We start from the raw sequence: 144,179 nt of genomic DNA on the forward strand, positions 1-144,179 counted from the left end.
TCTTGCTTGTGTCTGCTACCTTCTCTTGTTATCGTGTAATAGCTTTCTACTTTATCTTGACAAAAATCTATTTTCTCCTGATAACAGGAGAGAAAACCAGGGCTGCCTTATACATTGGCAGAGTGGGCACAGGGCTGAGAGTCCATGACAATTTTAGAAGCCTGTGAAGATCGTTTCATGCCAGAGGAAAAAAAGTGAATGTAATCCAGCCTGGATTACATCCACCTTTCCGCCAACACAGGGATAAAATAAAACATATATATATGCTCTCTATATAAATAAAGTAAAAATATATATATATATATATATATATATATATATATATATATATATATATATATAAAACAGAGGAAGGGGCCCAGAAAAGCACAGGTGCTAGAGCCCTTGGAAGGTATAATGCAACCTCAGACAAAACAAACAAAGTTTTGCAAACATACAGACAGGACTGTGTTGCTCTGCTCTGTAAAAACTCTTCTATGACTTCTTGTTGCGTTTAGGATAAAGACTAAAATCCTTCCATGTAATAGAAGCTTTTTACCCTGCAATCTTATTTTATACCTTTCTCCCTCAAAACACTATTTTATTAAATCTATACTTTCAGTTTCTGGACACACCTAACCTTTTCCACCTCAGGGCCCTCTCTGCCTGGAACATTGTCTGCCTGTTAGTTTTTTGTTCTTCTGTCCCTTCTTTTGGCTTCAGTATAAATGTTACTGACAGGGAACCCTTTCCTGTCACTTAATCTAAATTAGAGGCTTTTTTGTAATCTCTGAACCATCATTTGGATGGTGTACTATTGATCAGTTAGCTATTTGCTAATTATTACCTTAAAATTCACTCTTCCCTTCCACTGTATGTTTTATGAAGGAAAGAGGGTTGTCCGTTTGGATCACCGCTGTAATCTCAGAATCTCAGAGCCTAGAACACTGGCCAGCATGAGCATTCAGACAATGTTTGTGGAACAAATTAGTAGCCTTGAATTGATTAAGTTCACTAATACATTTCAGATTTTTTTAAGGAAAACTAAACTATAATGTTTCATCATATTTAAATTTTTGTGCCATAACCTCTAATTCCCTTTATTTTTACTCACTCTGTTTTTAGAAATGGTATTAAACACTATCCAACTGTGAGCTAAAAGTTTAACGGTGGAATTGAGAACTCAAGGACTTGGAAACTCAAAATACATAAAAGTACATTTTAAAATCATATTAATTTTAATTGATTTTCCACTATAATTGAATTATACCTTTTCAGAGAAAAAAAGTCATTAGAGGCCAGTAGGGTCAGTCCTCTGAAACACATTCTTCAAAGGCATCTTCAACTCTATTAAAGATTTTCCAAATAAAATCTCTTACATAAGACTTCTCCTTGGAATTTATCTTCCACTGAAAGTGGCCATAACTTCAGATAGAGGTTAATTTGACCAACCAAAGGACTGTGACTTAATCTGGCTGATCTGTGTCAGGTAAGCAAACTCAGGTCATTCCACGTAAACCAAATGCCTTTTATTTGGTTTTGGTTCAATTACTTAAGCAAGCGTCTCTCTTTAGGAAAAGGGTGGAATCTATTTTGTCATCCGGATTCCTGTTGGTGACTCTGTGGCCTTTCTTGATGAAGGGTGGACTGGACTTGGCAGATGTAAACAAATCACACCTGTTGGAGCTCTGATTTTAAGCAAGGCGTTAGTGAGTACATCATGAGGAAAAAGTCTCAGCTGCCTAAAGGCATCTTGGGCCTTCTTCCCGGCTCTTGAGACAAAGATTTTCTAGCATGGAAGCTGGAGGGAAAGCTAGGAAGCAACTCAGTTTGCAATACACCAGAGAAAACTCCAGTAAAAGAATGTGACAGTCTGACTACAGTGATCTGAGAGAGTGGCTATTATAGGTAAAAGAGAAACTATATCTGTGGTAAATAGGTTAATTTTTGGCAAAGAGACTCGTTCAGATCTAGTCAAGTTAATGAGGCTTTTCTTGAATTAAACCAAGATGGTGAGCTTTGCTAAAGTTTTGGAGGCTGTCAGAATTCTGCCAACAATAGACACTTGAAGTATTTGAAAGGGGAGAATGAGCATCTCTTGGATAATCAGTCACTGCTTTGGAGAGAAGAAAAATACTAAAGGGTTTTCCTTTGGTGTAAGCTATTAACTTGTTGGAACCGTTTCAAAGGATGTTTCTTTGTCCTTTTTTTAAAATTTTATTTTATTGTGGTAAGAACATGTCACTTGAGATCTACCCTCTTAACACATTCTTAAGCATACAATACGTTATTGTTGACTATAGATACAGTGTTGTACAGCACATCTCCACAGCTTATTCACATCTTGCTTTTGATCATTTCTATGACTTTTTAAAAAATTTATTTCTCTGTCCTTGAAAAGGAAGTTTTATTTCTAAAACAAAAGCCAGGATTAATCTCAGCCTTGTTGTACTAATACCAGGTGGTAAAGTCTGCTTTATTTATAGAAAAACACACACCAAATCGTACCATATGATGAAGTTAAGTGCTGGGGATCTGAAACTTTTAGGAATAAGGCCAAATAATAAATGCCATGATAGTTCTCAAGGGCCATTCTCAGGGATCATAAAGCCTAAAGCTACAGAAAGAAGCAGTTTGTTCAAGGCTGACACAGATATAACACTTCTTTTGCAAGGAGTGAGCTGGGAGTTAGGGTATTTCTCTTCTCAAAAAGAGGTAGGTCACTGCAAGCATGCTGGTCTGGCTTTGATTTGCCTCTGGGACTCAAGGTTGAAGGCTTATTTCCTCTTTGGTTGTGGGGGCTCCTGCGTATTTCTGCCCATGTTGGATTTACATAAGAAAATGGTTCCATCTCGTGTCAATTACTCATTAAGAATCTATTCAGCAACACAAAAATCCAACCAATTCAATTAATAATAATGCAAAAGACATTGATGTCATTTTTATTATGAAGATCTATGAAGAACTCAATAATGTAAATGACTTCACTTATTGCCTATTTTATCTACAAAGAATGTTATAATCATTAAGACCTTAGCAAATAGTATTTCTTAAATGCTAGACATACGCTAAGTATTCTCATCTTTGACAGAGTTTGAAAATAAACTATGCTTTTCTAGCATCCAATCTAAGGCAATATACATTACTGGCTTCCTTAAAAAAATGAATTAAATTCTTTCCCATACTGATTAGCTCTGTGGAATTAAGAAATTCATTGGGACTCAGTTTCCTCATCTGTGAAACAATAAAATGAGGAGTCAGAATGAGCATTCGATTATATTTTCTCTAAATTGTCTTCCAGCTCAATCAGACTATGATTCTTAGTAATCCATCTTCATTTCAACTGAAATTTTTCTCATCAATAAAACATTTAACTGCTCATTTTATAAATATAGCTTAAGCTTTTTGAGCTTTTTAATTTAAGCTGCTAAAAAAGCAATGAGAACCCAATTTGGTGAAAGTATTCAAATTTGACATATTGCCTTTATAAACATTAATAAAGAATCAAATCTTATGCAATTCCCCACTCTTCAATGATTACAGAATAAGAAAGTACTGTTACTGTTTTCCATGTGTGCTACTTTTCTCTTTCCAATTACTATATGACTCACTAGCAAAAAAAAAAAAAAAAAAAACCCTTTGAAAGAATGTTAGCCACTTCCCCTTCTGTTTTATTCAAATAGCGGTAACTATTCATTCTAAAGGAAAGACTTGAAAAAATATCACCGATAGAACTTCAGCATTAGTGCTAAGAGTGGAATTTTTAAAGATATATCATTTCTATAAAATCCATTAGAGTAAAAAGCTATATTATTATTAAGCATAGATTATAATTAAGAAAATATGTACATGGCCCTTTAAATGATCCCATTATTGTAAAATGCCAGATCATCCTATGAGCTGCAGGAGTCTTAGTCTTCGTGGGTGGAGAAAAAAGAATGTGACAGTCTGACTACAGTGATCTGAGAGAGTGGCTATTATAGGTAAAAGAGAAACTATATCTGTGGTAAATAGGTTAATTTTTGGCAAAGAGACTCGTTCAGATCTAGTCAAGTTAATGAGGCTTTTCTTGAATTAAACCAAGATGGTGAGCTTTGCTAAAGTTTTGGAGGCTGTCAGAATTCTGCCAACAATAGACACTTGAAGTATTTGAAAGGGGAGAATGAGCATCTCTTGGATAATCAGTCACTGCTTTAAGAAATACTAAATGTTTAAATGAGCAGAATTAAGAACTTCAATATACATTTTAATGGATAGGCAAATAGATAAAATATTTCTCTTATTTTTTTCTTAAGCCTTTAATGATATTGATCCAAAAAAAAGTGTGAAGAAGAAGAGAAAAAAAAAACCCTAGCAACTGCTGCGACAATTATATAAAACCTAAGAGGAAAGAAGGGAGTAGGGGCCACATTTGGCCTGTGCTTCTATCTGAGGTTTCTCTTTCCCAAATTTGTCTCTTGCTGAGGGATCATGCCCGTAAACCTATGCTCACAGATCATTGTGTAATAAAAGGCCAGGTACACGTCTGTTTCTAAGCAAAATTTTGAGTCAGTCTTAGCCTTGGGCTCCCATTTCAGCTTCCCTTTCCAAATTCAAGTAAAGCACCCACCCCCCAACTTCACATAAACCAGCCCCCCCGCAGGCACCCGGTTCCCCAACCTGGCATCTCACCAGGATCTGCTGGCCTGTCATCTGTATTTCATAATTAACAGATTGTACTCATATTGGTAAGAGATCAAAGGGAATTAAGCCTCCAAAATAGCTCATTCCTTTCACATCTTGTTATTTTCATCAACTATTTCAATGGTTCTTATACTTGTGTATTTTATAGTCTAGTAAAATTTCAACACCAATAACAAAAATGAGAATGTGAGGGAAGGGCAGTAAAATAGAGTTATCAGTTTGGTGGTGTTGGATTGAGAGGAAGAGAATATGAACACACACACATGCACACACACGCATGTGCTATGAGCCAATCTATTTGTCCAGTGGTACAGAAATTAATGGATATGAGGCAGCTATACAGAGCAGGAGCAGAGGCAGCATGCTTTAGTCCAGCTTTTCCCTTGCCTTTTGTTTCTCCATAAGAGCATCTATATCCATCTCTATAGAGTATTTAATGATACTTGCCAAACTGGTAGAAACCAGAATTACCAAAAGTGAGAAAGAGGCCCAATTCTTGCTTCACCTAAGCCTTATGTGGCATTTTTATCACCATTCAAGAAGCAGTTATACTAACCATCTATGCACTTCCATTAAGGAGATGTCTACTTCAGGTGTACTCATGTCCAGATTTTGAAGCAGCCCAATAGGAGTGAAGACCTGTACTCACAATGAGGAGAGAAGACAGCAGGACATGGTGCCCAGGTGTCTCAGCACACCTTGCTTGGCCTTCTCCAGAGAAGTTGATCACCTGTCCCAATTTTTGTTCTTTTTTGCCAAGTAGCATAATCAAAATACAATGATAAAATAAAGTACTACCACCTCTTTGCACCAATATTTTTTTCAAATATACTTTAACATCTTTATTAAAAAGTCATAATCTCAAAAGGAAGCACTTTACCAATCTCTGAAGGCCAGAGAGCGATATTAGTGGATGGAGATGCTCCCATATTTTATTTGCAACTCATTGAGCTACATCAAAGGTATTTGTTAACAAACCAATTAGCCACCAGCTTTGATCTTACATCGGTAAGTTGGTTGCGCCGTGTCCTTTCCCTTGCAATATATTAACATGCACCAGGTGGCGGCAAGGAAGCATAAAACACTAGTAGCTTTCATCTGAAATGCAAATTTATAAATTTTTAAAAACAGCCTCTTATGTCTCAAAATTCAATTAATTCCATTATTGAGAAAAATAATCGCTATAATAAAATCAAGTCTACAGAGCAAAAACCAAAAGCACCATAACCCTTTAAAACAAAGATTTGTGAAATTTTTTCATTTAACTTTTTTTGATATATTTTTCCCTACTCTCCACGTTCTTTCTTCAATGGATTTCTTTAATGAGTAATTCACCCAAAAGTTAGTTTTTGTTATGTTAAAGCCGAATCACAACGTTTAACTCCCTTTAGTCTCTTGAGTCTCTCTGTCACTGTTTTTGTCTGCTTGTGTGTATTCCAACGTCCCTCTGTCGTTTTTGTTCCACCTTTCCCAGTACTTATCTGTGTGATGAGACATGGTTGGAACTCCTACTCCTCCCTCACTTATGGCTATCAATTCTTCAAAATGACACACTACAAGCTATTTACCACCCTAGCCCTCAGAGTGAGTTGTGTAACTGACGGATAAGGATCAATAGTTTATAGAGTGACCCTTCTCAGATGACATTTGCACTCAGGAACTGTAAGGCACTTTAGCAGTGCCAACAGAGGAGATCTGGGATTTAAAGACATTCTTGCTTAAACTGCAATAGATAGCAGTTCTCAGATGGATTATGAACATGATAAGGGAGAAGATTAACTACTGTGAAGCTTAGGGGCGTGTCTTAGTCAGCTGGGGCTGCCACAGCAAAATACCATGGATTGGGTGGCTTAAGCAACAGAAATTTAATCTTCATAGTCCTGGAGGCTGGAAGTCTGATATCAGGCTGCCAGCATGGTTGGGTCTGCTGAGAGCTCTCTTCCTGGCTTGCAGATGGCCAACTTCTCAAGCTCTGGTCTCTTCCTCGTCTTATTAGGGCACCAATTCCATCATGGGACATGTACCTTCATAATTTCACCTAAATCTAATTACCTTCCAAAGGCCACCGAATATCATCACACTGGAGGTTAGGGCTTCAAACATGTGAATTTTGGGGGAGACACAAACATTCGGTCCACAACAGGGAGGATTATAGGGCAAGGAATTAAGGGGAACGTTAAAGGGGCTGCCTTTGCTCTAGTTATTTTCTGTCATTGGACCTTACCGGATACCTGGAGGATGGTGACTTTTATGTTGTATCAACTGGACTAGTCGTTCTCAGCCATCACCTGGAGAGATTAAAAATATCAATGACTCAGTTATATTCTTATATTCTGAATTAATAGTTCTAGAATGGGGTCAGGAAACTGTTTTCCTTCTCCAAGCTATGTCCAGGTCAAGTCAGAGTCGAGAACAGTGTTTTAACCAAGTCACGAAGGGACATCACTTCGATTCTGGTGTGTCTTCCTCAGTCACGGGAGGAATACTTGGGACGTAATCCGTACTTGGCTCACTGAGAAAATGAAGACAGAAATCCAATTTCTTTTCCATTGGCTTGCATTATCATTAAATAAACGTTTTAATGTATGAATTATTAATTTATGAATTTGTAATATGATTCTATGCTATTTTATCAGAGTTGTCAGAGAACCTTAGGAAACCAAGAATTTATTTGTAAAAGTGATAATATACAGATAGGGAAAACACAAGAATATGCAAAAGAGTTTTCATATTTATTCACTATCAGAGAGCCTTAGACCTGGAGCAGACCATAAAGATCATGTCTGTCAGTGTTTTTCAGATCGTGGCTATGATCTAGTGGAGTGTTGTGAAATCAATTTAGAGAGTTGCAACCAGCGTTTTTTTTTAAAGAAAGAAATAACATAGAATAGAACTGACTGGAAGATAAAATATCAGAATGCATCGCACGCAATAATGGTAAGTATTTTACGGAAGTTTTGTGAAACTCCTTTGCCATAGAAAACCTCTTTTTTTACAGTGGGTGGTCATCAAAATGTTTGAAAACCACTAACCTAAGTCAGTTCTTTCTCTTTACAGATGGGAAAAAGGATCCTAGAGAAGCTAAGAAAATTGCTTACATTCACACAGCTGGTTTGTGGAAAAGACTGGATTGAAACCAGGATTCCTGAGCAGCTTCATTTTTGGATTTCCTTCTGGGGAGTATCAGGTCATAGGAAACAGGAGACTCTGGAAAATACTGGAGGTAGGTGAGTAGAGGACATGAGGCACATTTGTGGGGGTGGCAGTGTTTGTATTTTAGTATATAAGGAGACGCAAATAAATAGGATTCTTTTGTAGGTCATATTAAGTAAAAGAGTTCAAGTTTGAGAAGGTTTAAATATAGAAATGATATAATTCAAATCTATAATTGTAATATAAGCATACTAAGTTCTGCTACTTTTTTGTAGTCATTTCACTATTTTCCACACCATTTTTTTGTTTTCCTTCATTCCATTCTACTCTTCTGTCAGAATCATAGGCCACCTATATGAAACAGAAATCATTGTTTTGGGAAGATAGTATTAGATTGTCTGGGAAGTGGGAGAATTCCCCCCCACCGCTTTTCCTTAAGGTTCTTATGGCTGGTCAAATAATCAAAGAGGCAGGTTAGCAAGAGAAAATCAAACAAAATATAATAGCATGTATACATGGGAGAAACCCAGGGTAAACTGAGTAACTCGGCCATCTGGCTGAGTCCACCCATTTAAGTACCCTCAGCTACAGACAAGGAGGACATAATGATCTGGGACTTCAAAGGGGAGAAAGACAATCTACATAGAGATGGAATGCAAAAGTTCGATAAGCAGGACTTTGATTAGAGTGGACTTAGCAAGGATCCCCCCAAGGGTACTAGATAGTTGTCTATGGTGATGGCCTGTCCTGGAGACAACCTTTATTTTAAATTTCTTTAAGCAGTTTGGGGGAAGGTCAGATGCTCTTTCTGAGTCTTTTGAGGCTTCATTGTCTTCAGTTCGACATAGTCCGCATACCAGAGTGGCACACCTTGGAGCGGCCTGCCCTCAGCCACCTCAGGATTAAAGTACAGGAAGGATTAGGATAGGGAGAGCTCGGAGCCAGAAGAAATGATATGCAGCTGTTGGAATCCAACAGATAGGTGATGAAGTCTAAATTAAGTCAGTGACAATGATTATGGAGGGCAGAGAGGGTCCATGAGACCATGCAGATATGCAATAGACTGGACTGGGGAAGAGACTGACTATAAGTGGTGTTTCTCAAAGTAAATTGCCTCGTTTGCATCTTAATCACTTGGAATCTTTGTTAAAATTCATATTCTTTTAATTTTTAATTCTAGTTATGGTAAAATATACATAACATAAAATTTACCATCTTAATCACTTTTTAAATGTATAGTTCAGTAGTTACCCATACTTGCAGTGTTGTGCAACCAATTTACAGAACTTTTTCAACTTGTGGAACTGAAACTCTATACCATTAAACAACAATTCCTAATTTCCCCCTCCTCCCAGACCCCGGCAACCACCATTTTACTTTCTCTGTCTATGAATTTGACTACTCTAGATACCTCTAATAAGTGGACTCATAGAGTTTTTGTTATTTCGTGACTGGCTTATGTCACTTAGCATAATGTCCTCTAGATTAATCTTTATTGTAGTTTACATCAGAATTTCCTTCCTTTTTAAGTCTAAATAATATCCTGTTGCATGTATATACCACATTTTGTTTAGCCATTAATCTATGGATAGACGTTTAAATTTCTTCCACCTTTTGGCTGTTGTGAATAATGCTGCTATGGACACAGGTGTACAAATGTCTCTTCGAGATCCTGCTTTCAATTCTTTTGGATACACACTCAGAATTGGAATTGCCAGATCATATTAAAATTCACATTCTTTGGTTCTACATTGATTGTACTGAAATGGGCAAGATCTAGGAATTTGCATTTTAACATATAGGCCCAGGTGATTATTATGTTCTGTAAAGTTTGAGAAGCGCTGGATTCAGATGTGAAAAACTTCAGGTGTCAATAATAACCAAAATATTTCTAATCTAATATTGTTAACATGCCTGTTAGTGAAGCACAGTTCCAAAAGATATGGGAGTGCCGGGAGGAGTACGTTTGCGAGATGGTTGTGATTGATCTGGGAAATGGATTTCCTTACTACTTAAGAGAAGCCCCAAATTGCCTCCTGACTTTTTAATTGCTTTTATTCATTTAATCACTTGACATTGAATGTTCCCTATATGCCTGGTACTCTATAAAGCTCTGCAAATGAAAAGGTGAATGGAGGATATTAGATGCATAAGTCAATTTGCTGTCACACCCAACTTCTCTTCTAGCGTAACAGTCAGTGTCTCCCTCAGCCTTTGGAAACCACAGGTCTTGTGACACATTCTCATTCCTCAAGCCACAACTGAATGGATCAGGACTGGACACCTGCCCTGAGGCTAGTCAATCAACTGACCAGATGCTCTCTCTCTAGAATTTGAAGAAGGAGACATCCTTCTTGTTGTTCACTGTCCTCCAGACACACTGAATTGCTCCCAGGTCCTTGACCATACTGAGCTCATTTCTACTTTAGGGCTTTTTCTTTAGCTTTTATTTCTCCCTGGAAAGTTCTGTTTCCTCTTCCCATGGCTAGCTCCTTCTTGTTCACTCTCATTGCCACCTTCTCAGAGATGCCTTCCCTGACTATCCCATCTGAAAATCACCTAGGCACTGCTACGACACCAGTCTGTGTTAATTCTCTCCTTGTTCTTTTCACTATTTATTATTATTCTTGTTTCTTTAATGTTTTCATTGTTAGTCTCACTCTACTAGAAATTAAGCCATGTGAAAACAAGACCTTGGCTCTCAAATTCACTTCAGTATCCTTGAAGCCTAGAACATTCCTCTGGGGGCATGATGGGACTTCAATAAATACTTAGAGAAGGAACAAATTGTTGCATAAAGATATAGTAACTCTAACCAGAAACTCTGCCCCTGGCTGCAGACTGGAAATTGACCCAAGTGTACTTATTCTAATTGAGCAGAGAATCTCACTAGGATGACATTTCCTTCTTTACCAATAAGTGTATACATCTCCAGTCTTTTCTGACGTCCATTATGCTAGGGAAGAAAATTTGCATTTTCATTGTTACATTCATTTGCATTGTTAGCCAGGATAGCCACAGCTTCAGACAGAAGACTCTAGAATGGAGATCTTCTCCACTATCTCCTTGGAGGAAAGGATGAATCACTTAACCTGGGGGCACTCCGGCTCTGCCTTCAGGTTAATCATACTGATCTTTCTGGCAGTGATCGTCCAGTTAACTAATCAATGTCAATAAAGCATTTGGATAACGAAGAAGGCTATAGAAATAATGATGATAATAATCTGTCTTTTGCTGACACATGGTATGAGCGAGGAAAAAAAGCAAAAAAAAAAAAATTTTATGCTATGGAGACTTTTATGCTTATGTGCAATTATTTTCCAGCCTTTCCATTGTGCAGCCTATCTTTTATTCTTTGGGACTTAGACCTTCAAATTGCTGCTTTCTCTAAGACAGCCATCCTAATATTATTTTCAAAAAACCTATCTGCCAAGGTGGAGTAGTATTCTACTTTTCACTTACCTGCAAGTGGCAAATTGTCACCTTTTTATTACAGTGCTCTTTTGTGTCAGAGAAGACACAAAAAGTGCACTTAAAATTACTATAGACTGAAACCATCCAGGTGGGTGTTCTGTTCAGATTTAATTTGACTAAAAGGCTGGGAATGTTGGCCCTCTGTTTCTATCTCTAAACAAAGAGCCCATTTACGAGGTGCCCGATTGCCTTCTCCCATCTTCTATGGTTACACTAAGATTGTAGAATGGCAAGAATTCTAACCACTTTCTGTCTCGTGTAGGGCTGCCATTAAAGAAATGGATTTAGTGTGGTTTAACCGTCACTTTCCTGTACTTTAAGTATCCTTTCCTACCACTTCCTTCATATTCCCATGTTCTCATTACTGTAGTATCCAAAAGAAAAATGCTGAATAAACTCAGTCAAAAGAACCTATGTTTTACATATGTCCCCTTCCATAAATGTAGAAAATTGTAGGGATAGAGAAGCATTTAACCTGAAGGAGCGGGACATTTATGGAGCATCTGTGAAAGGTTAGTATTTTAAGCATGGAAGTTCCCAGCATCTTGTGGATCACGTCATATAATATTACCTTATCTCACCAACATTGCCATGGTTTAAAGCCAGCCCTGTTTCAACTTCAATAATTGGGTCAAGGTTGAATTCAAGGCCATATTTCTCCTCTTTGATAATGCCATTTTTATTTCCTCCAGAAACTTACTTCATCAGAGGCAAGAAAGAATGTTCTACCTGACAGCACTTGCTGTGAGATTTCCCTTGCCCTTTGTTTCTAGGAGGGTTGTAAATTATGAAGTGTTACTGTTGGACTGAAGTTAGATTGCATAGAGGGAATATCAAGAGAGTAAAGAGAATAAGACCTACAATGACAGGACGAGAAAAAATCAAATTTCTAATACGGCCAATTTGAAAAGACGCTAGTAAACCTGAAACTCTTGCTAGCTTCACAGAAGCTATAACTAAGAAACAATTTTCTCTGAGGTATTTTGTGTCCTTTAGAACAACCAGAAAGTCATGTAACTTTGTGCTTCTATTTAAAATGCTGAGAAAATAAAGTTTTGCACAAATGAAACTATGAAGCCGGTCAGAATACCATTGTGTTATAGAAATTCTAAGGAGTTGTTACTCAGAAAAGAGCAAAATATGCTTTTTAACGAATCAAAACTATCAGAGAAGTGCTCATCACAGCTGTTTGATATCTTCGATCACACTGTGGCCAGGTTCCCTTTCATAATTAGAAGTGCAAAAAGAAAGCTCAGCCTTCCCAAATTGCAGAGAATGTTTCATATAACAATAAAGGGCTGCTCCCATATATCCTCAGTCGACAGACAATAAAAGAGAAAATTGGTCCACTAAAAAATGATAGTGGGGCTTAGGAGACAGGATGGCGGGGGTAGATTTGTTAAACAGTTATTCTGACTCTAATCTTTCTAGAGGACAAAGAGGATGGAGAGAAGCTTTTTTTCTTCTACTTCTTCTCAAAGACCTCCCATTGCAAAAAATCATATCTAGCAAAACCAAAACTAAACAAAAACAAATTCTGTGTTAATAATGTAGACATTCATGTAAGAAAAATAGGGAGGCAGTCAGAATTCAAAATTAGGGAAAGAAGGTTGTCTTCATTCTATTCTTGGGGCCTTTGCATGCGTTGTTCTTCCTGCTTGCTTCCCCCATGCCCACGTAGCTCACTTCCTTACCACCTCGAGTCTGGTCCAAATGTCCCCTCACCAGAGAAGCTATCTGTATAAAATAGTACCATATACAGCAAGACATCTCCCCCTCCGCTATCATCTACTTTCCTCCTTATTCTATTTTATATTTCTTTATAGCATTTATCACCACCAGATGTATGAATTTAACTGGGTTTATTTTCTTCCTCCCTCTACTAGGATTTAAACTCCATAATGGTAAGCCCTTTGTCACTTTTTTTGACTGTTATATCCCTAGAGCCCACCACAGGGTCTGGTACCTTGTAGGGCTTTATGAAATTGTGGAATGGAGTGGATGATTTGTTGAAAAATCACTGATGCTGTGCAATACCAATCACTCTATTGTTTACTGAATTTAGTTTTAACTCTTTTCCTTGAGACTTAGGACATAAAGTAGTCTTCCACACCATTTCCCCAGCATTATTTCTGGTTTATTTCCTGTATTTATTCTACAATTAGCCAAGCAAGACTACTGTATTTATTGTTTCCAAATATACCTTTAATAAAGTGGGAAAAACACTGGTTTTAGATTTAGACATATTTCTAGCCTACTTCGGGGTAGTTGAGCCTTGTTTTCTCTACATATAACCGATCAAGGCAGAGTTATATAAAACTGCCTAAAGAATAGCGGTCTGTATATATTAACGATTTTCCATTAGGTGTTTCTGTTGACAATGCTTGGTCCAGAGTATGGTGTACTTCTTTTAACAGAATAGGAAGGTCTCCGGCCTCCAAAGAAGGTACTGCCACAGATAACCTGCGATTTCAACTATGTGTATAAGGGGATGGGAAATAAAGAGGAAGTCTCCTTCTACTGTGGCTCCACGTCACTGTAGACCTGATTCTTAATACTATCAGTCTTCTTGGCACTACTCTTCAGTGGTGGCTCATATCCTGTGGGCTACCTGGAGAGCCAGATCAAAAAGGCTGTTGGAGTGAATAACTCCCTTCAAATGTAAGGAGGGTGGCTTCACATATGTTATTCTCATATCCAAAGGGCTATTCATCATCGCTCAACACATTTGCCTATGAGCCCAGGACTTTTAAATACACTATTTTGAGGTTTGAGGCTCTACCACCACTGCTGCTACCAGCTTGATGGTGCTGCTAGAGTTTTTAGCTTGCTTCCACATGTCCAGGGGCAGCTCACCCTCCACAGGAGAATCACACCCTGAATCTTCTCCAGTCCCCAGGGTTCTCAAAGCCTGCTTGAATTCTGCTTTAGCATGATTTGACAGCGGGAATAGTCTCTGGCTTCTCCACAATGTCTCCCTCCTCCCCATGGCTCATAACAGCTAGCACAAAACAATGGCCTCCAGGATCTTACATGTTCCCCTGATTTTGTGGTTCACATTTGTCCAGGTTCCGCTATGACAAGTAGAATTACAGAATCTGGAGAAAGAGCCGGTCACGTTAGAAAGAGGATGAATTTGGTCTGGAAACCTTGAACATTAAGACTTTTGTTATTCTGTCCATTCTTCCAGAGAGATCTCGTCCAGCTGGGGATTCCACCTATCACAGTGATTACCCTGGGCTCTCGCTGTCGGCTGTACGAGCATTACCAGGGTAGGGCTGGCAAAGGGCCTTTTCTAATGCTCCTGATTGATTCTGATGCTCAGTCAGTGTTGAGAAACATTGTCCAATGTGAAGGTGATTCTCGCATTTCTCTCTGTGGGCCATCCTTCTCTACTGAGCTTCGGCACCCATTTAAAACTACTTGGGTGACTCCAGTTGAATAAAAATAAAGACAATGAAGAATATTATTAAATATCATTTACATACTGGGCCCTGCCTTATGAACTTTTATACATTAACTCATTTGCCATTCACAATAACCCTACGGGACAAGCACTGTTATAATCCCCCTCTGTTATGAAAAGTCTGCTTTCTTAACCACTGTTCTTGGCTGTCCCTACTTTCTGAATGATCCAGAGGTGCGACCAAAGTTAGCACATTCAGATCTCATTAATTTTTTTTTCTCTCATAATATACTAAATGTCCTCCTCCTCTCACACCCTTTATCCTGGTAAATGGCAGCAAGATCCGCACAGTGCTCCAGACCAGAATCCTAGGAGACATAACTGGCTCTTCTATTCTCTCACTGTTTTCATAACCAGTTTGATGTTTTATTTATTCTATCTCCACAATCTCTCTTATAATTTTTTTTCCTTCTATCTCCACTGCTTTAACTGAGGCCATCGTTGCTCTTTTCCTGAGTCACTGCAGCATACTTCAATCACCTTCAGTTCCATTTACACATTGTTGTTGAGGAGTTATTTCCAAAATCCCAATCAGTCCTGTTACTTCCCTAGTTAATAACTTTCAACTATTTCTCATAGCCTTCTGATAAAATCCAAACTCTTCAACTTTGTTCAAAATTGTTCTGGATCTGCTGTTCCAGCCTTTTACCATTCCTCCTCCACAACCCTATTCCCACTCTCACCATCCGCATACACTCTCCTCTTCAGCTGTTAAATTGCTTGAAAGCTTGAACTGAACTTTATTCTCTTGCATGCTTCAGTAACTTTGCACATGCTACACTTTTCCTCATCCTGTTGTCCATCTAAACTAAGCACTGGAAGCTGCTACCTTTTCTTCCCTCTGAGGTCGATGGACCTTCTATGTACTCTCCCAGGATTTTGCACATGCTCCTGCAGAAAGTCTATTACGTTACGTTGATGTCCTGTATTCGATTGTAAGCTTTGTGAAGACAGGTCCACTGCTGTGATCTTACCTGCATCAAGTAGGTAGGTTATATAGCACACACTTAATAAATGCTGAGTTGAACAAGTACATCTGTCTTAGGAGCCTATTGTATGCCAAGCATTCACATAGGGATTGTAAAAGGATGTGTGATTAGATCTTAGAAGAGCTTGCTTTCAGAGACACCAGTCTGAGTGATCAGTTGTGTAAAAAATGTGTGTGTAAATAACCAGCAAAGTTATTGAGCGTAGGCATGTTTAATGATGATCTAAATAATTCTTGACGGTCAAGAATGTTTAATTAAAATTGTCTAAAATTTAAAATTCTCTCTACAGGGGTATCTGAGTTAAACTCACTTTTGAGTTTAACCAAATCTTATGGATTTTATTAACTCTGTATTATTATATTTTATAAAACAGGCAATGAGGACTCAATCGTGAGCTTGTTCCACTGTCCTGAACTCCTTATATGTAGAAACAAAGAAATGGTCTAACCTTTTCTGTGTAACTCAAGAAGCCACCAACCACATGGTGGCAGTTACAGGCATTACAGGAGTGCCGTTTAGGAGGTGATAATGGGCCACTGGGTAGGCTGCAGGAGGAGCAGGAGGGTTTGGCTTCCCCCACCAGTCGCAAGGGGATGCTGCAGGACGCACTCAGTAAGGGACTGAAGGAGCTCAATTGACTCTTTAAAATTTATTCGATAGAGAAGAAATACATGTGAAGTGTCTGATTTAGCTAACTTTACTTATTTAGCACAAATGTTGGCTACAAGGAATGTAAAGCAAATAAAGTCCATATAATTCTACCCTTTCAGTTTATATAAACCTTATAAGCTAAAGAGTAGTGATAGCATAGTATTTCTAGTTAGTATATTATGATTAGTTTTGTCTATTTTAAGTATGCGTAATTATATTCCACTGATTTGCCTCCCTCGGCATATTATTAATCAAATTACTTAAATAATGGCCTTGCTAAAATTTTGCAAAATGATCCTAGCTCCTGTACAGTGATCTAAAATAACTGTTTAAGAATCAGAAATAATGTCCGAAATTGGACATTGTCCCTAAGATTCATTTGCTTTGGGGTATATGTCAGCATTCAGAACATATGTTAGAATAATCACCTTCGTGTAAATGCCCTTGTGTGGATGTCTTTCACACACCAAAAGCACCTATGTTTACGGAGATATTCCCCGAATTCATTTAAAGCCACCTGGCCGGGTTCTGGCTGCGAACCTTTTATACAGTGCTACAGACTTCTTTGTGAATTGTTAATACATGCGTTCTGCATTTCCAAGATTTTCTGTTTTTTAAGACAAAATTTCTCTTCCTTGTGAGTCTTTTCAGAAAGCTCAACTACATTTCATTTCTAGTGCCGTTACGTCCTAAGTCACTTCTAAATAATCTTCTCATCTTTGAATATCACTCTGATCCTGTTGAAGTTAAATTTAAGACAGAAGTATATCTTCTAGGAACTAATTTCTGACAGATACTTGGATGGCAGGGAAACCATTTCTCCTGTGCCTAATAGAAGGAAGGAGACTGCACAGGAGTCATTTGCATACAGGTTGTGAGGATTTTTATAGTGCTTCACTATACATCCACAAATTCATATAAAATAAGCTGACTATCTGAAAATTTCCCAAGCAATATAGCATGTACCATTGGAGTTTGAAATCTGATTGAAGTCGTTAGGAAATGTTCTCACTGTGGCATTATGACTAAGCACGTGCGCCCCACACCCAGACAACGTGGGTTTGAATCCTGGGGACACTACTTACTGGCTATGTGATTGTTGGTTCATAAACTGGGGAATTGCCCAGGTGAAATGTGAAACAAGGTCCTGTACAGGAAGCGCAAGGAGAAATGGAAGAAAGAGACAGATCACTCCAGTCTGGTAGGTTGCTGGTTTAATAAGCAAAGGGACTTATACATGAGGCTTGACTTGGGAAACTGAAAATTGAGTAGATCTCTGCATTTACCTGCCGGAATCTCAAAAATTTATCTGGAGGCCTTAACAGAGTTCAGGCACTGTTCATTCCAGAGGGGCTCAACAGCACCTTACTCTCTCAAATTACATCCTTGAAAATGGCTCCCACAGTGGGAGTGCACATTCCAAGGACAGAAGAGGGGCTGAGGGGCCTCTAATGGCCTGGGTCCAGCTCTCAGGTCAACCAAGGGTCACATCCTCTTGATGACCTCCTCCAACAGTAATTTTAGGCAGTTTAGCTCTCTGAGCATCAGTTTCTTGATCTGTAAAATGAGCACTATTCCATTTTACAGATTTTATAGATAACTGTCTTATTGGCTCATTCTGAGGATTAAATAAACTAATATTTATAAAGTACTTAGAAGAGCACCTAGCACATAGCAAACACTTTGTAAAAATTTAAAATAGAAAACTAAAATCCTGTTCATTGTGGTTGCAGTTTATATGCTTGAAAGTACTTTCGTGCATGTTCCTATGTAAATATTTTTCTGATGAGTTCCCTTTACTTAGAGTAGAAGGAAACTAAAACTTCAAAGAAGGGAAAGGGAGACTGTAGGAGTCCAGGGCTTTGTTTGCGTTTGTGTTTTTGAACATCTGTTGCCAATCTTCCTCTTTTTGCCTGAAGAAGATTGTCTCTAAGCTAACATCTGTGCCAGTCTTCCTCTATTTTGTATGTGGGACACTGCCACAGCATGGCTTGATGAGCAGTGTGTAGGTCTGCACTTGGGATCCAAGCCTGCCAACCCTGGGCTGCTGAAATCAAGCAGACGAACTTAACCATTGCGCCACCAGGCTGGCCCCTGTGTTTTCGAATTTTTGCAGTTACTTGATGTGAAGTAGATCAATGTGGGTAACAAATCATTGGCTTTGTATATATGAAGGAAATTGGGTGTTATAAGCTAACAGAAAGCAGAATTTTTGGTAGTCCTCGAATTTACCACAAACCTTAACTCACAGGACTTCTGTTTAGATTGTTTCTTTCAAGCAAACAGAGTTAGATCAAAATGTGCACTGTTTATTGTTTTAATCTGAGTAAAAGTAAAAGAGTGTTTCTGGTTGGGTTGGAGTGTGTACATATTAAACTAACTAAAGAAAATTCAACCAATCAGCAGGGTGAGAATTCACTTAGATCATCTCACTGATTTTAGCCTGGAAGTAAATTTCAAATTTAGAGAAGAATATATTGTTTAAATGTTAATTCTACTTTTACAAAATGAATTCATGAACTTATTCTCACCTGGACCAAACCTCACTCTCTATTTGGAGTGGGGCTTTGTTCACAGGGCCCTGCTATACTACACAGAAAGCAAAGCTATCTGACTTTTAACTTCCCACAGTCACACTCTTCAGAGACATTAATTGGATGTAGGAATTGAGAATGGGAAGATTTAAAGATGACTTCCATGCTTGCAGATTGAGAAATTGGGTGAATGATGGTGACATTTAATAAGAATAGGAAACATAGAGAAGAAGTGGAATATTGGGGAAATGTGATGAATTCTGCTTGTAGCACATCTGATTGAAGGTATCAAGCAGGCAGCTGAACAGAAGGGGTACAGCTCTGGAGATATATGAGCTGGAGAGGTTAATTAGCAGTCATCAATGTATAGATGGCCCTCGAAACCATGTGTGTGGATAAGACTATCCAGGAGGACAGTCTTGTACAGACTGGCTAGAAATTAAAATCTAGAGCAGAGCCCCAAGGAATACAGACATTTAGGGAGCTACATGAGGAGCCAGAAAAAGGGACTTCAAAAGGAGCGGTTAGAGATGTGGTACAATATTGTGGAAATCAAAGAAGAGCAAAAGGATGAAGTGTTCGACATTGTCAAATACATTCCCACACTATTAAAAAAAAGAGAGAGAATACAATGCAGGATCTAAATGAAATATCTTCAAGTAAGAAAAACATAAGATTATCATTAAGTTAATCACAACTCCAAACACTTCACATTTTCGAGACAGGCATGTTAAACTTCGCAGGAAAGAACAAGTGGTTTGATATCACTGAAGGGATTTCATGGATTTAGAGATTGTTGTAATTGAAGTTTTACAACAGTCTATTCCTTTTATCCATGGGAAGCTAAGGCCCAGGAAGGGGAAGTGATTTGCCTGAAGTTGCAGGAACGGTAAATGGAAGAGCAGGTCAAGAGTTAAGAATCCCTGACTCTCGATATTTGAAAAAAATCATTAAAGCAAAAATAAAACAGTTTATAATGAGGAGGATGCATTAACATTACTCAGACAGTAATGATGACATGGAGTGCATAAGAAAAATCAATTGCCTATAAAGAGAAGTAATAAGCAACTCACAATATCCCTGCAGACATGGGGAAAGGAATTTGTTACCTGTCTGGGAATGATTAAAGGATTGTAAGGTCTGTCTAGAGGTAGAATGATGACCTTATGTTCTCCTTTTGTCATGTTGAGAGGTCCCTGTCATAGAAAATCACAGTCATCTAAACCTGTGCTGATGATGTTTCTGAGTGTTGTTCTAAGTATTGTTTGCATTCAAGGTATGATAAACAGATGTGAGTTTCAGGTATGATGAATTCCTGTATTTTAAGATGGGCACACTGACACACAAGATCATGAAGGAAATACAATCAACTAAATACATATTGAACGGTGATTGGTTGATCATTAGCATTATATCTGAGGAAAAATTTCATTTGGAGGGTGGTGAGTTTGAGAAGGATCATAGAAACTGCATGTTTAGATTTGTGAAATTGAAGAGGAATCTTACTCCTTTTCTAAAGCAACAAGAAATTTCAGTCATCTCAAAGTTCACAAAAAAATTTCCATCTCGCTGTAAATCAGGAAGCATTGAAATTTTGAGGAAATGTCTTAAAAGGGTGTTCCCCAGTGTTTAATAGAATAGTGTGCTTGTGTGCACTTTTGCATGCCTCACTCTGTATGAACAGTACACGTTAAAAATCTTAAGACAATACTCTAAACTGATACAGCATTAACTATTAAAAGGTGGTCAGTAAATTTTTGGTAGTATACTCCAGGAGTAAAACTTTTAGCTGAGACCGGGAGGCTGGCCTCTAAGCACTGCATTTCTTAGCCTGATCTTCAGTTGGCTGTACTGTCTCCCAGTGAAAGGGGTTGGTTAATTTAAACCTAGATCCTACAGTCAAAAAGCTTGGGAGGCTGGAACTTCCTGGCATGGTATAAAAGAGAGCTCAACAAACTATGGCCCCCAGGCCAAATATGGTGTGTTACCTATCAATAAATTTTCACTGAAACACAGCCATAGCCATTCACCACTTGTCTATGGCTGCTTCATGCTACAATGGCAGAGTTGAGTAGCTGCAAAAGAGCATATGGTGCACAAATATAAAATATTTACTATCTGGCCTTTGGAAGAAAAAGTTTGCTGACCTGGGCCGTAAAGGAAGATATTCAAAAGTTTAGTAAGACGGGGATGTTTAAGTAAATCTTTTATGCGCAATCTGCTTAGCCACACTAAAAGAGCTATCACTATTTGTGTCTCACTTTACATGGGATGTTTTGCCGTGTTTTAGAAGACTGAACTCTAGCAATTTGATTGATTTAACAGGCCCCTGACTTTTCATGGAGTTTGTCGATCACCTGCCAACATACCTGTGTCTTCCTATGTCTTACCAGCAGAATACTACTTTTCCAGGTCTAATTAGCATAATGCAATCTTGTTAAATACTAGCATGATGTTCTCTGGGATACAAGCAGGTCTCTGCAGACTATTCTATCACAGAGCTGAGGAGAATATAAACAACCCTGAGGCAAGACAGAAAGGGTGTCCTGCTAGATCTGCCAGATAAAGGTCATCTTCTTCTGATTGTCTTTATTAATTAGGATTGAGAAAAAACATTCACGAGTTCAATAGGTGCATAAATGCATACCAGGTGCAAGGGGCTCCAATGATTTGCACCAGTAATGACATCATATTCACAATGGGAGCTGTGATTGATATCACTCTCTGATTAAGTTTATGATAATCTACTGTCACCCTTCAAGACCCATTAAGCCCCTGTATTAGCCAAAGAGTTGAGTTATTCAGGAATATGATAGGAATTAACATGCTTGCATCTTTCAGGTCTTTACTCTTGGCATTAAGTTTTGAAATTCACCCAGAAATGCATATTAACCTATAAAAATTTATTCTGGGAGAAGCAGTTATCTTTGATCTTTTCTACTATAATAACTCTCTCTCTCTCACACACACACACACAAAACTATGGAGATTTTGACAGCTGTGAAGTGTGATTTTCCAAAGTAAAAGAAACTCAGAGCGGTCCCTTACGTCCACTAGACTCATTGTAAGATGGACTACTGACAAGACTCCAAATACATCTGATTTCCACAATTCCTCACTCTGACTGATAGATCAGTGTGGGCATTTTGAGTCTCTGGAGACTAGTGTCAACTCAGAGCCAACAGCTTATAACTCTTCATGGAAGCAACATGCATTATATATGAGTGTCCTGTTGTGACCCATCCACCAATATTAACCCATTAAGGTTTTGAATGTGGTCTGGAGAAATGGAAAGCTCTGTGGCACCAGGTGCAGGCTGCCCCTCTCTTTCCTCCTCCCATTTTTAAACTCATGTTCTTTCTACTTTGTCAAAACATACTATCTTGTTGATCTGTAAAGAATTTTGGAGGATCCGTGCAGGAATTCCCATTTGCGTGGCGGCTATTTCCCTTGAGCTTTCAGAAGTCCTCCAACATACTTTTATGAGTCACTATTTCTAAAATATAATACTTCTTTGTTTAAAAAATATCAATTATTCCCTAAAGCATAAAACCATGTCCACAATCCTTGTCCTGGCATTCTGTGTTCTCCATGGCTTTTTAAAGAAACTTCTACTTCATCTAAAGAAGTCTACCAGAAAAAAACTGTGTATTTTCTAGTTTTGTTCTGGAATAACCTAATTACTGATATTGCTAAGCCCAGCGCATCTTGTGGTTAACTTCCCCTTCATATATTTAGTTCCTATTCCTTCCTATAGGCCAGTGCAGTTTCCACATTTTCTATAAAGTCTTCTCTTAGTTTCTGGGCACAGGACAGTCTAAGTTGTTTGTGTATAATCCATCTATCATCAATTTATACACCCACACACAGTACAATATGTTTCTCTTTAACTCTGTTCCTCTCTCTCTGTATGTATGTGTGTGTAAACATAAATACGTGTCTAATTATTAGTATATGCTAGTATGCTTATTTTTTCTGAACCCAGGCTGTCTGCCTCCTGACCCCGTGCTTTAAACTGTGATGCATATTGTCTATCCATGTAACGTCACTACTCTTTCCAATGCCAGTGGCAAGCTTCAATAAATAAAAATGGCTCCCTTTCCTGTAAAACTTTGGCGTTATATCAGATTCCTTTATAGCTCTCCAGGAAGCCATTATAAATTAATTGTAGCACTCATGATAAAGTCTCTCTCCTATCCCTGATTGCTAAATTTTAAGCTCAAGAAGGACAGGGTGCCTGTCTTAAATCTCTTTTTATCCTTGTGCTTAGAATAATGCTTGCACATAATAGGTGCTTCATTTACATCTGTTATCAGGATGTTCGTAATGATTTAAATTTGCTCAAAGCTCAAAGTTATAATACAATTCCACCAAGATTCTTCCTGCAAATTATCCTGCAAACAATTCTTTTCTGAGTTTTAGCTCTTATTACATTCTACAGAAATGCGTTACATACTGACTGCTGCACTTCTTCCTATCTGCCTTTTCTAATGCAGTATCCCAAAGTAGAAATCACAGCTTTCTGTTCTTTAATTAGCACCTTGTCCGGGAATCATAACACATTGTTTGATTTCTGTTAAAAGAGCAATGTTTTCAGAGTAGATAGTTGCACGTAATGAATCATTATCTTCTTTGTAAATTGAGAAGAGATGTATTTTACAACTAATGTCTATTGTAAGAAAAATGTGTGTTGTTTGACCTTGCTAGCCATCATATGAGAGGTTAACTCTATAAAAATCACCAAGTCACGCAATTTTTTTAATAAAAAGATTTCACGACAAGCTTCCTTGTTCTGTAACTGGTCAGTACTCTGCCTTTTCCGATGAATGCTACATGAATGGTTTTCACCATTTGGAGGGAAATAAGAGTTTCTTCTTTGAATCTGAACAAAAAGGAAGAATGTTAAGTCTCTTTAGGCAACAGATAACCCAAAAACATTTACCTAGTTTCAATAACATACCCAGTATTCATAAGTCATTAATTATCTGGTCAGAAAACATTTAAAATTTTGTTTAGTATTTTTTGTCTTACGTTATCTTTTGGCCAAAAAAGAAAAAAAAAGTGCAACTCATATTTATGATATACATATAAAAATTAATTGTCCTGTTTCAATTTATTAAATTGAAACCAAAAATAGTAGCTGTAGTATATCTGTGTTCCCTTAATTCAGGACTCACAGGTATTACCCAAGGATTTGAAATAACACCGTAAGTTATACGGCACAGGAAGGTCACAAGACAAGTGACTAACACATATTCTCAGGAATGATCTTTATGGCATCTTTATGGCAATCTGAGTTTTTCAAATAAATAGGATTAGGTATAAGATCTATTTGTTGAAATTTATTCCACAAAGATTGTTGCATTTTGAATTTGGTTTTCCTCAGTAAGTTTATCTAGATAGACTCTGGGGAGCAAATATATTATCATAGGAAATAAAATGTAAGCATTATTTTTCCCGATAAATGAATTCTGTAAAAAACCACGATGACATTCTCTCCGTTGAATGGTCTATCCGAAACCAGAAAGGTCTCTGTTCTTTAGAGGTGGAAGAAACTTGAGAAGTTATTGAGCTCAACAAACATTATGCAGCTGCTTTTAAAAATAATGTGCCATGGAAGAGAAGACTCCTCATATCCTGAGAGAGAGCACTCCTCTTTGGAAATTGGTGTAGTTGTTACAAAGTTCTTTCATAGACAAAACCAAAACGTGCTTCTTTCTAATTTTCTTTCCCCTTCTTTTCCGAGGCAGCAGAAAGCAAGCCTACTCTCTTTGGCAAAATAGCCCTTAGTGAGTGTGCTCTGTCTTTTGTCAGCCTTCATTTCTTAAGATTAAATAATTCTAGCCCCTTCATTTATTTTTCCTAGAGTACAGCTACTAGAGTATTCTAGCTGCTGTAATCTGGTAATTGCTAGTGTATGTGTCTTTTTTGAGGTTTGATTGACTGTGGTGTTTTTAATGGTTTTTAATGTGATGCTCAGAGCGAATACAGTATTGTAGATGTGGTCTGACCAGGTCTGAATAGAGCTCGGTATTCTGCCTTTTATTTATCTGGACATTGTGTTTCTATTAACTCGGCATAAATTTGACTCAGAAAATCTTGATAACAACATTATGCTGTTAGATTTCCCATAATTGTATAATCAGCCCAATGCCAACCCAACAACTTGACCAGTTACGCTAAATACTGCAATTCCTTTTTTTTGAAAGTAAATCTAGCAGTTCTCATAAAATCTATTAAATTTTATCTTGTACTGGACAATCAAAAACATTTTAATCACTTTCGTGGATTCAGTCTATAGCAGAGGATCTGGTACATATTGGCTGCTCAATAAATGTTTTTTGAATAAATATTGCTGTATTAGATATCTTTGAGTTTTCTTTTAATGTCGAATTTATTAGCAGTTTTACTGGAACTTTTATAGCAGATTTTATAAGTATGATTGCAGACCTCATTCAATTCACTGATATAAATATCATATAAGACAAGGTCAAGGATAGGGCTTAATGGCCATCCATCAGGGACTCCTGAGGGTTTCAATTAAATTCCACAAGCATTTATCAGTGCTAAATATGTGGCAGGCCTGTGCAGGCATTAACAATATGTTGTCCTCAAAAAATACACGGGCTGGTTTGACACAGCCCTATTAATCAACACTTATTGGGTACAGTGATTCAACTAGCTGTTAATTCATCTATCTATACCATCATTTATATCTCATTTCACTTTATACTTATAAAGCTATTATTCCAGATACTTTGATGCATCAAGATAAACTATGCCTTCAGCATTTAGTTAATCTGCCAACATGAAAACGCTATCAAAGAAAGATATTAGGTTTGATTTTAATGATTTATTCATGATAAAACCACCTCCAGGAAGCTATATAGTTCAGCATTATAAAGCCCAGTGTTCTATCAGCTCCTCTAACTATTGTCCTCGTCATCTTGGAGAAGTTAGTTAAAATTTCTAACCTCAGCTCTCTCTCTCCTCACTTGTAAAGCATAGATACTAACAGAACATACTTTAGAGAATTGTTTGACGATTCAATAAGATAATCAACTATCTCAGATTCCTTGGGAAATAGATTCTGAGGCTCTGATATTTGCATATAGGAGGGTAATTGGAGAAGTTCCTGCGAATCAACACTTGTAGGAGATTGAAGGATTGGGCAGAGGGAGAAGTGAATGGCTCTGCAGTTGCAGCAGTAGAGTCATTTGATTCCACGGGGAGCTCTATAGTTGAAATGTCTGTAGATGTCTCTACCAAGGAAGGGGGTGAGTCTTTGCACTACTGCCTGGACCAGTCACTGGATGCAAGTTAGCCCTCAGAAAGGAGGCGTAGCCTGAGTGGGCAGCTTCTTTTAACAGAGGGCGATACCCGAGAGAGATTCAATTGTGAGCTGTCAACAGCCAACATTGCTGCCGTGACAGCCTGCACTACATGTACCAAGCTAATTATTACAATGCGTATTACACATTAACTGAATAATGCACATTAGCTATTATTAATATTGAAATTATTCTTTATTTCTTAATTCATTTATCTACTCACTTAGATCTTCCATTCTGGAATTTTTCTTTGATCTTCCATTCAGAATTTTTTTTAGATACTCTATTAAATTCTTTGTTTCTCACTTTTCCTCTCTGAGAACATCAAGTTATTTGTTTTTTAAAAAGTTGTACTGATTTATAATTAACCTACAATAGATCGCACATGTTTGAAGTGTGCAATTTAATATTTCCTCACACAACCACATCCACCCGTGAAACCATCTCTACAATAAAGATGGTGAACCGTCTCATCACTTTCAAAAGATTTCTTATGTTGATTTGTAAACTATTTATGCCTCCTTCCTAGCCCTCAAATAGCAACTGATCTGTTTTCTGTCACTATAGATTAGTTGTAATTTTCTAAAATTTTATATAAATGAAATAATCCAGTATGAACTATTTTTGATCGCGGTTCTTTCACTCAGTATGATTATTTTGAGGTTAATCTACATTACAGTGTATATCAATAGTTCATTTCTTTTTATCGCTGAATGATATTGCATTGTATGGATAGACTACAATTTGTCTATCTATTCACCTGCCCATAGGCATTTAGGTAGTTTCAAGTTTTTGGCTGTTATAAATAAAGCTGCTATGAACATTCAGGTGCAAGCTTTGTATGGCTATATGCTTTGATTTCTCTTGGGAAGATATCTAGGAGTAGAATGGTTTGGTTAGATGTGATTTGCAAATACTTTCTCCAAGTCTGTGTTTTGTCTTTTCATTCTATTAATAATGTCTCTTGAGAACAGAAATTCTTAAAACATTGTTGATGAACTCTTGTTTGTCAACTTGTTCCTTTATGGATCATGTTTTTGCCACCCCAAGGTCAAAAAGATTTTCTTCTATGTGTTTGATTAGACGTTATAAATTTTAGGTTTTATATTTAGGTCTATGATCCATTTTGAATTATTTTTTATGTGGTATAAAGTATGGATCAAATTTCATTTTTTGGCACATAGATATCCAATTGTTCTGGTACCATTTGTTAAAAACATCACCTTTTTGGGGGCCAGCCTGGTGGCACAGTGGTTAAGTTCACATGTTCTGCTTTGGCGGCCCGGGGTTTGCCAGTTTGGATCCTGGGTGCGAACCTATGCACCACACAGACGTTAGCTCAGGGCCAGTCATCCTCAGCAAAAAAAGAGGAGGATTGGGAACAGATGTTAGCTCAGGGCTAGTCTTCCTCAAAAAAAAAAAAGAATCACCTTTTCTTGACAGAATTTGCCATTGCACTTTTGTCGAAAAACAATTCATCATATATGTGTAGGACTATTTATAGACTGTTTAGTTACATGGATTGAATTTTTTTCTACAAAATAGTTTTAAAAACAGCTATGTCATCATTCACGTTACATATTTCTTCTTGAATGAGCTTTGATTCTGCATATCTCTCAAGGGATTTTTCATTTCATCTAAGATGTCGATTATTGGCACAAAATTGTTCAAAATTATCATTTTAATACCGTTACTATACATAGAATCTGTGGTGATGTCACCTCTCTCAGTTTTTTTTTTTTAAAGATTTTATTTTTTTCCTTTTCCTCCCCAAAGCCCCCCAGTACAGTTGTATATTCTTCGTTGTGGGTCCTTCTAGTTGTGGCTTGTGGGACGCTGCCTCAGCGTGGTTTGATGAGCAGTGCCATGTCCACACCCAAGATTCGAAGCAACGAATCACTGGGCAGCCTGCAGCGGAAAGTGCGAATTTAACCACTCGGCCACGGGGCCAGCCCCACCTCTCTCAGTTTTGATATTGATAATATGCGTCTTCTCTCTCTTTTTCCTGATCATGGTGGCTATAATTTATCTACTTTATTGATCTTCTCAAAGTAACAGCTTTTAGCTTCATTGATTTTCTTTATCATTTTTCTGTTTTCTATTTCATTATTTTCTGTTCTGATCTTTATTTTATTTCTTATATATTCTTTAGGATAAATTACTCTTCTGGCTTTTTATTGAGTGAACTTAACCATTATGCCACTGGGCAGGCCCCAGTTCACTGTATCTTTAAAAGTGAGAAATAGTGTTGACTTCTATCAAAAGGTCTTTCTGCATGTATTCAAACAATTTTATGTTTTTTTCCCTTTTTTATCTCATAAATATGGCACATTATGTTGCTTTAATTTTAAGTATTATTGAAATCTTATGTTTCTGGGAAAAACTCCATTTATGTGTGACAAACTATCTTTTTTTATATAGCTGGATTCCATTTGTCCATGTTTGTTATAAATAACTGCCACTAAGTTCATGAGGGTTATTAGTCTGGAATTTTCTTCTAATGTTTTGGTTTTGATAACATGATAATGTTAAACTCAAAAAAGTGATTTGAAGTGTATTTCCTCCAATTCAAGTTTTTAGAAAGGTTTGTGTAAAATTGACATTTTTCTTTCTTAAATGTTTGGCAGAAATTACCAACAAAGCCATCTTGGCCCAGACTTAAAGGTTTTTTTTCTTAGTGAGATAAAATTGACATATAACATTGTATTAGTTTTAGGTTATACATCATAGTGATTTGATTTATGTGTATATTGAGAAAGATTACCACACAAATTTAGTTAAAATCCTTTACCACACAGTTACAATTTCTTTTCCTGTGATGAGAACTTTTAAGATTTACTTTCCTAACAACTTTCAAATATGCAAGGTAGTATTTTATTAATTATAGTCGCCATGTTATACATTTCCAGGCCTTATTTTGCTTATAACTGGAAGTTTGTACCTTTTGACTACCTTCACCCATTTTACCCACCCTCATTCCCCGCCTCTAGCAACCACCTGTTTTATATTTCGAGCAGATTTTCTGTAGAGAGCATATATTTGGGTTTAATCTGACAACAGGCCTCCTATGCTGTGTGCCCAAGGATTGTTCCCCTGCTTCTTTCTGCCTTAGTAGATTCCTGTATGTGTTAATCCATGCTCAGCTGAAGATTCGAGGGGAAACATGTACTGATTTGCAGTGCTCTCTCTGTGCATCTCTCTCCTCTCCGCCACTCAGCCTTGTGAAATCTCGTCACTTTGGCTTCTTGAAAGATCAAACTCTGTCTCCTCCACTCAAGGAGAATTCCAGAATCTGTTTAGGTTCTCCTCCTTACACTGCAGCCTGGCATGATGATAACTTCGGAAATCCTGGCATCTCTCCCATTTCCCAAATTGTTTAAGAAGATAACTTATAGTTATTTTCTGTTTTTAAGTGTTATCAGACACTAGGTAGTACCTTCCGGTCTCTCTCTAATCTAGAACATAATAAACTTGAGACCCTATCCTATAGCCTAATGAATTCCAAAGACCTCTTCAATATTCATGAGGATTCTGGAAATTAGGTGGATTTGCAAGATCAACTGTGGCTCCAGTCTCTTGCTTCCCCATATTGACTTTCTTTGCTCCATATGATGACAACAGAGATGATAGAGATAAGCGATTCAAACTGTCCCTCAGTTTACACACACACACACATACTCACTCAACTCTATGAAACATTTATTAGAATTGTAGACTAAATATTTGTGAGACATTGACAAATCACACTTTAACCATTCTTCCTAATGGATTTTTGGGCAACTCTGATGATAGAATTTTCATTGACCTCTCTCTACGAATATTCTAGCTTTTCACTATATTACTAGAATCTCTCTCTTTCTCCTTTTTTTTTTTTGTTCTTTATTGTCTTCCCTGTAGGATTGCTCTTCAAATTTGAAATCTATTTCTCTCTAAGACATAGAGCAATTGAATTATGTCTTGGTCCTACTCAGAAGCTTGAGCACCCCGAGGGATCCCTGTCTTTGTTCCCAGGGTAGACTCTCATCTCAGCTGCATGTAACAGAACTCCAAATCCAACATGTTTAGTTAGGAAGAGGGTATATTTTCTCATGTAACTAACTCTGGGAAAGACAAGGATATATCCCAGTGATAACTAGAAGCAGAGACTTGAATCCCTCAGTCTTTTCCCCAACTCTGCTCTCTGCTGTGCCTGCGTGATAGTTTAATTCTCTTACATTGATTTCCTCTAAGATGCTGGATCCATGACTAAATCAACTCACAGGTGCACATCTTCCAGTTCACCACAGTGATAAGCCAGTGCCTTCCTAGGGCCAGTTAGTGATATCCCATGGAAGGGCTGTATTTGGCTTAATATTTGCTTACACTTGTGCTGCAGGAGAAACCATAAGATTGGTAGTCCCCTACTCTTGCATGGCTAGAATAGATATTTCCCAAAAGAAGGGGACATATGTTTCTCAGAAGATAAGTAGGAGGAGAACTGCCAGACAGGTAAAATATTAGGTGTGCATTCTAGTTCCACAGACTGTTTTTCAAACACATTTTTGCCCTACTTATTAATAACAACTTCATTTGTTGAATGCTTACTATGTGCTTTATATAAATAATCTCATTGAATGCTCACAACAAATAATTGATTTAGGTATTGTCCCCATCCTGGAGATGAGGCATCTGAAGTGTAGTGAGGTTGAGTAACTCATACAAGGACACATGCCTACTAAGTACCTGAGATTTGAGACCCAAATCTCTTTGTCTCTACATCTCTCTGAGCCCATGATCTTAACGGTCATACCAGAGTGCTTCTAAGAGATTTTAGAAGTGCATTCTGTGTGCTATTGTAATTATTCCTTCTACTTTCAATATATTTTTTCATAAATGGAGTATATAGAGCTATTATGTAAAATCTATGTGTTTTCAAATTATGAAATAAGCATTGTATATTTATCCATGCTTCAATCATGAAGTGAGATTAACTTTCTGATTTCTTTTGTTTTATTAACTCTATAACTTGCACCACTCACATAGACATGCTTCTTAAATGCAAAAGGGAAAAGAAAAATAACTTTTATCACGGGCTTACTATTTCCAGATATTTTATATATAATATTTCTTCATCTACCTTGTGATAGGCAGATACGTTTTAAAAATGAGAAAACTGACTGAGAGAGCTTAATGTCAAGGAGTCGTTCATTCATCCATTCAATTAATCATTAAACATCAAACATTCATTGCATGCAGATCACACTGGGACTATTGTTGCAAAGACAAATAGCACAGGAGTCCCTGCTTGACCCCTTCAGTGCAGCGTTAGAAGGACCATGCTAGACCTGAAGAGATGCTCACAGTGCATGTGGAGGAGACTTACATCCAGGACGTGCCAGGCCTCCCGGGAGAGGCAGTTGCTGAGCTTATGAAGCCAGAAGGTCTCTGAGAAGATAGCCAGGAGGAGACGTTGGGTGGGGGTGGATCGAGGGCATCTGCAGAGGGTGTTTTAGGCAGAATGGAGGCACATGATGAAAGAGAAAGAGGACAGAAGGCAAAGGGGAAAGGTTTAACACCTGCAAATATTTAAATCCCTGTTACAACCGAATGACCCAGGATGACAGGTCAAGGACTTCTACATCTGCCTGTTCTTTCCTCTTTGTGACCTGACTAGAATTGCGAAGGATGACGAACTTTCCCTATGAACTAGCAGCCCTAGAATTTCACTTTGTTCCCCTGGTTAGGAGCTTTTGTGACGGAAAATAACTCTCCAAAACATACATTTCTTTCTTACTTACCTTGAGGGGATTTGTTTATAGCTCTGATCATTTTGCTCATTTACAGGAAGGGACCCTTTTATCTACTGTTTATAATTTATACAACTCAGGATTGTGATGTAAGATGCCAGAACACGGAGTAAGAACACACAAGGACTTAAGGAGGTGTTTGGGGACCTGGATGTCAGGGGTGGCCAGGGCTGCTGAGAGTCGATAGGCTTTAGATCAGAAAGTGTAGAGAGCTCGCACAGCTGATACAAAGACTTGAAAGGTGCCCCTTTAAAAGCAAATCCGAAAGCTTCCCATCGTGCCTCTCTTGATCATGATAGTGTTTATTATGGAAAGTGGATTGTTATAGTGTTAGGGGTGCTGAATGACAAGAAGGAGAGGTTATTACGACTTTCATGCTCAACTGCAAAATGTTTGCAGAGATTTCCAACCCAGAAATGGACTTATTACCAATTAGTTTCCAGACGATAAATAAAATCTCCCAAATTGTCATGAGCTAAATTAATCTTTGCCTTCATAATGTTATTCAGGGGCCAGGTAGGTGATGTGTAGTGGATGTTAAGAAGTAAGGTTGATGGAAGGGAATGAGAGGTGAGGCCAGAATGATTACAGATAATCTGATTTGAAGGACCTTAGATGCATGTTGAAGAACCAGGACTATCTTTTTTTAAAAAATTTTTTTTAATTGTTTTAATTTTTTTTTAAAGATTTTATTTTTTTCATTTTTCTCCCCAAAGCCCCCCAGTACATAGTTATATATTCTTCGTTGTGGGTCCTTCTAGTTGTGGTATGTGGGACGCTGCCTCAGCATGGTTTGATGAGCCAGCGCCATGTCCACGCCCAGGATTTGAACCAAGGAAACACTGGGCCGCCTGCAGCGGAGCACGCGAACTTAACCACTCGGCCACGGGGCCAGCCCCTGGGACAATCTTTTGAAGATAGGTGTATGGCATTGTAAGCAGAATGACAGTCATGTAGGAATTTGAGACCGATCAATCTAGTACGGTGGTTCCCAATCTTTGCTGCATATTATAATCACCTGGGGAATTTTAAAAACTCAAAATGCCAAGTCACACCTCATATCAGTTAAATCAGGATGTCTCGCGGTGGGAGACAGGCATCAGTGCTTTATTTATGGAAAAAAAGGGGTCATAAGCCTACTGTACTTCTGCCAATACCTTTGTGCATAACGTTTTAACTTGTATCCAAATCTAATTTGGAGAAACATTTACTGCCTGGGCTGAAGTTAGGGGTCCCAGGAGCAAGACTACGAGAGGACCTATGATGTGAATTCTCTTATGTATCAGGAGCATTCATGTTTTACACAAAGAACTTGGAGCACTGAGTCCTTAAAAATATTTCTGTATGCTTAATCAGCCATCAATTACAAATACACATTTGCTCCCACTGAAAGTCCTGTAAGGGGTTTGTGTTATTTTTTTTTTAACCTAGATTTCTGAAACATTTCAATCTTTTCAATCTGGCTCAGGAATGCTATAGACATGAGCAGAAAAGCAGATGTTTATGGCTCACATACAGAATCTTGCAATACGTGTGATGCTCCTACAAGCTTTTCACAGTTTCATAGGAGGTGGCCTGTGGTTTCTCTTAACTACTTTGTGGTTATCTCTCTCTGGAATGTTTTGATACTTTTGCAACAAAATGGGAATTTATCTGATGTGTATGAGCTTCCTACACTTCTGAGACCAAGTTCGAAAAATGTACATCATTCAGGGAACCATTGACTTATTGAGGGTGCATTACCCCTTCTCAAGCCTTGTAGATTGAATCTTCCAGAAGATATATATAGTGGCCTACATGGGGTAAAGTATTTTCTTGGGTTTACTACTGTTTTGTAATCTTAGTGGCAGCTATTTTAGTATTTACCAGGATCTATTTTAAAATGGCTTCCAGTTTCCCAGGTTAGCTCCGTCCAACTCAAAGTGATTTTTTTCTCTGTTCTTATTTCACTTCATATGGACCTGCTTTGGCTTGTAAAACAGCAGTAATTTTAAATGGTGGCTGTGGTGCTGCCTTGACCCAATGAGATAAGTCTCTAGATTTGTTCCATTTATTGTGCTTTTCTGTTTATTGAATTAACTCTCATGGAGAAGAATCATGATATGTTGGAAGAGGGGTTTTTGGCAATAAAATTTGCTTTTATGAAATGCAAGCAGTTTTTTGAAAAGCCCCATTGCACTCATGTCAAGCCATTGAACACTGAAATCACTTCGTCTTTTTATCCATCCATCAAATATTTTTTAACTGCAATATACTTCCTGAGCTGCCTGGCTACTTTATTTGAAGTCACGGAAAGGTTTACAGGGACTTTAGTGGACATAGGACAGGTCAATAGGAGTACCAGCAAGCATTGATGTAGCTTCTGATAATTTTTAACCTTGAAAATACTGGGAGAATTTGTTTGGGATTTCCTGTACCCACTAGCTCTTCCACGTCTCTCTCCCCTCTTCACCACTAAAACAACCATCACCTCTACTGTAGTCACAACCACCCCTTCTTTCCGGTGCTAACAGCCCTATTTATAGAAATGGTCACTACGAGACCCCTATCCAATGCTTAGACCCCACCCCCAGATATTTTTATCTAATTAGGTGTTTTTTCAAAAGCTCTCCAGGTGTTTCTAAAGTTAGGCTAGGGTTGAGAACTACTTGGTTGGTTGTAAACAGTGATTGAGACACTGCAGCAAAACTGGAGAAGTTTCCAGGGCAACAATACATTGTCATTGTGTGCTTGTTGCTCTGAGGGTTGCATAACATCCTGGGCTCAGATATGAGTCCTTATCTTTGCACGTTTGCTTTTTGGCTCCCATAATTCAGAACATCTTCCTGGGCCTCAAACCATATCAGTTCAAATTCTGTATATACCATCTCCTGTTAGGGGATTCTGGGTAAATTACTTACATTCCTTGAATTTCCATTTACTGATGGGCAAAGTGGGAACAATGAAACATGTGTCTCTGAGTGCTTGTGCTGTTTAGATAAATGAGATGAGTATATGAAATCCTTAGGACCATCCATGGAAGAAAAAGCACTCAATCAATGGTAGCCTGTGCTGTCAAGTAGAGGCAGCAGCAGCAGCTGCAGTGGCAATAATACCAGCCAGATGTGACTTTTCCTTCCTGCAAGACAAAATTTGGGGGGCTGGCCTGGTGGCACAGCGGTTAAGTGCGTACATTCCGCTTCTCAGAGGGCCTGAGGTTTGCCGGTTCGGATCCCGGGTGTGGACATGGCACTGCTTGGCACGCCATGCTGTGGTAGGCATCCCACATATATAGCAGAGGAAGATGGGCATGGATGTTAGCTCAGGGCCAGTCTTCCTCAGCAAAAAGAGGGGGATTGGCAGTAGTTAGCTCAGGGCTAATCTTCCTCAAAAACAAAAACAAAAAACAAACAAAAAAAGATAAAATTTTGGACAAAGAATTAGTCTTTCCAAGTTAGATGAGATGTTCAAGTATTTTTGTTACTCAGAAAAAGCATCAGAAAGTAAAATGTTCTACAGGTCGCCAATTTCAAGCTTCATTAAGCTCTGAAAAAGCAGAATTTCAAAGTTAAGGCTCTTCACAAACAAAAATCCAAAACAGTTTAATGCTCTTTCCTGTCTACAAATGGCAGAAATCTTAAATCATCTGCCAAGATGATTAATGGGGAGAGATCTGATCTCTGAAGTCATCAGAAATCATCAACAAGGCCACGTTTCATCCAGTGGATAGCGCTGGGTCCCATTTACTTCCAAGTGCTCCAGATTAAGATAAATGCTCTGGGGTCCCAGGAAGCATGTATTCTAGAAACGCAGTGCAAGATGCAGCACACGAGCGCAGTGTCAGGCAGTGAACCTCAGCAGGTAAGCTCCAGAAACTCTACCAGCTGCTGTTCAAACATGGCCTTCGCCACAAATTTAAGTGAAGGACAGAGTTATTTGGTTTATAGATTTGTATGTGTCTCCTGAAATTCAAATCCATTGCTGGAATTTATGACAATTTACTTATTCATCAAATCTGTACTGTAATCCAGATTTATGAAAGAGATGCCTTACAGATAATTATTCACTTTATAAAAAAGATCTACCATATAAAATAGCATGCACTAAAGATCACTTTAAATGATGAGAAATAATACAGTGTAGAAGGGAATAAATGTTGAACTCAGACTCAACTTGAGTCAAAACTCTATCGTTTATTAGCAAATTACTTAATTTCTCTGAAACTCAGTTTTTCCAGTAATAAAAGGGAGCTTTTAATACCTGCTTAAAAAATGTGTTGACAAAATTAGTCATCAAGTACTATTTGTCAAGTGCCTAGCATAATTCCAAGAACATAGCAAATTCTCACTGTAGATTTGTTTCCATCGCCATTTTACCCTTATTTCTTTGTTTGCTACAAAGTGCAACTACCCCCCTCCCCCGCCCCTCTTTTTATTTCAAGACTTATTTGGAAATAACTTTAGTACGTAATATTTTAGGAAAGAGGGATAGTCCATGCAACTAATGATAAATATAGTTGCAAGTAATAAGTGCTGCCAGAAGGCCATAATAATGGGATGAGGAAAGAGTGGGAGGAAAAATAAAGAAAACTGAGGACAGCCTGTGTACTGTGTAGGTGTCCCACAGGATCTGATCTTTGTAGACTCTATTTTGATGCAATACCCATTAGTCCTTGTTTGCATGGGGCACCTGCCAGGGACACTAATGTCTGGGAGGGAGGTCTGGACGCTGTGGGGTCACATGAACATAGTGAGTTCATTAGTCTAAGTGGGCTGAGAGGGGCTGGTGCCGAGGTGTGAGATGCTCCAAAATCAAGGGAAGTGAAAGAGAAGGTGAGGTGGCATTGGCAGCTTCTGGACAATTTTTCCCAAGCCTCAATCCCACCATATATAGGTGGCCCTTTTATAGACAAAATCATTTTCTATAGATAGTTCCATACTATCTCCTAATCTTTTATAATGATGGGTTATTGTTAGGGAGCAGAAACTTAAAGAAAAATTTAGGTACCATGGAAACTGCACATGGCCATTACAATCAAGACAAAGAGTTGAGTAGTCTTCCCCTGAGCATAAAATGATTGAGGATTAGAGTATTATCAAATCTGGAAGACAGATTTAGCTTCTGCACGGCTTCACACAGGACCAAGCCTTTGGGGCAGGAAACAAAGGCATTTCAGTTAAAGTTTGGCTGCTGGCTCATGGGCATGGGATATTCAGATGTGTTTATGTGTCTGATATACTAGGTAGAAAATATGCATAAAATTTCAAAACACGTATAATTTTTAAAGTTAATATACATTGTCTGAAGTGAATTATATACTTAGGTCATGGTCATGCCTATAAAGCATTGGGTCTTTATACCTTTAGTTAATTTGTCACCTCTCATTTGAAATTTGAGGGTGGGGGTCCCTTTGCACGTATTTCACAAGTTACAAGAATAGTAATCTTAATGAAAATAACAATGATAAAAACAATGAACATTTTTTGAGGGCTTACCAAGCATGAATCATTGGGTGAGTGTTTTATATACATGCTTTCATTTAATCCTCACAAAACTCTGTGTACTGTTACAATTCCAACTTTATGAATTCAAAAGAACGCTTACAGGAATTAAGTCTAATTTCTGGCACGGTCAGGATTCAAATTCTAGTATCTTGATCTGCAGAGCCCAAGCTACAAATTCCCTATGAGATCCATCTTCTAGAGCGGGGGCTGGCAAATGTTTTCTGCAAAGGGCTAGATAGCAAATATTTTAGATTTTGTAAGGCACACGGTTTCTGTTGCAACTGTCCAAGGCTGCTGTGACAGCACAAATGCAGCCGTAGACAATGCATAGCAGAATGAGTGTGGCTGTGTTTCAATAAAACTTTATTTACAAAAACACATAGAAGGCTGGCTTCTGCCTACAGGCCACAGTTTGCTGACACTTACTTGAGAGCAGCCCTGTCCCATAAAACCTTCCACAATGATGGATGTGTTCTATATCTGCCCTACCAAATATAGTAGCTATTAGCCATATGTGGCTAGTGAGCACTTGAAATGTGGCTAGTATGACCGAGAAACCAAATTTTTCATTTTAATACAATTTTAATTTAATTCATTTAAAAAGCCACATCTGCCTGGTGGCTACAGCATTGGACAGATTAGATTATAGATATTGGCACCTAAGCCAGTTCTAGGCATCATGGAATAGATTAGAAAGTATTAAACTGACACACTTTCTAAAATATAACTTCAAAGAACAAGTAGTCAGTTATAAAGCATACAAAGCAAAGAAAAAAATCAGAATAAAATAATTTAAATTGTGCAGAATTATCAAAAATCATTCTCAGATTAACGTAAAAATGTTTTTTTTCTTAATTTGTTCTTTCTCTCTGGGCATACAGACAGCAAGGAGAGTGCTCTCTGCTCTCTTTCCCTTGGAAGCTCAGCAGACTGGGGTTCAGTTCTGAGCTCCACAACCATCAGCTATGTGAATGTTGGGCAACTTATTTCTCCATCTGTAAAGCTAGGCTAATATTACTTCTATCTTTCTTTGAAAAGTTTTGAAAATTAATTAAACAATCTGTTTAAAATGCTCAAAACTTGGGTATGGGACATGGTAGGTGACTTATAAGTATTAGTTCATTTGCTCTTTTTCCTTGACCCTAAATTTCATGTTACAATCTTAACTTGATTTTACCCCATTGTAAACTATTGTCCTAACCAAATTCACAACCCGCAATTTCATTGCTCTTATAGTTGCTGACACTTCTTTTAAGAAAAAGCTATTGACATTTATCTTTTTTCGTTTAATTTTTAACCCTCTAGGACATCAAATGTGTAAAAGCCAGCATTCAGAAATTAGTAATGGCAATAATAGAAAAATTCACATAACTTGTTTGCTCCTCATTTTTGCTGTTTAAAAGATTTACAAAAACTGACAAATCTGCTAAAAATGGGTAAAGACGTTAGGTGCTGCTATTGTCTGAATTTTGTCTCTCCTAATTTCTTATGTTGAAGCCCCAATCCCCAAGGTGGTGGTGTTTGGAGGTGAGGGTATTTGGGAGGTAATTAAGTTCGGAAGATGTCCTGAGGGTGGGGTCCCTGAGATGGAACAGTGTCCTTATAAGAAGAGGGAGACAGAGAGAGGCATCTCTGCCATGTGAGAAGGGTGACATCTGCAAGCCGGGAAAAGCTTTCTTACTGGCAACCAACGCTGCTGGCACCTTGACCTTGCACTTCCCAACCTCTGGAACTGTGAGGAATAAATGTTTAAGCCACCTCATCTATGGTGTATTGTTAGAGCTGCTTAGCAGCCCCAGCTGTACTACAGGTCCTCAAATGCCTGGCTCTGTTTGAGAGTGCACGCTTAAGCCATTTCTCATGCCCACCTGTACCGTCATCAGAAAAGAACAAATTATGTATGATTGCAAACTAATTTGAGATCCTATAAAAGTTATCTTCATAAGTACCATGGCATCATTTACATGTCAGGGAAAATTGTGTCCACTTAAAATTAAATATTGACCAAACTGATTATAGGTGTTAAATAAGCTACTAAATGTAGCATCATAATATTTATGCGTATGGAAATATTTTGAAAGCACAGAGGAAACACATTTGCTATTTTCAAAGTAATGTTTCCATGCTCACCAGTTTTTCACTGCTCAGTATTCGGTCTCTGAAACATACTCCTTGAATTAATATTTACCTTAAATATATTCCTAGAGATTCACATGTCACAATACACACGGATCTAAAGGTGTTCCCATCACACATGATGTGAATATGTACATTTGCACCAGCTTTTCTGATTTGCTGTGCTAAAGACGATGCCAGTCATTCAACTGCTAATATTGAATTTATCTAATACAAAAGCTTCCATGAAGTTTTGAGGCTATGAAGAGGCAGCATCATTTCCCATAGACGTAGCCTCAACCTCCTCCTGCTGCTTTCATGAACATATTTCTCTGCATATTTAAAGTTTATAGCAGAGCGCAAGGTTCAGAGTTTCTTTTCATATTCAAACTTTATAGCAAAGCCACAACTACATATTAATGTAGCAGCTGTAATGTATTTCTAGTTAAGCTGTCGTAAAGTCGAGGGCTTTTCACATCATCACTTTTGAAGGTCGGTGCCGCAGAGAAAAAAGCCATTTGTACTATATCGCCACGGTGGTTTGTAATATACATGGTAATAAATATCACAATATATTTCATTTTTATATGTTTTTGATGAAGAGGTAAAAGTGCATCTTCTACAGTTGCTTTTCAGAAATTGCTCATCTGTTTGGAACTAGGGTGAAAGAGACGGAAGCTAAACATTATTTATCGAGACGTTACCACTCTTCACTCACACCGCAGCTGAAATGAGAAGAGGATGCCAATGATATTTCATTCACAGTATTGATTTCCAGAGCCTGCCCTATGAAAGTACTGCATGTGTATTCAAGATAAACGTGAGAAAATGGAGATATTCTGACAAGCACGGTTTCCTTTGTTTTTTATTTTTATCATTCTGGTAATTTATATCCTTTTGAAATGTAATTGGAAATGTCTTTCAGATGTCACTTCCCTGGTTTCATGTGGTGCCTGCTATTTGTGAGTGCATTAGAAATGTGTAAATGCTCATGGATATTAGTGTGTATATATATATACACACATAAGCATATTTGCGTGTGAGTATATATAGTATGTACGGTTTACATAAGTACAGTTTCTTATGGTAATAAAAGATTTCGAAGAACAATGCTGATGCATTTCCTTATGAAGGATGACCTGGGAGAGGCGTAAACATGCATTTCCTCCCTCACTCTCTCAGTTCTGCTCCCATTTGGTTTTCCTCTTTCAATAGGTGGTTGACTGCACTCATCCCTCTGCTGTGAGCTAAGCTAGTTTTCTTCCTTTGTTCCTTTTAAGTTCTGCCCCTGACAGCTTTTTATGCAAAGTCACCCCTGATATCCTGCTTTATACTTCATTGCTGTGAACATCTCCTAGGACGAGAAGAACGATATTCTTCAGAAACAAGCCAGCGATGAACATGCAAATCCAATCAGAGAGTCAGGAGTGCAAGAAGGAGGGGAGGGAGGGACGTTCGGGGCTTTTGTGTGCTTCACTCCTTCTCCGAGCCAAATCAAACCGGTCCCAAAGCCCGGCTTCCTCTGCTCTCCTCTTATACCCCAAAGTCTGAAGGTCTCAATGAGCAGGGACCTTAGCTAGGCCTGGGAACCGAGGCAGCCATTCTGATCTCTTCCCTCTTTCCCTTCTGACTTCTCAATTCCCAAATCCGGTGCCAGCATAAGAAATAGCTCACATTTCTTATTTCTAAGTTTTAAGGGTTTCTTTCTTTTATTAAGAATGATCAACAGTGAGCAGCAAGGGTCGTACCTTAAAAACAGTACCAAGATGTCCAAACATACTTACAGATAGTTTCAACAGTTATCAAAACATTGTCTCAGAACGGAAATGAGTATTACCCACAGATTAAGGCATGTCACCACTGATTTCAGCAACTTCTGTGGGAGCTTGGAATATTCATTTAGGTTTTGTTTAGCACAATCCATTCATGCATCACTTTGGATAAATACTAATACAAAAACAAGGGGGAAATAAAAGATACCACTATACTTCCTACCTACAATTTTAGAAATAATGTGATGTTTTCAACTAAGTACAAGAAGTTCATCACATAAGAATATATACTTTTAATCATAGGATTTCAGAAATATAGAATTGAATTACATATGTCTGGTTTGTGAAATGAGAGTTTCAGTGAAATTTGTCTATGCTTATGTATATGTACATATGTGTGTAAGCATTTATGTGTTGAGAAAGAATATGTAATGGATATACCCTCACCTTTACCATACATAAGCTTTATAATTGTTATTTTCAAAGGTGGAATTCTCATTGTTATTTCTGAGTGCATCATCAGGAAGATGCACAATGAATACAACTAAGCTCAGTTTCTGAAGAGCAAGGCAGGACCTACTCCAGAGGTGAAAATTAACGGAATGGAAAATCACATCTCTTTCAGTTCATTGATGTGATTAGCTTTGTGATGTATGTAGTTGTTCAATATAATTGCGAACGCTGAGATTACGTATAGTAGAATTCTGTTTTTAGAAAAGCATTAAAAACGCACTTCAGAAAAAGCTCCAGAGGCAATCCACAAGAGATAATCCGCCTGCTGAATTAGTACAGATCGTCTCTTTCTTTATCAGATGAATACACAGTTGGACAGCTAAAACGGATGCCACAAGGACAGCCAAAACGGATGCCACAAGGACAGCCAGAGATTCTTCAGAAACTTCCCTACAAGTCGTTAGCTGATTGATTAGTTGATTAGTACTTAGAACAGTAGTTAGTTGATTGATTAGTTGATTAGTATTGTCTGTTCAACCATCACTGATATGTTTCAATTACAGTGTCTTCCTTATGCTATGATCAGAAGGCGTGATTTAGCCACATACTAAACAAAACAAAGTGAATCAAAACAAAAACCCTAGGGGCTTTAGTTTAGTGCAGCCTGGATAGGGGTCAGTTAGGTTCCTCCCTCCCTCACAATGCAATGTAATGACACTGGGCTCTTCTGGTAGACTTATAAATAGGCTGGTATCGCCCAGTTCACACTTCTACCTATTGCTGTAGCTAGAACTTCCAGTACTAAGTTGAATAGAAGTAGAGAGAGTAGGCACCCTTGTTTTGCTCCTATATCCTTTTTTTTATAAATTTTATTTTTCCTTTTTCTCCCCAAAGCCCTCAGGTACATAGTTGTGTATTTTTAGCTGTGGGTCCTTCTAATTGTGGCATGTGGGATGCCACCTCAGCACGGCTTGATGAGTGGTACCATGTCCACACCCAGGATTCAAACCAGCAATAACCCTGGGCCACAGGAGAGGAGCGCAGGAACTTAACCACTAGGCCACGGGGCCGGCCCCACTCCTATTTCTAAGCAGAAAGCATTTACTCTCTTGCTATTACATATGATGTAAACTGTAGGCTTTCCATAGGTCCCCTTTTTCAATTTGAGGAAGTTCCTTCTGTTCCTACTTTGCAGAGAGTTTTTATCATGATGATTGTGAAATTTTGTCCAATTTTTCTTTCATCTATTATGGTGGTTGATAATTTTTAATTTTAATATCACAATATGGTGAATCATGTTGATTGTTCAAATGTTAAACTAATTTTGCATTCTAGACGTAAATCCTAATTGGTCGTGATGTTGATTTTATTTTTTAGAACGTATTTCTGGATTTAACTTGCTAAAATATTTAAAGGATTTTTGTGACCATTTTCATTATAGATAGTAGCCTGAAATTTTCTTTAGTGTTTTTTGTTTGGTTTGGATATGAGGTTAATTCCGTCCTCATAAAATGAATTGGGAAGTGATTCGTCCTATTTCAGTTCCTGGATAAGTTTGTGTGGAATTGGAATTATTTCCTTCATAAATGTTTGGTAGAATTCAACAGTGAAGCCCTTTGAGCTTAGAATTTTCTTTGTGGGAAGACTTTTAACTACAAGTTCATTTAAAACAATAAATATTGTGCTATTCAGGTTACCTATTTCATCTCAAGTGAGCTTTGGTAGCCTGTGTCTTTCAATGAATTTGTTTATTTCATCAAAGTTTTCCAATTTATTAGCATAAAGTTGTGCATGATATTTATTATCTTTTTAATATCTATGCAGTCTGAAATGATGTCCCCGCTTTTGTTTGTGATGTTAGAATAACACGTTAGTTCCTTCTTTTTTTTTTTCCAGGTACAACTTACTAGAAGATTCTCAATTTTTTTTTTTAAAAGATTTTATTTTTTTCCTTTTTCTCCCCAAAGCCCCTCCAGTACATAGTTGTGTAGTCTTCGTTGTGGGTCCTTCTAGTTGTGGCATGTGGGACGCTGCCTCAGCGTGGTTTGATGAGCAGTGCCATGTCCACGCCCAGGATTCGAACCAACGAAACACTGGGCCACCTGCAGTGGAGCGCGCCAACTTAACCACTCGGCTACGGGGCCAGCCCCTAGAAGATTCTCAATTTTAATGATTTTTTTCTTCAAAGAAACAATTTTAGGTTTCGTTGATTTTTCCTTATCGCTTTTCTATTTTTTATTTCTTTGATTTCTATCCCTATATTTTGTATTTCCTTTCTTCTGCTTGCTTTGGTTTTAATATGCTTTTGGTTTCTTAGTTCCTAGAGTAGGAGCTTAGGTCATTGATTTGAGATCTTTCCTATTTTTGTGGTAAGCATTTATTCCTATGATTTTTCCCTGTGCGCACTCTTTAATTGCATCCAACAAATTTTACTGTATTGCGGTTTCTTTTTTTTTCAGTTCAAGATATATTCTAATTTTCTTGGATTTCTGCTTTAATCCATCTGTAATTTAGAAATACACTTATTTTCCTCATATTTGAGGATTGTTCCTATATCTTTCTGTCATTGATTTCCAGTTTCATTTCATTGTGAGTGAAGAACATCCTTTGTTTTCAATCTTGAATTTATTGAGACTAGTTTTATGACCCAGTATATACTCTACTTTGGTGAATGTTTTGAAAGCCATGTGTGCTGGTATTTTTGAGTAGAGTTAGCCAAAAATACCGATTGGGTTAAGTTGGTTGATAGAGTTGCTCAGGTCTTTTATATTCTTACTGATTACTTCTCTACTCTTGTTAGTTACTGAGAAAAGAGTGTTGAAATCTCCATCTGAAATTGTTGACTTGTCTATTTCTCTTTTCGGCTTCCCCAGTTATTTTTGGGTCATTTATTTTGAAGTTATGTTTTTTGGATACACATACATTTGTGATTTTTATCTCCTCATGATGAAGTGATCTCTTTATCATTATGAAATATCCTTCTTTATCCCTAGTAATATTCCTTTTAAAAATCTACTTTATCTTATGTTGATTTTGTCATGTTCTTTTACTTTTGTCTTCCCTATGTGGTTGTATTTAAATTTCTTATTTCTTGTAGACAACAGATAGTTTTTAACTTTTTAAATCTATCAAATTCTCTGATTTTTTATTCATTTCTGATTTTTATTTCAATGTTTAGAAAATTTATATTTAATGTTAATTTATTCAATTATACAGTTTGATTTAAAACTACAAGCATATTATTTATTTATATATGCCCCAGATAATCTTTATTCCAATTTTTCTCTTCTCGTCTTCTCTTGTGTTGTTTTTCTGATTTCATTTTATTTCCACTTTATGTCTTATTAGTTATACTTCATTGTTTTCTTTTATTATAATGGTTTCTTTAGAAGTTTTAGTATCATCTTTAACTTATGAGTCTACCTCCGAATAACATTGTATCACTTCACAGTAGCTTAAGAAACTTACACAAAACTACTGCCATTTCCTCCCTCCCATCTTTTATGCTATTATTGTCATACATTTTACTTCTAAATGTGCTAAAATGCCCACTATATATTGTTATAATTTTTGCTTTAATTGCAATGATTTTATAATTTGCTTATAACTTTTTGAAGTTGGTCTACTTTTCCTTTTCTGAAGTCACACCAGATAGCCTCTCAGTAACTGGCTTTATAGTCACTGGTCAGTAAGTATCCAGAGATCCAATTTTCTCCAATCTGTTCCATTTATTTCCAATTTCTAATTTCTTTTTTGATATTAAGCCATCACTCAGATAATTGAATCTCTGGCTTGACCACTATCTACATAGACATTTGTTTCAATATATGCCCTTTGTTCTTCTGAAGGTTACTCTAGAATCACTTTTTTTCTACATATTTCATAAATGTTTCCTTAGTTATAACATAGTTAATTTTATATGATTATAATTATAATTTTATAACATGGTTAATTTTATTATATTTTGCATAAGTTTAATTATAAACTAAGGCATAATCAAACAATGTCTACACATTTTTTCTAAACTGTCACAACACCTAGCTTGACCTATTAGATTAAGTTGTTGAAATGTTTTAACAACTACCATTTTTGAGCAGTTTTGTTTTTGTTGTTATAAGAGCATAACCGGAATGTTCACATAATTGAATTAGAACTAAAATACTAATGTACTGCTATTAGGTAAGGATGATGCAATAGATATTTTTAGGAATTTAATGCTTGAGTATAAATTTATACGATTTTAGCTCTATGAAAAGTGAATTAGTTTCTCCAAAAGCGCTGAGCACATTGATTTGAAAATTTGTGCCTTATCCACCAGCAGCTGCAGTAAAACACTTCATTGTATAAAAGTCAAGAAAAACATTACCTGAAACTATGTTTAAATGAGGTAATTTTTCATTCAAACGATAGCCTGGCCATAAAAATCTAGGGGTCACATTTACAATAGGACTCTAGATCAGGATTTAGTTCAAATAAAAATCGTAGTTATATCTGGGCATCTTGCTCAAACTGCCCATGATTAATGTAAGCCTCTTTTATTTTGGATAGTTAATATTTTTAAGGAAAATTTTTTTCAGGGCATCCTGAGATAGTATGGCAGCAGGAATATCAACATTTCATGGAATATAATACAAAGATTAATTCTCTGACATCTGAATCTGATTCTCCTAGGGACATGAAAATCACGTAGGGATGGCTCTATATTTTCAGGTTCATAAAATTGCTATAAGGGGCCATAAATTGGCTCCATGAAGTTTACTTTGCTCCCAGGAGAAACCAGGAAGAGCAACATGACTAGAACTATGTTGTGTGTGGTAGAGAGAATTAATGCAGTAAGGACAAATTTCACTGTAAGTCCGTATTTAGCTGTAGCAAAGAGTACAGTGTATGAACAGAAATTAGCCATTCATGGTGACTGAAAATATGACTATTAGTCCCTCCAAAGATAACTAGCACCTAAGAAGCAATTAAAAATGTAAAGGAAGAGTAGTATTTACATAAAAATGTAAATATAATATTTGAAAATCTTTAGGGACCAAGATGGAGGAGAAAACCCCTCCCACCTGCTCTCCTTGCTTGTATTTGACTCATTCCTCATGAGGATTTTTTTCTTCCTCTGGGGACCTAACGTCGGTAGGAGGGACCCAAGGGATAGCATTTCTGGCCTTTTCATGCTCTAATAAATAGGAAGGACAGAGAATGCAGTAATTTTTCCCTAAAGGGATGATTGAATTTTGTTATTGTTAAGACAACTGTAGGTGTGGTTCAATTTACGTGCCATCGTGGGAGGTTCCTTTGATGATATCAAAAGCTGTCAGATTTCCTTTTTATTTTATTCTATGGTTCAGAAACATGTAATTATTCAGGCTTCTCTTTAAACTAAATACAGTTTGAGGATATAGTTCCTAAAGCATATCTCTTTTTCGATTTCCTGCAAAAACTCTTTGAAGGGACTCATTATGCCACAAATTATGCGTATTCCCTTTGTCTGACTTTCAAGGTCTCTGTGTTGTGTTATTTCCATTTCTCCAGTCTTATTTTTAACTACTTTCCTTTCTGTGTCCCATGTTACAGCAAAGGTGAATCATTTTCACTGTGCTTCTCTCTCTTTAAGCCATTCTTTTTTTGTATTTCTGCCTTTAAACTCCTCTCTGCTCTGCTCAGAGTCCTTCGTGGAGTCCTTCCTAATATCTCCAAGCATGAGGCAAAGGGGAAAATTCTGGCCCATCATTCTTCAAGGCACAATTTTGTGACATTCTATTATAATCCTGATTTCATTCTAATAGAAACTCTGTGTTTCTATCTACCACGGTGTTTAACACACAGTATGAACTCAACAAATATATTTTGAGTGAATGCTAAATAAATTGGCAATTAAAATAACATGAACAATCATAGCCTTAGGACTACATGGGCAGAAAGTATTCTTACAGTTTCTCAGTTGCTTTTTGAACTAGTATTAAAATTTGTCTTCAATGCAAACCATGATATCATAAAACCTAGACAAAAATATAAGTGTTATGGCTCATTTCTGAAAGGCAATTGTCTAAGGTCATTTGGATGGCTGTAACAAAAGACTGTAGACTCGGTAGCTTATAAACAGCAAAATGTCTCATAGTTCTGGAGGCTGGAAATCAGAGATCAAGGTTTCAGCACGGTCACGTTCTGGTGAGGGTCCTCTTGTTGGTTCCTGGCCTGTGGCTTCTTGCTGTGTCTTCATGTGGTGGAAGGGGTGAGGGAGCTCCGTGAGTTCTCTCTTTTAAGGCACCGATACCATTTATAAAGGCTCGGCCTTCGTGAGTTAATCACTTGTCAAAGGCCCCACCTCCTACTACCATCATCTTTAGGGGTTAGGATTTTAACGTATGAATTTTGAGGGGACACAAACATTCAGACCATAGTAGGGATAAACATTTAAACACAAATGCAATCACAACAACCTGAAGAAAAAAGCATATTTATTTGCATGTATGAAAAATTTCAAAAAGTATTTGTTGAAATGTCGCAAGCAAAATAAAGAAAACAAAAACAGATAGGAAATATCAGCAATAACTATGAGATAATATCCTTTGACTTAGGAGATGCAGTTTTCTCCTGAAACTATCACTGTGGCCGTGGGCAGGGGATGCATGCTGATTGGGTACCACCCCGGGGCTTGAATGGACATCTGCTGTCCCAGAAACACATGGATTTTAGGAAATAGAAATGGATGCTGAAAGTGAAATCAATAATTTCCCACCACAGTGGGACAGTGGGACTGTGATTGCTTTTTATTATCTTTTTTGTTATGTACAGATTTCCAGATTTTTTATAATAATCATGAATTATTACTTTTATGATCAGAAAAAGAGTTCCGTGGGTATGTATTACTTTTAAGAAATAAAATGAATTTTCCTGTATGTGAAGTGGCTACAAGAACCTCTGCAGGAAGGGGACAGTCATTCTCTTAGCCACAATAGAGACCAAAACAATGTGGCCTCAAGAACACCCAACTGAAGGCTATTAATTGAGCTGGGGGGCTGACAGTCTCCAATACCTGTCCTGAACTGTCACAGTTATTCCTGCCATTCTCGCTAAGTAGTTTTCAGGAAGACTATTTCTCAGAGAGATACACTTTACAACAGAAAATGCAGATGAACCACAAGCTAAAATATGGGGATCTATGTGGCGTTTGTGTGAAAGAAACGACTTCAACTAAGTAGAGATGTGGAGAGTCCTCACTCACATCGTTTGGAAAGGACTTTATCTTGCAAAGAACTTATGGAACTTTTTGTATCATTAGTCATGTGTGAGTGTGTGTGTGTGTGTGTGTGTGTGTGTGTGTGTGTAGGCATGCATGCGCAAACCACTTGACCTCTGGGGCCTTAATTTATTCATTCATACAAAGAGTTGTATTAGACAGGTCTTTCGGGTAGGTCTTCCTCAGCTGTCAAATTTCTAAAATTCTAAATCATCTGTATCGGGTCTCTTTCTTCTCCTCTTAGCTTCTCCTGTAATGAATAGTGAGTAGACACAAGAGAAGAAATGATTTTGGAAAAACTGTTGATAATGCTTACTAGGTACTACAATCCATGTTGAATGCATCCTTCCTTGAACTTGTCACTGAGTCAATAGTAAAAATCATTATGAGAGTTTCTAACTTTTGGTTTTCCAGTCTTTGAGCCCACAAGCCTCTGAATAAAATAAACATGTTTTAGAGAAAAGGCAAAAGTTACTTTTTCTAGACAAAATTCAGGCAACTCTTTAAATATTGCTCTCTCTCGTCTGCATTCTGACCTTGTTTCAGGCTAACCGGATGGTGTTGTCACCATTTTCATTAGAATGCCTGTGACTGCAACCCATGACCTCAGAGCAACCGATTGCTCTGGGAAAGGCTTTTATGAGCATTTTTGCCCAAATCTTAGTATTTGGGTAGCAGTAATATATAGTTTTTTGTTTAATTTTCATTTTTTAATATAGGTATAGTTATACCTACTCAAGTGTTATATGGCAGCATAATTTAAAAAATTTAATCACCCTGATACACTGGGAATCATAATTAAGCACCATTATCTTAAAGCAGCTTTATAATTTTTTCAGGCTATTTAAAGAAAAGTAGTAACAAGTTTAAGAAAATGGCACTAACTCCAGAATTATCTTGAATAGTAAATTTGATTCTCTTTAATTATTGATGTGTGGAAAAGACATATCTTTGATAAAGGATTGTCAACTTTTTCATTTTCTTTATTTAAGGCAGCATTTCTCAAACTTCAGTGTTTTTAAAATAATCACCTTCAGAATATTTGCCACAATCTCATCCTATTATTATTTTAATATTTTTAAAAGATTCTTTTTTAACTTACTTGATGAACTTTATTGTTTCCATGAATAAAAAACTACTTGCTTGCAATATATAAGGTAAGCATAAAAATACATATGTAACCAAAAGTCAAGCATACTATTGATATATATATATATATATATATATATATTTTTTTTTTTTGGTGAGGAAGACTGTTCCTGAGCTAACATTTATGACAATTTTCCTCTATTTTTTGTATGTGGGATGCTGCCACAGCATGGTTTGATGAGCAGTGTGCAGGTCTGTGCCCAGGATCTGAACCTGTGAACCCCGGGCTGCCAAAGTGGAGCGTGTTAACCCAACCACTACACCACTGGGCTGGCCCCCCCATTGACTTTTAAAAATTAAGAATTAAAACGAAGTGGTAATGTGTGTAATTAATTTACAAAATTTCTGAGCTGCTAATTAGTTCTTCAATGAAAGCACTGCAGAAAAATAGGGTTTGTGAGTCACTAATAATTACACACTATTTTCACTTCTTTTGACACGAAAATGAGGTTAAAGGTTAATTTTGCACTGTTATCTTTAAATTTTTAACATCAACCAGCATATATATGTGGTAGGAAAACATGAAAGTTATTTAACCATTCCTCTAAACTAAAATTAATTCATAAGCAATCAAAATGATATAAGTCGTTTTTGTCCAACAAACTTTTATTTCAAGAAGCCATCTGAAAGGCTATTCTGGATCTGTTCTTCGGAACATGTGGTATCTAATAACTCCCAGTTTTGTAAGCCTCAATTCATAATGTTTAGGCTATTTGCAATAATATTTTCTGATACGTCAAAGGCTAGGTAATTCAAACAATTATATTTGTTGATTAGAATGAATGAATGAATATATTTGTTGATTAGAATCACTGAATGAGTGAAGTGAGAGGATCTGTAACCAGGTTGCTGTCAGTTTTTCTGTTTTTGAGCTGGGCACGTTCTCACAGCCTGCCAGGTTAGTACTCTTATTCATAGGGTGTCATTGAATCCCAGCGAGGCGACGTGATAGATGTGGGCTCACACAGCTGCAAGCCTCAGCCAGGACCAGGACACAATTCTAGTAGACTCCTGAGCCTCTCTTACAGCAGCTCAGCGCGGCCACATCTGAGGAAGCCGAAATGGACTCAAGGACTTCAGCCTTGACTCCATCTTCTCAAAGACTTGGCGGTGGGTTCCAGCAGTGCCTAGCGGCAGCTCACCTTCCTCACACTGGGGTTCCTCCTTCTCTCCCTGGTCATCAAATCCCAGCCCCGATCTGGAAACTAAGGCAGGACTGTGGGCAGGAAACTAACGCAAGTTTATGAATATGCATGTGCGCGCACGCGCATGCGTGCACACGCACGGTGAGTCCGAGTGTCACACAGAGAAACAACAGCAGCCTCTGGATTTTCTTCCTATATCTCTTGTCCCTTCCCTTCCTTCTATCCATTGTTCCCCTCACTGTCTTTTCAACTAGTTTGGCCCTGCCTTTCCAGTCAGGGCTCCCTCTTTCTCCCAATCCCTTTGCATATCACCTGTTGTCAAGACAGCTAGCTCACTACCAGTAGTACTTACACCATACTTCAGCAAACAGCCATCATTTAAAAAATTCAATGTCTAATGAGCTTTTGAATATTAAAAAGAAACTGGTTTGTAAATTTGTGATTGACAATATTTATTGTATCTATCTTCATTCTTTTTATTATGCAATTTTGACCATTTTCTTTTTAAAGACATTACTTTCATTCACAAGGGACCTATAGAAAGGCTGGCATTACATTATCTCATGACTTGTTAACAGCTATGGATGTAAAATAAATTAGTAGATGAAGGGAAAAAGAGAAGATTGGGATTCACGGTCAGCGTGGGGATTGGGGCTATGCCAAGTTTTATCCATCTCTCTGCTGACCCAGTTCTTCGCTAATAGGAACAATAAGGAGTGTGGTTTATTTATGAGCCTGAAGGGCCAGGGTCAGATCAGTTCAGCAGTATTTTAAAACATCACTTTTCAACTTATGGATTCTCTCTCATACATCATGAGTCCTTCTCACTCAACCATTTCATCCTCATCAGCATACGCACATGTTCTGGAAACATCCATCTTAAAACGAATAAAACAAAACCAACCCAAATTAAAAACAAAACCTCAAATGTCCTTTGAATCCACATAACCTCCAGCTAACCACATATTTCTTCCCTCTTTTATGGAAAAAAATCTCTTAAAATTGTGATCTATCTTCATTGCCTCCCATTCCTCCCCGTTTCCCTCTTAAGTCTATTTCAATTTGACTTCCACCTCAACTGCTCCAATATTCTTGAAAAAGTCATCACATTTCTCCATGTTGCCTAAGACTATGGGAAATTTTCTTTCTTTTAACTTCTCAGTAATATTCAGTCCAGTCCACCATTCTTTCTTTCTTTAGACACTTTCATTGGTTTTTGTGATACCACACTCTCTTGGTTCCTAATGTCTGGTTGGCTGCTCATTCTCAGTCTTTTTTCTTGGCCGTTCTTCTTTCAGAACCTTAAAATTTGGAATGCTTCAGAAACCAGTCATAGTCCCTCTTTTCTTCTTTAACTACTTGGCTTCTTAGATGATAACTTGTCTCATGGCCTTAAATACCTTCTATTGCTGATAATTTACGTCTATTCATTCCTCCCTTATATTCATCTGTCGTTATGGAGCTTTATTAGATAGTCTTGTAAAGTTTAACTTGTAACACATATGGAACCACCCCCACGACAAACTTGTTGCTTTCCAAATCTCCTGTAATCTCAGTGAAAATGGCTCTTCCATTGACCAGCATCCAATTCATTAGCAAGTCCAAGTCTTCACACCTCTAAAATATTTCTAGATCCATCCACTTGTCTCCTCACTAGCACTACCTCCATCTGAGTCCACTAACATCATGTCTCAGCTGGAAAACTGAAATTAGTCTCAAATCTTGTCTTCCTGCCTCTACTCTTGCTCCTCTCCAACCCATTCTTCACACATCAGCCAGAGTGATCGTATGCAACAGTGAAAGAAAGTGTGTTACTCCCTATTTTTATACCTATTCATTGGCTTCCCATTCTCTTAGGAAAAATCCAAACATTTGCAATGTTTTTAAGTCCCTTAATGATCCATGTACTTTTCCCTTTCCATCTCATACCATTCTCACTCTCCAATCACCTCCAGATACCCTGTTCTCCTTTCTGATCCTTCAGCACACGAAGCCATTTCATATGTAGGGACTTTGCACTTTCTATCCCTTCTGTGTGGATCCTCTTCCCTCAGCTCATGTCATGGTTGGCTCTTATTCATCATGTTGCTCTTGGAATGGATATTGTTTTCTGAGTGATTCCTTTACTGATGTCCACAAAGTTGACCTCTCCCACCACTCTCTACAACATCTTGTTCTTTATTTCCCTTGTAGCCCTTATCAAAATATGAAAATGTGTTACTTAGATATTTGTTTATTATTTATCTTGCTGTTAGCATTTGTGATCAAGATAGGCAGAGACCTCATCTCTATAATGCCTGAAAAACAGTAGAAATTAATTATTTACTGAAACCTGAAACATAGGAACTTACAGTTGATTTGGGGAAATCAAGACACACGAAAACTTGAGTATTATCTCAAGAGAAACATCAAGTATATTACAAAGTAGTACCTAATTAAATTCTATATGATATAGAGCTAAAAAGTTCTATTAACAATTTTAGGGACCGGCCCAGTGGCGCAGCGGTTAAGTTCGCACGTTCTGCTTCAGCGGCCCGGGGTTTGCCTGTTTGGATCCTGGGTAAGGACATGGCAACATTTGGCAAGCCATGCTGTGGTAGGCGTCTCACATACAAAGTGGAGGAAAATGGGCATGGATGCTAGCTCAGGGCAGTCTTCCTCAGCAAAAAGAGGAGGAATGACAGCAGATGTAAGCTCAAGGCTGATCTTCCTCAAAAAAAAAAAAGGAATTTTAAAAGGTAGAAAATATTTATAAGAGGAAAAAAATAGACATATTAAGTAGAAGGAGATAAAGAAAGCTACATTTTTTAGAAGGGAAATGATGCAAGGTATGAAGATATGAATTAAGTAAAGTTTGTCTTGATGCACAAGTCAGAGATGATAGGGCTGCAGACTTAGATACAGGTTATATTTTTGAGAGCTTTAAACGCTAGGCTGGGAAACTTAGACTTTTTATGAGGTGAATAATAAATTAGTGAAATATTGGGGCAAAGAAGCTGCAGTTGGTGTAATAATAAATAAGTATAATTTAATGAAGGGATTAATTATGAATGAAAAAGGAAGAGATGATGTGGGAGGAATGATTGGGAAACTATTATACTGGTCCACATAAGAGTCAAGGAGAAACACAGTGGCAGCTGAGTACGGACAGGGAAAGGAAGCAATGTGTGTAGAAGCCATTTCAAGGAGTAACAGAAAAATTGTTGATCGGATATGAATTGAACAAGGATTAGAATGAGTGAAAGATTACAGGGAGGTTATTGTTGCCATCAGGAAAAAAGACAAAATTGAATCTGGGTCAAAAAACACGCACATATATATACTTCAAGAGAAAAAAGTATTTTTTTCACAGATAACGTGATTGTGTACCTTAAACACATGTAAGGTCAGTATGTAAGAATCAATTTAAAAATATAAACCAGCAAGCAACAATAGAAAATAAAATTAAAAAAATATTTGTTTAATAACAGCAACTACAACATCAAAAAGCTAGGAAAAAAATTGAATGAAAGCTATGTAAAACTTTGACACAGAAAACTAGAAAAATTTATTGAAGAGGAATTAAATAAATGAAGTGATATTGTATAGTCGTAGATTGTTATATTGTAAAGACCTCAATTCTCTCCAAACTAATGTGTAGATTTAATATAATCTCAATAAAAATCAATTTCTTGGAATTGGTAAGCTAATTCTAAAATTCATCTGCAAAGGCAAAGAACCAAGAACAGGCAAGGTGATCTTGAAGAAGATGAAGAAAGTTGAGGAACTCACACCACAAGATATTAAGCTTCATTATAAAGCTATAGTAATTAAAATAATGTGGATGATCATATAAAGATAAACTGACTAATGTAATGAAATAGAAAGTTCAAACACACAACACACAAACACACATACATTAATGACAACTGCTGCTAAATTTGATATGTAACTGTATATTACTTTTCTATAGATTTATATTTGCAGATGTATTGTAGGACTCTAAATTTCATAAAGGAAATTTCTTTAGCTCCAAAGATAGATGTGTTATGCACGTAGTATATAATCAATATAAATTTTGTTATGTTAAAGAAAGTTAAGTTTCATTCTGTTATTCAACAAATGTTTATCAATGCTATTATGCACTGAGCACTGTTCTAGATGGTCGTGATAGGTTAATTGTGTCAACAGCTTCCCTGTTACAACCCTTCTGTATCCACAGCCTTTGATAGTACACTGACTCTGGACCTGGCCAATGTGACTTGATTGGGCCAATTAAATGCCCCCGATGTTGTGGTTAATAGAGGCTTTTAAAAATGCTTGCACATTTCTGTTCACTTTTACAGAACCCTGCAACTACCATGAGAACAAACCCAGGCTAACCTGCTCTAGGGCTGTGAGAGATAGAGAGAGGAGGCAAGTCACCCCCGCTAAGGCTGTCCTAGACCAGCCAGTTGGCCAAAGACTCATGAATGAACCTGGCCAGGACCAGCCAAACCTAGCACAGATCTGCTAGGGTATCTGCCTATAGACCCACGGACGTGTGAGAAATAATAAATGACTGTTGTTGAAAACCACTGAGCTTTAGTGTGGTTTGTTAATCAACAATAGCTCACTGACATAATGAAGGAGTTACAGCATTAAACAAAACGCACAGAAATCCTGCCTTCGTGGTCATTATTTTCGAGTAATAAATATACTTTACGTCAGAGGGTGATAAATGCACGGAAAAAATGAAGGAGTATAAGATGGATAGGGACATTTGCTTCAACACAGTTAAATTAGGTGTAGCCAATAAATAATATTTTCTGTTTAAATAACAAAGGAAAAAATAAAATGTTTTCACAATTGCGTCTTTTCAAAGATAAATTTTTACTTCAGAACAGTTTTAGATTTACAGAAAAAAATGTGAAGATATTAGAGTTTCCATATACCCCATACCCAGTTTCACCTATGTTAACATCTTACATTAGTATGGTACATATATTACAATTAAGGAATCATTATTGATAAATCATTGTTAAGTCCATACTTTATTCATATTTCCTTCATTTTCCACAATGTCCTTTATTTGTTCTGGCATTTCATCCAGGCTATCATATTACATTTAATAGTCATGCTTCCTTAGGGTTCTTTCTGCTCTGACAGTTTCTCAGATTTTCCTTGTTTTTGATGACCCAGACAATTTTGAGGGGTATTCGTCAGGTATCTTGTGCAATGTCACACAATTTAGATTTATCTAATGTTTTCCTCATGATTATACTGAGATTATGTGTTCTTGGGAGGAAGACCAAGAGGTAAAGTGCATTTTAATCACATCATACCAAGGGTTCATACTATCAACATGACATCACTGTGGATGTTGACCTTGATCAACATCAATTAGTTGTTTGACATGTTCCTCCACTTTTTCCATGCTGCAGTTTTGGAAGGAAGTTACTATGAACAGCTCAGAATTAAAAAGTGGGAAGTTATGGTCAACCTCATTGAGGGCAGAGTCTTTATAAATTATTTAGAATTCTTCTGAATGGGAAATTTGTCACTTCTCCCCCGTTTATTATTTTCTATGTCAGTACAGACTCATAGGTATTTATTTTATATTTTGGTTATAACCAAATACTACTTTATTTATTTTTTCGCTCAAATTGTTCCAACTTTGACAATTGGGAGCTCTTTGAGTTGGTTCCTATGTCCCTTTGACATACCTCAGTGTGTGTGTGTGTGTGTGTCTGTACTTGGGCATTTCCTGCCTTTCTACAAATTGCTCCAGAATCGTCTTGTGTATTTCCTGCCATCATTCTCGAATGAGACATTTTGCCAAGGAGTGGAATCCTGGTTCCTTCTACTGGAGAACAGTATTAGAAAGTAAGATCTAAGTGCTAGGTGTGCTCATTGCTACTAACACGTTGTTGCTTCCAGGTCCTCTCAACTGATGAGCAAAGATTTATATACGTGCACACAATAGCCTTTTCAGGAACTAAATGATTGTCTATATTTTTATTACTATAGTTAATACATATGTATGTGAAAAATTGTTTGTTGTTTCCCTATAAAGATATAACCTCTGTAGGTTTGTTGTTCTGATTCCGAGTAACTGGAAAGATATTTTATACCTTCCAAAAACAATCCTTAAAATTGTATGTTTAGAAAAAAATATTTCTTCCCCATGTATCATCTTTATTAGTTCTTGGTTACTGTTTTATTGCCTGGTAATGGTATTTAAGATACAGTTGGGGTCCCTAATACTGGAATAAAGTTCACCAATTCCCTGATTTAAAGATCACATGCACTTTTGATTAAAACCTAAAAAAACCCTGCTAAAGTAGCCATTTACAGTAAGTAAGTAAGCTCATACAATGGCATTTTTTATATAGTCACTTTTAGAGAGAAATCAAGGAGGACTCAGAAAATTTGTGGAATACAAATATATACATATATGTTTTAAATACTGTTGAATAATTTAAAAATAACAATATACTAAAAACTCTATTTGGCATATCAACCATGAGATGTTCTACCTAGGTGATTGTCTATGATAACGGAAATCACTACAAGCATCAAAATATTGTGGCTTAAAACGGTAGCTTTTCTTTCTGTCTGGAATATATTTAAAATATCTTTTGATTCTTCAAGAAAAGTCTGCACTAAACTTAATTTTTCCATTTTTGTCTCAAGTTCATAATTATTACGTGCTTTTCCCACGTGCAAAATATTGATAAATTTAGAGATGCTAAGTTGCATAATTCATTTTTTGCCCCTATTAAATTGCCTCAGCATGTCATGCTGTTTGAGTTAAAATGCCTATTTTCATGATTATGAAATATTTTAGGTACACAAAAATCTATAGAGTAATGTATTAAACATTTGCAGCTATCACAGAAATTACGAAGAAAAGAGTCATTACAGCGGGCCGACCAGGTGGCGCAGCAGTTAAGTGGGCACATTCCCCTTTGGCTGCCCGGGGTTCTCCAGTTCAAATCCTGGGTGTGGACGTGGCACAACTTGACAAGCCATGCTGTGGTAGGTGTCCCACATATAAAGTAGAGGAAGATGGGCACAGATGTTAGCTCAAGGCCAGCCTTTCTCAGCAAAAAGAGGAGGATTGGCAGCAGATGTTAGCTCAGGGCTAATCTTCCTCAAAAAAAGAAAAAGTCATTACAGATATACATGGCACCTCCTGTTTTCCCTTTCCCTCTAGATATAACCACTACCATGAATTTGTGTTTATCACTCTTTTCATGCTTTTATATTTTTACGATATGTGTGTGGAGCCATAATCACTATATGGTGAAGTGTCACATATCTTTTTACTTTAATAAATATATGAAATCACCTTGTATATATCATTCAGCAACTTACCTTTTTTGTTCCAAATCATGTTTTCAAGGCTTGTGTATGTTTCCCCACATAACTGTACATCATCAGGGCTTGGTAAACTACAGCCTGCAGGCTAAAAACCTACCACTGTCTGTTTTTGTAAATACAGTCATATCAGAACGTTAGCCATGGAACGTAGCCTGGTGTCCACATCATCTATGCTGCTTTTATGCTATAACAGCAGAGCTGAGTGGTTGCAACAGAAACTCTATGGACTAAAAGCCTAAAATATTTACTATCTATCTGGTCTTTTACAGCAGAAGTTTGCTGACTCCTGCTCTAGATCACTCATCTTTTTTGCTATATAATATTCCAGTATATGAATATAATCTAATTATGAACTTCATTTAGTTTTCCTCCTCCTGCCAGGTAATTATACTTTTTCCAGTGTAAATGTTTCCAGCTTTTTTGTTTTTCCGTACATTTCCTGACTTTGTTTCACAGGTTGTCTAGTCAGATGATTCTAATCTTATATGGGATGGGAAATTATACAACTAGGCTTGTCGACACTGGGTGTAAAACATGAGTAAGAGAAAATTGAACGGGAATTTTGGAATTTCACCTAAACATAACAGGTATTAGTTTAGGCATGTATTACAGCATGGACGTCTTCTTTTTCTCTTCATTTCCATTCCTCACCTATATTCCTGATCACAAAGGTTTCTTTAGCGGCAGTGGGGTGTTCCTGTATTTATGTGCAACGAAATACGGCAGAAGTTATGGAAAATGTAAACCTGAAGAAATATAGGTTGATCCCTCAGCACATAACCCATTGCTCTTAGTGAAATCTCAACTCTGCTTTATGAAAAATACAAAGGTATGACCTTCAAAAGAAACCAATGAAATACTCACTGAGACAGATGGCCAACAAAAACACTTTGTGAAATGAACTACAGATTGATGATGAAATTGGAAAGAGAGGAGTTAATGCTGAAAACATCCTTCAACTGTTCTTTAAGGGATCAAGGGAATGAAATACACCTGCCTGCTGGTAAACATGCATTGCAAGACATTTCCATCTATCATCTCGAATTCTGAAAGGCAGGAGCACTTTTCTGATTTCAGAATCTTGAATTTCCTTAATGAGTTCTCTGCTAGAATATCACAAGCTGTTCTATTAAATCAGTTTCAGGAGACTTAAGCAGCATTTGTATTAAAATGATTATATATCTATCATTTAGGTGGAAGACAAAATGAGACTGGCTTAAGGAGAATGCAATGTGGCATCCCCACACCTGAATTGATTCTATTTTTCAACTTTCTCCTCACAGAAGTGTTTCTTAATATAGGCTGAAGCCATTCATTTAAGTATAACTTATTCATGCTCAAAAAGTGATTGATTTAGACAGCCAATGAAATGCTGAACTCCCTATTGCCGTTACTTGACATACCTGCGCTATAGATACTGATGGTTTAAAGCAGCAAGATTGACTATCTGGAGCATCAGCCAGAATGCCGAGGTGGATCAGTGGCAGCCACATTGACTCTTACATGCAGTTATAACCATAAAAGTGATTGGGTAAAAATGGTATTATGGGAGTCCATTTATCCCTCACAGGGCCTTCTATAGGGGATTTGTTAACTTTTCAAGCCGCAAGAGTGTGTAGTTTTCTTACCGAGAAGTTGGCCAAAGTTATGCTGCTGTTAGCATCCTGAGGTCTCCTTTAAATATCATCACCAGACACGAAGAGTTAGGAAATAATCAAGCACAGATGAGGATGTTAGAAGAGGCAGAAGTTGATTTCTCAAACCTATACTCCTCAAACATCATTTCTAGGGATCAAAAATGTTTTTCTACTTTTAATCAAAGGGAGAACAACCTTATCCACACAACAAATCCTAAGATGTAAATGAAATAGTGTTATCTTTATAAGAAAAATTAACCCTTTTTTTTAACAGGAATTTTAACTATGGTGATCAATCTATACCTTTAACTCCTGAAAAGGAAATTTTAAAAAGCTATTTGCTTCGCTTCCTTCAGGACTTCCATAAGGAAGTTTAGATCTCAGCCAAAAACTTTAGAGCTGTGGAGGAATTCTCATCAGTTCCTTCATTCATTCCTTTCTTCTGATATCGACCCTGATATCAGTTTCCCCACATTAAACCCAGCATATATGGGGTTAAAACTAAAACACTTAGTCCCTGCTTACTCTCTGGCTTCCTGGCTCCAGAATCCACTATCCTCCATGGAGACAGACACCGTCAAGGACAAGCACCTGGATTATCTCCTCCCACAAAGAGATACAGGCTGGTGGGAAAGCTGCTGACCAGCAAGGTCATGAGCTCCCTTCTCTCTGCAAGTGTCTCAAGGCCAAAGACAGGCTGGTGGGAAAGCTCCGACCAGCAAGGCCATATGCTCCCCCTCCCCTATCTAAAACCCCAAATAAAAACCCTTCCTTTTAGCTTTTCGGGCAGTTTGGGATTTCAGCATTAGCTGCCCTCTCTCCTTGCTCAGCGCTGTGCAAAAATAAAATTCCTACTTTCTTCCACCACACCCAGTGTCAGAGATTGGCTTGCTGCGCAACAGGTGAGCGAACTCACTTCAGGTTCGGTAACACTTCCTCCTTTCTTTCAGATTTATTACAATATTTATTGGATATCAATAAATAGGCCCTAGGCCCTAGAAGGGTGATAGTCATATGCAGTGTGATTATATATATGAATATAATATATATATTATCCAACATCTGTTCTGACTGGTTTATTCATGTGTTTTATCAGTGACCAAATAGTCTATCACCACTGATGCTAGACATACCACTGATGCTAGACATATTAATTAATGATATATTCAACATACATAGTTGCTGCCCTCATGGAGTTTGTGCCTTGCGATATCCCCAGGGACTTAAATTTAAATAAATCATCCAGGGGATTATTTTAAGGACTGCAAACAGTTTTAAATCATAATTTGAGAAGCCAACTGAGAAGCTAAGCAGCACGTGCTTCTCATCTTGCTTGTCTTGAATCTATTAGGACCCCTTTTGTGTCTTCAGAAGTGTGTGCAAAATTGTTATTCTCAGCATCACAAATTCTGGCAGACACTAAGGAGACCCACAAATATCGTGTGCACTCTGTTCTACAGACTTTAGAAGTATTTGGGAGGAGAGGACACCAAAAGGTGAATAAAATACAACAACTTGCCAGTAAGAATGTTTCTTATCTAGAATGGTATACGACTGGGGAAGTTTAGTTATAATTATAACTAAATATAATTATAGCAGTTATAATTCTAAGTCCCAACTTATTTATCTGAAAGATAGGGTTAATAGTATTACCAACCTCCATATAGGTTTTGAGTATTAAATAAGATACTTCATGAAAAATGCTTATCATAGTGCCTGTCCAGTTATAAGTACTCAATGAAAGTTACGTGTTACTAGTCTGCTACTACCACCTCCACTGCTCTTACTGTCTAGCAAAATTCATTGAAGACTATCTTCAAACAGATAGTTTAATGCAGACCCGAGGGAGCCAAGAATAACCCAGATATCCACTTTCCACTTTTGTGCACTGGTTGATTGTTTTCCACCCTAAGTCAATCAGGCAATTCTCATTTCTGTAAGATAGTGAGTTAAACCAGGCATCTTGTAATTTTTATAATTTTGAGTGATGGTTTCATAAGATTAACAGAAAGAATCTTGTCCCATAGCACACAAAATTTCACTAAAAAAATCTAAATAAATATTTTTATTTCCAAAACTCCTTACTTCTTACTCTGTCACTAATGATTCTTTGTCTTCTTACGCCACATAGGGTCCACATTGTGGGTTTCCTCCTCTACTTCTGTGCAGAACAATCTTGCTCAAACTTGAATATCACACTCATCTAAATTTTCTGTCAACAAGCAACCTTACAATCAGCAGAATGCCCTCAGCTTAGAAGGAACTTCTTTTGCTGTTGACTGTGGTTTATTCAAGTATTACATCAAATAGAAATGATATTTTCTCTATGATAATTTCTTAGCCAAGAAGATATGTAGTTTTCTCCACATCATTTTACCAAATAGGAGAAATTTGAAAAGCAGTTAATCAGTGGTGGTGACGGCCATATAGGAGTTTTTGAACTGAGAAAATGCCATTAAATTTGGTGATTAGATAGCTGATCTTTGATGGAATAATTTCAGCATGATCCTGGAGGCTGAAAAATCAGATTCTGATATTCCTTCAGCAAAAATTGTGTCTTTACTGCTTCCAAATCTATGTGATTATATTGCAATTTTAGAGCCAAAAAGAAAATGGTTAAGAAATGAACAGATGGTAATTAAATGGAGACAGGAGCCAAAATTATTCTCTCAAAAAGTTTGTTAGTGAAAAAAAAAGTGGTGGGCCGAAGATTGCACAGTATCAAAGAATAGTTTTTTTAAAGGAAAAATGAGTAGAAATGATGAGATTGAAGATGAGAAAGAAAGTGATGAAATGGAAAGCAAAAATGAAAAAACTTTGGAAAGAGTTCTTGTATTGGTCTAGGAGGGAAAATCATAAGAAAGGGTAAATGTGTTGAGTGTTGGAGAGGGCACAAACTGGAGTTATGGAGAAGTATTGAGGTGGCAAGAGAGCTGAGAGAAGTTGGCATCAAGTTTTCTACATTTTTCAGACCTCTGAGTGAGTGGGGAAAACTTTTTTAAAATCTGATATGAAGAATAAAAGCTAATATGAGGGAAATTGTATCAGATGCTTTTGGTGCCCCATCCAGATCCCCTTTACTGGTAGTGTACCCAACCCTGGCTGCTGTGAATATTGGCTAAGTACTCACAGCTGCATGCTTCTCTGGAGTGTGACCCCCTCCTCACTGCAGACCTCAGCCGGGCATTGACACAGAGGTACAAAAGACTGACTGCCTTGCCTCAAGGTGCTACCAGCTCTGTGGGTGCAATTCAGGATCCAGAGCTTTGCTGTGGAGCAGAATAGCTTCCAGGGGAACTCCATTCTTACCTGGATTTTCTCTCCTGCCCCATCCCGCTTCCTTATGGCTTATTCCTGAGGGCGTTAAAGTTAGTAAATCACTGGAACGAGAACCCCATCGCAGGCTCAGCCTTAGGGGCAGGGATGGATAGAAGAATCAGGCGACTGCAAAGATGGTGTGACTTAAGGTAGGCAGGGGTAATTTGTGGAAAAGTTTGTCAGAGAACTGTGGTGGTTGTTGCGTTATTGTTTGTTTTATCTTACTTTTCAGGCTGTCCTCAGTCAGAAATGGGAGCAGTAAAAGCAGCTGGTAGGTTGACAGAGTAAAATGAAAAGCAATTAATTGTTCAGGAGAGGATAACTTTGAGATATCTGACCAGGAGATCTAGGGTGGGAGGGAATCTGTAAAATCCAGAGGTAGAGCTGTTAGCTAAGAAGGCTAAAATGAGAAAGCTGAAACGCTTCTCTCACATCGGTTACATTTGCTCTTTGCTTTTCCTAGAGATTCTCTGCAATTCCTCAAGACTCTGTGACCCTGAACCTCCAATAATCCTGTACACCCCAGAGAAGCAAGTCATGCCTTTGGGATATAACAGTCTCATTGTCTTCAGCAAATTTATAGACAGTCTTTACTCCAGGAAAGATGAAGTTATGTGCATGAAGCCTGATGTTGTCAATATATTTGAAAACATCTGACAGTTAACTAGACCAGGTACCAGAACACAAGAAAATGTAGGTCTTGCTTTTATTATTTTATCTATTATATTAAAGTTTTGATGATTGGACTAATATGATTCTTCCATTGGGTTGAGTTTCTTAGACTTCCAATGGATTCCACCCAAAGCAAGCATAGTCTATTTAAAAACATATCCTCCCTACCCTCTCATCTCTCAAGTCAGGGCTGTTTTTGGAAAACAAAAAAAAAGGTTATGGCTTCATTGGGGATTAATGGTACTTTTGAAATTGTTTTTTTGGTCAAAATAAAGTCAATATTCTCATATCTCAATATCTAACAAAGATGATTTTCCTCTGATTGTTAAGAACACTTATGCATAAGATAATACACTGCAGCATGGAATTTTTGAAACCATATTAGAACAGGACTCTGGATAAAGGATTTTAGTCACAGTTCTGTCATCAACTAGCTGAGAGGGGAAGCAATTCCTTGATTGTCCAAAGTCTTAGTTTCATTTGAGCAATAAAGAAATGTTGGCCCCTCCTAGAACTTATAATTAACTTATTGAATATTTAGTAACTGCTTATTCTGTATGAGTACTTGAGCAGTGGTGCAAATGCCATGCTTAAAATCTTTGCCCTCAAGAAGCTCACTGTTCAGAAAGATGCTCTGCATGTGGGAAGGGAGTCAAACCCAGGACTTGAATTTTCTGAAGAGACCTGTGGAAGGACTTTGAGGAAGTACAGGCTGTGTTAGGCATATGAGATGAGAGAGAAATGAGCATAGAAACAGTAGCAGGAGGAGAACTACGAATTATACCTCACCGGAAGTCCTGAAACATATTCCTCAAAACTGCAAGTTCATCTTAAAATGTAATGCGCACTGGATTCAGATTAATAAGTCCAGATGTCATCAAAAGGCTACATAAGATTTTATAATCTGATGCATTGCTATCAGCTTTTATTCATTACCATCAAGTGTTAGTAGGCTTACGTCTTTCTTTCAGTTCCAAGGACGTTGTCATAACTGTTGAGCATTGGCTATCAACCTGCTACACTGAGTGTAAGTAAAATATAGAGAAGAAGTTTACTTTCCATTGAATTACGTTTATCATTGTGATTTTTTTAATGATTTACATAAAACTTACAAGTATTTGTTTTAAAAGACAGTGTAGTCTTTTTTTAGGCATTTCTGAAGGGGCACATTTTCCTTATGGCCTTTAGGAAAAATCTTCATTGTTACTCAAGGGTTGGGTCATATTGTTTGGTAGAATTTTTTTATAAATAGGAACTCTGTTCCTAAAATGGTATCTTAAGATACTGAGAAATAGAATAAAAAGTTAAACATTTGGAGACAAAAAAGGAAGTGACTCAGAAAGGTTTTTTCTTGACATGTGGTCACACCTAGGAATTCAAAAGAAAACTGCTTGGGAAATAGTGAGACGTGAAATTGTGTCCTTCGACTTATGTGGTTGAACGAATGTCAATATTGTATGATATTTTAAGAAAATTTCAAAAAGGCAGGACTTATATCTTACCATGTGTTGAATATGATATGGGTTTCGGTGAGAATAAAAAGTAAGGTTTATTCAAATTATACCAGGTAGACTGAGGCAAAGAGAGAAGAAAACTGTCTTCCTCTATGTGTTTTGAGCCAACTGGGGAAGACAAAGTGTCAAGTAATAAATGCCATGTTTTGTGGTGTATACCACTAACAACACAGGAGCGCAGGAAGAAGACATCATGGGACCACAACAGACCGGAGGCCTCAAGAAGGAAGTTCACTACCTCAGGGTTGTTAAAGAACATGACTCGGTTGGATGATATGGAAAATCATGGCAGATAAAGCAGATAAATATGCTGCTATGAGGATGGTAAATAGTGGTATAAACACAGAAAGGCTTTGCCTTCTAAAGGTTAACAATAGCTGTCACCACTTATCCCTTAATGTGTGCTGTGAAGAATGTTATTCTGTTATCCGTTTTAATCTTCATAATAGGCTTATTATTAATCCCACTTTTCAGATGGAGAAACAGTTTCAGAACGTGTTTAAATTAAGTTGTTCTAGGTCACTCTGCTGAGAAATGATGAAGCCAGCTTTGGATTCTAAATCTGTCTGGCTCCAATCCTATTGATTTTGTATTCTGTGGCTTCTCTTTGAAGCTTCTTAAGCAGAGTAGAACTATGATATATTGATAGTTGAGAAAGATTACTTTTTTAGTGGTGTGGGTGGTGAATTAGACGAGAAAAACAGACGAAAGATAAGGCTGTCAAGTAGAGGATTTTGGTTGCAATTCCAACATTTCCATTTAATTCCTTCTTGTAGTTTCCATCTCTTGCTGAAACTACCTACCTAATCTTGCCCATAGTCTATCTTTCCCATTAGAGCCTTTAACATATTAATCCTGTCACATAATTACAACTTCTGTGTCATATCTGAGTCTCGTTCTGACGACGGCTTTATGTTTTCAGACTGCATTTTCTTGCCTTTTTGCTTGCTTTGGAATTTTTTGTTTGACATGTATAGGGAAGTAGATACTGAGGAAAGTAGGCCTTTAGTGTGACAATTTATGTCAATCAAGTCGGGAGTTGTGCTATGTTTGAAGTATGTTGTTGCTGTGAGCACCAAAGCTGCAAATTTCTCTAGTGACTTTCTCCCCTTTTGGCTTTTGATCTCTTTGTGCAGCTCTCCCAGGTGTCCTGGAGCCTTGCTAGCATGGCGGCCAGGTGTTCTGATTAAATCTCTGGCTCTGGAGCGCACATGGGGCCTGTATCTTGGGGGCATGACCTTCACAGGTGCTCCTGTCCTTCTCCAGGGATAAAGGTTTTGCCGTCTGCCCACTCTGTCCTTCCCAGGTGGAATGGGCGTCCTTCAGTGTTCTCAGTCTATGTCTCTGAGATGCTCTCCCATGGAGATGAAGGCTTCTTTCATTCCCCTCAGGTGAGACAGGGAGATGGGGGCTGGGCAGGGCTCCCTTCTCCAGCTGAGTTTTCCTTATGCCCTCAGGGGGTATCCTCTCCCCTGCAGATTAAGCCTTTTGCTCCATAGGGAAGAATGGTCTGGATGGATTTTACAGTGGCTACGTTTCATCATCCCCTGCTAGAACCACAAAGGGGACCTTCTCCAGTTTCTCCCCAAACTTTCCCGTGAGAGGAAAAGACGGGAACCTCCCCATGACTTCAGCAACCAGGAACTTCACACTTTTGCTCCAGCCCAGCGGTTCCTCAGATCTCCTAGTTTAATGTTCCTAACAACTTACATGATATTCAACAGCAGCTTCCTTGACAGGTAAGTGAACGTTTGGCTCCTGCTTCTCTGCAAGTGTCTCTCTCTCTTCAGGACAGCCATTGGTCCTGTGACAAGTGGGTTCTCGAAGTCGTTAATTTCCTGCATGTCCCTCATGTTTTCTTGTAAGGATGGGAACTTTTTCTTTTTAGCTCACTACATGTCTAAGTTGACATTGAAGTCCTACATCCATTTATAGTAAACCTATTTGAGCCTTCGTGGATTTCTTTTAGGCAACCTATAGTTGGATATTATCTTTTTAACCCAGTCTGACAATCTGCCTTTTAATTTGAGTATTTGGACTATTAACGTATGTGATGATTATTGATAACATTAGGTTTAAGTATCCACCTTCATTGTTTTCTCTTTGTCACATCTGTCCTTTGTTCCCTTTGTCCTCCTTTTCTGTCTTCTTTTGAATTCTTCTGGATCAACTATGTGTTTGTAATAATTCTATTTTATCTTCTTCATTTGCTTATTAAATATAATTCTTGGTTTTGTTATTTTAGTGGTTGTATTGGAGTACATATTCCGTCACTTTAATTGATCATAGTCTACCATCAAATGATTTTATAGCAATTATAGCACTTCATATATAAGAACCTTCCAGTGCTATACATCAAATTTTTTCCTCCTGGCCTTTTGGCTGTGTTGTCATAGTTTTTACTTCTCCACAGGTTGTAACTCCAGCAATTTATTATTACTTTTCTTTCAAAGAGGTTTAAATAATACTAAAAATATCTTGGATATTTATCCATATTATTATCAATTCTTGTGTTCTTCATTCCTTTGTCCTATTTGGCATCCTTTCCCTTCTGGTTGATGAACTTCTTTCTCACACCTGTCACTTTTTGAGTCAGCTGCTGCTGAATTCTTTTAGCCTTTGATAGTCTTAAAAAGACACTATTTCACCTCATTTTTGAGAGCCATGCTGCTGGGTATTGGAGTCTAGGTTAACATTTTTGTTTTCTTTTAGTATTTTAAAGATGCTGTTTGATTGTCCTTTTTCTTGCATTGTTAAGGAATGAAGAAATTTTCTGTCATCTTTATTTTTTTGTTCTGTACATAACATATCTTTTTTATACCTGTTTTTAAGATTTTCTCTTTATCACTGGTTATAAACAATTTGATTACAAAGTGTCTTGGTGTTCTTTTCCCAAAGTTTCTTATGCTTGGGGTTCATTGAGCTTTTTAAATTTGTGAATTTATAATTTTCATGAAATTTGGAAAATTTTTGACCATTATTTGTTCAAATATTTTTCTGTTCTCCCTTCACAATCTTCTCCTTTGAACATTCCAATTATACATATATTACACCATTTAAAGTTGCCCCACAGCTTCCTGATACTCTGTTTATTATTTATTTTTGGTCTTTTTTCTTCTCTGTTTTTTTTTTTTTTTTAAAGATTTTTTTTTTTTCCTTTTTCTCCCCAAAGCCCCCCGGTACATAGTTGTGCATTCTTCGTTGTGGGTTCTTCTAGTTGTGGCATGTGGGACGCTGCCTCAGCGTGGTCTGATGAGCAGTGCCATGTCCGCGCCCAGGATTCGAACTAACGAAACACTGGGCCGCCTGCAGCGGAGCGCGCGAACTTAACCACTCGGCCACGGGGCCAGCACCACTTCTTCTCTGTGTTTTTTATTTTGGATAGTTTCTATTTCCCTATCTTTGGGTTCTTGAATTCATTTTCCTGCAGTGTCTAATATTCTGTTAATCCCATTCAGTGTATTTTTTTGTCTCACACGTGATTTTCATCTCTAGAAGTTTGATTTGCATCATTTTATATCTTTCATGTCTCTTCTTAACTTTCTGAATTCATGAAATATAGTTAAATCACTATTTTAATATCCTTGTCTGCTAATTCTAACATCTGTGTCAGTTTGGGACTAGATTCAGTCGATCGATTTTTCTCCTAATTATTTGTCCTATGTTCTTGCGTCTTTTCATGTCTGTATATTTTTTTTATTGGAAAATAGTTGACATACAATATTAGTTGCAGGTGGACAACATAATTATTTGACACTTACATACATCATGAAATGATCACCAAAATAAGTCTAGTAACCATCTGTCACCTTATGAAGTTATTACAATATTATTGACTATATACTCTATGCTGTACATTACATCTCAGTGACTTATTTATTTTATAACTGGAGGTTTGTACCTCTTAATCCCCTGTACCTATTTTGCCCAGTCCCCCAACTTCTCCCATTTGGCAACTAATGGTTTGTTCTCTGTGCCTATGAGTCTGTTTCTGTTTTATTTCATTTGTCCATTTTTTTTTGTCTTTTAGATTCCATGTATAAATGAAATCATGCAGAATTTGTCTTTCTCTGACTTATTTCGCTTAGCTTAATACCCTCTAGTTCCCTCCATGTTGTCACAAATGGCAAGATTTCATTCTTTTTTTGGCTAATATTCCATTATATATATACATACATACACCACATCTTTTTTTATCCATTCCTCTATCTATGGACACTTAGGTTGCTTCCATGTCTTGGCTCTTGTAAATAATACTGCAATGAACATAGGCGTGAATAACGTGTCTGTAAACTTTTGATTAGATGCCAGACTTTTCCTGTTAGATGTGTGCTATGTTTATATTCCTGTAAAGAGTCATGTCCTTTGTTCCGGGTTGCAGTTAGGTTACTTGGAATTAATTTGATCCTTCCTTTAAAGGGTGCTAGGCTTTGTCTTGATCAACAGCTAAGTTACTTATGATTTAGTTTGTTCCTTTCTAGGCTTATGTTTAAGCCTAGGTAGGGCAAATCTAGAATGTCCTTTACTCTAGTGATAGTTTTACTGGAGTGCTAGGATGTGGCTCATTTGGTGTCCCAGCGAAGATGATCTTGAAGGACCAGTGAGGACTCTCCACTCCAGGTGGCTGCAACTTAAGCAATATTTGATTCTGTGTGAGCTCTGGGGACTCTTCAATGCGCAGGTCCATAGTCGTTTTTTGCCTGACCTCATGGAGTTTCATTCTTCACATCTTATTAGTCAGCAAAGACTTAGGGACCTCTAGGAGATTTTTAGGGGTCTTTGTATGACGTCTGCCTTATAACTGCTAGCCACTTCTAACACTTTGAATTCAGTACTGCACGGTCCAGAATGTGCCTCCGTGTGTAAAGTAGGACTCACCTCTTTTGTTTTCCTTCCTACAGAAATCACAGTTTTGTGCTGTTTTTTTTCCTAAAGTCTGAAAACAGTAGTTTATATATTTTGTTCCATTTTTTGTTTGTGAATAGCAGTAGAGCAAATCTGGTGTGTATTACTCCGTTATAGCCAGACGTGTAACTAAAAACAAACAAACAAATAAAAAACAGTCTTCAATATTATACTTCTCCAAAGCAAAATTTAAAAATTGTATAGAAATTCCAAGATACATACATTTATTTCTTTATGGATAGTTGTATTCTATGTTTTTCTAATCTTTACTGTTTTACCAGTAATTGATATTTAAAAAAGAAAAACTCTAGCCTTCTCAATTATTTTTCTAATATAGACACATGAAGTTAAAAATTCATTTTTAGGTCATCTCATACATTTTGATATGTTATAATTTCATTATCATTAAGTTCAAAATGTTTCTTATTTCCTTTGAAATTTCTGTATTGACTCATGGCTTATTTAGGGATTTTCTAGGTCTCTTATTATTATTGATTTCTAACACAGCACTGTTTTTATCAGAAAACAAAATTTGTGTGATCTTAATCATTTTAAATTGATTCAGGTGTGTGTTTTGGCCCAGCATATGATCTATCCCAGAAAATATGGAACAATAGAGAAAAACATGCATTCTGTGGTTGTTGAGTATGGTGTTCTACAAGTGTCAGTTAGGTCAGGTTCGTTAATAACATTGTTCAAACTGTCTATATGCTTCCTGATATTTTTTTCTATTCTATCAATTTTTGAGACAGGTGAGTTAAATCTCCAATTATAAATGTGAATTTCTTATATTTCCCTTTAGTTTCTGTAAATTTTTGCTTCATGCATTTGGGAGTTTTGTTACTAGGCTACTTGATTCTTTTATAATTATAAGATATCCCTCTTTAACTCTGGTGTTATTGCTCATCTCAAAGGCTATTTGTCTGACTTTAATATAGACACACGGGCTTTCATATGCCTCATATTTGCATGGTGTCTTTCTCCACTATCTTGTGCTTAAAGTTATAGAATGTTAGAAAGTTTCTTTCAGTCTCACATTTCATTCTCGAACCCAGGGAGGCCCTGCGTGCCTGCCCCTCAAGTGAGGAAGGGGCTCTCTTCTGCTCTTTCCCAGCAGCAGACAGTAGTTGTAGAGTCTAGAGTGTGGGAGGGTTTCTCTTAACTTCCTGCTTCACTCTCAGACCTAGGCGGGCCCTCTGTTCCGGGACTTTCATAGTGTATCTCTCAGCACTTCTGCTGCATCCCCAGGGGTAAATGTTAGCTGCCTCATATGCAGTGGAGGCCAGGATGTGAGAGTGTTTTCCTTAGATTTCCTGGTCTGCCCTGAGACAGGCAGGCCTAGCACACGTGTGTCTGAGAGGAGCTACTCAGTTTTTATTGTCTTCACTAGTCTTTCTCATGAGCACTCAAGAAGGGCCCAAGGAAAAGAATTGGCACAGGGTGCAGACTTCCCTCTGTTGGGGCTCCCAGGACTTGTAAACCTCCAGGCTTTTAAACTGGCTTTAGAAATGTGTTAGGGGCCAGCCCGGTGGCATAGTGGTTAAGTTCTTGTGCCTTGTTTTGGTGGCCTAGGGATTTGCAGTTCAGATCCCAGACACAGACCTAGCACCACTCATCAAGCCACAATGTGGTGGCATCCCACATAAAATAGAGGAAGATTGGCACAGACGTTAGCTCAGGGCCAATCTTCCTCACACACACTCACACACACACAATGTGTTAAAAGTTCAGCTCCTTTCTTTTTACTTATTTCTCTGGTGGCTTCCTCCTCCTTTGCTGGCTCTGCCAAAAAGGAAATAGTTGTATGTCCCATTTTTCCTAGAGGGGCTGTCGCTTTTCTGATTTTATTTCATTTGTTTACTTTGTGACATCAGCTATGTGATGGGCTTAAAATAATCAAGATTTTCTAAGTTATCCAGCTTGTTCTTGTCAAAGTGAGAAAGATTTTCTTCTGTGAATTTCTACATCTCAAATGGGAACAGAAGTCCCTTAATCACTTATCCGTCATTAACCTATCATCTTGTCAATCTCTGCTATATAAGCCTCTGTTTTGAGATTGTTTCTCTCATTATGTCTCCCCAAATCACAAGGAAGACCAGTGATTTATTCATCTGTTTATCAATTCAAATAATTGTATTGAGTGCTGGAGCTCTACAGATGCAATGCTGATCAAGACAAATAAATAGGGAATTCCAATCCATATTAAGCACTGTAATTGAGAAATCCCTGGGTACTATTAGAATAATCTAGAACTTGATGGGAACATGTAACCCCAAACTTTATACATCAGATGTGACTTTATGGAGAAAATCACATGTAAACTATTATTAAGTAGGAATTACTTAGTGAAGAGGGAGTGGGTACAGTGTCCCAACATATCTAAAACCGCTGCTGAAATATAGAAGTGAGACAAAATATGGCTATTTCCAGAAAGAAATGAAACATGGTTGGAGTAAAGAACATTTGAAAAAGGAGAAGAGCAAAGGACATCAAAGGATGGAGCTAACTGTAATCACAGCCAAATCATGAGAGGACAATTAAGCCAAATTTTAAACGTTTGCCTTTTAGCAACAAAAACTGTCTTTGAATTTGGCAATAGCAGTTTATGAGCCCATTTCTTCTTGCCAGATGCTTTTCTTCCCTATTGCTTATCCTGGATCTGATATGAATCCCCAGTGACTTTTAGTTCCGAATGGGGAACACTTTAAACTGAGAAAACAGATCAGAGCCCTCCAAGCTGAGAAAAGAGTGTGTGGGCAACAGTTAACGTTTTTCAAATGACCCCTCAGTATAGTGACCCTGAAAGGATTGAATACATGATGGGCATGCTGTAAGATTAAACCGGCAAAATATGTTAGAGAAAGCTTACAGAGGGACTTTTCTAAAATTGTGGTAAAAAACTCATAAATTAAATTTACCCTATTAATGATTTTTAAGTATACAGTACAGTAATGTTAAGTATATTCACATTGCTTTGAAACAGATCTCCAGAATTTTTTTGTTTTGCAAATCTGAAACTTTATACCCATTAAACAACAACTCTCCTTTTCCCCTCCCCCAGCCCCTGGTAACCCCCATTCTATTTCTGTTTCTATGAATTCTATTTCTATTTCTGTTTCTATGTTAGAGTCCTCACATAATTAGAATTACACAGTATTTTTCATTTTGTAACTGGCTTACTTCACTTAGCATAATGTCCTCAATTTCATCCATGTTGTAGCATGTGACAAAATTTCCTTCCTTTTTTTAAGGCTGAATAATATTCCATTGTATTTATATGCCACATTCTGTTTGTTCATTTATCTGTCAATAGACATTTGTGCTGCTTCCACTTCTTGGCTTTTATGAATAGTGCTGTTGTGAACATGAGTGTACAAATATCCCTTCTAGACTTTGCTTTCAAGTCTTTTGGATATGTAACCATAAACAGGATTGCTAGATGATATGGTAATTCTATTTTTAATTTTTTGAGAATGCTTCATTCTGTTTTCTGTATTGGCTGTGCCATTTTACAATCTCATCAACAATTTCTCTATATTTTTGTCAACACTTGTCATTTTCTCTCTTTTTTTTGATAGTAGATATCCACATGAGTGTGAGATGATGTATCATTGTGACTTCGATTTATATTTCTCTGACGATTAGTGATATTGAACATCCTATTGTATGATTGTTGACCATTTATATATCATCTTTGGAGAAATGTCTATTCAAGTCTTTTGTGCATTTTTTAAATCAGGTTATTTGATGTTTTTTGTTGTTGATGTGTTAGAGTTCTTTATGTATTCCAAATATTAATCTTGTATTAGACATATGATTTGCCAATATTTTCTCCCATTCCGTAGGTTGCCTTTCCTCTTTTGTTGATTGTGTCCTTTGATGCACAAAAGTTTTAAAATTTGATTTAGTCCTATTTGTCTATTTTTGCTTTTTGTTGTTGGTGCTTTTGTTGTTGTGTCTACAAAAGCATTGCCAAGTACAGTGTCATGAAGATTTCCCCCTATGTTTTCTTCTAGAAGTTTTATAATTTTAGATGTTAAATTAGTTTCTTAATCCATTTTGAGTTAGTTTTTGTATATAGTGTAAGATAAGAGTCCAACTTCATTTTTTTTTTTGGCATGTAGATATCCAGTAACACTTTTGTTAAAGAGACTGTCCTTTACCAGTTGAATGGTCTTAGCATCATCATCAAAGATTATTTGACCATTTACATAAAGGTTTATTTCTGTACCCTCTATTCGATTCCTTTGCTCTACTGGTTTGTCTTTATATTGGTACCACACCATTTTGATTACTGTAGCTTTGTAATATGTTTTGAAATGAGGAAGTGTTAATTCTTCAACTATATTCTTTTCTTACTCAAAATTGTTTTTGCTTTGGGGTTCCTTGAGAATCCACATGAATTTTAGGATAAATTTTTCAATTTCTTCAAAAAATGCCATTGGGAATTTGATAAAGATTGTGTTGAATCTGTAGATTGCTTTGAGTAGTATGGATATCTTAACAACATTAAGTTCTTTCAGTCCATGAACTCCAAATGTCTCCTATATATGTTGTTTCTTCTTTTAATTTCTTTCATTAATGTTTTGTAGTTTTTAGTAGCTAAGTCTTTTAACTCCTTGTTTAGGTTTATTCCTAAGTATTTTATTTATGTTGACACTATTTTGAATGAGTTGTTTTCTTATTTTCTTTTTTGGATTGTTCGATGTTAGGGTATAGAAATGCAACTGACTTTGTCTGTTGACTTTGTATCCCATAACTTTGCTAAACGTGTTTATTAGCTCTAATAGTTTTTCTGTGGACTCTAGGATTTTCTACACATAAGGTCGTCTATGAATAGAGACCATTTTACTTCTCCTTTTCCAGTTAGATGCCTTTTATTTCTTTTTCTTGCCTAATTGTTCTGATGAGGACTTCTATTATTATGTTAAATAGAGACGAGAGTGGGCATTCTTGCCTTGTTCCAAATCTACAGAGTTTATACTATATCACCATTGAGCACGGTGTTAGCTGTGGGCTTTTCATATACGGCCTGTATTATGTTAGGTAGTTTGCTTCTATTCCTAGTATGTTGAGTGTTTTTATCATGAAAAGGTGTTGAATCTTATCAAATCCTTTTTCTGTGTCAGTTGAGAGAATCAAGTGGTTTTTGTCCCTCATTTTTGCTAATGTGGCACATTATACTGATTGAGTTTTGTATGTTGAACATCTTTGCATGTCAGCATAAATCCCACTTAGTCATAGTGTATAATCCTTTTACTGTGCTGTTGAATTCAGTTTGCTAGCATTTTGTTGAGGGTTTTTGCACTAACATTCATCGGGAATATTGGTCTGTAGTTTTCTTGTACTATCTTTGTTTGGCTTTGTTATGAAGGTGATGCTGTCCTCATAGAATGAGGTTAGAAGTGTTCCCTCCTCTTCATTTATTTATTTTTTTTGGAAAAGTTTTAAGAGGACTTATGTTATTTCTTCTTTAAATGTTTGGTAGGATTCTCCAGTGAAGCCATCTGGTCCTGGGCTTTTTGTTGTTGTTGTTGGGAGGTTTTTGATTACTGATTCAATCTACTTGCTATTGGTCTATTTAGATTTTCTATTTCTTCATGATTCAGTCTTGGTAGGTTGTGTTTCTAGGCATGTATCAGTTTCTTCTAGGTTATAAAAATTTTGGCATACAATTGTTCATAGTATTCTTTTATAATCCTTTTTATTTTGGTGTCACCAATTGTAGTGTTCTCTTTTGTTTCAGATTTTAGTTATTTGAGCCTTCTTTATTTTTTTCTTACTTAATCCAGCTAAAGATTTGTCAGTTTTGTCAATCTTTAAAAAAAAAGTCTTAGTTTTTTATAGGTTTTTTTGATTTTTTTTCTATTCTCTATTTTATTTATTTTTTCTCTAATCTTTATTATTTCCTTCCTTCAGCTAATTTGGGTTAAGTTTGCTCTATTTTTCTAGTTTCTTGAGGTATAAAGTTAGGTTGTTGATATGAGATCTTTCTCTTTTTTTTTTTTAATGTATGTGTTTACAGCTGTCACTTCCCGCTTATCACTGCTTTTGGTGCATTCCATCAGTTTTGGTATGTTGTAGTTTCATTTTCACTTACCTTAAGGTATTTTCTAATTTCCCTTGTGACTTCTGCTTTGATCCATTTACTGTCTAATAGTGTGTCATTTAATTTCCACATACTTGTGAGTTTTCTAGTTTTCCTTGAGCTATTGATTTCTAGTTTCACTCCAGTGTGATCAGAAAACATCCTTTGTATGATTTCATACTTCTTGAATTTGTTAAGACTTGTTTTGTGACTTAACATGTGGTCTATGCTTGAGAATGTTCCATATGCGCTTGAGAAGAATGCATATTCTGCTGTCTTGAGTGGAATGTTGTGTCAATGACTTTTAGTTTCAATTGATTTATAGTGTTGTTTAAGTCCTCATTTTCCTTACTGATCTTTTGTTTGGTTGTTCTACCTATCTTTGACAGTGGAATATTAAAGTCTACTATTATTTTGTTGGTGTTTATTTATCCCTGCAATTCTGTCAAAGTTTGCTTCACTTATTTACAAGCTCTGAGGTTTGGTGCCTAAATATTTATAATTGTCATATCTTGGTAATTGGCCCATTTATCACAGGTCCCAAATAATATCTTCCTTTGTCTCTTGTAGCAGTTTTTTATCTGTCTATTTTGTCTGATATTAGTATAGCTTTTCCTGCTCTTCTTTGGTTATCATTTGCATGGAGTATCATTTTCTATCCTTTCATCTTAGCCTATGTGTGTACTTAGATCTAAAGTGAGTCTCTTATAGACAGCACGTAGTTGGATCCTGTTTTTTATCCATTCAGCCAATCTATATTTTTGATTGAGGATTTTAATCCATATACATTTAAAGTAATTACTGAAAGGGAGGACCTTACTATTGCCATTTTGTTGTTTTTTTGTATGTCTTGTATCTTATTTGTCCCTACTTCCTTCTCTTACTGCCTTCCTTTGTGTTTTGTTGATTTTTGACAGTAATGTGCTTTACTTCCCTTCTCATTTCCTTTTGTGAATATTCTGTATTTTCCTTGTGATTATCCTTGCAATTATAGAAAACATTATAAAGTTTTAGCACCTAGTTTAAACTGATAACAACTTAACTTCAATTGCATGCAAAAACTCTACTTACAGCTTCACTTCCACCACTTTATGTTATTGATTCACAAATTACATCTTTATATTTTATACCCATTAACATAGATTTATGTTATTTTAAAGTGTTTTTGTCATTTAAAATCTATGCACCAAAATTGTAATAGTACAGGTTACTGTATTTGTCCATTTATTTTCCTTTACTGGAAAAACATATTTTTGTGTGGTTTTTGTTTTGCTGTCTACCATCCTTTCATTACAACTTGAAGGACTCTCTTTGCATTTCTGATAGAGCAGATCTAGTGGTAATGAACTTCCTCAGTTTTTGTTTATCTGGGAAAGTCTTAATTTCTCCTTCATTTATGAAGAGAAGTTTTACCAGATACAGTATCCTTAGTTGAAAGGTTTTTTTCTTTCAGTACTTTGAATATATCATCCTACTCACCTATGGTCCGCAAAGTGAAGCAAAAAAAAATCTGCTGAAAAATCCACTGATAATCTTAAGGAAGCTCCTTTGCATGTAATGAATACCTTTTGTTTTGTTGCTTTCAAGATTTTCTCTTTGTCTTTGACTTTAGACAGTTTGATTATAATGTGTCTCAGTGTGATTTTTGATTTGATGTATTCTGGTTAGAGTTTCTTGAATCTATATGTCCATTTCTTTCTTCAGATTTGAGAAGTTTTCTGCCATTATTTCTTCAAATAATTTCTCCTTTCTCTCTCTCTACTCCTTCTAGAATTCTCATAATGTATGTATTGATCCCTTTGATACAATCCCATCAGTCCCTTAGTCACTCCTCACTTTTCTTTATTCTTTTTTGTTTTTGCTCTTCTGACCCATGATTTAAAATGACTTGTCTTCAAGTTTTCTATTCTTTCTTCTGCCTGATCAAGTCTGATGTTGAACCTATTTGATGAATTTTTCAGTTCAGTTGTCTTTTTTGTTTTTGAGGAAGATTAGCCCTGAGCTAACTACTGCCAGTCCTCCTCTTTTTTTGCTGAGGAAGCCTGGCCCTGAGCTAACATCCATGCCCATCTTCCCCGGCTTTATATGTGGGATGCCTACCACAGCATGGTGTGCCAAGTGGTGCCATGTCCACACCCGGGATCTGAACCGGTGAACCCTGGGCCACTGAGAAGCAGAACATGCACACTTAACCACTGTGCCACAAGCTGGCCCCTCAGTTGTCTTTTTCAGCTCCAGAATTCCTGTTTGGTTCCTTTTCATAGAGTCTAGCTCTTTGTTGATATTCTCATTTTGTTCATGCATTGTTTTTCTGATTTCATTTAGTCATCTGTCTGTGGTCTCTTTTATCTCATTGAGCATTTTTATGACAGTTTAAATTCTACATCAGGCAGCTCAAGATTTGTGTTTCTTTGGGCTTGGTTTCTAGAGTTTTATTTTATTCCTTTGACTGGACCATGTTTCCCTGTTTGTTTTTTCAAATGCCTAAATCAATTCCAGCCAAAAAAGTTACAAGGCATAGAAACAAACAGCTCTTCCAGTCTTTTCATAGAGGCTTCCTGTGGGGGAAGGCCTTTGCCAATCAGCGTGCTGGAGGTTCTAGGATCTCTCAAACCTTGTCTGATCTATTGCTCCCCCTGGTGTACGCTTATGGAACTGTACTCTAACATACTGCTCACCTCTGTTTTCAGTGGCTTCCAAACTCTAGTGCTGAGCCATTAGTGCTCGGAGTCAGATGGAACAGAAACCATTCCCTTGGGCAGCCCCTGGACAAGCCTGAATGTTGGATGCAGTTGTCCACTCTTTTGTTTCTTTTCTGAAGGAAGAGCCCCACTGTGTAGGATTTCCTCTTGGTTGCTCCATGCTATACCATATAGGTGAAGGGGCATGAAGGGTATGTGAATGCTACAAATTTTCTTACCCCTTTCATTGGAATCCCTTCTTGGTTTTACAATAGCCAGGGTACTGTAGCTTCTCAACGGATCTCTAGAGTTTTCACAGAGGTATTCTGGTCCATATATTGTTGTTAACTTGCTGTCTCTGCAGGGGAAGGATAGCTGGTGGCTTCCTCATCCACAATCTTGCTGATCTCCCCAGAAGATTTTTATGCCTTGGTAACAAGTTGAATCTTGTTCCTGTGAAAATAAAGGCTAGGAGAAGGTCCTATAGAATGAAGTAAAAGGAGTCAATCATAATTGAAAAATGATAATTTCTAGCTCAATACTCAATTTTCGGATGAGAACATGAAGGAAGTTAAATGACTTGTCCAAGATGACTAGTAGCAGAGGCAGGTGTGCAAATCCAATATTCTTGTTTTTCTTTAATCACTTGTATAGCAATCTAAATAATACGTTGTATACAGTGATTGTGATAAATAGTCAATAAAGTTTAAGAAAACTTTGATGTTTTCATTACTTATTCAAAACATGCCATTAATTATAATTATCATATGTTCAAATTAGAAACAGTATCTTATATGATTCGCATCTCTAGAAATCCATCTGTTTATTGAATCTTTTCAACAATTGTAGATATTAGACTTTCCATTTTAAAAATGCATCTCATACTTTATTTTAATGACTTCTCTAAGACATTTGGGACTTCCTCATATTGATATGTTTAATATTCTTTACTGTTCATTACTGATAACTGAAAGGCATAGAGCTGGAATTCTAAGATGCCGAATTATCATCAAATGATTAGAACTCCAGAAAAATTTTTAAAAAACATTTTATGTAGGCAGGAATACTGAAAATCTTTTATAGAATAGTCACATTAAGCACCAAAGTAATGAAGTAGAGTAAGCAGAAGCTTCCAAGGGCAAGACAGGAAAACAGAATTTGAAAAATCCTAACAATAAAATGTTTAAAAAATTATATGCTATATTAATAGTTGATAAATAATAAGGCTCATCTAAGTCTTGGAAAGGTAATATGCATACAAGAAAATGGTAGCACATATATTAGGGAGTTTGTTGAATACAAAGTTTCAAATGTATGGTCCTGTTCAGCATGGCAGAGATAGTAGAGAAGGGAGGTCTACATTCATGAGCATCTTCAGGGAAGATGGAGCAGGTGAAACTCAAGTGAGGTCATGAAAGATGGTTTTATTGAGATACCAAGAAGGAAAGAGTGCCGGCCATTCCAGATGCACAGAGTGAAGTGTTAAACGTACCAAGTAAAAATAGTTATTGCTTTCATGAATGATGACAAGAACTCGAGCCTAATTTGATTGGAGTGCTGGGAGGATATAAATATGGAGATGTAAGGTGAGCCAATAGAAAATGTTAAGCCTAAATGGGAGAACTGGAAATTTCTTCAAATTTTTGGAAGGGCTTAGACCATTATATTTGAAGAAATGTCCATAGAACGTTGCTAATCGATTAAGATTTGTTGACACACACACATACGTAAATATACACACACAATTAAAACAAGATGCATAATGTGTGGCACGGGGGTAGTAAGGAGTTGGCTAGCATAAAAAGTTGATAAAAAGCCCAGTAATATTAAGTAATCAAATAAGAATAGTTGAAGCCTACTCACATAGTTTATGAAAATACTCAGATTTAGTTTTGTTATATTTGTAGGCTAGGTAGCTCTTGTAGTGAATAAGAAATAGCATGATGTGAATCTGAATTAGGATTTTGGAAATAGGGGCTCAGAAGCTTGGATGGATATGAAAATCAATCTATTAATTATGGAATGTGCGTATGTAATCACAACAGCAGTACTCCACTTTTAATATACAAGATTTCAATGATTTTATGTGTTGAAGTCTTTTATAAGTTTTCAAAACTAAAATATCATTATGAATGACTATACTCTAAAAAATGTAAAGTATAGGCATTTATTGGTGATGTTATATCTATTATCTAAATATTGCAAAACAAATGTTTATATCTTTAATAAATATTAAGAAATAACATTTCTAGCTACATTAGAAATGTTGAGTTCCCCGATATCAGATATCTCAAGAGTCCGTTGCACCCCTATGTTCATCGCAGCATTATTTACAATAACCAAGACGTGGAACCAGCCTACATGCCCAGAAACTGATGATTGGATAAAGAAGATGTGGTATATATACACAATGGAATACTACTCAGCCATAAAAAAAGACGAAATTGGCCCATTCACAACAATGTGGATGGACCTCGAGGGCATTATGTTAAGCGAAATAAGTCAGTCAGAGAAAGACGAACTCTATATGACTCCACTCATAGGTGGAAATTAGTATATTGAGAAGGAGATCTGATCGGTGGTTACCAGGGAAAAGGGGGGGTGGGGGGAGGGTACGGAGGGGGAAGTGGTGTACCCACAACATGACTAACAAAAATGTACAACTGAAATCTCACAAGGTTGTAATCTATCATAACATTAATAAAAAAAAAAATAAAATACAAAAAAAAAATAAAATAAAATAAAACTGCTAAAAATATGATGTAAAGAAAAACACAATTCAGTGTGTTAAGTGGTAAAAGATAAATTTAGATTGTGAGGCTTAGGGTCTTGTAGGTTTTAAATACAGCTGAAATAAAAAATAACCTTCCAAGTGTTTTAGTCATAAAAATTTTTTTATGAGAAAAATAGTCCTACTGAAACATATGGTCATAATTCCAATAACAGAGTTTCTTCTTGCCTTTCTGCAATTAAGCTGCTTTTATCAATCACTGAGTAAAAGTGGTTTGAGAAACAATGAAACCTTTAAGATTCTAAATATAAGTAAACCACATAACTCAAAGTAATTGAGAAGATGACACTGTGTTCTTCACTGTAAACAGCATGCCACATTTTGTATAAAAAAATTAAGAGGAAAAAATATATTTGTACTTGCTGCTACTGCACCTAAACCTTGGGAAGATACACAAGAAACTAATAAAAATGATTACTTGTTGGGGCAAAAAAAAAAAAAAAAAAAAAAAAAGAAATGTTGAGTTCCATCTATACTTACACATACTCTAGCTGGCTGTCAATAAAAATTATCTTTTATATGTTCTAGCTTATCTATTTCTCACTATTTGTTTTATTATATACTTAATAGCAATTCACTTAGATATAGTTTGGTATGATTGGGGAAATATGATTAAAAACAAACACCCTCCCAACCAGAAGATTTCACCACAAGGGTAGAAGGGAAAGAAAACAATTTTTATTATTGAATAAGTATTATACCAAAACGTGACCCACATCATAAGCAATTCACTGAAAAGATTGAAAAATTAGGAAGAACTCTTACCCTTTTATTTAGCCAGACAGATCCACCCACTGTATGCATTTTCTGAAGCTAAATGAAACTAGTCCTCAAGTAAGAGGACTTGTCATCACCATTTACTCATTGTAAATTTATTTGGTAATTGGTGTGACCATCTGTATTAGTTAATTGGCTTTATCTATAGGAAAAATAAGCTTTTCATGTCTTTAAGAGGAAGATGGTTTTATGATTTGGAGAGAGGCAGCTGAATTAGGCTCCAGGTCTCCCATGGGAACTGGGAGATAGGGCACTATCTTCCTTGAAGATTACATTTCAAAGAGATGGTTCCCAGGCACTTGAGAAAGGCAGTCTTAGGTTGTGAAGCTGGTAAGAGGCTTATTTAGCTTTTAAACAGATTTATGTACATTTCAAAGAGAAAGAGGAAGAACTTACAAATTTTCCAAAGTAAGCACTCTGAAAAGGGTGGGGAGAGAAGTGTCTCTTCCCTTATTTTTAACACAGAGAAGGAAGCCTCTTATTTTTAAATTTTTATTTACCCTTTCACTACCTAGAAGTTAAAACTTTGTCTCAAAACAATTTTATAGGTAGTTTCAAGTGAATACCCCCCAAAATGTCATAATCTTTATAACCAAAACATTAGTTATAAAATAGAATAAAAACCATATGCTGTACGTATGAGTAAGGCTGCTGATTTCAAAGTCATCTAACAGTCAGCCTAAATTGCTTCACAGTGGGGTTTTATCATTCAAGTGAAAGGAATATATTTAAAATAGAATGGAAAAAGGTATTACTTGTACTTATGAAGACATTTTCACCTAGCATCCATCAACATTATCTACATTCTTGTCAAAATACATATTTTAAGGCCAAAGGAAGTTCTAATTTTTGGTAATAGCAGATGGGGTTACTTGGATCAACTCTCCCACTAAAAACGATAAAAATTGGTGGAAGAAATGAGTTTTTAAAAAAGCATCTTATAAACCAATGAGGAGTCAGAAAAACAACGGGGAACTCTAAGACAAATATATATTTTTTATTTTTATTGAGGTCACATTGGTTTATAACATATAAATTTCAGGTGTAGGTCATTATATTTCAACTTCTATATAGACTACATCGTGTTCACCACCAAAAGTCTAGCTGCCATCTGTCACTGTACACATGTCCCCCTTTACCCCTTTCACCTCCTTTCATCCCCTTCCCTCGGTAACCACCAATCTGTTCTCCATATCTGTGTGTTTGTTTGTTTGTGGATCTTCCACATATAAGTGAACTCATACAGTGATTGTCTTTCTCTGTCTGACTTATTTCGCTTAGCCTAATACCCTCAAGGTCCATCCATATTGTTGCAGATGGCAAGATATCTTCCTTTTTACGGCTAAGTAGTATTCCATTGTACGTATATACCACATCTTTATCCATTCGTCTGTTGATAGGCACTCAGGTTGCTTCCAAGTCTTGGTTACTGTGAATAATCCAAGACCAAATATTTAAATGAAAACCTGAAAACCTGTTAGCAGAGATATAAACACTAAATGTATTTTTACCTTGGGGGCACTTTCTGATAAAGTTCTCTTGGGCTTTGATTTGATAGGATTACACAGCAAGAGACACAGATGTTAAGGCTCAGGACTTGAGCAAAGTCTAGAATCCTGTAGAATTCCCTTTCCCAATAAAGTGGGGGCCTCAAAGACCTATGTCCTTTGGTTAACGGTACACTAGATTTACTCCTACTCTTTTCCAACTCCATCCTGAATCCCCAGGGACTTCAGAGAAGTCCAGCATGGCTCCAAGCAGGGCAGGAGAACAAACTGGAAAGGGGAAAATGAGGATTTATGACCAAGGACCTGCCTTCGCCTGGATTTTCTCTGTGAGTATGCTTAGTCTGGGGTGACCAAGGAATCTCAAGACATGAACTTTATCTGAGGGGATTCCTGACTTGTAGTGACTCTATGCACCCAGCAGAGGCACATGTAAATTGTTTCTGAAAGCGGTCTCATGCATCCTAGACCCAGTGAATGCTCACCAATAATTTTTCAGATCCAATGACTCTTAATTTTTAAAAATTAACTAGTTGCACTTAGAAACAAGGCATCATGAGCATACACTAGCCGAACCAAACAAATTGCCAAACCTCTGACATAAGTTTTTCAATAACAATGCTTACTCTGTTTAAATATATAATATCAAACATCAAATCACCTGCAGGTAATATCTTATAAGTGCAAAACAGTAGGTTTGACAAATAAGTGGAATTTCTTTAAATGAATATCAAGATAACCCAACTTTAAAACTTAATGGTGTATGTGGTAAGAGATTGAACACAACAGAATAGACAACTGGAAGAAAGATAAAAACAAAACAAAACAAAAAAATCTAGATTCAGCACACAGAGACAAAAAGATGGAAAATTCAGAAGAGAGAGCAAGAGACAGAAAAGAAATGCTACACAAAATTTGTTTCCCAGACCAGCAACAGTAGCAATCATCTGAGTGCTTAAAATATGAATTCCTGCTTCTTGATTTTGGGCTCACCCTGTGTATTGTTTTGGCCAAAGAGATGTTGAGACAATAGATATAAGCAGGGATACAAAACATACTTTTACAGCAGACCTTGCCTTCTTGTACCCGTGACATGAGGGGAACATGCATGAAACATGCTTCTAAAATGGCAGTCCCAAGCCAGCAGCAGCAGTATTACTCAGAAACTTATTGGAAATTCAAATTCTCTGGCCTCTACCTCAGACCTACCGAGTCAGGAACTCTGGGGGAATCTCCATGGATATATACTTCATCTCTATGAGATCATCACAGGGAAATTCATAGCTGTGGCTAACAATTCAATCTACTCTATAAAAATAATGAGAAGTTGAAAGTAAAGACTGTAAAGAGATATACTGGGTAAATATTCATACAAGAAAAGCTGGCGTAGCTACATTCATAAAGGACAAAAACAGATTTTAGGTCATGAATCTAGAGATTAAAAGTTCAATTCACTTGGAACACAGATCAATTCTAAGTATGTGTTCTTTAATAATAGAGCCTTAAGTTTACAAGAATCTGGGTGTAGAAGTGTTTGATAGGAAACAGAATATGATATTTCTGCAAAGTTATGAAACATGACACACAATTTATCATGTATCCACTCACTTATTCATCAATCATTCCATAGACACTATGTGCCAAGCATCATCCTAAATGGTAGAGAGAACATAAAGATGAACATATGATTTCTATCAATAAGAAACTCATTGTGGGGCTGACCAAGTGACGTAGTGGTTAAGTTTGAGCACTCTGCTTCGGTGGCCTGGATTTCACAGATTTGGATCCAGGTGCGGACCTACACACCACTCATCAAGCCATGCTGTGGTGGCGACCCACATACAAAGTAGAGGAAGATTGGCACAGATGTTAGCTTGGGGCCAATCTTCATCACAAAAGAAAAGAAAAAAGAAAAAAGCTCAATGTTACATGAGTTTAATTTTTTTTGCTTTTCGCAAAATTTAAAAAAAAATCTTGAGCCCAGCATGGTGGCATATTGGTTAAGTTTGCATGCTCCGCTTTGGCAACCCAGGGTTTGCTTGTTCGGATCCCAGGTGTGGACCTAGCACCACTCATCAAGCCATGCTGTGGTAGCATCCCACATAAAATAGAGGAATATTGGCACAGATGTTAGCTCAGGGCCAATCTTCCTCACAGACACACACACAAAAATAATCTTAATATTTTGAAAGTCAGATTACTGCCTCTTTCCACCTCCCATAATCCCTGACAACTCTGAGAGAAAGTAGTGGCACATACTTGATGAATGTCATAGTTTTAGGGGAAAGTGGCACGTTTCAGTGTGGGTATGAATATGTGAATTTAGTGAAGAAGTTGCCTAAAAGGGAATGGAATACTGCAGGAACAGTTCCCTGTGAGAAGTTGCTAAGCCTACATGACTCCAGATGTGACCATTTCTATCTTTTGAATGGTTTGAAGAGAGTCCTAAGAGATGGTTTAGAACATAGTGTACAAACCTGATGGCCTCTCTCCAATGTTACTGCAAGAAGTAGAGAAGCAGGGTCCCCACCCTGAAAAACAGAAATACAGTGAAGCAACAGACCTGTGTAGCCCTACCTGATACTTCTCCTCACAAGCACTGGCAACAATGGAGTCCTGGCAAGCAACGCTCCACAGTGGTGAGGTGCTTATCTCCAGATGATACCCACTGCTCGCAGGGCGCTACCCTTCCTGGTTTCTTACAGTGTGTGTACGTGTGTGTGTGTGTGTGTGTGTGTTTATATAAGTGATACATTCACATTGTTCAAAAATCAAGACAACATAAAAAAGATACATACTGTTCCCATTTACCCTGTGCCTTACTCCTAAAGTGCTATTTATTAGTTTCTTTTCGGCAACTATAAGCAACTAAAAATATATATTATTAGCACTCTCATTTTTTTACACAAAAGGTTGCATACCACATACACAGCTCTGTTCCTTGTGTTCTTCTTTCATACGCATTTTAAAGATCTTTCTCTAACTGGACGTAGATTTCTCATTCTTTTTTGTAGCTCCATGGTATTTCATTGTGTTAGCATACTATTTTATTGTGTCCTATCGATGGCCATTTGTTCCTAACATTTGGCTCTCATAAACAATTCTGCAATGAAAAAACCTGTAAGGTATAACAGATAGATTTCCTTAAAAGTAATTGCAAGGCATCAAAAGAAATCTCAACTTAGGTAAGGAGAGACTTTATTCAAAATGATTACTGTAGTAAGGGGAGAGAGATATTACAAAAGGGAGAATGATTCAACCAAAAGAGAGGCAAGCATCTCAAAGATCAGGCAGAAAAGGGTTACTGGTTTATGGAGAGAGGTGAATAAGACCTAGGAAGAGCAGGGTATCAGGAAGCAGGGTGGGTGAGAAAACAGTGGAGGTTTTCCCTGAAGTCAGGGGTTGTCATACATCACTGGTCCCAGCCTTTCTTCACATAGTAACGCATCTTTTGCAAGTAGCTGTAGCTTTACTGCATCCTTTCCTGCCTGGATGCCTTTGTCTTGCCTAATTGCTCTGGCCAGAAACTCCAGGGTGGGGTCAAGCAGAGTTGAGGAGAGCAAACACGCTTGTCTTGCGCCTGATCTTAAGGGGAAGCACCCAGTCTTTCATCATGAATTTCCATCTCTTTGTCGATATTCACTATCTGATGCACTATTATACCTTTCTTTACTTCTTTAGTTCTTTAATCATTGTTTCCTTTAGTCTTTGACCACATTTATAATGGCTCCTTTGAAGTTTTTGTCTGTTAATTCCAACATCTGATCACTCTCCCAGGCATTTTCTGTTGCCTGAGTGTCTTTTACTTCTTTTCTTTCCAGCCAATGCATCATACTTTCCTGTTTCTTTGCGTGTTTAATAATTATCTTTCGGAAACTGGACCCTCTCCTCCAGGCTCATTATTGTTCTTTGCTGGTTTCCTTGTTCAGTGACTGACTGGCTGATTGGAGTCAGGTCGACTTGCCCCTGCAATGTCAAGCCTCTGGTGTTGCTCCTCAGGCATGCAGCCGTGGTGGTGACCATGTTTTAATTGATTTTCTGGAATAAATATTTTGACATTTGCTGTACGTCCTTAGGATCACTCCCAGAGACTTTAAATGATGGTGGTTTTTTGTAAAAAAAATAATTTTTACCAGTTTCGCTGGGGAATGGATCTGTAGGGCTCCTCACACTGTCAGCCAGCCCCCTGTATTCTTACAAATTTAATTTTTATATTTAAGTCTTTGTTCTATTTGGACTTTTTCTTCATGTAAGTTGAGAACTATAAAACTAACTTCTTCACCAGATGGCTCCTCAGTATCCTAACTCTTATTATTGACTAGTCCATTGTAGGCGAGGAAGACATTTCCTTTACCCTCTCTGGGTTCTTCTGGCTGGAGAACAAATTAAATTCACATGAGACAGAATAACAGGAGAAAATTAAACAAAGCTTTATAACATGTATACATGGAAGAGGCTCAGGCAACATGGGCAACTCGCCAAAATGGCTGAAGCCCCCACCTTAAATATCATCTTCAGCTAATGACAAAGGAGGATGTTGGGGGTGGAGGGGGAGTTGATCATGGGAGATTACCACACAAGTACAGTAAACAAATGCAGATTTAAGTCCTTGCCTTTGGCTTTGATTAAGAGTTCTAGAGATAAGGTCATCTGCCCCAATTCTTCCTGGTACAGAGAGGGAGACACCTTTGCAGACAGAGATTTCCTTTACAGTGTGAATGTCTCTTAACAAAGGGTAAGTCAATTCTACTCCTCAGAGCCTCCTTCCTGTCTGCAGTTTTTAAAAGTAACCAGCCTAAAATAATCCTCATGCCAAAGAGACGTTTCTTGGGGCGGCCAATTCCCATCCCCCACACCATCTTTATCCAACTGATCAGAAATTGCCTATTCATCATTTGTTAAATTCTCATGTATATATCTGGGCCTATTTCTGGATTTTTAAATTCTCCTCCATTTGTCAGTAAGTGTAGTGACATGCCAGTATTTTACCTTTTAAAGTTTTGAGACTTAATAATATGTTTAATATCTGATGTGGCTGGTTCCTGTCATCATTATTACATTTTTTAATTTACTGACTAATTTCACTTTTTAATTTTTCCCTATAAAGTTTAGAATGAACTTTCCTATCTCTATAAAAATAAGATGTATATTAGTAATTTTATTAATTTTGAGTTAAATTGATAAATTAACTTGGCAGTAATGATATGGTATTGGCTTCCTGTCTAACAAAATTGTATGGTTTCCATTTGTTCAAGTGTTCTTTTGAAGTTTTAGTAATGTTTAAAAAATTTCCTCATATATGATTTGCATATTGTTTTTTTCTAGATATTTTATGCTTTTGGTTGCTACAATAAACGGTCTTTTCTCCCTTTGTGTCTTCTTGTTTTAAACTTTCCTTACTGTATTGTTTTTTGGTAATAATTTTTTGATACATTCTTGCTTTTGCCAGATTATAGTCATCTCCTGAAACTAGAAATTTCTACTTAATTTCTTATTTCTAACTATATTGACTCATACCTACAGTATAATGTTAAAAAGTATAAGTAATAGTGAGAATTTTTTATATTTTTCCTATTTTTGATGGAAATACCTCTAGTATGTTATCTATACATATATAATATATATAATTACAATTATATATAAAATTATATGTAAATATATAAATAATTTTAAGGTTCTCAGTTTTTGCTGTATCACTGAATGATTTCTATGTAGAATGGGTTTTCAGTTTTGTCAAATACCTTTTCAGCATCTGTGAAAATAGTAATTTTGTGTTAGCTCTATTAACAAGCAGAATAATATGTTTGCCTTTCTTAATATCGACTCATCCTTGCAGTCTGGGAATAAACTCTGAATATTCATGATTTTATTTTTTAACGTGATATTGATTTTTGTTTAGAAAGTTTTTTTTAGTATTTTTCATCAATATTTATAATACTTATGATTAGTTTCTCACCTTTTGTGTGTGTGAGGATCCTCAAACTTTAATAATTATAAAACAACAAAACCAAACACACATCCACACCCATTCCCGGTTAAAAAATAATTCAAAAATTTGAGGTATTAGTAAGGGCACAGAGATGGAACAGAGTGACTCCATTTTACCTCAATAGTTATCATTATTTTGGAAGGGGTTATGCAAAGAGAGGCTTAGAGCCGAGTTTGGGGTAGGTGGCAAGGAGGTGAATAGGAATTTGAAACTTGTAGGTTAGAAGAAGAGAAGAAAAAAGGAGAGAGGGCCGTGACAATAAATGTATGAACGCCTGGCCTGAAGGAATTTTGAGTGAGTCTTTCTGTGATAACTTGTAAGAACTAAGGTACCTGGCACAGTTTTAAAATTCATCTCGTTCCCTCCGCTGCGGTGTGTTGCACTCCCTCCTCCGTGATGCGTAAGCTTTCTTTATCTGCTGACACAACAGCCTTGCATTAGTTATGTGAAAAACTAGAGGCAGCGACGTGGAGAGAGGCGCAGCAGCCTCCACTGGGCCCACGTTGGTGGGAGTATCACCTTACAGAATTCCAGGGCAAGACCAGGCACGAAGTGGAACCCAAGACCGACCGTCACACTTCGGAGTCAGGAGCAGGTGTGCGAATTAGTTTAGGAATGGGTGTGAAACAGACCATCTCATCCTGAAATGCCATAGGAAGGTGACACGTGAAAGGTGAAGAGGCAAAAAGGTAGCAGTAGATAATCAAGTCTTCCCTTGCATAGCATTTAAAATGGGAATGTCGCATTCATATGCATAATTTCATTTGAACTTTATAGGGATTGGTGTGTTAGGTAGAGTAAGCCATATTATTATTTTATTTTCCAGGTGAATAACATTATATTGTGTGAGGTATGTTCGCAGCCCAAGGTCACACAGCCAGTGAGAGGTGGAATCGCGTTTACATCTAGGTCTTCTGAATATCTTCTGTTGATTTTTTCATAATAATTTGGACATGTATCAATCACGTGTGCCTAAGGTAACTCTTCTGCAATCACCTTTGCCTCTAAGCTGAAGTGGGACGCGTTTGGCAGTATTCAGCTGTCATTAAATTGATGTAATTCTTTGAGACCTTCTAGTGGTTACTGAGCAGTGCCAGCTGAACACCTAAATTAATAAGTGGGATTGATCCACAAGGAAGAAGTTGAATCTTGATTTACTAAAGCTCTGATTACACTTAAGATGCCATTTCTGTGCAAATTTAATGCCCTTCAAGGAATTTTCAACGGCAATCAAAATATGTGTGTATGCTTTCTTGCTTTGAAAAATGATGACGGTGCTAAAAGTAATTCAGTAAAGATCTCTGATCATTGCCAGTCTGACAGATATGGATCAAAGTAAACTTCTTTTAGAGAAAGTGAGTTGCTCAATGATTCAGTAAGCTGAACTTTAAAATGTGCTTCTAGTAGTCTGTGAATATAATGCTATGCATGGATGACATCTTAGATTTCCACCTGGCCACTTGCAAAGATTAATGTCCGATGTCGTAGGGATGAAAGAAAAATCGTACTGATTCGGGATAAATGCACAGCACCCTGTGTAGTTTCCCTAAATAGCACTTAAGTAATTTTTTCTCCTTGTGTAAAGTTATGTTTAATCTTACCGATGAGTGAGAGCATATTCTAGACTCTCAAGGAGCTTTGTCGAAAATATAATGTGCTCTGTTATGTTATACTTTTGTCTCAGCAAGCCCCGCCCCCCTTTTAAACGAGGGTTATCCTTTTGCATTCCAAAATGTTTAACTTTCTACAATAGGACATATTTAACAAATGTACTCGACATATTGTTCACAAACTCCAGAGTGCAAACTTTAACCTTTATGATTTTGGAAGAATAAATGTACTCTAAAACTTTTGAGGCATTTGAGGAGACTAAGTGCCATCCTCTGAAATGCACCAGTCTTTTTAGTAGTATACTCTTACAAATTATATAAAGTTTAAGCTGAATAGGCAAATTACTTTTACAGAATCTGACCCTCAATTGCTAACTCTAGCAGACTTGCCACAGTTAAAATATTTTGTCCTAATTTTACATATTGCACTATAATGGGCATTAGCCAGTGATGTAGCTAGTTTGAATGATGCAAACTAATGCTGCCTGTGACAATACCTGAACCATTCGTAAGGTTTACAAAAAGTAGAATCTACAGCAATATGCATTCCTAAATTTCTGTTTAGGACCAAATTAAACTATTGCATGCTAATGAGTTTTACACGAAAGAAGGCCAGATGGCTGAAATAATATTTTCATTCTATGCTAAGAAATGAAGAGATTTGAAGCTAGCTCGCCTTATTTAATTTTGAATTAACTTTTCTTAATAAAGGAACTTTTACTCCAATTAAAGAAACTCTGTATTATAGTTGATTTACTTCACTCCAATTGTTGCTAATTATAATGAAATATTTTTAAATTAAATAACAGCTGGAAAACAAATATAATTGCTCATTTTCATCATTCTCTTTTTTCTCTTATATTCTTAATGAGAAATTTGCAATCTATGATGTTTATGTGCAAATTAACAGTAAGGATCTTGATGGAAGGAACTCTCACTTTTTAAAAGTTTCTTGTAATGCTTATGAAGCTTAGAAATATTTTTTTGCATTTGGGTTCGTTGAATGCTGTGAAATGGACAAACTGGTGAAAGGTGGTACCCAGAGTCATATAGATCTCTGTATGCTAAAGTATAGAAACGAATCTGCCTTTGAAACACAGATCTTTTTCCTAATGCTGCTCCACGGGAGTTTTCTCCAAGTTTTGCTGAGCTAGGGCCTGCTGCATGGTTTCTTACAGATTTCCTACGGTATCCATGGAACTGGGTTCTACTTGATTGGACCCTGATAATTCTCCTTGTTCTTGCCAGCTTTCTTTTCCCAGAGCAAGATCTTGGTGTTCTATCCCAGCCAGTATCTGGGGTCCCATTTCAAATGTGGTAAATTGCCTGGAAATCTAGCATCTCACTTTTCTGATATTATTTTAAGGAGTAGGACTGATTACAGACTCTTAACAATATATTCCAAATGAAGATAGACTTTCTGAATATGGCCAACAACTTGGATTTTTATTTTAATTTTGTTTAAGATCCATGATGCAAGGTTGGAAGCACAGAGCCCCTCACTGAAAGGGCTCCCTTTGGCTATCTCGGATACCATCTCCTTCACTGGGTGTGGCAGCAAGTTGGTACCCACACCAGAATTCCTAATCCTAGACAGGGAGCAGTTGTGGTGGGCTGACTTACAGCTGTCAGAGAAAAGTGAGTCCACCATAGGATGCGCTATGGTGCTGCGGATGTCAATATTCAATATTTAAATAGATACATAGAGAAGAACCAGTAAGTTATCTAATGGGAATTTGTTGTCAGAGTTTTCCTTCATCTCATTACCTTTGGTCTTGTTCCAAATAGGAACAAGAAATTATAAAGGAAGGATGAAAAGCCTTTTCTGCTTCATTAACATTGATGCCGATCAGCAGTATGTCACCTGTGAAAAAATGCCATCAACAGTATCACAACTACGACCTCCAACAACAGCTCACACTTACCTAGCGCTAACTATGTATCAGGCAGAGTTCTAACTGCTTTAAATATATTGACTCATTTTGTCTTGAGAAAAATGTGTTATTTAGGTACTACTATCAGCCCTATTTTATAGATGAGGAGGTGAGGTACAGTATGGGGCGTATTTTGTGTGGTCACATGACTAGTAAGTAGTGGAGAAGGCTTTTGGACACAGGCAGTGTATAACTAAGGATCTGTGCGGTTAGCAATACGCTACACTGCTTCGGGGTAAATTCGCTTTAGATTTAGTCTACTGGGATTTTGCAATCTTTATTCTCAGCTATGAGATGATCATTCCACAGGAAAGCATACACTTGCACCTGAGCCAGCAAATGATAGAATGTCTAGCAGGTAGCAAGGAAGAAGATTTTATTGATATTACTTATCACTGTGTGATGGAAGTAAGAAAGCATCAAAAGTTGTTACACAAATCACCTTTAATTGAAGTGAAAGCCTCTGATTGAGCACCAGCCTTGTTTGGGCTTTGAGGCCCAAATTTAGCAACAGATGGGGATAAACTCTTGATACACTCAGAATAATTACGTTGAGCAAACTTATGCCGTGTAAACTATAGATACACACTCTACCATTGATACATGCAAAATAATTATGGCAAGTAAAAGAAGCCAAAGAAGTGAGCATATTGCTTGATTCATTCATATACGTTAAATTCACATAAAATTTTAGAAAAGGCAAATTAATCTAGTGACAGATAGCAAGTCAGTATTTACCAGGTGACGGGAGACTAGGAGATGGGGAGAGGTTGTAGGAAAAGGGTTATTACGAAGGGGCCCAAGGAAACTTTTTGGAGTGATGTGTGTTATCATGGATGCATATGTCAAACTCATAGAACTGTACAATTTGAATATATACAATTTATTGTCTATCAATTATGCCTGAATAAGTCTGTAAAAAAATTAAGATAAAACAAAGAAGGGACATTGAAAGCATTGGCCACCATGATGCAGTTTACTCTGACCCACCTGGCCTCCTCTGCCAGAATCCCATAAAACTGATTCCTTGTGAGTTAGGGAAGCTAGAGTAGGTGGGGGAAATCTCATGGGATAGTCTCTCCCAGGCGGTGGCTTTCTATACTACTTGAAGTGCTTTAATAGTTTTTAGGAATGAAGTAGGGAAGGATGGGGAGGACACTCTGCTGTGCTTTGATTTCTGGTTTCAAGCTTGTATTTATGGCTCTTATGACCAGCTCCGTTCATGATCCATAACCCCTTCAAACAGTCCACTCCTTTATGTGACAATTCTAGCTGGATGCATTCTGGTGGATTACTCCTGATACCAAGGATGGGGACACAGTGTGTATACAGTATAAATGGGCCAGTACAACACAGTCCATTGCTTCTTAATGCCCTATGTCTAGCTCTAATAGGTACTTAGCAGTAAAGCCTCTGAAAATGATTTGCATCATATCATTTTTGCTTATTGCACAAGAGTAGCTTACTGCATTTATTTTGTATACTTGTGATCTAGCTCAGGTAGACAGATTTTTCAGCTTTTAAACGTAAGGACGAGAGCATCTTAATTTTATTAGTGTTGCTAATGCTGTTAACAGCTGTCCTGACAATAGCTTTTATGAGAACAAATGCTTTCTGACAAAAATTTCCTTATTAGCATACTCCTGAGAAACTCTACATCAGATCAAACTGAACCAAATTTGTCTCCTGCTTGATACAGTATCTCCTCTGCAGCCCTATTTAGATGTCTGGATCTCTCAGGACAGTCTCTTGTTTTATCAGAAAGTATCCTGCTCAAGCAATCTTAGTCAAAACTTCCAAACAACTAGATTATCACCTAGTTGTCCTTAATGCATGCAAAAATACAGCCCATAGGAAAGTGACAATGTCCTGTATGTCAGGAAAGTGACAAATGCAACCTTTGCCTCTATTATCTTTTGTCATTCTCTCCAAGGCAGAAAACTAGACCAGGTATTTTTCCTTACCGCTGCTTTGTATTGCTCTTTATTGTTTCCTTGACTTCATGGCACATCAAATGATGCATCACCGAAAAAATGGAAAACCCAGGCATTTTTTTCAGCAGATATAAGAAAACGAAAGTTTTGTTCTTGTCTATATTTCTTCTAATTCTGGTAAACATAAAAAGCACCTCATTGACTTGACTGTGTAGCATTTCTTTTTACCCTGTGTATTTTCAGCTGTCCCTGAATTCTTTGTTTTCCTTCCTTAAGTTGTGGAAGTTACTAGCAGTGTTATTTCTGAAATATTGTTCATGATTCATTTTTCAAACCTGTTAAGAAAAGTCATGTCAACTCATGCACTTTATGCATTAGGAAAAGGGATTTCAAGATGAGATAGTCATAAAGTACTTGCCAATATATATTCTCTTACTACAAAATCAATTTATCAAATGTAAAGAATTGCTTTAAGTACATAAATAAAAATAGCCCCTAAATGAGCAGTCCTAAACTTCCAATATAGTATAAATTAACGTTAAGACCCAGAAACAATGAAGGGATGAGTATAATACAGCAAAAAAAGTGCAAATATCTTAAAACTAATAGGAATACAAAAACTAAAGAAGTAGAAAAATTAACATATTATGAAAAGGCAGACTTTAAAGGTAGAGCATTCCAGAGAGATCTGTAGTGAGGACTAGCGGGAGATCATTAAAAAACCAGATGAATGTAATGTTTTTAAGGTTTGCAATAGGAAGTCACCACAGAATAATGAGTCACAGTCTCTTGGTACTTCTCTCTCTCTCTGAGTTTGAGGAAAGTACTTTTGCAACTGGAATCAATTTTTTAACACGCAGAAATCTCATTGGAGCAATGTTTACTATTCAAAAGTATTCCATACGAAATGGGACTTTCTTGGCTTCTTCCAATGTGGTTTCACCGAGGAAGAAGTGACAGGCTTTTACTAGGAAACCTTATGCATGTTAAACTATCCCAATGCATATAGCCCAAGTATAGCTAGTGTATTTAGCATAAAGTGGATCCTAGTAAATTATAGCCTTATAATGGGAAAGAATACAAAATAACCTTAAAATTTCAAGTGTCTTAACATGAAAGTAGCAGTTTAGAAGGACGTACACCCTGGATTATGTATTTTTTAAATGTCTCTTGATCTAACAATCCCAAAAAGAAGGCAACCACATAATAAACCTTGTAAGACAAATAACTAGAAGGAGTTCTGAGCTGACAGTTAATTTATTAAAAGTTCTGTTCTGTGTTATAGGATATAAATGACAACAGTACACCCACACACTAATTCCTGACTTTATAATTTATTATTTGTATTGTAACATACTCACGTCCTTGCTTTAAATATCCTGCAAAGTAATGATCTTTTGAAGGAGAGTGTTGTCTTTTTAGACCCGGGTGAACAGAATCATTTTGTTAGAACATAACCATTGTTGTTTGTAAACGTGATTCTATTTCTTTTAAGAAGTTTATTGCTTCTATTTACATCTCTTTTGCAATTTTTTTCACCTCAGGAAATCTTTTCCTCAACATAGCCTAAAGTAATTCAGTTTTAAGTATTCAAAGTCTTAAACCCTAATGGCAAAATACTTGGAACCTTTTGGAAATCACTTTGAATAAATATTCACATTTTCCTAACACTTAATGGTTATTGATGTTAAAGTACCATGCCATTAATAAAAGATCATAAATAAAAGCACTCAAAGAAGGAAGGAGAAACAAAATTGGAAAAGGGTCTTAGTCAGATGAATTATTGAGTAAACATAATATCGTCTTAAAATACAGCAGAATTTCCAGTGACAAATCAGATTTTCTTTCCCTTGTTAAGATTGCTGAAATGTGTTAAAGATGCACTTTGTCAAAACATTTAGGAGCAGAGGAAAGAACTAGGCATGTGCAATTTTGACATTTAATAATTCGAATCTATTACCAGGGTCTCATGCCCTCCCCTCCCACCTCCATGCACCTTGGACCTTGGTCACCTCTCTAATCCCATCTAATAATTCTGTTCCTCTTTTTCTTTCATAGAGTAAATAAGTACAAGCTATAATCTCTACTATCATTTAAGGCTATTGAAATAGTCTTAAAACATTGGACACATTACAGAAGCTTGCTCAGTATATCTAAGGAGCCAGAAATAGATGTCTTCTCCATCAATATCCACTTTATTTGAACAGAATTCAGTGTCTTCAGAATGTGAGTGGGAACATGATGGATTGGATGTGGGATGAGGGGATACGGAACAGGGTCTTTGCTGTATTTGTTTTACAGTTTCAAGGGAAAATGGGACATTTTCTGGACATCCTTTGAGAGCTAGGGAGCCCAGAAATCAAACTTATGTTACAGGTATTATTACTATTTGGAGATAATTAAGAATAATTAATCATTAATATTTCTCCTATTCTTTCCTTTTGTTACAAACAGTGTTAGAACTCTGAGGTAGTTTCGATATGAGTACCCACGGGCGTGGATCACTCTGAGGAAGCATTCCAACAGCACAAGTCGCTGCACGTAGCCAGGAGTCAACAGGCAAGCCCGGTCGTCACTAACTATTCTGAAGCAGCAACAGTAAAAACCTCAACAATAACATCAGTTTTTTCTCTTCTTTCTTAGCATCGCTATTCTTTATCTTGCCCTATTTTTCCTTTGCCTCCTTTCTCTTCTTTATCTCTCTGCTCTTTCTCCTCTTTCACTTCACATGACTCTCCATTCTTTCTCGTCTACAGCACTGCTTACTCTGTTGTCTGTTTCCTCAACACCTTTCTTCTAAACTCTCTGCAGTCTACTTTTATTCTCATGTGCTCCACTATAACTGTTCACTGTCTCAAATATTTAATGAGCACCTACTGTGTGACAGGCACTGTGCCAGAGGCTACATACAGCAATGAACAAGACAAAGTCTTTGAACTAAGAGAGGTTATAACCTAGCTTCTTCTTAGGTTTCCAACTTCTTGATGCAACAGTCTTTTCTTACCCAAGCCATCCTTCTTGTCCTCTGCTTCTTTTGACTATTTTGTTCAATCTCTTTTTAAAGATTTTATTTTTTCCTTTTTCTCCCCAAAGCCCCCCGGTACATAGTTGTATATTCTTCATTGTGGGTCCTTCTAGTTGTGGCATGTGGGACGCTGCCTCAGCCTGGTTTGATGAGCAGTGCCATGTCCGCGCCCAGGATTCGAACCAACGAAACCCTGCGCCACCTGCAGCAGAGCGTGCAAACTTAACCACTCTGCCATGGGGCCAGCCCCTCAATCTCTTTTTAAAACCCTCATTTTCTTTCACTTCAATTGCATCCTATTAAGTAATTCTCAGATAACTCTCACTTTGACATGAGACCTGTGTAGCTGACCTCATTGCTTGATAATTGCAACTTTTCTTCTTATGACTACTCTGCCCTTTGCCCTTCCTCTGTCTTTTCTCTGAAGGAGAATTAATTATTGTGTTTAGGCTGATGACTCACAGATCTACAACACTCATCTTTAGTTTTCTATTTCCAGTATATTATTGGTTCTCAAAATATATTCCCCATTTCTTTTTGAAACAAACTTTCTAATAATTTTGCTAGCTTTACCTTTCCTGAAATAATCTCAGTTCTAGTTTTCTGGGTGTTTCAATGTCATCACTATTCTCTCTAACATAGAACTTAAAATTGCATTTGTAATTGGCTTGCATTCTCTATAGCTCACTGATTCTCAACCTTTCTCCTTTGCCCCTTTTTATGAAACATTCTCTCCTCAAATTGAAAATAACTAATACATGCAAAATAAAATCTATCTATGGCCTAGCTCTCATCATCCAAGATAATTTTGAGTTCTATTTATGTACTTTGAATTAAAAAACCATAAACTTTTCACTTACTGTAAAATTATTCCATAAAATTTAATATGCTTCTTAAAAGGCATACACACAAACATACATAAAATGTTAATAGATTTTACACACCTACACGTGGAGACAGACTTTTCCTCACTTCCCACCTTCCCTGAATTTCATAATGTCCCAGCCAAGAATCACTATTTCACCTAATTAATTTGTTTTTGACTGACTACTCAATGCTTTTATTCATTCTTTTAAAAACATTAATATAATGTACATGAGTACTAGAAATGAAGTTACTGCACTATAAATCCATACTGAGGATAGATAGATTGTGAACATGGACAAGTTTTTGTCTCCTTTTCATTTATAAGTGTTTCTAATACATAAGATATTTTACCTATATTCATATATAGCTTTTTTGAAAAAATGAAATTTTTATTTTAAGTGTTTCTAATACATAAGATATTTTACCTATATTCATATATAGCTTTTTTGAAAAAATGAAATTTTTATTTTACATGAGGTTTGGATTTACATAAAAAATTGTGAAGATAGTACAAAGAGTTCCCACGTACTCCACATCCAGTTTCCCCTAGTATTAACATCCTACATTGGTATAGTACACTTGTTACAATGAGTGAACTATTACTGGTAAGTTATTGTTAAATAAAGTCCATACTTTATTAAGATTTCTTTAATTTCTCTGAGCTCTTTTTTGTGTCCCATGGATCACTTCCAGGATACTATGTTACATTTTGTGATCATTTCTCCTAAGGCTCTTCTTGGTTTTGACAGTTTCTCAGATTTTCCTTGTTTTTGACGACCTTGGCAGTTTTGAGGAGCACTGGTCAGATATTTTGTACAATTTCTCTCAATTTGGAATCGTCTGATGTTTTTCTCATGACTATACCGGGAAAAAGACCACAGAAGTAAAGTGTTGTTTTAACCACATCAAGAACACATGCAATAGCATGACTTCTCACTGTTGATGTTGACCTTGATCACATGTGTCAGGTTTTTCAATCGTAAAGTTCCTCTTTCTCCCTGCCCATAATGTAGTTTTTGGAAAGAAGCCACTGTGAGCAGCCCATACCTAAAGACAGAGGATTATGTATGTAAATTATTTGGAATTTTCCTGCACATGAGATTTTCCTATTCTTCCCCGTTTGCTTCTTTGTTTAATCATTTACTTATATTAGTGTGGACTCCTAGGTATTTATTTTATATTTTGGTAATAATCCAATGCTACTTTATTTTCTTGCTCAAGTTACTCTAGCTTTGGCCATTAGGATCTCTCAGTTGTTTCCTGTGTCCCTCAACACGTCCCATCATTGTGAGGGTTTTTGGTTACTGTTTTCGTTTGTTTGATTGTTTGTTTGTTTTATTATTGTCTTACTTCCTGCCACCATAATGCTGGAGGCTTATCTTATATATTTTTTGCTTCAGTTCTGGAATTAGCTATTTCTTCAAGGGGGCTAATTTCTTTAGAAACCAAGATCTGAGTGTAATCAATCATTTTCGAAATATCTGTTGGATGTTTTTTCCTTCCTGGTCAGTATTAGTGCCACCACCGTAGGCTGTGGTCCAACATACAACATTTGTTACCTTTTATATTTTTCTTGTTAAAAGCTGCTAGAACAATATGTCCCAGATACTTTGAAAATTTTCCACAGAGTACTTACATAGATATAATAATATATCTTGCCTTTTTGACCAGTGCTAAACTCTTCAACATTCATTCAAGAACTTGCATCAGTTGGTCCTACTGTACTTACTGAACATTATTTCCTCTCATTCTAAACATCCCAAATGCTCTCTGATCAGGCTGATCTTTGTTTGCAGACTCTCACAAATGCCATATCCATTCATGCTTCTGTGTTTTTTTGTTTGTGCAATTTCCCAAGTCTTATTTTCTCACTTTTACATATAATTCCAGAGTCATTTCTATATATTCATTTCTGGATTTTGAGTAACTTGAATGTACTTAGACATCACCATTTTATAGGTATAAAAGATGTCATGTTAACCTGTGTGCCCAACTATAAGTGAGTCAATTTATACTCCTACATGCAGAGTGACAGCTCCACTTTTCGAGTATTATCCCTCCCCTCTAGAATCTCAAGAAGTCTTCTGGGCTAGGACAGAACTTATTAACACAGTCAACTTCTTGGCCTTCTTACTACAAAGTGTTTCAGCCTCTGCTCAGGACTTCTGCCAAGCACTGCCCTGTGAAATGGATAGTAAAGCACCTCACTGCTCCAGAATTGACTCTTTCAGAGCCATGTCACAGTAAGGATGCTTGGGCTCTATGGTGTCATAGCTTATATGTTGTCTGAAATGAAAGATCTGATAGAATAAAATTAAGAATAATTTAAGATCCCTATATTAGTCAAAGTACAACCAGTAAGAAATTTAATTAGGGTCATTCAAAAAAGGCTTATTTATAATAGATCTTATGGCAGAGGTGTGAGTAGGGTATTAGACAGCCACAACAGTGCAGGAAACTGGACTGGCAGCAGTGGAGCTGCTACCACTCCTAGGGCCAAAGGGGCAAAGAGATGGAGATAGAATCACATCGAGCAGGCTGCCTTGAGTGGAGCAGAGGCTTTGGTAGAGAAACAGCCAGCATGAGGTGATCACTCAAGGAAAGAATCAGTGAAATATGTGGTCTGTGAGGTGATGATACTAGGCTAGAGACAAGAGAGAATGGAAATAACTAAAGGACTTATGTTCCTCTCCTTCCTCTGATCATTCTAGGGCTCCTCATTGGCTGAACTCAACTGGAAGCGAGAAGGCATGGTTGTCTTGTTGATATGATCCATGTTGGTAAGCCTCAGAGGCCCAGAACAGGATGGAGAAGATGGAGAGTGGTTCTAGAGTAGAAAATGAAAATATTTGGCAAAACCACTCCTCACTGTTCATATCTGCCATATAATAGCAATCAGATATGTTTCTTTTAATACTGACAACTGTCACAATTAGCCACAAACATTAGGCTGTATAAAAGGCTGAGTTTCATATTGATGCCATTTGAATTCAAGAAATAATAAAAATGTCACAATAAAAGTAGTAATGGCTTGCACTTTGAATAGCACTTTATAATTCTAAGTACTGTTATGTACATGACTTCATTTAATAGATGTTAGTGAAATAGTAAATAATATCCACTGGTCTCATACTCTATTCTGAGTGCTGTTATGAAGGATTTAATTCCCACAAACCCATGAGGTAGCCCACTTTATAGGTAAGGAAAATGAGACACTGTGAGGTTATCTAACTTGACAAATAGTAGAGCCTGGATAGAAACACAAAGTCTGCTCTCAAAACCATAACAATATACTGTTGCTTTTGACAAGTACACTGAAAATGGAGAATGAATGTAGATTAATACAGTTATTTTCCATAACAAAAAAACATGGAAGCTTGAAGAAGATAAGGTGGTGTTCTTTGGGTGCTTTTGAGTGAAGAATTTAGCAGTGGGACCATAGCCTTCTGCTCTAAGTTCAGAGCTCTTTTCATTATTTCTCATTTGTAAGAAAGATTTCTTTCATGATGAATTCATGGTTCAAGATCTTGTTAGAGCTGATGCGAGAAAAATCAAATGTAAGTAGCTAAACATCAAAAGATGTTTTCTAGTTTTCATTAAAATGCAAAAAATATGGAATTGAATTCCTTTCATTTAGACATACTTTAGTAGGTGTTGATGCCACAGCTCCTCAGCTGATGCCTCCACATTTCCTGTGATGAGTGGCCATCATATTGCTTTTATGTCATAGGGTGTGTAGACCTCTTCTTGCTTTCTTTGGAGAATGAGAGGTGGTACTATCAAGTAACACAACTGTCTAGAGCTGCAGAATCTATGCTGCTCTGATGCATTATGCATTATGTTATTTAATATTCCACTTAAGCAAAATAATTTTTTTTTTTTTTTTTGCTGAGGAAGATTCGTCCTGAGCTAACACCTGTGCCAATCTTCCTTTATTTTGTACATGGGTTGCCATCACAGCATGGCTGCTGATGAGTGGTGTAAGTTTGCACCTGGGAACCAAACCCAGGCCACTGAAGCAGAGCACACCAAACTTAACCAATAGGCCATAGGGCTGGTGCCCAGGCAAAATACTTTCAACCATCTTTATAAGAGCTGTTGTTTATCCAAAGCTTATCTTCAGCATGAGCATAGAACAGCTTGAGTTTATATTTAGTACATATGTTCTTTACTTATTAATATTCTCTGTTGTCTTATAGCAGAGTATCCTTAAGATTCATATTCCTTAAGATGCATGAATATCTTGGGTCTTACAACTTCAGTGTATTTTTTTTGTTCACTTAATTCAACACATCACATTTATTTTTTTTTAACGCCAGCTCCTTTTGATTTATTTCTCTGACTTATTATGTGCTTTGAAAATTTGATATGGTCTCAGCTTGTATTGAACATGAGTATTTATTCTTTAGGATAAAAATCCAAATCCTTAGTGTAAACCAGCAGAATTACCCAACCAACTCTATAACACCCTCTCTGACCACTCTCCACTTTTCTCACTCTGCTTTACTCATCCTGGCCTTCCCTCAGCAACACAATAAGTCAAGCTCCTTTTCATCTCAGGGCTTTTGCACCTTCTCTTCCCCCTGCCTGAACTGCTCCTAGTATCTCTCATTGCTTGAGCTAATTTTCCTTTATATTTCATATCATATATTAATATTAGTTTCTAGAGAAGACTTCCATGAACTTCCAGTTTTAATATTGAAATATTGATTTATAACATCACAATTTATATTTGGCAATTCAACATCTCAATTCACATTAATTTATAAATCTGTGTAAATTTTTTTATCATCTCTTGCTCCCATGGACGACAGTAAGCCCCATGAGATCGGGGACGACATTTCTTTTGTTCAGCACTTTAGAGGTGGTACCAACCCAGGAGTCAGCATATAGGAGGCACTGAATAAATGATGGCCGAGGGACTGAGTGAATTTTGCTCCTCAACTAGATCTCAATGTTATCTGTGGTAAGAAGAGTATTTGGATCCCCCGAAATGTCTAGCACATTTTAACTTGTTTAATTAAGCTTCATCTCATGTCCTTTTCTGTCTCTCTTCCTTTCCCCAGATCTTATCCACTCTCTGCCTTGGTCTCTCTGGTACATGGGTGCTTTCTTGGACTACATTAAGCTTCTTCTCATCTCTGTTCCGCCATTTCAATCAGCCCTAAGATTTCCCACTTAGTTTGTTCCCTCTGCTTTCTGATTTCACAATTTGACTTTATCTGTTATTCAAATCCCTTAGTGATTCATAGTGTTTCCCTGGATTTGCCTTTTGAACATGCTTATGCCCTTCCTCCCTCCCTCCCTTCCTGCTTTTCTTCCTTTTTTCATCTTTTCTTTTGTTTAAATTCTGAGACTTTGTACAGATCATTGTCATCCATTGCCCCCACCCCAAGACAGGATCACTCAACAAGTTAGCCTACTCTTTGCAGAATTACATCTTGGAAATGTTCATTTTTAGTTAGAACGTGTATAAACTCACACCCAAAATGTCTAAATTGCCTTTCCTCCCAAACCAGCACCCTCTTTCTGACAAATATAAGTGTCCTCTCATCTTCTGTGTGCTAAAAGACTTAGGGAGTTTCTCTGGGATCCATCTTTTATTCACTTTTCTAAAACTAATTGCTCCGTCCTGCCTGGCTTCTGTTAAAGCCTCTGTTTGGTGGCCAGGCTTTGCTTCTCTCTTTCCCTTTGGATTTCACTCTTTTATTTTAGAGTCTTCTTTTACCTTCCATCCCCAAATCTTTGATTAACTAAGTTCCTCTTTTAATACCCAGGCCCTGTTCTCTGATCCACAGACACATTAAAGCCCTGGATTAAAGCCCCAGGTCTCCTGCCTGCCTAAGATAAGGGTTCACACCTACAACGTGACAGTGTGTCTTCTCTGATATTGTGTATACAGAGTCAATAAACACGCATGGGTAAAACACACTAAAGTTGGGAAGAACTGGTGGAAATGGAAAAACAAAATGTAGATTTGGCATGAAGCTGATACAATTCTATAATCTCTAAATATTATGATTAGGTTTAGTAAATTTTCTCCTTCAAAGTAACTGGGTGATAGTCTTAAGAAGATATGAAATCATTCCCTTAAGTGAGGATATGTCTGCATAACTTATACAGAATATGTATTAACTCCTGCTGTAAAACGTATCCTAGACAAGTTGTGTGGATTTGGACAACTGGCCTCAGAGGAGATTGGTCATTTATTGGGATCAGCAAACTTGCCTGGAATGTGGGTACAAAAGGAGGCCATCCACTATATATAAAAGTATTTCAAAATTTCAATAAAGTTAGCAAACTGTTTTTCTTGACTTGACAAATATCTTTCACAATGGCCTAGAAGGCCCTGTTTGGATTTAAAATTCTCACCATCTTCTGACATGTAAGAATAGGGTCCCAGCCCAGGCTCTTCCCTGCAGCTCACCTGTCTTTTCTCCCTGCCCTTGCTCTGCCCCACACTGTGAGAGCCCTTGTGCACACATGTGCACACAAAGCCCACACACCCAAGCTCTTTTCACACCTCTGCCAACTGCAACTTCTTGGACCTAGGGATTCATACATCTGTGACACAGACCTCTCTCGAGATAATGGACCTTGGAAAGAAGTCTGAACTTCTCCTCTGGGCAGGTTTAGGATATTTGGGCAGTGATTTCTGGTTCCCAGGAATCTGAATTATAGTCTAGAACGGGACGGGGAAACTTGAAGCAGGCACATCACTTCGATTTACAAACTCTTTATTTTGTTTGTTGGAAGGGGTATAGCCAGCAGAGGGAGGGTTCATGCCAAAGTCAGGCCACCCAAATTTTGAGGATCAGGGCTGGGACCTTCCTTCCCGGGTTTGAGGATGAATTGGCATTTAGGGCTTATTAAGAATTTCTGCTTTGCAAATAAATTGAGAAATCTATTTTTTTCTTCATCTAGAATAAGAATTCAATGGAGGGCCTTAGATTGGGTAGAATTGTTTAAAAGATAAAAAGGCCAGTTTGTTTTCATTTCTGAAAGGCCTCTAGAAACTTTGTGCCCATCACCAAAAATCAAAAGACCTATGGTGCGATTAGTCAAAGCCAAGCACCACTGAAATTATGGAGTAAGATTGGACACAGGTGGAAACTAAATTTCTCAAGGCTTGGGGACAGAAATCCTTCAAGAAGGGTGTAGAAAATTCAATATTAATATAAAATAGCATGAGGTTCAAAGCAGAGCTTTTAGGACTACTTTAAAAAAAAATCTTCATTACTATTTGGTCTAGATTCACAGAAAAATCGATACGGCCAGAGAATTGAGAAGAGCAAAGAAAGTCAGGACTAGAGGTGGTATTGGGGGTCACATTCAGAAAGATCAGGAAATGGCCTGGGAGAGACTGAGATTCTCAGCAGACCTCACAACAAAGCCCATAGAAGTCATTTCATATTAGAATTCGTTCGGAGAGAATGAGGAAAGAAATTGGTAGTCGTCGAAGGGAATATGAGTCTCTAAGAAACTCGGCCAACCGTCAAATCTGTTACTAGACTTCTGATACAAATTTAGAAATATTCCCTATAATTGTTCACTCATTTCTATTTTATTTTAATTTCTTAGTAGAGTTCCTATATCAGCCAAAGTTCTTTGTTGAAAGTGACAAAATTTGACTCTGGAAAATTTTAACATAAACTTAATTCACTGAAAGGATATTTTTCTAGCTTGTAGAAATGATGAGAAGGTTGAAGAACTGGGTCCAAAGTGGGTAGGAATTAAGCAAGGTCAGGGAATCTACACTAGCCACGTGGGAGAAACACTTCTCCCTGTCTCAGATACTTGCTCCAGATTCCGTCCCAGGGGAGGATAGCATTATTGGCTGATCTGAGGTCCCCTGCCAACATCCTAACAACCAGAGCGGCAAGAAAACACAAGTTTTAGACATTTTAACTTCTTCAGAATGAGATGCATCTTGCTTCCCACAAGATTCATATATTCAGAAGCTGTGTAATTAATAATGACCACCATTGCTTTGAAAAGAATACATCTGTTTGGCGTACTGAGGAGAAAGAATAAAGTTATAGGATATGTCTTTACTTGGGCACACATAGATATCAGAGTTTCTGAAAGTAAGAGTACAGTCTTGTCAGAGTGTCTGGCAACAAGAAATTCAGGAGACAATAGGGGAAATTGCAGTTAGTGAGGTAAAACCTTAGAGTGGATATATTGCCATGATTGCTTTTCTCTTTCCGAGGTATGCAGTAAAGGATTAACTCACCAGGCCTGGGTTGCCCAAACTTTGCACATTCCAAAGTTCTTCAGCGCTGGCCTTTGACTGGCTCCAGGTTATCCTGGGAGATAACCTCTGAGCCATTGCAATGTCCTGCCTGGTAAGAATGTCTTTGTATACTTGAGACCTTGGGCCACACTGGATAGATTATACTACCAATGTGATGAATGGTAAAGGCCTATTTTTGTTTGTATGCCGGGGGCTTTGAGCCATGCTATATCAATTTGACCTCTGGAGAGGCTCAAGTCTGAGTAGCTGAGTTCAGTTACACAGGAACTACATGCTCAGGTGACTAACTCCCAAATAAAATCACTGGATGCCAAGGTTCGGGTGAACTTCCCTGGCTGGCAACACATTGCACATGTTGTCACATGTCACTGGGAGAATTGAGTACTGACTTTGTGACTCTGCTGGGAGAGGATGACTGGAAGCTCATGCCTGGTTTCCTCTGGACTCTGCCCTATGCACCTTTTTCCTTTGCTGATTTTAATCTCACGTTCTTACTGTAATAAACGGTAACCCATGAGTGTGACAGCTCTTCTGGGACCTGTAAATCCTTCCCAGGAATCATTAAACCTGAGGGTGGTCATGTGTACCTCCGACACAGAGGGAAAACAGGATTTCCATAAAAACAGAATCCGTTCTCTCTACACATCAAGCTTTTTCTCAGGCACTACTATCACAATGCATTGCCTACTATTATGTTCTGTTTTTATTTAAGGATAAATATATAGACATCAGATAGAAAGCAGAAAACAATAAAATGGAGGATTAATACCTGACCGAATGCCTCCCAAAACATTGTCTAATAGTAGGAGAAGCGAGATAAATAAGAAACGAATGAGAGAACTGGAAATTCACATTGTTCATAAAAAGCAAAGCAGCAATACAATACTTTACATCATTTCTTTCTTAGAATACAATTTGTTGTGCACTATTTTTGCATAAATTGTTTTTGTTAACTCCCCCTTTTGTTATCTTCCGTGTATGTCCCTTTATTTCTTTAGGAGGTCGAATTGGCAAAATGTAAGTTACAGTGACAAAACAAACATGATAAATTTCTGTTGCCCTGTGAAATTTGTTCAGTGTGGAGATCTTTCCCTGTTTAGAATCCTAACGTTATGCTCAAGCAGTCCCTTCCATCTATCAGATAGCATGCTGCCATCTGTAGAAGTGCCACTGTACTAAGATTTATGTGTTACTATTTAAGGAATTTAGGTTTGGCAACTTCATGCTGTTCATTTGGCCAAACAATAATATGCTAATTAACCTGCTTGACCTAAATTATCCAGCACTCGAGGATGTGTGGCCAACCCAATTGCTCAATTGGCTGAGCATTCCTGACCCTAGAGTTTTGCATATAAGGAGCTTTACCTCATAAAACAAATGGTTATTGGACTGCTCCACTTCGTCATCTGAAAGGGAATTAATTATCTTCAGTTTACTAAAGGAAATTTATATTTCATTTGGTTTGTTATGATTACACCAATATTTTACAATTAATGTGCATCGGCAGGGAGAAAAAATTACTTTCTTTCCCAGAACAATCTGTATTTTTTAGTTGGTTGAAACACTGATAGGGAAGTGCAGACTTTCATAGTTACGTTAGTTGAGCTTAGGATGTGGAATTCAAGATCCGTATGTGGGTTTCAGAGCACATGAATGCTCAGAAGCTATATGTAAAGTTTCATATGTATATATTTGAAGTATTTATCTGGAAAAGTTTCTCTTAAGATTCTCAAAATGGCTTCTTGCCCCCAAAATAAAATTTAAAAACAATCATTAGCTATTCAAGACTAACGATCTTATTTTTAAATAACTTCTCTCTGTGGGCCCATATCTCTGGTTTCCTTATGGTTATTTATCATATCGTGCTGAAAATTTATTGCAATACATCTTACCACCCCCAATCTGCTCCTCAGCAGAACTCAAATAAACGAAAATCTCCAATAATCAGAAACAAATTAAAACAGTATAGATACTGGTGTAAATTATTGCAAGGAAGCTCTTAAAGGGTTAAATTTTTTAGCACAGTTCAAAACCATGCTAAAATTGCTCAGATCCCCAGACTAAAATCCCTTGATATCTTGATAATGGAAGAACAGGGAAAGAACTTAGAAAAAGGAAAACATTCAGCAGGGAGAAGAAAAATTAAGAGAAAAGAAAGAGAAAGGGAAATGGTAAGTGGAATAGAATGTTGAAAAATTTACTTGGGGCTTTAAAAAATGTGTAAATACTGCATGTGTATGATCAATAGAAGTAACCAAAAAGCTGGGTGTATTGTTCTGTAGATCAGAGCTTCTCACACTTTACAGGGCACAGAAACGATCTGGGGCTCTTGTTAAAATGCAGATTCTGGCTCAGTAGTTCTGAGTTGAAGCCTTCTATTCTGCATTTCTAACAAATTTCCAGGTGATACAATGACGTCTACAGACCATACTTTAATTGGTAAGGCTGGAAACTAAGATCAAAGTCTACCTACCAACAGAATTCCGTAATCTCTGTAAGGTAAAATCAAAGCTGAGACACTTCTGAAAAGTTGTGCTAATAGCAAAAGAAAAGCATGTCTGTGCCTGGCTTGAAAAGCAGCAAGAAGTTGAGTAGAAGAACACTAATGATGTCTGGTCAAGGCTAACAAGCCTCACATGAAGGATGCTTGCTGTGTTCCCTAGTACAGTGTCAGGTAAAGACGATGAACATCTCTAATCTGGGCGATTGAATTCGTGCATGTGAAAAATATTTACATATTTCCAATAAAATAATCAGGTAAATGTACATATCGTCAGCCTAATGCTTATTTAAAAAGCATTGCTATAATAGTAATAATAAGTAATAGAAAAAAGCAACTTACTAAGCAGTGTAGGTGGCTTCAATGTTCTGTCCCATCTTCCCAGTAATTCTGCTCTTTTTTCATGTAACTGTTTTTATTAGTTTATATTCATACACAGATTCTTATTCAAATATAAACAGAGAAATATGCATTTTTATTACTTTCTCATAAAAGTTTTTATACTATACATACTCTTACAGACCGTGCTCTCTTCATGTGTGCCATACCATGTGCATCTTTGTATATCAGTATGAGATAGGATGTTTTTTTCTTTTTTACAGTAGGATAGAGCAATGGCTTATTTAACCAGTCTCTTATTGATAGACTTTAGGGTTTTTTCCTACAATTAATAACAGCATCATACTCAAGATATTTTGTACATATGCAAGTATACTGTAAGAAAACTCCCTGTTAGTGGCGTTGTTGAGTCAAAAAGTGTAGCTATTTATAATTCTGATAAATGCTGCCAAATTGCTCCCCATTGAAGTTGGTAGCCATGTAACTGATGGCCTATTTCCCCATAGCTTCACCAACGGAGATATTTACACTTTTTTTGCTTTTTACTAAACGGAAATGTGAAGAAAAGTTAAATCTGTGTAGTTTAAATTAGCATTTCTTTTCCCATAATAACGTAACCATTCTTTAATAGCATCTCCTACCTTTAGCCCTGGCCTACAACAAACAGATATTTAATGACGGTTGTGCCCTAATCACTAGGACATTTCTTATCACTATGGTGAATGGAACATCCTCTGGGTTCTCTGGTGGGTTTTCTGACTTTAAAATTCCCAATTCTCTGAGCCTTTTGATCTCTTCTTCTATCATTTACCATGGAAGTTCTGGATTTCTACTCTTAGAAGTTTGAACCATTGTTTTTTGCAAGTTTTTCTGTGGATACTAAGATGAATATTAACACTCTATTTCCATGACGCTTGTCAGGGTGTTTAATCCTTTATCATGGGAGAGTGCTCCCATTTTAATAAACTCCAGCTTTGTATCCCGTCTTCCTTATTCCAGAACCTAAAAGATCCAGTCCCTATACATTCTCCCAGTTTCTGCTGTGATGTTAGCTAGGTCTTACATGCACTTTGAGGTATAGTCTCTGTCCTTTCTTAGCAGATCCAGCCATTCCCTGGCCAGATTATGTTGTGCTTTGACCCTAGCAATTGGTTTGATAGCCAGGAAGAGAGAGAGGAGTGGATCTTGAGGGTATATATGTTGTCTTGCAGTGCAGATGACTCTGCAGTATCTACAAGGGAGAATGGATACTTGTTTCTAACAGGGAGAAGTGAGCTTCTTATTAGGCCCAGAGTTTTCAGGAGAATCTGAGATGTAAGATATTTGAATTCCTTGACCCAGCTATCCCATCCAATGTCTTTGCATCTCATTCCTTCCACATCAGAGACCTGATGTTCACATGGCAATGGTGCCGGTTTTGAGAACTCAATCTTCTGTGGAGCTCTGTTACTTTTACAATAGAATCTCTTCTTAATCTTCAGCTCTTCTGGCCCCTAAGCTGTGGGAGATCAGACTCTTTCTATGCTGAAAGGACTCCCTCTAGCTTTTACACTTTGACACATTTTTTTTTTACATAGGTGATTCGTACCCTTCAGCCCTATGTTATCTTCTACCAAGGCACTGATGGGCCCTAGCAACTGTTACCCTATTCCATTGTCCTTATAATTTCCATTTCCTTTGTGTTCTTGAACATTGAGCTATTGCACCCACCAGTGGATTCCCATTCTCTAGCATTTCACTCCAGTTTACCTCTGATAAAAGTTTAACAAATGTGCCACTACCACACGCCAATGGCAATCAATGCACCACTTACCCTTGGAGCCTTGATTACCAGCTGGCTGGGGGGTGACCCAGCTCTAGAATCTTATCCTAGAGTTTACTTCCTAAGTTCACCACTGGCACTAATTGTCATAGATTGTGTTCTCCAGGAAACAGACTTTGTGTGCAGGTCTGTTTATGGGGGTCGCAGAGAGAGATGGTACTTATGAGAGATGGTAGAAGCCAGATGAGGCAAAAGTAGAAGTTGACCTGTGATGCAATTGCAACAGATACCATGGAGACATCTGTAGCTGAGATGTCCTTGAGAGTTGTCCCATTCCAGTCAAGAAGACTAAGCATTTGTTCCTATGCGTCAGCCAGTCATTTGGAACTGGGCTGCCTTCAGGAAGAAGGTGTGTCTTGGCATGACAGCTACCACCAGGTGAGGGCAATTTCTGCTTAGAAACAAGCTGGAGACTAACAGCCAATGTTCTGGGCAACTGTGGGAGTAAGCGCCTCAGTCCTGAAGGAGAAGCTGGGCAGCACATCACAATGTCTACTATAAACTAAAAACTGTAATTTTATGAAATATAAGACTATCACTTTTTTAAAGCTTGATAAAAGGTAAAAAGTAAATTATTATCTATTTATGTGTATATGTACTACATAGATATGTATATATATGTATATGTATATCTATATTTGCATGTGTGGAAAAACTATTTAAAAAAAGGAATAATTTGCACAAAAATCACTATTATAGTTAACTGGGTGGAAAGAGTGATTGGTTACCCTGGAGACCACACAGGAGGTTAAAGGAAATGATCAAGTTCTGTTTTGGAAGCTGGGTGGTTGACATGTGTGTCCATTTTATTTTTTTCCTTTGACATATACATTTAAATTTTGTATTCTTATGTTTTTAATTTATAGCATATTTTCTCTTTTAAAGGAGAGGATAATGAAAATATGTATAAATGGTTGCTATTTTGTTTAACATTAAACCTAAGATAAGTCAAGAGTATGATGCGAGTACTAAAAGTGTTAAAGAAAGAGAATCGCAGTACCTCACATGAGGGAGGGAGATAATCCTACCCTGTTTGCATTATGCACGCGGGTCAAGGTGATCTCAGTGGAGAAGAAATTCTAAGTTCAGCAAGAAATATCTTGTTTAGAGTAAGAAAACACTCTATCTGGACATTAGTGCTTCCTTTAAATATTCTGTTTAGAAAATTCTGTTATTTGGAAAAGTTTTGACTTACTATGATGACATGAAGAGAACAAATCAGGATCAATAGGAAAATCTGAAATATAAGACAGTTGGTCTTACATGAGAAAGAAATTCCAAACTGAACACCCAAGATAGAATTAATTTATTTAGGAAAATGTATGTTTACTGTTACTAGAAATGGATAGACCTCTGCTGGCCCACTACATGGTCTGAATATTGTGGAGGGTGTTTAAGAGTCAAAAGAAATACTCTTTCCTTCATTTATTCAACAGCTGTTTACTGAATCCCTGTGTAATGCCAGACATGGTATCAAATCCTGGGGATAGAATGATAAACACAAAATACATGATTCCAGCCTCATTGTCCTAAAAACTTAGTGTTCACACTTTTAAGATCCTAAATACTTTTGTTTAATTGAAATATATAAGAGCCCCAATATATAATAGAGAGAAGTGTTCTGTACCTAATTCCAATGCGTATGTTTTTTTTCCCCAAGCATCCAAGAAATTCTTGGACACCAGATGGGTGTCCTACAATTCAACTCAATTCTGACACTATCTACTCAGAGATAGCATCAGATTCCACAGGTTGAGAGCTCAGTCCTGCAAGACTGCCCTCCACCTCAGATGCTCATCACAAGTCTGAGTTGTTACCTGTATTTCTGACCGACTGGCTATAAAGCCTAGGTTCCCAGGACCCCCCCCCTTGGGTTTGAATAATTTGCTAGAGCAACTGACAGAACTCAGGAAACTAGTTTACTCACCAGATTATGGATTTGTTACAAAGGCTGTTAAAGGATATGAATCAACAGCCAGATGAAGAGATACGTAGGGTAATGTCCCCAAATAAGGAAGTTTTATCTTCGTGGAATTTGGGGCCCAACACAGTGGCACATGGAAGTATTCTGATTCCCCAACCCAGAAGCTCTACAAACCCCCTCTTTTTTTTAGATTATTTTTTTTATTGAGTTTATGATAGTTTACAACATTGTGAAATTTCAGTTGTACATTATTGTTTGCCAGTCGTGTTGTAGGTGTACCCCTTCACCCTTTGTGCCCACCCTCCACCCCTGCGTTCCCCTGGTAGCCACTAATCTGTTCTCTTTGTCTACATGTTTAACTTCCACACATGAGTGGAGTCATACAGAGATTGTCCTTCTCTATCTGGCTTATTTCACTTAACATAATTCCCTCAAGGTCCATCCATGTTGTTGTGAATGGGACGATTTTATTCTTTTTTATGGCTGAGTAGTATTCCATTGTATATATATACCGCATCTTCTTTATCCATTCATCCATTGATGGGCACTTAGGTTGCTTCCACGTCTTGGCTATTGTGAATAACGCTGCAATGAACATAGGGGTGCATGGGACTTTTGGAATTGCTGACTTCAAGCTCTTTGAATAGATACCCAGTAGTGATAGCTGGGTCATGTGGTATTACTATTTTGTAATTTTTTTGAGAAATCTCCATACTGTTTTTCATAGTGGCTGCACCAGTTTGCATTCCCACCAGCAGTGTATGAGGGTTCCTTTTTCTTCACAACCTCTCCAACATTTGTTACTTTTTGTTTTGGTTATTTTTGCCATTCTAATGGGTGTAAGGTGATATCTTAGTGTAGTTTTGATTTGCATTTCCCTGATGATCAGCGATGATGAACATCTTTTCATGTGCCTATTGGCCATCTGTATATCTTCTTTGGAGAAAAGTTTGTTCATGTCCCCTGCCCACTTTTTGACTGGGTTGTTTGACTTTTTGTTGTTGAGTTGTGTGAGTTCTTTATATATTATGGAGATTAGCCCTTTGTCAGATATATGACTTACAAATATTTTTTCCCAATTAATCGGTTGTGTTTTTGTTTCAATCCTGTTTTCCCTTGCCTTGAAGAAGCTCTTTAGTCTGTTGAAATCCCATTTGTTTATTCTTTCTATTGTTTCCCTTGTCTGAGAAGACATGGTGTCTGAAAATATCCTTTTGATAATGATGTCAAAGAGTGTACTGTCTATATTTTCTTCTAGAAGACTTATGGTTTCAGGTCTTACCTTTACGTCTTTGATCCATTTTGAGTTTATTTTTGTGAATGGTGAAAAAGAATGGTCAATTTTCATTCTTTTACATGTGGCTTTCCAGTTTTCCCAGCACTATTTGTTAAAAAGACTTTCTTTTCTCCATTGCATGCCCTCAGCTCCTTTGGTTGAAGATTAGCTGTCCGTAGATGTGTGGTTTTATTTCTGGGCTTTCAATTCTGTTCCATTGAACTGTGCACCTGTTTTTGTACCAGTACCATGCTGTTTTGATTACTGTAGCTTTGGAGTATGTTTTGAAGTCAGGGATTGTGATGCCTCCAGCTTTGTTCTTTTTTCTCAAGATTGCTTTAGCAGTTCAGGGTCCTTTGTTGCCCCATATGAATTTTAGGATTCTTTGTTCTATTTCTGTAAAGAATGTCATTAGGATTCTGATTGGGATTGCACTGAATCTGTAGATTGCTTTAGGTAGTATGGACATTTTAACTATGTTTGTGCTTCCAATCCATGTACATGGAATGTCTTTCCATCTCTTTATGTTGTCACCCATTTCTTTCAGGTAAACCTTGCAGTTTTCATTGTATAGGTCTTTCACTTCCTTAGTTAAATTCATCCTGGGGTATTTTATTCTTTTTGTTGCGATTGTGAATGGTATTGTGTTCTTGAGTTCTTTTTCTGTTAGTTTGTTATTAGAGCATAGAAATGCTACCGATTTATGTAAGTTGATTTTATACCCTGCAACTTTGCTGTAGTTGTTGATTATTTCTAAAAGTTTTCCAAAGGATTCTTTGGGGTTTTCTATACATAAGATCATGTCCTCTGCAAACAGTGAGTTTCACTTCTTCTCTCCCTATTTGGATTCCTTTTATTCCTTTCTCTTGCCTAATTGCTCTGGCCAAAACCTCCAGTACTATGTTGAATAAGAGTGGTGATAGAGGGCATCCTTGTCTTGTTCCTGTTTTCAGGGGGCTGGTGCTCAGTTTTTGCCCTTTGAGTATGATGTTGGCTGTGGGTTTGTCATATATGGCCTTTATTATGTTGAGGTAATTTCCATCGATTTCCACTTGTTCAGAGTTTTTATCATAAGTGGCTGTTGCATCTTGTCAAATGTTTTCTCTGCATCTATTGAGATGATCATGTGGTTTTTATTCCTCAATTTGTTGATGTGGTGTATCATGTTGATTGATTTGCAGATGTTGAACCATCCCTGTGTCCCTGGTATGAATCCCACTTGATCATGATGTATGATTCTTTTGATGAATTGCTGAATTCGGGTTGCCAAAATTTTGTTGAGAATTTTTGCATCTATGTTCATCAGCGATATTGGTCTATAGCTCTCCTTTTTTGTGCTGTCCTTGTCAGGCTTTGGTATCAGCGTGATGTTGGCCTCATAGAACACGTTAGAAAGTGTTCCATACTCCCTAACTTTTTGGAATAGCTTGAAAAGTATAAGTATTAAATCTTCTCTGAAACTTTGGTAGACTTCCCCAGGAAAGCCATCTGGTCCTGGGGTTTTATTCTTTGGGATGCTTTTGATTGCTGTTTCAATCTCTTTCCTTGTGATGGGTCTGTTCAGATTGTCTCCTTCTTCTTGACTTAGCTTTGGGAGATTGTAAGTCTAAGAATTTATCCATTTCCTCTAGGTTATCCATTTTGTTGGCATATAGTTTTTCATAGTATTCTCTTACAATCCATCATATTTCTGTGGAATCTGTTGTTATTTCTCCTCTTTCATTTCTGATTTTGTTTATTTGAGCTTTCTCTCTTTTTTTCTTTGTAAGTCTGGCTAGGGGTTTGTCAATTTTATTTATCTTCTCAAAAAACCAGCTCTTTGTTTCATTGATCCTTTCTACTGCCTTTTTTTGTTTCAATAGCATTTATTTCTGCTCTGATTTTTATTATTTCTCTCCTTCTGCTGACTAAGGGCTTTGTTTGTTCTTTCTCTAATGCAGTTAGGTGTAATTTGAGATTTCTTATTTGGGATTTTTATTTTCTGTTAAGGTGTGCCTGTATTGCAATGAATTTCCCTCTTAATACAGCCTTTGCTGTATCCCATATGAGTTGGTATGGCATGTTATCATTTTCATTTGTCTCCAGATATTTTTTGATTTCTTCTTTAATTTCTTCAATGATCCATTGCTTGTTCAATAGCCTATTGTTTAGTCTCCACATCTTTGTGCCTTTCTCAGCTTTTTTCTTACAACTAATTTCTAGCTTTATAGCATTATGATCAGAGAAGATGCTTGTTATTATTTCAATTTTTTTTTAATTTATAGAGGCTTGCCTTGTTTCCCAACATATGGTCTATCTTTGAGAATTTTCCATGAGCACTTGAGAAGAATGTGTATTCTGCTGTTTTTGAATGTAGTGTTCTATATATATCTATTAAGTCCAACTGTTTTAGCTTTTCATTTAATTCCAATGTTTCCTTGTTGATTTTCTGTCTGGATGATCTGTCCAGTGATGTGAGTGGGGTGTTGAAGTCCCCTACTATTATTGTGTTATTTTTGATATCTTATTTTAGGTTTGTTAATAGTTGCTTTATGAACTTTGGTGCTCCTGTGTTGGGTGCATAGATATTTATAAGCATTATTTCTTGATGTAGTTTTCCTTTGATCATTATATATTGACCCTCTATGTCTCTCTTTATCTGCCTTATCTTGAAATCAAGTTTGTCTGATATAAGCATTGCGACACGTGCTTTCTTTTGTTTGCGTTAGCTTGGAGTATCATCTTTCAGCCCTTCACTCTGAGCTGTGTTTGTCATTGGAACTGAGGTGTTTTTCCTGGAGGCAACAAATTGTTGGATCTTGTTCTTTGATCCATCTTGCCACTCTGTGTCTCTTTATTGGAGAGTTCAGTCCATTTACATCGAGGGTGATTATTGATGAATGAGGGCTTAATGCTGTCATTCTGTCACTCATTTTCTGGTTTTCCTTCATTTCCTTTGTTTCTCGTTCTGTGTATTTTGGCCTACTCATTGACTTCTGCAGTTTCTTATGCTGGGTTTCTTAGCTTTTTTCTTATTTATTTTTTGTGTTTCTGTTCTGTTTTCTAGTTTAGTGGCTACCCTGAAGTTTGTATTCAGAATCTTGTGCAGAACATAGTCCATTTTCTGGTGGCCTCTTATTTACTTAGCCTAAACTGAGTCAGTCCCTTTCCTCTTCCCCTCCTAAGTTATTATTTTCATCTCTTATTCCAACTTGTGTTGTGAGTTTGTGGTTAAAGTGACAAGATTATCTGTGCTTTTGGTGTTTTCCTTCCCTTTATCCTAATGGTGCAGTTGAACATTTGCTATCCTATTCTGATTCTATCTGTTTGTCTCCTTACTCTGTGTTTTGTGACCCCTTTCTCCCTTTTTTTCTTTTTTCAGATATAAGGGCCTTCTTGAGGATTTCTTGTAGGTGGACCTCATGGCTACGAAGTCCCTTACCTTCTGTTTGTCTGGGAAAGATTTAATTTCTCCCTCATATCTGAAGGATATTTTTGCTGGATAGAGTATTCTTGCCTGAAGATTTTTATCTTTTAAAGTTTTGAATATGTCATTCCATTATCTCCTAGCTTGTAAGGTTTCTGCAGAGAAATCTGCCAAAAGTCTGATAGGGTTTCCTTTGTAAGTTATTTCCTTCTGCCTTGCTGCCCTGAGTATTCTTTCTTTGTCATCCATTTTTGCCAGTTTTACTACTGTATGACTTGCAGTAGGTCTTTTTACATTGACAAATCTAGGAGATCTGAAAGCTTCCTCCACACGCATTTCTCTCTCATTCCCTAGATTTGGGAAGTTCTCTGCTATTATTTCTTTGAGCACGCTTTCTGCTCCATTCTTCTTTTCTTCACCTTCATGGATACCAATAATTCTTATGTTGCATTTCCTCATCGAGTCAGCTATTTCTCGGAGATTTTCTTCATTCACTTTTAGTCTTAGTTCTCTCTCTTCCTCTGTCTGGAGCCATTCAACCTGTCTATCTTCGATTATGCTAATTTGCTCCTCTATGGGCATTCAGGGAATCTGTATTTTGTTTTATCTGATCCATTGTATTTTTCATCTCTAGTATTTTTGATCAATTCTTCTTTATAGTTTCAATCTCTTTTGTGAAGTAACTCCAGAACTCCTTGACTTGTTTCTCTATATTTTCCTTTACCTCATTGAGTTTTCTGACAATAGCTATTCTGAATTCATTGTTGTTTAATTTACTTATTTCCAAGACCTCATGACATATTTCTGTGTTTTTATTGTTTTCCTTCCGGTCTGAAGTTTTTATGAATTGTTTGATGCTAGAACGATTTTTTCGCATAGTGATACTATTTGGTTGCAGTTACAGCCTGTTGCCACTAGATGGGGGTCGAGAGACGCGTATTCTGAGCCCTCCACCTTCAGCCGAGATGGCCCGGCACAGAGCGGGTTGTGGGGGCTACTTTCTCTTGCACACAGACCCAGTTTCCCGATCAGTTCTCACTGTCTGGTCGCCTGGGGTCTTGGCTTGATGAGGCCACCCCACACGAAAGCTTTTGCCTGTTAGAGGGCTTCCCTCTGGGCTGCAGGAGCGCTAGGAGTCCTGGGTGATTCTGCGGATGTGTGACCCCTCCCCCACTCCTTCCCTCACAGAGCCTCCTGTGGCAGTGATCCCAGTCTTTAGGGTAGGGAGCAAAGTTCTCTCTTACCCTGTTCCAGCTCCTCCAAGGGTGGCTCCAGCCTCTCTGCCCTCTGTCATTTGGCTGCTGTGGGTCTCCGAGTATTCCTGTGCTATTAGGATATTTTTTGTTAGAATATGGTTGTTCCTTTTTGTTGTATTTTGGAGAGGGGGAGTCCTGGGCAAGCTCACTCCATCATGACACTGACATCACTCATTTCCTTTGTTTTTTTTTATGAAGGCTTCATTACATAGACGTGATTGATTAAATCATTGACCATTGGTGATTAATTCAAACTTCAGCCCCTCTCTCCTCCCTGGAAATTGAGGGAGGGGACTGAAAGCTCCAACCTCCTATTTATGGTGGGTTCCCCTGGCTCCCAGCCTCCATCCTTAGGTGCTTTCCAAGAGTCACCTCATTAACATAGATTCAGTTGTGGTGGAAAGGGGCTTGTTATAAATAACAAGACACCCATTTCGCCTTTATGACTCTAAAGTTATTTCAGGAACTGAGGACAAGAGACCAAGTATTATGACAAAAGGCACTTCCATTGCTCTTATTACTCGGGAAATTCTAAGGGTTTTGGGAGCTGTGAGCCAGGGACCTTAGATGAGACCAAATTTATATGAGAAATATATTTTGGTCATTGGAACGACCAACCATATATTTCTAAAAATCACAATATCACAAGAGATAAATGCAAAGATCCTTTAATTGAGGTAGTGACAGCAATTCCTGTCCACTGGCTCCTGTGAAAGATGTCAAGAGTGGAGCCATATTAAAATAGAGACACAGGAGCCATTTCAGAGGAATTGCCTTGCATGTCTTGTTCTCTTTATCTTCCAAGCTGGACCAAACCACCAACATTCCAAGAAGTCAGTAAGGACAAGAATATTCTGTCTGTAAAGACTGACAAAATCGGACTTTGTTGATTACTGAATCTCAACTAATAAATGAAATGCAAACCTCACCTTACCTCATCTAGCCCTAATGAACTCTTCTCCGATACAACTCACTTCATTCTACCTTTTCCCCATAAAAACTCTAAGCCCCTCTTCTGTAATCAAGACACTATTTGGATTTCCACATGAATCTGTGCTCCCCAAATTGCAATTCTTTGATCCCAAATAAATGCTTTGCCTCTTAAACTGGTTTCTATTTTTGTAGGTTGAAACCTCCCTCCAATATTTTCTTTTGGCAAAATACACACACACACAGCATGCAAAACATCGTCCCCCACATTAGGGCTTCGCAAATCCCTGTTTGCACTAAAATACGAGATAATATTTAAGATTCTTTTCTAATTTCCAGATTAGATAATAAAAAAAGTTGTTAAATAAGTCTGTGACATGCTCAACTCACAGAGTTTCATTAATTTTGAGTAGAATACTCATTTACTCTTTGATGATGTCAAAATACATTTTATATTTTATTTAATTTCTTATGAAATGAAATATTTATATTCTTTCCTCATAATTAATTAAAAAACTTAAAAAGATTGACAGTAAAAGTTTTTCATTGCTGCTTTTACAAGTTGCATGATAAATCTAATTTGATTAGTCGATTATTAAAAATTTGAAGAAGGCTTATTTGGAACTCACGATTTTAACAATGAGTATTTGTTCTAAATAGAAAGGAAATATCTGCATAGTAGGTCTATTATATTTAATAAAAGAATTATAATAATAGTAATAGAGTTACAGAATAGATTACATTCAAATTTAACAGTCTAATTAATGTCTATGTTGTATATGTGTTTAACCAAAACAAAAAAGAAAGTCACTGTTCATCACAATGTACAGATATTCATATTTTATGTCTTTTTCTTTTCTTACATCAGAGGAAACAGGATAATCTTCACATCTTAGAGCTTAGGTCAGGCCCTAGGCAGGAAAGCAAAATTATTTGAATAAATAACAGGTGTCAGCAAATGTCACCATGGAAACACAGGAACAAATGTTTTTATAGAAAGTCTAAGCCTCCCTATTTATATTTATGATGATATGAATTTTTGTTATCATATATAACAAAAATCAGAGGTAGCCCATGAGGGAAGAGTTGGCTCTACAAATGCATCCCAAATATGACCTGAGGAATATCTATCCATCTGACCAGCTAACTCTCTTTCCAAGCATGCGCTTAACTAAGATTTAGTGATTCCTGTTTTGCTGGGCACTATTCTATTTCCTAGAGATACAATAGTAAATAAGAGAGATTAAAAACTCTGAGCCCAGAAACCTTTGATATCCATGGGAATAATTTAAAACTAAACTAAAATAAAATTATATAATTTCACATGGGGCTAAGATCTCAGAATTAATGTGACAATTTTGGATATGCTAAATGTGCACTAAGTCATTTTATCTTTCTCTTTCTTCCCAGCACCTCCCAACCTATTTATCCTAATTACCTACTTAAATACCTACCTACTTTTAAAAATCAGGGCTGTTTGTGAAAATATCATTTTCTTTCCTGGGTCACACATACCCCTAATGCTGTATGTTAAGATTTCTTCACCTTATTTTCTAAAATAGTGTTTCCTTTTTGGTTCATTTTTAACTAGAATGTGTAACTTTACTCGTCTGAGATAGGCAGGGGTGTGGAGATCCCAGGGATGATGAAGAGTAATATTTACCCCCAACACTGGATCTAGGACAGCTCTTGGAGAAACAGCAAATAATACTAAAAAGCAGCCTCCACTGCAATCATTATTACTATGTTTAAAGTGCAGATTTGCAGAGGTCTTAGAGGAATATGCATGGATTAAGTATAACAACGGAGAATACTTTCAATAGAAAGTTGGAATATCTTAGAATTTATTTATATTATTCTCTAATAATATATTATTATCCTTATTTTAAAAGTTGGAGAACTGAAACTCAGGGAGACTGCATAATTTGCCCAAGGCAACATTGCTAAAAGTTGGAAGAGTTAGTGCCCAAACTCATGATTGCAACTCCCCATCCTTTTCACCATGGTGTCTCCCTAGCTTGGTGTCACAGAATGAAGAAAAGGGATCTTTTCTTATACATCATCGCCTCCATCTGTGGTCTCTGTCTAGCTTATGAAACCCTTACTCATATACAAACAAAGTGAGGTAAGGATCTAATGACAAACCAGACTAAAAACTCTTCTTGAGGTTATAATCTAAACGGAAAACATAACATCATACAACTTTTCTTTCCTTGTGAAGCAGGGCCTGTTTTAACCAGATATGTTGTGACAAGTGAACTAATGGCCATTGACCAGTTCAGATCCTATGCTGGGTGTTAATAACTGTAGAGTATTTTATTGTAAGCCACATATATACATTGAGTCATATTTTACTTACATATTTTGCAAGGATATTTCCATGGTTAACTGAATCTAGATGATTGAAAGAATGGATGAATTCTCTTAATAACTCAGATTGTTTGACTATCATAAAGAAATCAAATAGAGATTGTCAAAAAGTTACCTTTCATTTGTATCTAGTGTATACCCAGTAATTGCTAAATAGTGACAAGGCATTTCTTCTGTGTTTCCTTAGACAGAAGAAAATAAACCCGTAACAGAACCTTCTACTGGGAATCAACCTTTAAGTACTCATCACTAAGTAGAGTATGCTTAGAAGGAAAAAAAAGTAAGAAAAAAGAAATAGCTTATTTATGTTGAAATACGTCTTTGCCTGACTAATTTCTGAAGGCCTGTTCAAAGTAAAATATTAGAATATTCTCTTTCCTCTGTTTCTCTGTCTCTCACTCACACACACAAACGCATACACACACACGAACACACACGAACACACAAATAAAAACTGCTTTGCTATAGTATAAGCCATTTAACATGTACCCCAAAGGCCTAAATTCTTATTTTAATTTTGTAGGTTTGCCCTTGGGTCTTAAGGCTTTACCTCGATGACGTATAAGAACCTCCTAGGTCTACAAGTGTTACTTTTAAAATAGCAGATAACATATTTTTCTCCAGCATCATGCATCAGATTTCCAAGGGGAATAATATTTTAAGTAATTCCCAACAACATCATTTACTGGCACTCTATAATCCTTCTGTATTACTGGAGACAAATCATTTCCAGGCGTGTCTAATAAGAGAGAGTTACCCATCCATAATGGTTACAAAGTCTACTGATATCTTGACATTTTATCTTCATTACTTACAAATATGCCTCCGCTAACTGAGCAAGGCCACCTCTGACCACAAAGGTTAACTTGTTTTTCTCGGAATAGAGTTAATGTAGCCTGTGAGCCCGTGATTCATATCTGTTAAGGGCAGAGATGGAGAGGGTCTGACCACCAACTAACTGTAATGAGAGAGGCAACTATCCCATCAAGGCCACAGTTCGCTGCTCACTTTTGGAGGCAGTGAAGGACTCCTAATCTGATAATGTAATTGTGGGAGGAAATATTTTCCTGACTCCCTTCTTTCATGTCAGTTGACACATCTGGGGTTCTCAAGCCATAGGAAGCACTCTAAGAAATAATTTTTCAAAATCTTTAGAGAATTAAGAATCTAAAACATATCAAGACGTATATTTATTATAATAACCATGAACATTTAATAATATATTTTATATGTCTAAAAACCCAGCTATTTATATTTATTTATATATAATATAAATATCTATATTTATATCTTTTTGGTGAATTTGTATCTTTTTGGTGATTGACTCTCCATGCCTTTACTGATTGTGTGATTTTTCACATCGTTCACTAAACTTGTATCTCAATGTCTTTTTTCCTATTTCTAAAAACGAAAGCCATCCTTATAGGTAAGAATTTATTAACATGAGGACACCAAAGATCCTAAGGCAGCTGTCACTGTTCCACATTTTTTTAAGTAAGAAATACCAATGTCATTGGAATGGATGTATTGTTTACTAAGGAAGTTACTTTAAGGGAGTAAGTAATTTGAACAATTTCTAAACTCTTTTGAAGGATTTTTGACCATGTTACCATCGTTATGTCTTAGCTTGATTCATCCCAAGTGAGTAAAGTAATTAGCCTTTCTTTAAAAAGTTGCTTCACTTCCATGGACATTTGCTCGGGTGATAATAAAGGGATAACTCAGAAGTATGCCTTCCTAATGTTAGTAATTGCTTGTTCTTTTCATGACTAACTTTTTGTTCTTGAATTTTTAATCTGGTTTTCCAGTCTTATTTTTTGATATTTGAAATGATGAATGCCAGGAAAAAATGGCCAAATGACCATAAGCATAAGTTGGAAAATCCCTAAATTGCTTTTAAATTAGCATCTTTTGGACTGCAGGTCTGATTCAGCGTGCAGCAGGCAGGGAGAGCTGGCCTGCTCGCATCCTGGTGTGGCAGGTCTCTCCTTATAGGGAGTGAGCCACTCTGGAAACACAGCTCCAGGTGAATGGTCAGAGTATGCAGAAATCAGTGTTGCATCCTGAGGAAGAAGAAAAATACTTTTTCTTGAAACTAGTAAGTTCCCATGAATATCCTTAACTTTGCATATGATGCAGATTGGAATCCTAGTCATTACTGGTTTTTTTCCTTCAACCAACTTAAGCACTTAAGCACCTAAATATAAGGTGTTTGTGACTATTCCTCAAGTCAGCTTTCTGTCTCTAGTCTCATACTGTACAAACAGCTACCAGTTCTTTTGGAGAAGAGAACTCGTGGGAGCAAACTTGTGTTATCAATATTATTCGTGAAACTCAGAATTTGAGTAGCCATCGGGAGCATTCCTAGTGGTAAATATTAAGGCAGTGGTAAATATTAGGACACACCTTTCTAACCATAAAGTCATGATTTTTCCATTTTTCTTCAAGAATTATGAATTTTGCAACTCTCTAAGACATAAACAAAGGCACTCAAATGTACTTAGATATCAAATGATGTTTGATTTACCTTAATATTTAAGTATTTTCCAAAATACATCCTTGAAAGAGAACTTTCTGCAAATGTCTGCTGTACATCTGTGTGTATAGCACAGGGGGGAGGATTGTTCTCATGTTTACCCTTCTATAAAATATTTTAATTACAAGACTTGAGACGGATACTTGAGAAAAGGGTGGGAACGTAACTATTGGGAAATACACGTAAATTATAGTTCTGATAAAACATTCTTCAACACCATTTGGTGTTTGGCTTATTTGACTAAGATGATCCTTATTGAATCGAATGTTCATATATATGGTTTTATAGGATACTTTCCAAACTTCAAAAATCGTCCAACTCATTTAGATTACTTTTTCTGTAGCTTAAATTTAAATATTCTTCATTTCTTTGTGAGGAAAACTAGTGTTAAAAAATTTCCGTTTCTTTACATGTAATATATAAACTCATTTGAGATAAACTCAAAGACAAAAGATTTTGCCGTATGCCGTAACTGATTCAAAGGTTGTCAGATTTAGTATAATGGGTTATGTGAAAATAGAAGCCTATTTTCATTGTTTAGCTTTTTACATATACATATCCTGTCTTCTCAACAAAATTTAAATTCTGGAGGGCGGGGCTGTGACTGATCTTAATGTATCTGCAGGAAGTCTGTTTGATACTGAGTAAACACATGTTGACGGTTGTGTTAGAAGCTGTTGCTGTCCTGCCCAGATCCCCTAGGCTAGGTTGAGGCACCCAATATCAGCTGCTGCAGATGTTTGCTGCTAATGGGTCTCAGCGGCAGCCATCTCTGGAGGGTTGCCTTGGGTTGTTGGGAGTTGCCTTGCCCATGATCCCCTGGAGGTTATGCGCTCCCACTCTAAGGATGTATCAATTTAGCAAGGGCTTCCACTCTGAGGATGTAGCAATTTAGCCTCCTTGCTTCGGACAGTACAACTATGTTGCAACTCATGCTCCCGAGCTCCCTGTGGGATCAGGCTGATCTTAAATCCTCCTAAAACCGCGTTCTTCCTAGCTTCATCCCCAGACTATGCTGCTTTTCTCATTCACTTACAGACTTCTTTTGAGTCTAACTTTAAGCTATTATTAACTCTGTATTCTCCAGCACAAATGAGTAATTCTTGAAAACAGATTTAAAGAGGGAAGGCAGGAGCACGAGGACACACAGCATCTAGTGATGGAAGCATGGGTTTAAGGGTCGACAAAGGGTAAAATCAGGACATAGGGTTTTTAGCCTTTCTGTGGTTAATGTTATTTTTGCATTTGCTTTTGTCTGTGTAACCCTCTTGTCTCTTACTGTATAATAATAACAGTTAGGATATAAGTGGAATGAATTTATGCTTATTGTTCCCAGTGGTGGCCATATAAAAAATCTGGGTGTTTTTTTTTGTTGGTTAGAACCCAGTATGGTAAAGTGCTGGTCGTTTTCCTGAGAGAGCATTTCTCTGCTTTTTCCCAGAAGATGCTGCCTGAGCAGGCTGCAGTTGTCTGGATACAGCAGATTGTGCATTTCAAGGAGGCCACTTGCAAAGCTACATTAACTCCTTAAAGCCTTCAGGGTATTATTTAGGATAATTTAGGGCTAGTCTAGAGCCTCGAATGAGTTTACACAACTTCCAAACAAGCTACCTGAACGGGAGAGCATCTGACGCCTGGGAAGAACCTGGAGGAGTACGTGCAGGTGGCAGGATCCGCGGCAGGGAGGCTCAGGTTGCACTTTCTGAGCGCTGAGTAATTGCGGCTGGCTTCATTTCCAATACGCTCCCTCCTTTGTGCGTGGAAGGGTATTTTACTGAATGATAATCTATGAGTCTGAAGGAATTAATGGAGTTACCATTTATTTAGAAGTAGATGAGACACTGGCATAGTCTGGATCTGTGATCTGAAAAGGGAGATTAATTATTGCTAGTCTTTTAACAAAATCCAGTGGATTCTGCATCTTAATACATAGCGTCTCTAGTAGTTTGCCGGCATTGCCATAACAAAGTATCACAAGCAGGGGGGCTTAAACAACAGAAATTTGCTGTCTCACAGTTCGGGAGACTAGAAGCCTGAAATCAAGGTGTCAGCAGGGTTAATTCCTCTCGAGGGCTGTGAGGAAAATCTATTCCATGCCTCTCCACTCACTTCTGCTCTTCGGCTGGCAGTCTTTGGTGGTCCTTGGCCTGTAGAAGCATCACCCCTACCTTTGTCTTCATGTTCACCTGCTGGTGTTCCTGTGAATATCTATTTCCAAACTTCTCCTTTTTATGACAGCAGCCATATTGGATTAGAACCTACCCTAATTATTTCCTTTAACTTGATTACCTTTGTAAAGACTCTTTCTTGAAATAAGGTCAAATTCTGATTACTGGAGGTTAGGACTTCCACAGATGAATTTTGAGGGGACACAATTCAACCTAGAACAGCTTTATTAGAAAATGTTTTCGTGTTGGTGGACACTATGTTTTGAAGTCATAAGAGTTCAAAGAAATGCAGTGCTTAAGGATACATCTGACATAACACATGACAGACTAGTACACTGAAAAACCATACGTTGGTAAGAGAAATTAAAGAGAGAGTTATTTCATAGTATTAGGACAGATGACTTAATGTAGCTAAAATGTCACTCTCCCCAAAATTGATATGTTGATTTAATGCAATTCCAATTTTAAAGAAATCACAGTAAAAATCCCAACATGTTCTCTTGTAGAAATTGATGAGCTGATTCTAAAATTCATATAGAAGTGCAAAGGAGCTAGAATAGTCAAATCAAATTTGAAACAAATAATAAAGTTGGAGGATTTATATTAGAAATTATACAATCAAACAATTCAGTAAAATAGCAGGATATGAAATTACCACACCAAAATCAAGCACCTTTGTATTCACAATTAAGAGTCAGAAGCTATAAAGGAAGGTACCATGCCATTTACAATAACCACAAAAAGTAAAACGGGTACTTTACTTAGAGTATATTTGATAACAAACAGGCAAAACTAAAGCAAAATAGATAACACAAAATAATAAAAAGCAAAACGAAGCCTTTAAAATACTAACAAAAGACACCAGGTAATTCTGTAGTTAAATGAACTGACAATTTCACCCCAGGTTTATACCTAACAGAAGTACCTTGAAAAGAATGTCCATAGCAGCATTATTTGTAATATCTCCTAAATATAAACCACCCAAATATATAATAACAACACAATAGAGAAATAAATTGTGGTTTTCATCCAAGGCTATTACGCAGCATTGAAAGTGAATGAAATATAGTTAGCTGGACCATGTATCCATCTCAGAAGTAAAAGACTGAGTAAGCAAAAACGAGAAGCAAAGAGCACAGGCTACATAATTCCTTTTGTGTATGTGGTTCAAAAGAATCAGACAAAATTAAAACAAATCGCTATTTTTAGGGATGCATGTTGAGCTGATGAACTCTAAACAAATTAAGAAAATAACTACCGTTCAAGTCAGGATGGAGAATAATTCTATGGGGGTCTGAGGGGTTAGTCGTTGTGAGAAGGTGTGAGGGTGGTGACCAATGTTCTATTTCTTTATTTGGATGATGATAACTTAGATATAATATTTGTGATTAAATCACCGAGCCGTATTTTTGTTTTATGTTCTTTTTAACATATGCATTGTTTTGAAATAAAAATACAAAAATAAATTTCAATAAAAATATTACTATAGTCTTCTTCTATCACAGCAGGTCATCTTCTGCACTCCCTGAATTGTGACGACTTGCTTTAATGATGCATGGATTAGACAACAGACAATGGTAACCAAATTTGTATAGAGATATGTATTTTATCAAGATGATTCTATTTAAAACAAATGCAATCTGTCTTCATGATAATGGTCTTTTATTGCATCATTTAACCTTTCTTCTCTATAATAGAGAATTCCACTTCTTCCTAGAAATAAGTGAAGTCTTAGCAGAATGTATGATATTAGGAAATAATTGAAGTGAAGTGAATGTCTTTTAAAACAGCACTGATTTTTATTTTAATATATGAGAAGAATAAAAAGTATATGTACCATTTAAACACATTTGAAATTTAGGTATTTATGTTCAGGTGATAAAGAATTAAGTTTCTCTTACTCCTCACTATTAGCACATTATTATTATCTATCCATGCAAGGTCCCTGGTTTATTTTGCTTTATTCTATTTTATGTATTGCTATTTACCCTCAGCCCTCAACTTAATTCCTATCCTCCTTTTTTTTTTTTTACATCCAAAGAGTGATATCTCATTATTATTCTTATTATTCACAATGTATGCAAGACGTAGATGTTAAGATAAAGAAAATCATTTCTAGCATTATATGTGAGTGTGTGATGTGTACATCCATGTCTATATGCACAACAATGCAAAGTCTTCTAATATTTTCCTCTTTTTCTCTTTTTTCTTGAACTTTATATAGCCTGGGCTATGAGTTTCATGTATGATGATTTTCCAGTCAAATGTAGGGATTTGGGCCCTTTGACAGTGAGCACAATACAGTGGAAAGAATTCTTACTTGAGCATCAGAGAGCTGGGTTCTAATTCTGGATAAGCCGGTAATCTGCTCTGAGAATTTGGTCAAAGCAGTTCCCGATTTTGGACCTGTTTCCTCATTCATCTTGTAAACTGAGTGCTTTAAAAAATCTGTACCACAATAGTTTCCAGAGGTTAGGATTTCAAAAAGAATTAAGATCAAGAAAAAATGTAGACCAGAACAGGATTGCCAATTTGTAAAATTCTGTGAAGTGAAAATATTTTTCAAAAAAGTATGCCCTAGGCTGGAGGTCAAATCGACATCTTCAATTCCAACTTCTATTTGCCTTCATTCGGCCGTTCAGCAGCCTAGGCAACACTTACAGCTCTGAGCTCTACAGGCTGCTAACACATGACCTGCCCAAACTAAATTCACTCTCTTCACCTGTGAGGTGGCTCCTCCTCCTGTATCACTGTTTGATTAATAATGTCACCATTCTGCCACTCCAGTTTGAAATGTTGAAGTCTTTGGGTTTTATTCTCTTCTACCATCTGTTGAAAACATCAACCAGTCATAAAATCCCCTTACAATGAAATAAAATATAGCCCTCAAGTGGCCTCACTGTCGCTGCCTCAGCCTTCCCCCTGAATGTTTTTCAGCTCCGTTACTGCAGCAAATTCCCAATGGTTTCTGATACTCTCACTTATTCCTCCTCACGTGTATTTTCTGAGCTGTCATCTTTTGGAAGATGGGATATGATCATGTCACTCATATGCCTAAATTTTCCACTAACTAATCAGTAAGAATTAATATCCAAACTCTGCAGTTTGATGAATTAGACATTTCAAAGGATTTTCTTAATTTACCTTTCAAGTTTCAATCCCCAGTTTACTAACGGGCACCATATACCTTTCCCCTAGCAAATGTTTTTCCTATTTTCTGAACGTTTCATAATGGATGAACTCTTCCCATCCCGTGTGCTGTTTATTCTTCTGGGAAGATCTTTTTCTTTTTCTTTGCCTGCTAAATTCAGTGAACCCGGACAACCATTACCTCACTCAATAAACCTTCACAGCCTCTCCAGGATTAGTCATTCCCTTTTTTATTCCTTACCTGCACCTTGCTCTGGGATATTCTGAGGGAAAGAACAATATTCTAGTCATCACTGTATCCCAGGAGCCTTGCATCATGCCTATAAAATCAGATGGATTAAAAAAATACATGTATGCAAAATAATCATTGAACTATTGAATGGCTTTGCCTTTTATTTCTAAAAGAGTGGGGCTGAATATTAAGTGGAATGAGATCAGTTCAATAGTTATTGGAGAAGGTTGCATCCTCTGCACTCAGCATAGTGCCTGTCATATAGTAAATGCTCAATAAATATTTTTTGAACAAATGAATTACTAAATGCATGAATCCTGTGAACATGACAGAATAGGGAAATACTTAGTGAAAATGGACTTAGAGGGCTCTGAGAGTCCCTTTACCCTCAAATCCCACAACCACTGGCCAGATGGAAAGGCTTATCCTGCAAAACTAGGATACTGCAGAATTCAAATCTCGGCAGCGTGTTCTAATGTTGCATATTCTTGGGATCTTCAGTTGGAAAAATTATGAATCAGAGGCTTTCCACATAGTGCAATTGATTTATTTATCAATTCATGCTATTTTTTTCCTTATCATGGATATGAATAGATCATTTCCACTGATGGAGCCTGCTGAAGGTAACACTGTTCCCAGTAGGCTACATGAGAGGAAACTTCCTATATGGGGATAGTTGGATATAGGCATGGGGTCCAAAACTTCCTAACAGAGGCAGTCATATCACATATGTGGGGACCATGAGCATCTTTCCAAAGATGCCAAAGTGATTCTTATGCATAATAAAGATTAAGCCTCAGAGTCTAGGGTACTAAGGTGAGAAATATGTCCCTAGGGCTGAGGTAAGCCCCAAAGAATGCATTTTCCTCTAACAAGTTTTAGAGTTTATTTTCTCCAATCCTTGAGAGGTCTAAGCAGAGTCAACAAGTGACAGCATAGTTTTGAAAATATTTAACTGGAGTAAATAGAGTAACAAAATGTCTCTCATATTGTTTATCAGAAAACTTCTGCTAAATTAATTATCCTTTAAGTTCTGGAGCCCCCATACCTACCCGAAATGAGAAATTTATGTGGGATTAATAGTTTGCTACAGATTTTTCTTAGGGAAAAACAAACAAAACACACACACAAATGGCAAGTTTATGCATAAACCCTGTACAATATCATTGGTGCCTTTTTGCACAGTTTATAAACACCTAACATCTAGTTAACAAGTAGTTTGTCAATAACCATTGATGTATGTATGAGCAGGGAAGAAATTAAATATACAAAAGCATTTAAAAAATCCTCAAATCTATTGTATTTTCTTTTGAAGAAATATACGGAATTAGTCTCAGCCAATAAAAAGCGAATTAGAGGGGCTGGCCCCATGGCCGAGTGGTTAAGTTCACGTGCTCCACTGCAGGCGGCCCATTGTTTTGTTGGTTGGGTACTGGGCGCAGACATGGCACTGCTCATCAAGCCACGCTGAGGCAGCGTCCCACATGCCACAGCTGGAAGGGCCAACAGAGAAGAATGTACAGCTATATACCGGGGGGCTTTGAGGAGAAAAAGGAAAAAATAAAATCTTTAAAAAAAAAGCAAATTAGAATGTCATCAGAAAGAAATCACTTTTTTGTTTGTCACCTACTTAAAGGTAGAATAATATAGTACAGTTTTAACCTAAGATATGAACCTCACTTAAAAATTTACTTTCCAAAAAAATTTCTTTAGAAACTTTGAGAATTGGTTTCAGTAGTTTTCACGCCAGATCTGAACTAACTGAGCCATCTGTGAACTGTCCCTTACTTGAAAAAACACTCACAAGCTCCCAGGAAGTGGGCTGAACTTTTTGTCATGACTTAGGTAGAAACAGAGATGGCATAGCATTTCCAAACTAATTACTTTGATCAAGACTTTAATTTACCAAATTTGACCAATTATAATAAATTCTTCATTATTCTGTCTCCTTAAGTCAGTCTTTCTGGAAACTCAAATTGAAGAGAACCAAATGAAAATTTGTTTTTTTCAAGGGGCTGGATTTTTTGTTTGAAAATTTATGAAGGTTTATAAGTGAAATGGAAGTTGTTTACTCCACTGGAGAGTTTTGCAAGACATTGCATAAGATACTTCAATTCGCAAACGGGACTAAGCTTCTTCAATGTCATCCTCTGTGCTAAATGCTGTGGATAATAGCTGGATTTTTAACCGTTTTCATTTTTGCAAATGGGAAAACTACATCCAGAGAAATTTATGTCCAAGTCTATAAAGGAAGCTGTAGGACTCTGAGGCAGAATCAGGTCTCAAAATTGTTTCCTGACTCCCAGTTCTGTTTTGCACACCTTTGGATATCATATTTTGGTGAACTTTCTCATCATTTCTGTACCAGAATCCCTTGACAACTGTTAAATTTCCATCATCAAATCTTCATCAGAGAGTAATAGAAGAATCAGGTTTAGATGCAGCATTATAAGTCATCGTTTCTATACCAGAATCCCCTGACAACTGTTAAATTTCCATCATCAAATCTTCACCAGAGAGTAATAGAAGAATCAGGATTAGATGCAATATTGTAGGTCATTTGTTTCAAACACGCCTTCTCCGAACTAAGCTAAATAAGAGGCTGTGTTACTTTCTGAATCTCAAATAAAAAGAAACCAAAAGGAAAAACGCTACATTATCTCTTGAATGACTTATCTGTGGCAGATATTTCCAAAGTATGAGTTTTTTATAACCTATTCCCAAGAGCTATTTTCACAGGGAGAGTGGGAGAGAAGATGAGGATACTGGGAAAGATATTATTAGAGGTAAGAAGGCATGGAAAGTATTGAAAATAAAATTTAATCAACATACATTTCCAACATATTTTTTTTGTAAAGTCATTTCTAATACTAACTCCAGAGGATTTTTTTAAAACCACTTCTTCCCTATTAACACACTGACTAAAATTAGATCACATTCTACAAAATTTTTTGAAAATTCTATAGCGCTTTTGAAGTGGCAAAGACTTCTCTGTGTAAAGCAGAATTAAGAATTGTCTTGTGTGGTTAGTAATAATAATATACAACTGCCCTACCCTATAAACACTCATTCTGCCCAGCTATTCATAACTGGATTTGAAATGCACCTGGAGACCATCTCAATGTCTAGATGAAAAGTTATATAGACCTTTAGAGACTGATACAGATTCTATAATATTCAGTCAAAAACGTAAATAAAGAGGGAAAAACACAACAAAGTATATGGAAAGTCATGCTGGCATTTAAAATGTTTTATTGGCAAGAATCCATTCCTAAACTGTATATTTAATAAAGTGGGCAATTGTGAATACAGCACTAGATTTGGAAGAGAGAATTCAGCTGTGAAATTACAAAAAAAAAAAAATCACAAAATTTAGTGCTCATTCCCCCACTCCCCACAAAATACCTTCTAAATAAGTAGAACATGTATAACCATCCCTATTTTATAAAAGGGGAAAGGCAATTTTAGAGTGATTTATTAAATTATTTGTGAAAGTTGCTATAACAAGTAAAAAGCAAGCCATGGACAAAACACTGCTGGTCAGAATCAAATTAGATTTTGTATTTAGATATTCTGATTCTAAAGCTGATGCTCCTTTGCAATGACATGAAAACGAAGGTGTTAAAAGATGCTTGGGAAGATGAAGTAACAGGGACCAGACTAACCTTCCACCTGAAACAGTATAAAACCAGACAAAATATACAAAACAATGATTTTCAGACATTAGACATCACACAGGGCAGAAGAGTGATCACTGAGAGAAGAGAAATAAATGAGGTGAGCTCTCTGATTGCCCCAGCTCACTAGAGCCTGATCGACTGCAGAGTTGAGGAAGAGAAGAGAGATCAAAGTGATTAAAATTCGAAAAGCAGAGTACCAGATAAGAAAGAGAGAAGAACAGAGAGAGAGAGAGGAAAGAGAGCAAGAAGGAGAGAGAGCAGTGTGTGGGGACGGCTCTGACTATCTGCAAAGGTTCTCTTTCAAGTCTATAGCTGAGTACTGATCAATGCATGTGAGACAACTCTATGAGGCAGAGAAAGGATCACAGGAAAGGATTAGAGGAAAGTTTACAGAGGTCACAAAGGGTGGGAACAGTTCTTGTTCCCACCATCCAGAGGGATGGCAATTTTGTAATTGAAAGACATTGGGTGAAGTATGCAGGAGCGCAGTGTCTCAGTAGTGGAGCAAAATTAGCTTTTGATTAAAGTTACATGTGGTACCACCTAAAAAAGTATAAAATCAAGCTTTGAAAGGATCAACCTGTTTCCAAATAATGCTACTACATGCCAGAATAAAAAATCAAGAATATTTACAGAATATAAAGATGTACAAGATCCAAAAAGGTAAAATTCATGTTTGACATCTGATCCAAGGTTGCTAGCCATGCAAAGAAGCAGGAAAATATCCATAATGAGGAGAAAAAAAATCAATCAATAGAAATAGACCTATAAAAGATACAGATGATAGAATTAACAGATAAGCATATTAAAACAGTTATTATACTTATATGGCATATGTGTAAGAAAGATTATTCACATTAAGTAGAGATATGAAGGGTATAATAAGATCCAAATCAAGCTTCAAGAGATGAAATCTATGTCAGAGATGATAAGTACTCTGGGTGGAAATAAGAATAGGTTAGATACCGCAGACAAAAAGAACAGTGAACTTTATCTCAGGAATAGCAACAAATTATCAATATCAGGAATGAGAGAGGGGACATTAACACAGAGCTTACAGAGTTTAAAAGGACAATAAAAGAATATTAGGAACAACTTTATGCAAATATATGACAACTTAATGAAGCATAAAAATTCCTTGAAAGGCACAAATTACCAAAACTCCCTCAAAAATAGATCACTGAATAGTGCTTTTTCTAGGAAACAAACTGAATTTGTAAACAAAGAAAATTCCAGGCCCAGGTGGTAACTTCTATCAACCATTTAAAGATGAAATACTGCCTCTACTATATTAGCAAAAACCTCATTAGAACGTGGGCAAAAAATGACGCTCTGATAATCAGAGGCTGTGAAGCTTTTCTCTTGGAATAGTATAGAATGCATTCTTTCATTGGGAAGCAATTTGGGATAAATACCATTATTCAAAGATTCGCTTTATGTATCCAGTTAGAGTGGGCAACAAGAGAGAGTCTTGAGTGGAATTTGGAGGATGGAATTAAGGCAGCAGCCACTTTGTAGCTCATACTTGCTTTAACTTATCTGCTGGCTTGTATCATTGGTATGGAGCAGCTACCTGTACTGTAAATACTCTACCTTTCCTTCGATCTTCTTCCAGCTGTTTCAACTCCTGGTCCAGAGGTGTGTTCACTTCCACGATGACAAGCACCAGCTTCCCCTACAGGACTCCTCTGCCCTCAAGATCAGAGGCAGCAAGAACTGACCCAGGTTTCAATCATCCTCATGGATTCTAGCTCATGTTGTGGTTCCAGGTTGTCCTTGCTCTCCTCTACTTATACCCATCTTCCCTTCCCAAATGCCTTCCTTGTGGATTTAAAGTCCCAGCACTAGACTCTACATTTACACGTGAGTCTGAATTAGACAGATAGATAGATGATAGATATAGATATAAATATAGATTTTAAAGCTTCAGCCACTTTGAAGAAAGTTTCATTTTCATCTTGGGTTCTTGGTCTCATTTCTTGAGAGTCGAAATTTTAAGTATATATTCACAATGCCACCATCTATGGAAGCCTGCCTTAATCATTTCGAAGCTCACTTGTGAGAGATAGGCTGTGTCATACCGATAGAGACCCCGAGCACTGTATTGAACAAAGTAGATTTGAGCATGGCAGGCTGAGTGAAAGACATTACTGTTCCATTTAAAACCAATGCTTTTTATTATCTCCCAGACACAAATACATGTGACGCTTCAGTGGATTTGTGGTCCTCAGTGAGTCGTTGACTTTAATCACTTCACAACACAAGGCAAAAATGTTCATGAGAAAGGGTGATTTTTTACTTATAAATTTCAATTTCTTCTTTATTCCCTGTGGAAGGCCTCAGAATTAGCTCTTACTCTCTTGGTGATTTTTGTCAGCAGAAAGTATTTTTCCTGTTGTTTTGCAGACTTTAGAATTTAACCTAGTGTGAACACAATGAAACAAGCTTCCACCAGTTCTGCCCCTGTCCCATGCAGGTCACCATGCAGATGAAGGAAGAAACCGTGCCATTCATTCAATTTGTGTTTCCGACCACCCATCCTATTCTAGGGCTCAGCCTTCCTAGATATGGGTAAAGCACAATACCTAGGAGCCATTGAGTGAACCCAGGAGTTTACAGGGCAGTGTTTGTTTTTGACCTCATTCTCTTCCTCCACCCCATGGGGAAATCTTAGGAAGGAGAAAGCTGGTGTAGACACAGAAGTGAACCCACAAATTAGGAGTCTGTTTGTTGTAAACCCAGCTAAAGTTAACTTAAGTAAAAAAAAAAATTGAATGTTTTTCCTCGTGAGGAGTATGTCAGTATTTGAGTATGCGTGTGTGTATGCAGGCGTAGTGAAAATGGAGCTTTTGTTCCAGGAGAACAGTCGACTCTGAGGACCTCACTCACCTCTCCACCGTCTCGTGCATATCTTGAAAGATCTCAGCCGTCAGTACTGCTGTACCAACGTGAAGCCACCAAAGAGAACTGAAACCCGCAGGAGGAATTTCATTATGAATCGAGGCCAGAGAAAGGCTGAGCTGTTTGTCATCAATTTGGATAGACTCCGATACAGCTGGAGTTTACCTTGACTAATTATATTCCTTTCTGTCTTGTTTTATTAAAGAGAGGTGCAAAAGAAGCCCGTGTGGAAATGTCGGCATTATTTGTTAGCCGATTTTGATGGTAATCTTGGTAATATCAATAATTTCAGGAGGAAACTGTTACTACTAGATTCATTTTTTTCCTTTTAGGACATTTGAACTTTGTTACAAATTGTCTCCATCTGGTAGAATGAAATATACAAAGGTGGGATCAGGAGGGATAGACTCAAATTTCAGATTTTCTGTTTGATTTAAATATGTCCGTTACTATTATTCTTTCTAATCCTCTGTTTTTTGGCTGTGAATTGAGACTGTTTTAGATGTCGCGAAGTTATTCCATACCTAAAAACTAATTATTATTTCTTCCTAATACGGATATGTAAAATATTACCCATTTTTAGTTACATTATTTATCATACCATTAACATAACAACCCAATTTAATGCTCTCAATGAACTAACTCTGCCATGTTAGCTTTCAGATGGCTCAAGACCCAAAACTATTTTGCCAACTCTCAAAACTTTTATCTTCTTTCTCATACTTATCAGTGTTATAACAATGAGACATGGCTGGGAGAGATTGGTAGCCTGAAGAAGTACGAAAGAGGGAGATGGGTTGTATTTTCAATTTTATTAAAATTCTTATTTTCCACTAGCTATATACTTTTTATGCTTGGCCTAATTTCGTTTTGCCTGTGGGCTACTTTTCATGGGTTTTACAATCTCTTCATAAAACACAACCTATCCCATTATCACATTACATACCTCCATAGGCATGTAATATTTTGCTCAATTTAGAGGTGGGAATATAAAGGCAAGAACAGTTTTCAAGGTTTTGAACTTTTCATTAAAATGCGATTTATTGGGTTTTGCTCCCAGTTACATATTAACCAACATGCATGATAAAACATTTGAAGTCTTTTTATCTACTGATTTCTAGAAATCTCTTATGCAGGTAAGGATTATTTGAGAAAAATGAACTATTTTAACGTGTCATTTTAATTTTGTTTTCATTTCTATAAATGACACACATGAATTGATATTTACTGTACTAATGTATCAAGGTAAAAAATTCAATCACACTCTACTCAGCTGTGCGAAGAGAGTTTAGATTCTTTGTTCCAATAATTGAACCTCCTCCCTACCGGATGGCAAAGAAACTTCTATTTACTGATATCTCAGTGTTTCCTGGGTTAATGAGCTTCTTTTCAGTCTAAGTAGTCAGTCTACTTAAATTGTAACTCCCTATCAGAATCGGTTTTATGCAATAGCCTTTGTATCAATAATTCTCTTTAGGTGAAGAATCTTTGGAGTTTCATCCCTTTCACTGGTACACCTCAGGATCATGGCTGAGTGAGCAAGTGGACCTATATCTGGATGGAGAGAAGGGAGCCTTGGTTGCTATATTGTCCTTTGGATTCTGGGTGATGGTAGAGTTGAGTTCCTTGCAGCTGGAAACTGAAGGCCAATTCCTCATTGGTTGTTGGGCAAGAGCCTCTCTCTCAGTTCCCCAAGGTCACCCACATTCCTTCTCACTTGGCTCCCTCCACCTTGAAACACCAACAGTATGCCAAGCTCTTCGCATACTTCCAGTCTCTCTGATGATTTCTTCTGTTCTGGTACCGAAAGGAGAAAACTCTGCTTTTAAGGGCTTTTATGTGATTAGGTCAGGCTCACCTGAATAATCTTCTTATCTTCAGTCAATTAACTTGGGACTTTAGTTATATTTTCAAGATGCCTTCAAAGCATCACCTAGATTAGTGTTTGAAAAGCCAGGGGACTGGGATCTTGGCAGGGCCATCCTTAGAATTCTGCATACTGCAGTCTGCCTCCTGGTCCCCAAAGGTTGCAGTCTGTCCCAAAAGCAAAATACATTTACTCCATTCCGTGGTACCCGAAAGTCTCATTTCATTACATCACTTTAAAGTCAAAAATCTCATTTATATCTCATCAGTTCAAAATTCTAAAATCCCGTCATCTAAATCAGGTATAAACGAGTCTATCGTCCTTTCTGGACACTCTGAGGAAGAATCTACTTCCAAGATCATTCAGGTTTTTGGCAAAATTCGGTTCTTTCTTGTTCAGAATGTGCTGAACTTAACCACTACACCACAGGCCAGCCCCTACCTTTTTCTTTCTTCTTCTTATGATCTGCTCAGTCTGGCAAAACAGGCTTTATACTTGTTCCCCCTACTTTATTATGACTTTCCTTAATGTAGAGCCCTGAGATAACGTTTGCCAAATTTGGTTCTCGACTTGTTGTCATAGGACAATTTAGATTGTAGGATTATAGAGTTCAAATATAACTGTGCGCTCACTCTCTTCTAATATTGCTGAGGGACTCTAATGCTTCTCTCTAAAATACACAGTAAGTGTACAAGAGATAAATGGAGATGGAGGTGATTGAATAAATATTAAAATTGGGGAGAAATTACTCATTGTGACTACTAAGTTTGAATTTGGATCACTGATTCTACAGTGAATAGAGACTCCTTTAAATTTTGATCCTAGCATTGTAGACATGTGATAAGTGCTGCCTAGGTCTGGTGTCCAGGACAGCCAATAAAACCGGAGAAATATCAGAGTGAACATGCAGATTAAAATAAATTGTTGATGTGATATTCATTTAACAAATGCTTATTGAGTACCTACGATATGTCAATATCTGCTCTTTGTCACTGTTCTAGTGAACAGAATGCATGTGTACACAAAGCTGATACAAAGTCCCTGTACTCAACTATATAAGTAAATTATACAGAATGTTAGAAGATAAATGCTACTTACAAAAGATAGAGAAAAATTAAAAAGATCAGAAATGTTGATCCTTGGATAGAGAAATTCATTTTAAATAAGTTTATGGAAGAAGATCTCACTAAGAATGTACCATTTGAGCCAAGACTTGAAGAATGAAAGGGAGGTTACCATATGGATATCGAGAAAAAGAGAATTTCAGGCAGAGGGAATAGGGAGGGCAAAGGCCCTAAGGTAAGACTATGTTTGTAGTGTTCTGGGAATAGCAAAGGAGCTATGGAGCTGGAGCGGAGGGAGTGAGGGGCAGAGTGAGAGGAAACAAGGTCAGAGGGGTGAATGGGGTGGGGGAGAAGTCAGGTAGGGTTATATGGTTACTGTGAGGATTTCAGATTTTCCTCTGAAAGAAATGAGGAGAAATTTGAAAACTTTGGCTAGTTTTGACATAACAACACAGCTCACATTTTAAAACAATCACTCTAATTGCTTTATTGAGAGTACTTGTGTGGGGCAAGGATAGAAGTCAGGACCTAGTTAGGAGGGTACTGAAATTATCCTCACCAGAGGAGATGGTGGTTTACAAGAGGGGGTTAGAAGTGGAAATGTGAATAGTGGGCAAATTGTTGATGTTTATGAAGATATAGCCAACAGAGCTTTTTGAAGGATTGGCTGTAGGTCTAAGAGAAAGAAAGGATGCAAGTATAAATCTAAATTTTTTGGCTTGAGCATTTAGAAAGATAGAGTTGTCAACTAAGATAAAGAATGGAGGTAAATAGTTTTGGGAGACATCAGAAGTTTAGTTTGGATTATGTTAAGCTGGAAATATTTACAGGATATCCAAGTGGAAAGGTTTATTAAATACATATCCAAGTAGAATTTTGTATTAGATATCCACATACAAATGTTTACTAGATACCCACGTAGAAACGACTAGAGATTTGAATATGTGAGTCTTATATCAAGAGAGAAGAATGGGCTGGAAATAAAAATTTGGGAGTTATTGGCATAAAGATAGCATTTGGATCCAAGAGACTATAGAACCACCAATAGAGTGAGTGTAGATGGAGTCGAGGATCAAGGACTAAACCCTGGAACACTGCAATTTTAAGAGGTTGGGTAGAAAAGAGGAATAAGAAAAGGAGACTTCATAAGAAGAGGACAGTGTGGTAAAGATATCAAGAAGGGGCAGTGTTCTTAAAATCAAGGGAAAAGAGTATATTAAGGAGAAGGAAGTGGTCAAGGAGGGGGGTGATCAGTATCAAATATTTCTGATGGTCAAGCAAGATGAGGACTGAGACTTGACTGTTGGATTGAAGAAAGTAAAGATTTTCGGTGATTTTGACAAAATTAGTTTCATTCAAGTGTGGGATGATAGCTTGCACCAAGTGTGACACAAACTGGACAGAGAGGAACTGGATTAAATGAGTTGGCAGTTCTTTGATGAGCAACAAAAGGAGCTGTGGCTGATGAGGAAGTGGGAGAGAAGGAGATTTTCCTTTTTAAATGAAGGAAAACACGGCATGTTTCTGTGCTGATTAGAATAATCATATGGGAGGAAAAAATTGATTATATAGGAGAGACCATTGCTATGGCAAAATACTTGAGTCGGTGTGAGGAAATACAATCTAATAACCAAGTGAAGGAAATGGCTGCATTTATTCATCTGTGATAAGAAACGGGAAGGCAAAGCACATGGGCATAGATCCTGTAGGTAGGTGTGGTGTTAACGGCTTCAGCTGTCCCAGCGAAGTAAGATGCAAGGTCATGCCCTGAGAATGAAGATGAGGGAAGAAGTGGAAAAGAATTTGAATGTAAGTGAAGAGAAATTAGGTGAATATATGTAGGATTTTTATTATCATTTCATATTATATAAACTATACTGAAATGCTTGTCCATCTACTCTTGTTTACCTTATTCTTGTCATCTATTAGTAGAACTTTGAGCCAATACGCTTGTCTTCCAAGTTTTCCATTAGTGCCCTTGTGTGCTAGAGCAGCGTTCTATCAGCTCCAGAGACCATGCTCCGTGTTACGTATTGGCTTTTATGCTGTGACTTTCATAACCTATTTTTTCTTAATGACTTTTAGTCACTTGTATTCATTTTTATCTCTAATACAGTTTTTCCTTTGGATGTCAGAACAGTTTGAAACTTAGTTCTCAAGTTTTACATAGAGAAGAACCAAATCTATCAATGGCAGATTAATCAGTAGATTTACTCCAGCCGCAGATTAACACTGCGTGATGATAACGAACAGGAAGGAAGAATTTTGGTATCGCAGGTAATGCTGTATGAAAATTAGCCAAGTCGTTAAATTCAATTTCTGTAGCACAAAATAGGAATTAGTGCATTCAAATAAATACTGGAATAAAAAGGCAAGTTGTTCTAACACATGCTAATTCCTAAGAACCGTTATTCGGGGAAGTAACTGGTTAGGCATTTAGACAACACACAGAAATGTTCTCTCTCTTTAGTCTCATTAAGAGAAGACATTAATAAATAGAATTTTGC

This window comes from Equus caballus, chromosome 4, assembly GCF_041296265.1.
Source record: "Equus caballus isolate H_3958 breed thoroughbred chromosome 4, TB-T2T, whole genome shotgun sequence".
Classification (NCBI taxonomy): Eukaryota; Metazoa; Chordata; class Mammalia; order Perissodactyla; family Equidae; genus Equus; species Equus caballus.